This window comes from Tasmannia lanceolata, unplaced genomic scaffold (assembly GCF_043159265.1).
Source record: "Tasmannia lanceolata isolate RefF3 unplaced genomic scaffold, GAP_Taslan_0.1 ptg000048l, whole genome shotgun sequence".
Taxonomy (NCBI): domain Eukaryota; kingdom Viridiplantae; phylum Streptophyta; class Magnoliopsida; order Canellales; family Winteraceae; genus Tasmannia; species Tasmannia lanceolata.
Genome location: NW_027518725.1, coordinates 3,732,739 through 3,855,000, shown reverse-complemented (window position 1 = coordinate 3,855,000; position 122,262 = coordinate 3,732,739). Strand labels below are relative to the sequence as shown.

General features: G+C 40.9%; 4 protein-coding genes across 39 annotated transcripts in view; 3 read left to right on the top strand and 1 right to left on the bottom strand.

Moving 5' to 3' along the window:
* The window catches only part of EMB2763 (ribonuclease II family protein), a 28,367-nt gene extending 16,654 nt beyond the window's left edge, over positions 1-11,713 (bottom strand). Inside the window, exons 1-11 of the mRNA XM_077375021.1 lie at positions 11,530-11,713; positions 11,275-11,412; positions 10,598-10,755; positions 9,655-9,710; positions 5,145-5,267; positions 4,850-4,980; positions 4,131-4,371; positions 3,846-4,002; positions 1,522-1,762; positions 880-1,036; positions 656-724 (exon numbers count right to left, since the gene is read on the bottom strand). Coding sequence (XP_077231136.1) covers positions 656-724; positions 880-1,036; positions 1,522-1,762; positions 3,846-4,002; positions 4,131-4,371; positions 4,850-4,980; positions 5,145-5,267; positions 9,655-9,710; positions 10,598-10,755; positions 11,275-11,412; positions 11,530-11,583 — 1,525 coding nt within the window. The 5' untranslated portion in view covers positions 11,584-11,713. The remainder of the gene's footprint in view (positions 1-655; positions 725-879; positions 1,037-1,521; positions 1,763-3,845; positions 4,003-4,130; positions 4,372-4,849; positions 4,981-5,144; positions 5,268-9,654; positions 9,711-10,597; positions 10,756-11,274; positions 11,413-11,529) is intronic.
* A 12,951-nt stretch (positions 11,714-24,664) lies between these two features.
* On the top strand, positions 24,665-45,867 carry LOC143864132 (serine/threonine-protein kinase/endoribonuclease IRE1a-like). 2 transcript variants are annotated; one of them, XM_077374950.1, is made up of 7 exons: positions 24,665-25,045; positions 32,790-33,081; positions 33,172-34,553; positions 36,260-36,432; positions 36,561-36,807; positions 36,912-37,215; positions 45,528-45,867. In XM_077374950.1, exons 1-7 carry the CDS (start codon positions 24,690-24,692, stop codon positions 45,708-45,710), a joined length of 2,937 nt encoding a protein of 978 aa, XP_077231065.1. In that variant the 5' UTR covers positions 24,665-24,689; the 3' UTR covers positions 45,711-45,867. The 2 variants fall into 2 exon arrangements, with proteins under 2 accessions (XP_077231065.1, XP_077231066.1); XM_077374951.1 differs by lacking the exon at positions 45,528-45,867 and adding an exon at positions 40,832-40,909.
* Positions 45,868-53,251: 7,384 nt separating this feature from the next.
* On the top strand, positions 53,252-72,020 carry LOC143864141 (uncharacterized). 30 transcript variants are annotated; one of them, XM_077374983.1, is made up of 15 exons: positions 53,253-53,631; positions 53,776-54,693; positions 54,972-56,913; positions 60,119-60,437; positions 66,422-66,549; positions 67,219-67,369; positions 68,365-68,411; positions 68,546-68,662; positions 68,884-68,948; positions 69,715-69,878; positions 69,977-70,066; positions 70,170-70,223; positions 70,989-71,133; positions 71,473-71,584; positions 71,711-72,020. In XM_077374983.1, exons 1-3 carry the CDS (start codon positions 53,629-53,631, stop codon positions 56,133-56,135), a joined length of 2,085 nt encoding a protein of 694 aa, XP_077231098.1. In that variant the 5' UTR covers positions 53,253-53,628; the 3' UTR covers positions 56,136-56,913; positions 60,119-60,437; positions 66,422-66,549; positions 67,219-67,369; positions 68,365-68,411; positions 68,546-68,662; positions 68,884-68,948; positions 69,715-69,878; positions 69,977-70,066; positions 70,170-70,223; positions 70,989-71,133; positions 71,473-71,584; positions 71,711-72,020. The 30 variants fall into 30 exon arrangements, 29 of the variants coding, with proteins under 29 accessions (XP_077231087.1, XP_077231106.1, XP_077231098.1 ...); XM_077374972.1 differs by having other exon boundaries at positions 53,252-53,501; positions 53,577-53,631; positions 69,715-70,223; positions 71,011-71,133; XM_077374969.1 differs by having other exon boundaries at positions 54,972-56,616; positions 56,717-56,913; positions 69,715-70,223; positions 71,011-71,133.
* A 7,823-nt stretch (positions 72,021-79,843) lies between these two features.
* Positions 79,844-98,971, top strand: LOC143864328 (serine/threonine-protein kinase/endoribonuclease IRE1a-like). Of its 6 annotated transcripts, none has more exons than XM_077375242.1 (8): positions 79,844-81,151; positions 82,475-82,517; positions 86,149-86,531; positions 87,812-88,139; positions 97,434-97,555; positions 97,736-97,967; positions 98,068-98,353; positions 98,688-98,971. In XM_077375242.1, exons 3-8 carry the CDS (start codon positions 86,216-86,218, stop codon positions 98,817-98,819), a joined length of 1,416 nt encoding a protein of 471 aa, XP_077231357.1. In that variant the 5' UTR covers positions 79,844-81,151; positions 82,475-82,517; positions 86,149-86,215; the 3' UTR covers positions 98,820-98,971. The 6 variants fall into 6 exon arrangements, with proteins under 6 accessions (XP_077231357.1, XP_077231356.1, XP_077231358.1 ...); XM_077375241.1 differs by having other exon boundaries at positions 97,434-97,606; XM_077375243.1 differs by having other exon boundaries at positions 97,434-97,612; positions 98,068-98,140.
* Positions 98,972-122,262: the final 23,291 nt, after the last annotated feature.

Below are 122,262 nucleotides of genomic sequence, written 5' to 3'. Positions count from 1 at the left end.
AGTGAAAATCAGATGCCCTACGGCCCACCCTAGGTAAAACATCCTTAATTGATGGCTGGGCAAAAATCAAGTAAAAAACTCTCTTTCAAGAAAAAGGAAAAGGTTTCATTCATAATCTCAAAAGTGGTGAATGAGGTTGAAGGAGACTTTTCTCCATTTCTCAAACTTGTTTCTCAAGTTGTAAATTAATAGAGTAGATTAAATTTGTTACTACTCAATCAAGTTAAAAAAAAAAAACTCAATTGAGAATAGTTCTTAAAATTTGATTTAAGAAAAAAAAAAAAAAAACTCAAACCAGTTTTACAAGTACACAATCAAGTTTTCCTCAAGTTTTGAAAAAAATTGGTTACTGTCTTAACTCAAACCAAGTCCTAGAGGTTCAATTAGAAAGCCATGGATCAAAATATTAACATTATCACTTTAAAGAGGTTCAATTAGAAAGTCATGTATCAAAATATTAACATTATCACTTTAAAGAGGTTCAATTAGAAAGCCATGTATCAAAATATTAATATTAACTTTTGAGTGATCAGCATATCTTTGGACAGATTCATCTTAAGACATTGTCTAGCACAAGTGAAGCTTCATTAAAACATTTTTTTTTCTAGTTACTAAGGCCATTTGTACATAAAAAAACAAAGGGGTTGGAGGATACGGACTCCCACTTCAAAATTTCCATTTGGAAGAGCCGTGCAGTGCAATGCATCATCAATATCCTTGCAACCTGCACCAATCATAATTATCACTATTTGTGATAGCATATTGGATAGTGTACAAATAACTACCAAGATAATTAACCACCATAGAACTACTCAAAAAAAAAAAAAAAATTAACCACCATAGAAATCTTAAAACCTACGTACATGACAACTTACATACCTGGTGGATCCACGCTAAAGACTCGCAAATCACGCAAATCCTGTCTAATAGGATTTGCTAAGTCCTCAGCAGACAAAGTCCAGGGTAAGGGTGGCAAGCAAGCCAAAACTTGTGCAGAAAATGGTCCGGAATCAATGTCATTCTCAATCAGCACAACCTGTAGTTGCACAATGATGCTTCCAATCAAACAACACTGAACCAAGGATTTAAATTTTGTTTTCGGTTTCGTACATAGCCGAAACCGAAATTTCGGCTGAAATTCGGTAAAAAAAAAGCAAATTTCATTAATGTACTGAAATTTTGGAAAAACACTTAAAAATCACATTTACCCGAAATTTCGGCCAAAATTTGGGACTCTGGCCGAAATTTCGGATTTTGGTGATTTCAGTTTCGGTCCCAACCGAAATCCGAAATTTCGGTATGTCGGCCGAAATGTAAATCCATGCACTGAACTACCTTGTGAATCGTCAATCGCAAATTTATGCTAAATAAGACAGGAATCGGAAAATCAATTGAAAACGAAACAGATCTAAGATTCTAGGCCACCTGAAAGAGAGGGAATAAATAAAATGTTGTGGCACTTAAAAGTAATAGTTCCTTTCTTTTAAAAGAGAAGAGAAGGCTAAGCCCATGTGAACTTGCCTCACTTTCGGTATCTCTGTCACCAATTTCTCCTATGGTTCGCACATAATGACCAGATGGATATCTGGATAAACAATCCCAAGAATCAACAGCAACAATAATTCTCATGTCTAGAAGATTCCCAAGCTGACGGGTTTGAATCCGAATCTTAGGAATTCTGCGATCTTTGGAGACAAATAAAGCATGGGCAATACCGCCGTTACCTGCAGGCATAGGCATGGGCTCCAAAGACCCACAGTAACTGCATAGAATCAAGTTGGCTTGTATAAGACGAAACAACCATTATGATAGAAAAAACATGGCGGTAACTTTTCTGGCAGAAGAAAATTCTGGACACTACATGACATATTTTAAAACAGCCTATAAAAAAAGATATCTTAAAAACAGTTGAAAGTTGGTAGTAACCACTTCAAAAAAAAAAGTTGATACCTGATATTCAATTGTGAAGAAATGAAAACAGTGTATTATCAACTTACGGTGAAAATACAAGCAAAAAAAAAAAACCAATACAAGTTGCAAGAAAAAGGTCTTTATTACGCAATCAACTGATAGATGAGGCATAAATGAAACACCATGTTATTAACTGACAGCACAATCACTAGTTCAAGTTCAAAATATTAAGATAAAATTAAGCCTGTCCTCGAGAGGAAAGGAAAAAATATGTAGTCTCTCTCTGGTGATTGCAGTTCTTTCCAGATAGGTGTCATGTTCCAGCGCAAATATGAATGTTGGGCACTGCCAAAGAATGGGTCCACAAATGCAGTTTTTAGACTGACAAAGGAAAAATTAACGGAAAAGTGCAAACCTGTGAACAAAAGAAATAGAGGAAGTTAGAGCTTATGGGTGAATGGGTGGAGATTTTGACATTTTCTTAGGAAAATCGGATGCAGATCTGGTAGACCCAGTATCTTTCCTTGATGTATGGTGTTGTGAACAGCCTGCTGATCGTGGTTGCAGGAATATTTTTAGGCAAACTGAATGAAAGGGTCAAGGAAGTAACCAAAAGTCAGGAATTTGCGTTTTGTGGTATTAAAGTTACTGTTAAAATATATATTCTGCTAAGAACTGGTGCTTTATTACTCAATCAACAGATAGACAAGGCATAAATGAAACTACATTACAATTTATGATGATTCTGGTGGTTTTAAAATTACATAAATTTTAATTATGTTTTGACGTGCCCTGTGAAAACAACACGTGAAAAGCATTTTCAATGAACTTGGAATCGTTCCAAGTTGGAAAGTTTATAAGATCAAAACAGGTGACTTTTGTATGTTTTGATGTGCCCTGTGAAAAGAAAAAAATATGAATAGCATTTCTCACGAACTTGGAATCATTCCAATTTGGAAAGTTTATAAGATCTAAAATAGGTGTCTGTGGGGCTTTATTTGCTCAAGGCAACTTTAGATTTTAGGAAAGTTTAGAAAGTAAATATAGAGAAAATTAGTATGAAAATTTTCAATTAGAGAAAAGGTATTTACTTTTGCTTTGGTGGTAACATAAAATAATACACTTTTTATTTTTAGTGTGGACTTTGGACTGCTCTAATACAGAAACTAGGTTTATTTTTTGTTTTTTATGGCAATAAACTGGGTTATTTAGGTTAATCTAAAGGCTGAATGATCATATACTAATGGCTACGATTAAGCAAGAGGTTTAAGATGTTTTTCCCTATTTGATCGTATGCATTGTGTCTTATCCCTCTAGCATTGTTTATAAAGATCCTATTGGATTACTTGTGTGCTTGTTAAATTCTCTATAACGTTTTCTACTTTTGGTGGATTCCTAACAGAATGATTGCATCAGACACAAAATGCTGGGATGAATGAGGTTTCATCTAGAAGCAGTTTCTTGAGAGTACCAAAGCAAATGCATATAAAGGCAGCTCATATTTAAATAGAACAAGGAGACAACCAAAGCAAGTACTTGTTAACTCTAATTAGTAAACATTCTCAAGGGCCTATCTGCTTAATTTTCTTAAGCATGCTACACACAAACCAACAGAATGATGAGAACAGACAAATTGAGAAGCTGGGATTCTGAAGATAACTGATGAAAACAAAAGTGCCTAGCTTGAAATCATCTTTTAATGAGATTTTATATGATGCCCCACCTAGCCCTTGTAAATCTCACGGTTGGGCATCATATAAAAACTCTCTTTTGATAATCTTCTAAGCAATGGTATGAAAAAAACACTATTACAAAGAATTAGAAATATTAACTACAATAAGAGTGTAGTTTCCATATAACCAAATTCAAATTAACTTAATCACAAGGAAACATGTAAATACTCCAAGAGCAACCATCATTTCTAATTGACTTACGGGTGCCAATTGCGTTTTATAATACCAACAACACGCCCTGATGGGCGACATGTAATGGGATTCACAGCTCCACCTGCACCTTGTGCTAGATTTGTATTCCTAGGAGCATCATCGGCACTGCTTGGAACTAAATGAACACCTTCTTCCTCCTCATCCTCTGAAAGGAAATACAGAATTTAAAGGAAGCGTCTTCAACTTACTGGTATAAATATGAACCCCTTAATTTATTTATTTTAAATAGTTATCAACCCATTAAATTAGACCTCGAGAAGGATTATATCATACCATCATCTGCTATAATCAGGGATTTCCCCTCCTGCCACTGATCTTGAGGCAAGAGCTCCACTGCAACAATGTCACCATCAAAAGCCCTATTCATATTACCACGACCATAAATTATTATTTCATCACCAATGCTTTCACTTCCTACATATGCCTCAAACGGATTGTAACGATTGACTCGAAGTTTTCCTTGGTGGTAAATTCCACGATGCAGACCGGCAGTTATCTCTGATAGAGGCTTGTGCTGCATCAAAAAGTGGAAAAGCAAATAATGTTGAAAGGAGGCCAAATAAATGCTTTCCTATCAACCTATGTCACAAATATCATTCTCATGCAAGGGAAAATCTCAGGACGTATTATTTTATTTGGCTGGGGTGTGTGTGTGTTGTTGGTGGCCCGGGGGGGGGGGGGGGTTTATATCGGGAAAGACAATAAAAAAAAAATTATTTAATATATATATATATATAATAAAAATATCGTAAAAATATTAGGATAATATCATGATAATATTGCAGTATTTTATGATAAATATGAAAATATTGCTATATTTTTTAAATCTCAGGATTATTTCGGGATTTTGTCGTGTTATCAAAATGCAGGGATAAAAATGCGATATTTTGAAAATATAATAGATATTTGTGACATAGCATCAACTGCAAACATAATATCTTGCAATCATAATCAACAACATAGAGGTAACTTTCACTACGAGTCGGATGTACCTCAATATAAATGACTTTCTTCTTTGAAGGCCTCAGATCTTCAACGCCCGCCATAAGTACATCCTCTGAAGTTGAATTAACAACCAAGTCTAGCAAAGCTGGTTGACCAAGTGATTTCACATATGATTCAACTGAAATCAGAACATTAGTCCATCAGTGAGCTTTGCCTATAACGGAATGTGAACGTAAAAATCCTAACAACAAATCAATTAGGAGGATCTTAAAAAGAACGTTTCTTCCAATGATGGGTTCAATGGATGAGTTCAAGAAAGATGATTAGTATGGATAAGCATACCTGTCTCAGCAGAAATGCCCTCCTCAGTGGCCTTTCTCTTATTTTCCTTATCATTAGTAATAAGCAAGACCCGCATATTGCCACCCAAATGACTTTGATACCATCGTGCAGCCATACGAATTGCTAGATAACCAATTTTAAGATGTTAGGTGATGGATATCTATAAGAGGGTATCACAATTATACAGATTGAGAGCTCAGAAACGTATGGAAATTCTAGTAGTAAGATTTATGCCCCTATTTTATTACTTAATACTAGGCAGCCAACTCGGTGATCAGGTGATGTAGATGCAAGGATGTTGTACAAGAATCCCCCAGCATTGGATCACTCGCTTATAAAGGCATTATAATTAATCAATGGCAAATGATGATACCATCACAATAATCTAATGAACATTTTGTTGAATGATATTAATCTAATGAACATGTTACTAAAAGTAAACCTCAAAGTATATATGATAGTTAAAAATGCAATAATTGGCTGATCAAGGCCATAACCAACACGCTGTGGGTGCAGGTTCACTATTTAATACCAAAAGCATACTAGAGTCATGGCGTTCCATTTTCCACTAACAGTATCAGTTTTTTTACTGTCAAAAAATAAGTCATAAAACTCTCTGATGAGAATAACCAAAGGAAGCTCAACCAACTCTGAAACCAACCAGATCGTAGGACATGGTCAAACCCGCAACAGAATACCCTGATATCCTATGGATCAATTCTAATGAAGGGCTGACTAGCCAGGTTAACTGTACAATACTAAAGCCCTCAATTTTGGAGGCACTAAAACCCAATGCTAGACGCTATAAAAGATCAGATCTTGAACTAACAAACGAAAATCTATTAACTTGCACGAATCATAATTACTTTCCACAAGCACAAGGAACAAATAACAGAATAGCATCCGTCACTTTCATACAAACAATGCCATGCATTGTGTCACCTGTTAATAGTTTTCACCAGTGCCCATCTGGTGTCTTGAAAACTCCACTTTATAGAGCCAACCCAGCCGCTCCAAGGCCACAGTATTTTTGCAAGTCTGTAAATTTTCTGGCAATTGTCAAACCAAAGCACCCAAACAAATTATAGAGTCCCAAGCGCCTTTGAACACTCCTGGTGTCTAATGTTGCCACCAAGGCACCCACAAAAGGTCCTCTAGCACCCACATTCCTGCAACCCTCGCCAACCTCAGACCACTTGGGAAACTCTGTGCCACCAGCCTACATTTAATGGTGAATAAAGAGAAGACAATGCTAGAATCATTGTAGTGATTTCTCTACTTCTCTAGGCATCACACCTAGATGAAGGTCTTACACCTCCACAATGGCAAATTTGCTTTCTGCAATGGCTTTTCAAAAGACGCCTCACTAAACTGGCCAGTGAGGTGTCAACTTTTTCATAAGTCCTTCATCAGTATTTTCACCTGGCACATGCTCACACTCAACATCTTCAAGCGGAGTATCCACATCATCCCCAATTCCCACTTGGAGATTTATGGTAGGGCACTTGTAAGCAAAATGACCCAGTTTGAGCATAAGGTGTTGTACGGTTTGCGTCAGTTAACCTCCTAGCTGGTATCTCCCCAGATTGAGAATTAAACCTCCTATGAGGTGGCTGCCTCATGCTCTCTTTCGCCCGCAATGTCATGTGGAACACATCAACTATATCATAAAACTCGCAAAGTAGCAACCTACGATGAATTTCAGCTCTTAAACCATTCTTGAAACAGGAAAGATTGCCTTTCATATTCAGAACTATCACATCGAATAGTAACTATGCAAATTTCTACATATGCTCCCTAAGTGTCATGTTTCCTTGCTTGAAGGCAATCATTTGGTAAGTCTATACTGGAAATCTCGACTCAAATATTTGTCCTTCAACTGGGTATGCACTCATCCCAAAGAATTATAGGTGGTCGCCCCAACTTCTGAAATCTTTGTTAAGCATTCCTCTACCACAGTTAAGCATGGCGCACTAGTTTCAATCTAGCACACCTCAAGCTCTAATACCACCAAAATCAGAAATATCTACTCTTATCATCTTGGTGATATCTCCCATTGGGGTCCATGGGTTCAAACCTGTCTCGTTCAAGTATCCCACGAACCAGCTCACCTGTAGTAGCTTGTGGCATATAGTATTTGAAATGTGCAGCCCTAGAAATGGTCCTAGGCGGTGAGACACTTCGCCGTCCTCATCCACCTTTGTGGACTGAATCATCCAAGCCCTCCTCATGCACACTAAATTCTCCCAATTCAGAAGCTACTACTCCTTCCAAATCAGGGGCTGTTCTTTGGCTTCTCAAGTCTTCCATTTGAGTCTCCAAAATTTCTAACTTTTCGGCAAGCTTAAACAGTAGTTCCTCTATTAGTGATTATCAGTCATTCTTCCCCTTATAATTCTGCCATACCGAGTAGTCATCTAACCTAGTTCCGATGCCAAAATTGATGCAGAACCAAAGGGAAGGAGCACAAAAATCTATTCAAATGTTGTTCTAGATGGTTAAGGAAATAGAATGAAGATTGCAAAGAAAATACCTTTAACAGTGAGTATAGAAACGGTGAGTACAGAGAAGACAATACTAGAATCACTTCAGTGATTTCACTAGGCATCACACACTCACAATGGAAAGTTTGCTTGCCGCAACGGCTTTTCAAAATCATCATTGATTTACGATCCTTAAAACAAAATTCGTTGCATAAAACAACTCCTCGCCTCCCATAGACGCCTGGTCAACTCAAACTACTTCAACTCTAACCCAAACCACTTCAGCTCCATCAACTAGCAGTCCAAATGAAAATAAAATAACATAACTTATCCAACTATCATAGAGATAATATATAACTTCAGAAATAGCTAACTGCTAAGAAAGTAGATAACGTCAACTAAACTATCATCCCTTGTGTACGCCTCATGTGAATTGGGCACTAATTATTCTTGGAAGGATGTGGGCTTTCTTGGGTGGACTATATTGCACAAACAGCCCAGCCGCAGTGTCTTATTTTTTACGATCTTCAATGTATAACGCGACCTAGTGAAGGGTGGGCCCCTCCTCATCATCGTACCTCGAAAGAAGAGTTTGGGCCTGCCTATTCATCCCTGTCTTGTATTTTTTGTTGTTGTTTTAATCTGATCCCTGTCAGTCGGCTTCACAGAGGCCATCCCTTCCTACCATAAGCCTTACTTCTACTTAAAATGCTCTGCCATATGATCTCAAAGCGATTCTCTCTCCATAAGCCTTACTTCTTCTTGAAATGCTCCACCATCGGATCTCAAAGCGATTTTGAAGGATTTACAATATAGGGAGGGAGGGAGGCCTGAGAAGGAACAAGGAAGCTTACCCCAACTGCAACCCGATACACTCACTATATCCTTGGCCAACTCCTTTTCCAATTTCACACCCAAAATTGAAGATTTAGCCAGGTTTCTGACAAATTAGAAAACCACAAATTGATTGCTTCTTTGACAAACACCATCCTCTCTGTATTGAGCTTTAAAAATAACAGTATGGAAAATCATGAAATTGACTTGCCTACCCCCCCGGCGCCCCCCACCAGCCAGCCTGACACAACAACTTTTCAGAACTTTTTCAATGTCTCAACTCAATGTCCTTTGAGCATCAACCACAATAATGAATGTCCTTTGAGTATCATCTGTAATGACGAAATAGACCAACGGAATAGAGAAATATTGTCTTCCTCCTGACTACTCAGTAACACTATATTCTGATGAATGTAACAAAAGAAACCATAGTTGAGAATTTTGAGGTAGTACCTAAGTGAGTAATCATAGCCACTGAAGACAGCATGCCGTTTAACAATCTCCGTTGCAAGCATCTGATAATACCGATGATTCAAAACTACGAGTGACAAGAACTCGGCCATGATAAAACGGAGTCAACTCGAACAAGACAATGATTTATGGTTGACATGGACAATTATTCATAAACTAGGGTGAGTCAACAGGGTTATAATTGACTTGGTAGGGAAAAATTGGACGGAACTTGGCCAAGGTAAAAGGGAGTTGACTCAAGCGAGTCAAAGATTGATGCGAGAAGGTTTTTTTTTTTGTTTTTTGAATGGTTTGCGGGAAGTTATTAAACAGTGTATTTTATAAAAGATGAAGGTAAGACTCTTATTCCGCCTTATTCTTTCAATTCCTTATCTCAGTCACCTACGGATTCAAGGCAATGCCTTAGTCATATATTTGACTTCTAATCTTCAAATTTCACAACAACTAAAAGAAATTCTAGAAAGTTGGATAGTTTTCCATCTCCAGAAACCCCTAACCCCATAGAAAAGAAAATTCCTCCACTGAACATCTTGCAAAACCACATCGTGGAAGTTGAGTCATCTATATTCTAATAGCCCACTTTCTTATTTAATTTCCTATATGTGCACCCCTCCATCTTTTGTTATGCTCTTTTTCTTGGTATAGTGTTTAACTTCTCATAAATAATATATATTTGTATTCAAGAAAATGAAGACAAGCATGAAAGCAGGCAAAGAGAATACCTCTATCATTCCGGTCATTTGGGCTTTCCCCAACCATGGCTTTAATATATGTATCCCTAAGACAGAACAAAGAAACACAAATTTCAAAAAAGTAAGAAAGGTTGTAACATCAATGACAACAAATGCCAAAAAAGAAGCAAGAGATGAAGAAAAAGAACAATGTCAACATCTCAAAATAACCACAATCATTTTCTCCTCAGGCAAAATCCCCACAAACCGAAACCTTTCATTAGTTTCCAAATATGTTTCAAACAAATGTGCAATTAATCCCAAAAAAAATGAATATAATTTACAGAATAGGATTTTGAATGAAACGTTACATATCCTAAATTGATGCAAATATAAAATATAAACTATAAACACATGAGTTCGGGCAAAAAAATTAACACAATGCCAACAGAGAGTGAAGGCATTTGGAAAAAGCAAATGCCAAACCATCAATGAAACGGGTTCCTATATGATGGATACGCATATTTTTCCAAGTTGAGGCCACTTCCCCAATGGCCCATGTCATTTATTTTCAAGGTCTCTCGCTATGAATGGGCCATGGACCAAAATCCACCTCCATTGAATGATGCTAACCCTCCAATTCGTTGCCACTAAATAGGCGATAAGAAGAAAACGGTTTGCATTCATAGAGAAAGCCACCTCAAATTGGAGGGTTAGAATCATCTAACGAGGTTGGATTTTGCTCAATGGCACATCCATATCAAGAGGCCTAGAAAATAAATGGCTTGGATCATTAACCAAGAGGGCCCAACTTGTTATTTTGCCCGCTCATAGCATCCATCCTATAAGAATCCCATTCAAATAGTTCCATACACAATTTCCATAACTGCAATACCATTCCAAAAAAAAAATCCATAACTGCAATCATGAAAACTTACAGAAAAAATATTAGAAAGAAAAAGAACTTAAAATAATTAAAAATAAACAAACTTACTTGTGATGTTCATTGGAGAAAACAAAGAACTTCCGCAGAGAATTGCCACAAAGAGCTCTAACCCTGTTGTAAACTGCAAGGTTCTTATTTTTCACCTCTTCAAGAACCACAGACAGCACAACGACGTCATCGATTGCCGGATTCTCAAGCAAATCAATCTGGAAACTCGTAAAATAAAATAATTAAAAAAAAAAAACTGGTAGGTACATGTTATGTTGTATATGATGTAGATACAGAGTACTTATTGTAAGATTATGCATTTTAGATTTGTGCGTGTTTGATATGTGCATGTTAGCGGTGTATAGGGGTTAGTTAGAATACAGTTATTATGTGGCTAAGGGTTATATGTTTTAGGGTTGTGGGTGTTGGTTGTTGATGACGTGTCTTGTACGTGGGCGATGTGTATCTACCTTTGTGCTAGTATTTAAGTAGTCGTATTGCAATGGAAATGGAAATGTAGAGAATTTGCAACTAGAACAGAGACTTGTGTTTCAGGAGAGGTATGGTTCCTCTTGAATTAAAAAACCGTTAGTAGGCCCGGTTGCCTCTCTCTCTCTCTCTCCCTCCCTCCCTCCCTCCCTCCCTCCTTGTTTATTAGTGTTATGGCCAATTATACACCTAATAAAATCTCAAACTTGTACTGAGGTAAGCAAAAATAATAAAGAATGAGAAGATACCTGATTGAGTACCACGTTGGTATCAACAATAAGAATCTGTGATGCAGAGGAGCTCAATCTAGCGACTGAAGAATCACAAGTTTTGCATATTGAAGCTCCACAGTAAATATCGTCTCTAAGATAGTGTTCTCTCACAACCTAAAGAAGGGGGAAAAAAGGGAGTTAAAACCCTCGGCAATTGAATTGGATAGAGAGAATGAAATTAGGGTTAGGGTTACGGTTTTTGAAATGAGTAAGGAGTAGCGAGGGACTGACCTTGATTACTTTGCCTTGCTTTGTTTTGCGAACGAAGGATTTGCTCTGCAACATCTTTGTGTGGTTTCGTACGTGAGAATTTTGCCGTCGGCAATTAAATCAGATTATTTTGGCGGTCACCGTTCTACGAACTTAGGGCAGAACCGCAGAAGTGCCATTTAGGTTGCCGTTACTTGAATTATTCGCCCCCTTTTCTTCCTGGCTAAGGCCCCCTTATGGTATAAAAGGAGTGGTCATTAATTCATAATGGGAAGTGCTAAATTCACCCTTCTATTCAAATATTCACCCCCTATTTTTCAAAATGGAGTGTACAGCCCACACCATAGGATGATCCAAACCGTCCATTTGGTGGGCCACAATGTAAATATGTTGTGCCCCAAAAATCATTTCCATAGGATGATCCTGGCAGTCCGATCTATTAAGGTTTGATGTATGGAGTTTCTCCATAGATCGGAGGGCTAGGATCATCCTATGGAAATTATTTTTAAGGCACAACCTATTTACATTGTGGCCCATCAAATGGACGGTTTGGATCATCCTATGTGTGGGCTGTACTGTCCATTTTGAAAATATAGGGTGAAGATTGTGATAGGAGGGGGTGAACTTATCACCGCCCATTCATAATTCATAAATACTCAGAGTGGGCCTGGGAAGAAAGAGAGAAGAATATATCACTTTCCTCATTCAACTGTTCATCTAGTGGGCTCCGGTTGAGGATGGGTATTGATGGGGTCCGGACTCAGCACTGATGGGTCCGAACTCAGCACTGATGAGGTCCGAACTCAGCAACCAATTGGCTGTTGACACGTGGCCCTCACAGGGACCGCTGCAAAGCCAACACCTGTCCCTGCTAGGTGTGACACCTGGACCAATCAGGGACTTCCACCTACCCTTCCTAGGTATGAGACCTGGTCCATACAGAGGCCACCACCTGTCCTGGACAGGTGGCTCAGAACTACCACCTGTCCTAGACAGGTGGCTCAGAATCACTATAAATAGCCTTCACTTGTGCTAAGGTGAGGGATCTGAAAATCAAAATCCTAAGCTTTTGCTCTGACATTGCTCTGCACTCCTGGACAGGTGGCTCAGAACTACCACCTGTCCTAGACAGGTGGCTCAGAATCACTATAAATAGCCTTCACTTGTGCTAAGGTGAGGGATCTGAAAATCAAAATCCTAAGCTTTTGCTCTGACATTGCTCTGCACTCCTGCTCATACTGACTTGAGTGTCGAAGCGCCCATCCGGAGCACCACTCTGGGTTGGTCCTCTGACCCTTTATCTTCTTGTCTGTGCCCTTGTGCAGCGCAGGACTTCACCAGCCCTTCAGCCGTGGTGTGTCAGATCAGCCTTTCCGGCCCTACAATAACCTGTTACCAATTTTAGACCTAACAGATTTGGCGCCATCCGTGGGACCCCGCAACAAAAAGCTGTTCGGAACCTCACTTAAGCAATGGTAGGAAAAAACGGAAAGCATGTGCCAACCTCCCGAACGACCCGGGCTACAGCCCCCCGCGAAGGAAGAAGCGAGCGATTGGCCTCGCAGATAGAGGTCGGGGCGCCAGGGGAGCGCAGTCCGACTCGCTCAGACCGTTCAGACCCTACCCCGACCCCGAGGGAGATGCAGGCCATTTTCCAAGAAATGACTGTTGTGATTGCGCAGTTCAGGAATCCGGCCACCGCACTCCAGCAGCACCCAGCCGAGGCCTCTCAGCCCGCCCAGGGGAGGGGAAGCTCCCGCAGAGAGCACACGCCTCCGCCCCGGGAGCAGACTCGTCACTCTACAAGACGAGATCACCTCTCCCGGGACAAGCATGTGCGCCCCGAGCCTCGCCTACATCACCGGTCACGATCTCCCTCCGTACAAAGGCATGGCAGCAAGAGAGAAGCCACGCACGGAGAGGGATCGCGGCACCGGCGAAGGAGTCCGGCCAGTCAGTCCGGATCGGCTATGAGCCCGCCAGCAAGGAGAGAGAGGCCCGTCCACCGGGCTGAGGAAAGAGAAGACCCGGTGTTGCGAAGGATCCAGCAGATCGACCACCGGATCGAAGAGCTCGCCAGAGAGCAGGGCCGGCCTGCCTCCCGGATCTTCACAAGCGCTCAACCATTTTCGGACAGAGTGCTCAGCGCAGAGGCCCCTGCGGGCTGGAAGATGCCGCAGATTCCGCAGTATGACGGGACCACCGACCCCGTGGACCACCTGGAGACTTTCAGGACCACAATGCTCCTCCACGGGGCGTCGGATGGATTCCTTTGCCGGGCATTCCCCACCACGTTGACCGGAGCAGCGCGGGACTGGTACTCGCGGCTGAAGCCCAGGTCCGTGGACAATTTTGATGATTTTGGGGATGACCTGGCCCGCCATTTCATGAGCAGCAGAAGACCCAGGAAGACGACCGCTTCGCTGATGGCCCTCAGGCAGGGAGATGATGAGGCCTTGAAAGTGTTCGTTGGTCGCTTTAACAGGGAAGCTCTTCAGGTTCCCAACCTGGATCCCTCCGCGGCCACGAACGCCCTTCTGGCCGGCGTCCGATCAACTGACTTCAGGCGAGCAGTGGCCCGACGCAACCCGCAGTCCCTCGCGGACCTGATGGCCGGGGCGGAGGAGTACATCTCGGTGGAGGAAACTCTCGCCGCCCTGGACTCTGCTAGCAAGAGAAGGCCCGAGGAGAAGAACCCTACCAAGCAGCGTAGGGATGATAAGTCTCAGAAGAAGGAGAGAAGCCCTTCCCGCAGGGAGAGAAGCCCTTCTCGAAAGGGGAGAAGCCCCCAACCGAGAGAGCATTACACGCGGCTGACCACGTCAAGAGCACAGATCCTGGCAGCCATTCGGGAAGAGGACTTCATCCGGTGGCCGGAGAGGCAGAACTCGTCGACAAAAAGAAACATGTCCCAGTACTGCAGGTTCCACAAGGACCACGGCCATGACACCAATGCGTGTATTCATTTGAAGGAGGAGATCGAGCAGTTGATCACCAGAGGGTACCTTGGAAGGTACTTGAAAAATGATGACAACAAAAGAGAGCGCAAGGAGAAGCCGAAGCCCAGAGGCAGAAGCCCCCGGGGCGCTCAACCTCTAGGCGACCGCATTCAAGCTCCGGCCCCGGCCAGCCCCCCTCTTCAGGTACCTCAACCTCAACCTCATGGTGTTATCGGTACCATTTCAGGAGGGCCGACCGCAGGAGGAACCTCTTCATCAGCCCGCAGGACTTATGCCCGGCAGGTCAACGCCGTCCATACCTGCAGCAAGAAGGCCAGGCTAGAGAACGAGATATCCTTTTCAGATGCAGATCTCGACGGCCTGATCCTTCCGCATGATGATGCCCTGGTCATCACCATGCTGGTGGCGAACTGGGAAATGAAGAAGATCTTGGTCGACAACGGGAGCTCCGCAGACATCCTCTATTATCACGCCTTCGAGCGAATGCTGGTCGGAACCGACCGTCTGAAGCCGGCCAACTCCGATCTGTTCGGGTTCTCCGGAGAAGTTGTCAAAGTCGAAGGGCAGATCGAGCTTCCAGTTCTTATCGGGGAGCCGCCCTGCCAGTCCGTCGCCATGGTGAACTTCTTGGTGGTAAGGGCCAAGTCGGCCTACAATGCTATCCTGGGCCGCCCTGGCCAGAATCTCCTCCGAGCCGTTCCCTCCGCCTATTATCAGAAGATGAAGTTCAGTACACCATGGGGCGTAGGGGAAGTCAGAGGGGACCAGCCCCAGTCGAGGCAGTGCTATGCAGCGGCACTGAAAGGGAAGAATGCGTCCGAGTCTCTGCCGATCGAGCTGTTTGATCTAAGGGACGAAGCCCAGATCACAGTAAACGAGCCGGCGGAGGACATTATATCTATCCCGTTGTATAGCGATGACGACCAGAGGGTTGTTCACATCGGCTCTGCCCTGCCAGAGGCCGCGCAGCAGGATCTTGCTCAGTTCCTCAGAGCCAATGCAGATGTCTTTGCCTGGGCTCCTTCAGACATGCCCGGCATCGACCCTGCAATCAGCACCCATGAGCTCGGGGTTGATCAGACCTGCAAGCCTGTGAAGCAGAAGAGGAGGCACTTTGCACCGGAGAGGCGAAGGGCCATTAAAGAAGAGGTGGAAAGGCTTCTGAAGGCCGACTTCATCCGCGAGATCCAGTACCCGGACTGGCTCGCGAATGTTGTGATGGTGAAGAAGTCTAATGGGAAGTGGAGGACGTGCATAGATTTTACAGACCTGAATAAGGCATGCCCGAAGGACAGCTACCCGCTCCCAAAGATCGATCAGCTCATCGACGCTACTGCAGGTCACGAGCTGCTAAGCTTCATGGACGCCTTCTCAGGATATAATCAGATCAGAATGCATGAGTCCGACATCCCGAAGACATCCTTTGTAACCGATCAGGGGACTTATTGCTATCGAGTTATGCCTTTTGGACTGAAGAACGCAGGAGCCACCTACCAGCGGCTCGTCAACAGGCTGTTCAAAGAGCAGATCGGCCGCAATATGGAAGTATATGTGGACGATATGCTGGTCAAGAGCAGAGCTGCCAGTAATCATGTTGCCGACCTCAAAGAAGCGTTTCAAGTCTTGAGGGAGCACAACATGAAGCTCAATCCGACCAAGTGTACGTTCGGCGTCGGAGCAGGCAAGTTTCTGGGCTTCATGGTAAGCCAGAGAGGGATAGAGGCAAATCCTAAGAAAATCAAGGCGGTGATAGAGCTGACTCCGCCCAGAACTATCAGAGAAGTACAGCGCCTGACCGGATTAGTAGCTGCCCTGGGGCGGTTCATCTCTAAGTCCGCAGAAAGATGCCTTCCGTTCTTCAACGCAGTCAAAGGTATAAAAACCGCGCCTTGGACTTCGGAGTGCCAAGCGGCATTTGAAGAGCTGAAGCAGTACTTGTCCTCTCCACCGTTGCTGTCGAAGCCAGAACCATGAGAAGAGCTGATTCTGTATCTCTTAGCGGGACCTTTGGCAGTTGCAGTAGTACTGATCAGAGAGGAGTACCACCAACAAAAGCCGATCTACTATGTCAGTAAGGTCCTCCATGATGCAGAGACAAGATATCAGCGAGTCGAGAAGCTCGTATACGCCCTCGTCATGGCGGCCAGAAAATTAAGGCCGTATTTCCAGGCGCATACGATCAAAGTCCTGACAGGACAGCCCCTCAGGCAGATCCTCCACCGTCCAGACACTTCAGGCCGACTTGTGAAGTCGGCCGTGGAGCTCAGCGAGTTTGACATCAAATACCTGCCCAGGCCAGCAATCAAAGCTCAGGTTCTTGCAGACTTCATAGCTGAATGTACCATGCCAGATTCAGACCCCGGGTCAGAAGCAGCGCTTCCTTCAGAAGTAGAACCGGTTATATCCGAGCAGCAGATCGAAGCCGAAGCGGTTCCGCTTCCCGGGCTTGAGAGTGCAGCTCCTCCGTCCAGCCCGCTTCCATGTTCTGAAGAGCCGCTCTGGGAGGTATATGTTGACGGGTCTTCAAATAAAAGTGGCAGCGGTGCCGGACTAGTTCTCACAGGACCAGATGGCTTTGTCCTGAATTATGCCCTGAGGTTTGGATTCCGTGCGTCAAACAATGAGGCAGAGTACGAAGCGCTCATCGCCGGAATGAACCTCGCCATTCAGGCCCGCGCTCAGAGACTGAAGGCGTACTGCGATTCACAGCTAGTCGTATGTCAGATCCAAGGAGTATATGAGGCCCGAGAAGAGCGAATAATAAAATATCTGCAAAGGGTCCGTGGCCTGGCCAGCAAGTTCGGAAGTTTTGAGGTCATCAGAGTCCCCCGGACTGAAAATACAAAGGCTGATGTGCTCTCAAAGCTAGCGGCATCAGGCTACACCACTCTCAGAGAAATCCGTATGGAGTTCCTAAAGACCTCCAGTATTGATGAACAGCCCGTCGTAGTAATGCAGATCGACAATGAGCCGTGCTGGATGGACGAGATCATCAGATATCTACGCAGCGGAGAACTCCCCGGGGAGAAAAAAGAGGCCCGTAAAGTCGTGCAGCGGGCAGCAAGGTTTTCACTTGACGGAGAGACTCTGTACAAGAGATTTTACACCCTCCCGTACTTGAAGTGTCTCCGGCCAACTAATGCCCTGTACGCCCTGCAAGAGACCCATGAAGGGATTTGTGGAGAGCATCTTGGGGGCAAGGCCCTCGCCATCAAAGTCCTTCTAAGGGGCCTGTACTGGCCTACATTGAGACAAGATGCATTGAGCCTTGTGAAGAAGTGTCAGAAGTGTCAGAAATTTTCTCCCGCCGTTCACCAGCCTGCCGTGCCAATGGCTCCAATCATCAGCCCTCTCCCTTTTGCTATATGGGGAATGGACATCTTAGGCCCTTTTCCGCTGGCCTCCGGAGGCCGCGAGTTCGTCGTTGTCGCCATCGACTACTTTACTAAGTGGGTAGAAGCTGAACCTCTGGCCAAGATCACCGAGCAGAACGTCCAGAACTTTTTTCTGGAAATCAGTGGTGTGCAGATTCGGGATACCCCGGGTCCTCATAACAGACAATGGCAAACAGTTCGACTCGAGGAACTTCAGAAAGTTTTGTGCAGATCTGAAGATTGAGCAAAGGTTCACTTCCGTGGCACACCCTCAGACGAATGGGCAGACCGAAGTGACGAACAGGACTCTGCTGCAGGGGATAAAGAAGAGACTGAATGATAAGGCCGGACGCTGGGCTGACGAGCTGTACCATGTGCTCTGGGCGTATCGGACTACCCCACGCACTGCAACGGGTGAGTCGCCCTTCAATCTCTCCTTCGGAACAGAGGCTGTGATCCCGGTTGACATCAGCATTCCTTCCCCAAGAATTGTTCACTTCAATGAACAGCATAATGGGGACGGGCTCCGTGTCAACCTCGACTTGCTTGAAGAAGTCCGTGAGGAGTCTCAGATCAGGGCCGCAGCGTATAAGCAGAAGGTGTCTAGATATCATGACACGAAGATCCGACCAAGGGAGTTCCGTACAGGCGACCTGGTTTTGAGGAAAGCGGCCGTCTCCCAGCCAAGAAGGGTGGGCAAACTCTCCCCGACTTGGGAAGGGCCGTACCGAGTCAAAGAGGTCATCCGTCCAGGAAGCTACCGCCTAGAGACACTTGACGAGCAGCTGCTGCCGCACGCCTGGAATTCCAGAAATCTTCGAATATACTATCAATAGTCTTTTCCTTTGCCCTTGAAGGCTTGTAAAGAATCTCTGTAATTAAAATTCAAAGAGAAATAAAGTGGAGTTGTCTCTGAACTGTGTCCCTCACTTTTGAGTCACTAGTATATGCCAGCTCCCCCACAAAAAGACTCTAAGTGTTTGCAGACTTAGCTCTCGCCCTAAGTGTTTGCAGACTTAGAGAACGGCAGTGGAGCACTCCGGCGCGTCCAATCTGGTGAGGAGATCAGTTCCGACCACATGGACCCGCCCTAGTGGAAACCACCTCAAAGACCTGCCCGGCCTGGCCGTCCATAGCCGAAGCCGGACAGGATATGGCCCAATCGCTAAACGCCAAAAGACCTGCCTGGCCTGGCCGTCCACAGCCTAAGCCGGACAGGATATGACACAATCGCTAGACGCCAAAAAGACTCTAAGTGTTTGCAGACTTAGCTCTCATTCTAAGTGTTTGCAGACTTAGAGAATGGCAGTGGTGCACTCCGGCACGTCCAATTTAGGTGTGAAGATCAGTTCCGACCACATGGACCCGCCCTAGTGGAAACCACCTCAAATACCTGCCCGGCCTGGCCGCCCTTAGCCGGAGCCGGACAGGATATGGCGCAATCGCTAAACGCCAAAAGATCTGCCCGGCCTGGCCGTCCACAGCCTAAGCCGGACAAGATATGGCGCAATCGCTAGACGCCAAAAAGACTCTAAGTGTTTGCAGACTTAGCTCTCATTCTAAGTATTTGCAGACTTAGAGAACGGCATTGGTGCACTCCGGCGCGTCCAATTTGGTGTGGAGATCAGTTTCGACCACATGGACCTGCCCTAGTGGAAACCACCTCAAAGACCTGCCCGGCCTGGCCGCCCTTAGCCGGAGCCGGACAGGATATGGCGCAATCGCTAAACGCCAAAAGACCTGCCCGGCCTGGCCGTCCACAGCCTAAGCCGGACAGGATATGACACAATCGCTAGACGCCAAAAAGACTCTAAGTGTTTGCAGACTTAGCTCTCATTCTAAGTGTTTGCAGACTTAGAGAACGGCAGTGGTGCACTCCGGCGCGTCCAATTTGGTGTGAAGATCAGTTCCGACCACATGGACCCGCCCTAGTGGAAACCACCTCAAAGACCTGCCCGGCCTGGCCGCCCTTAGCCGGAGCCGGACAGGATATGGCGCAATCGTTAAATGCCAAAAGATCTGCCCGCCCTGGCCGTCCACAGCCTAAGCCGGACAAGATATGGCGCAATCGCTAGACGCCAAAAAGACTCTAAGTGTTTGCAGACTTAGCTCTCATTCTAAGTGTTTGCAGACTTAAAGAACGGTAGTGGTGCACTCCGGCGCGTCCAATTTTGTGTGAAGATCAGTTCCGACCACATGGACCCGCCCTAGTGGAAACCACCTCAAAGACCTGCCCGGCCTGGCCGCCCTTAGCCGGAGCCGGACAGGATATGACGTGTTTGCTAGAAGACAGAAGATCTGTCCGGCCTGGCCGTCCAACGCCTTAACCGAAGCCGGACAGGATATGGCGCAATCGCTACGCGACAAAACACCTGGCCGGCCTAGCCGCCCAGAAGGCTTAGCCGGACAGGATATGACGCGTTCGCTAGAAGACAGAAGATCTGTCCGGCCTGGCCGTCCAACGCCTTAACCGAAGCCGGACAGGATATGGCGCAATCGCTACGCGACAAAACACCTGGCCGGCCTAGCCGCCCAGAAGGCTTAGCCGGACAGGATATGACGCGTTCGCTAGAAGACAGAAGATCTGTCCGGCCTGGCCGCCCAGAAGGCTTACCCGAAGCCGGACAAGATATGGCGCAATCGCTACGCGACAAAACACATGCCCGGCCTAGCCGCCCAGAAGGCTTAGCCAGACAGGATATGACGCGTTCACTAGGCGACAGAGGACCTGTCCGGCCTAGCCGCCCTGTCCAGGAGATCTGCCCGGCCACGACGCCCAGGAGGTTTGGTCGGCCAGACTTCTGGTTCAAATTTCGACCGGACTGGATTGCACAGGGGCTCCTGCCCGGCCGTGCTCCTTCAGACCAAGTCTCAAGGCCGGACCAGGCCGCCCAGAGGCCCCTGGCCACTGCGATTTTTTCTGGCCCCTGCCTGAGGCCGGCCTCAGCTGCCAAGAGGCCTCAAGGCCGGCCAGATGCTGCTTTAACCCTCTTTTTGCTTCCCCTAGCCGCTGTCACGACTCGGAGAACCAGGGGGCAACTGATGGGGTCCGGACTCAGCACTGATGGGTCCGAACTCAGCACTGATGAGGTCCGAACTCAGCAACCAATTGGCTGTTGACACGTGACCCTCACAGGGACCGCTGCAAAGCCAACACCTGTCCCTGCTAGGTGTGACACCTGGACCAATCAGGGACTTCCACCTACCCTTCCTAGGTATGAGACCTGGAGCATACAGAGGCCACCACCTGTCCTGGACAGGTGGCTCAGAACTACCACCTGTCCTAGACAGGTGGCTCAGAATCACTATAAATAGCCTTCACTTGTGCTAAGGTGAGGGATCTGAAAATCAAAACCCTAAGCTTTTGCTCTGACATTGCTCTGCACTCCTGCTCATACTGACTTGAGTGTCGAAGCGCCCGTCCGGAGCACCACTCCGGGTTGGTCCTCTGACCCTTTATCTTCTTGTCTGTGCCCTTGTGCAGCGCAGGACTTCACCAGCCCTTCAGCCGTGGTGTGTCAGATCAGCCTTTCCGGCCCTACCATAACCTGTTACCAATTTTAGACCTAACAGGTATGGCCCAAAAATGTGATGCCTATCATTTCTGTTGTTATTTCTGAGATTATATATGGTGTGCCCGCTTGAAGGTCCAGTATTTTTTCCGAGAAAAAGTATAGTGGGCCCGCATCAAAGGATGATTTTTTTAAAGAAAAGTGTAGTGGGCCCACTTCAAAGGATGATCCAAACCGTTCATTTGTTAGGCCACAGCGTACATAGTCCGTAGAAGGTCCTATCATTTCCATAGGAAGGTCCTAACCTTCTGATCCATAGAGGGACTTCACATTATAGAAATTTCTATAGATTAGAGGTTTGGAATAAATCATCTAATACATTATGGGGCTGTTTGGATATGTGGATGTTCTAATCTATGGTAAAATCTCATATTTTACAAGCTAAACCCTGGATTTTAGTATTTTACAGTGTATCCAAATGCCCCCTATTATGGAAACCTCTGTAGGTGAGTGGGTTGAAATCATCATCATACATAAATAATTTTTTGGCACAACCTATTTATGTTATGGCTATCAAATAGACGGCTTGGATCATCCTACTGTGCAGGCCGTGCAGTACTTCTAGAAAAATACGTGACTATAAGAGCTTACACCATATAAAATCTCCATGTAAGAAAATATTTCACATGTGTATGCGTTCAGCCCATAAACAGCCATCAAATTACATTTCGAGTAATGTAGAGATGGATGCTCTCATCAGCCAACCAATATGGTATGACATTGAGCCATAATCTTCAATGCACTTGGGCCCCCCGGATTGCAGGAAAAACTTTTCTAATGGAATTTTTTTGGGAAATTTTTTCCATCCAAAGTTTTAGGCTCTGTTCACTTGTGTTCTCGGGAAATCGAATCCCAGGAAAATACACTTTTTTTTTCGAGAAAGCAAAAATGAGGGTGTTCACTTGTTTTCCTGGGAAAATAGCATAGTCTAGGTGGAAAATGAAATAAATGGCAAATAATGACGTGGATATCTCTCTTTTCCCACACCCACAAGAGTGGGAAATCAAATCCCACTAATTTGGTGCGATTTGGTTTCCCAGAAAAAGAAACTCGTGTGTTGTGAAACAAAAAGGCGGGAGAAAAAAAAAATAACGGGCAAGAGGGACTCTTCGTTGCTCGTTTCAACGTGGGTTTTTTCCTCCTCGACCAACGTGGGTTTCTTCCTCCTCGAGAAAAAAAACTCTTGCGTCTTCTTCCTCGACCAGCGTGGGTTTCCTCTTCAAAATATCAAGTATGAGTTTCTTCTTCTTTTTTAATTAATATGAGTTAGGGTTCTTGGGGTTTTTTGGGTGGAAGAAGAAGATAATGTTGGGTTTAGAAATGGGTTTCTTGGCTGGAAAAAGAAGATAATGGTTGGGGTTTAGAAATGGGTTTCTTGGCTAAAAGAAGAAGATAATGGTTAGGGTTTAGAAATGGGTTTCATGGCCGGAAGAACAAGATCATGGGTTTGATTTCAGCTTTTTAGGGTTATTGTCTTTTGCCTTATTCTTAGCAAAGATGGTAGAAGGGAAACCCAAAAAAAATCTATGATTTCAGCTTATTCTCCATCGTAATGTAGAAAAGATGGCAGAAGGGAAGCCAAAAAATATAGAAGAGGAAGAAGACGATGGAGATTTCAGCTTTTTTTAGCTTTAGCTTCTATTCTGCTATCACATATAATTTTCATGGTAGATGGAGGTTTTGATTTCGATTGGCTCTGTGAAGAAGGTTAGAAACCCAACCAATCGACACTGTAATTTGCTCTGTGAAGGATGGTTTGATAAAACCCTCCTCAATCGACACTGTAATTTGTGGAGTAAACACTGATTCTCTGAAAACCTGTACAACAATTTTTTTGAATGGCATAAAGCCCAAATTTTTGAAGTGATTTAGCATAAAGCCCAATTTTTTTTGAATGGCATAAAGCCCAGTTTGTTCACATTACTGTAATGTTATGAATGAAAAACTTATTACTGAAACCATTTTCCAATTAATTTGTCTGTACCCAAAAAGGGTCAATTGATTAAGGAATTTTAAGATATGTACCTCTGTTCAGGAGTTTGTCTGTATGGTATAACAAGGGATATGTACCTCTATTCAATGACCATTTAACCCTCTCATTGATCAGTTGTGATTACCCATGTTTTACTATCCTCACTTTTGTTGGGATGGGGACGATTCATGCCCCACATGTATTACTTTAACCTAGCTCCACCCCATACAAACATGTAAAACACACACCAATCCAGGATATCTGCCAATGTTTATGTTTATGTTTAAAATGATTTTTTATGTTTGTGTTTCCCACCAATGTTTAATCAGCAAGCGAACAGGCGCGGGAAACCATTTCCTGCATAGTTTCCCGAGATTTCCTGCGCAAGTGAACAGGCGTGGGAAACCTTTTCCTGCACAGTTTATCGGGATTTCTTTTCCTTTTGCCACGTCAGATTCTCGGGAAACCTTTTCTTTTCCTTTCCCGGGAAAACAAGTGTATGGAGCCAAGAGAAAAATGGTATATTAGAGGAATATATTATCATAAATTGTAAGTCTCTGCATTAAACTTAAACCAGGTTGCTAAAATTTATCATTTTTATGCTGGACTTGCTAGCCAATTTCACGGACAGCCATTTCGCGGCTGGCTTTTGCACGTGAGAACGGCTACACAGGTTGACTTTTGGCAGATTTTGTATTATTATTCATTTAATTCAACTAAGATGGCTGTTCTGATATACAAAAGCCAGCCGCAAAATTGCTTTTAGTGAAATTGCCTACCAAATCCCATTGTCCCAGGCTAGTTTTGGTCCACTGTGCTAACCAAATAATTCAAAAAAAGAAAATTTTGAAAAAAAAAAAAAAAAAACTTTTTTCCAATTTTTCCAAAAAAATCTTGCAATCCAGGCTTATTAAAGGGAGAGAGGTCAAACAATCTCATTATCAAATTTCACCACTTTGGTAGACAGAGTCACAGAGGGCGCCTGGTTGGTTAATAAATTTTATGACATCGTAAATGGTTATTGACCAATAGGACTACAGGAGCCATCTACCATTCCTCTATTAAAATATATGAAAAACATGAATAATGATAAATTCGCTCCCCCTTTAAGATAACTCACATCCTTAAGGTGAATTGACGTCAAAAGGCCTCCTTTCAAGGGGTGCGAATTATCCTACTGGGGGGCCGAATTCATCACGATCTAAAAAAATTCATAAAAGGCAATGTCCATGGAAGTGGGTCCCACATCTTCCTTGACTGTAATGCGGTATGCCCGCATATTCTCCGTTAACGTAAGCCGTCAATGATCCGTTCCCCAACTTGTCTTCTCTCCCTCATTAAGCTTGGACAGCTGAACTTCCAACACCTAAAGGGAGGAATCCCAAATAATTCCCAAATTCTCATATTCCAAAGCCCTAAATCCTCTTTCTCCCTCGTCTCTCTCTCTCTGTTTTTTCTTTCGTTTCTCATGAAATCCTCTCTGTTTTTCTTATTCTTCATCTTCTTATCCCTAACACCAGCATCTCCAGATCTGCTTCCAGAAATCTCGTCAAAATATCCCTCTCATTCGAATCATGAAGCTTTGAATAATCTCCTTCCTATCCCCCAAAATGTCAATAACAAAGGCCCTCCCATTAGATCTATGCTTTCTGACTCAAAGTAAGTAAATTATACAAAATTATCTTTGTTTCGTTGTTTTTTAGTTCTAATTCGACGCTTGTTTCCATTAATTTCATCCTGAAATATTTAATATTTTTTCATAATGATTTATCTATTGATATCTTCTTCCTAAATTATATGTGATGGGGTATAAAAATAACTACCTATAACGGGCCGACACCTGTCTAGGGGTATTATGGTAATTACCTCAGAGTAGGTAAACTCAAGCCTATAACAGGCCGACACCTGTCCTGGGGTAGGTAAGCCAACCACCCTCTATAAAAGGGCTTTCAAAGCTCAAACCAAAGGGTAATAAACTTCGTATCAACCACTCTAAAAACTAGCTCCGCATTCCTGCTCGTACTGACTTGAGTGTCGAAGGGCCTGTCCGGAGTCATACTCCGGGTTGGTCTTCTGACCTCGTTTGCTCCTTGTGCAGGGCTGAACTCCTTATCTCCTTCACCTCTGCCCCTCGGGTCCTCTAGAACAGCTCTTACGTCACTGCCGTATCTGTTACCGATTTTAGGCCTAACAGATTGGCACCATCCGTGGGACCACGAACTAAAAGCTGTTCAAATCCCCTTATAAAAATGGCAGGACGGAGGAATGCTCGGGTACCAACCGCAGGAACTACTCGAGCCGTGCTGCCCCGCAGGACCCGTAGTGAGAGAATTGCCTCACAGGTGGTGGCTACTTCTGCCACAGCAGAACAGAACCCCGCTCGCTCGGAACATCTCAACCCCATGCCCACTCCGGATCAAGTTCAGGCTCTCTTTCAACAGATGACGGTCAGTACCAACAACTGATCCAAGCGCCCCCAACATCCTCCGGAAGCTCCACGACCTGTACAGGAAAGGTCGAACTCCCACAGGGGAGAGTCAGCGCCCCACGGTGAAGACCGGACTCACCACTCCACGAGACGAGTCCAACACTCCAGAGCCAGGCATGCCCATACAGAACCTCACCACCGCCGGAGGTCACGGTCCCGCTCTGCACAAAAGCATCGAGCCCAGGAAGACCGTGCGCCGCAAGAAAAACTCCGGCCTCATCGTAGGAGTCCGGAAAGTCAGTCTGGCTCCGCGACGAGCCAGTCGGTGGAGAGAAACAGGTCACTGGACCGACCAGACCGTAGAGCCGATCCGATGTTACGAAGGACCGAAGGAATGGACCACCGAATAGAACAGCTGGCGAAGGATCAGAGCCGGCCTGCTTCGAGGGCGTTCTCAAGCAGAACGCCGTTCACCGACGATGTTATGAGCGCCCCAGCGCCTCGGGGATTTAAAATGCCAACCGTCCCGCAATACGACGGGACCTCTGACCCTGTGGATCATTTGGAGACATTAAGAACAATGATGCTCCTCCACGGCGCGTCCGATGGCTTCCTCTGCAGAGCATTCCTGACCACACTGACTGGTGCGGCCCGGGACTGGTACTCAAGGATCAAATCGAACTCCATCAGCAACTTTGAGGACTTTGGAGACGATCTCGTTCGCCATTTCATGAGCAGCCGTAGGCCAAGGAAAACAACAACATCCCTGATGGCCCTGCGGCAGGAGGACAACGAACCTCTGAAGGTGTTCGTCAGCCGTTTCAACAGGGAGGCACTTCAAGTGCCAAATCTAGATCCCTCAGCCGCCGCAAACGTGCTCCTCGCAGGTGCTAGGTCTAACGATTTCCGCCGGGCAGTGGCCCGTCGGAACCCGCACTCTCTGGCAGATCTGATGGCCGGAACAGAGGAATATATATCAGTGGAAGAGACACTGGCGGCCCTGGACTCAAATCAGAGGAGAACCTCTGAAGACAAGAACCCTACCAAGCAGCGTAGAGATGATAAGGCCGTCAGAAGAGAAAAGTCCCCCCAGAGGAGGGAAGAGAACTTTACCCCTCTCAACACCTCCCGGAGACACATACTGGCCGCAATCAGAGGTGAAGAATTCGTAAGATGGCCGACCAGGATGATCTCCAAGGGAAGTAAGAGAGACAAGTCGAAGTACTGTCGGTTCCACAGGGACCACGGTTACGACACAGACGAATGCTGGTAGCTCAAGGAAGAAATTGAGCTGCTGATCGGCCGGGGATACTTGAAGAAGTATGTCATAAGCGACAGCCACAGAGCGCAGGGAGAAGAGTCCCCAGGGCTGGAGCCCTCGGCGGTCACAACCGCCCCCTGCCCGGGGTCAATCTCCTCTACCATCCAGTACGCAACCAGAGGCACAGCGATTCCAGCCAAGGGGGGTCATCGGCACAATTATGGGCGGACCGCCGGCTGGGGGCACATCGTCTGCTGCTCGAAAGCATACGCACGCCGAGTCAACGCCGTGCACACATGCAGCAAGAAGATGAAGACAGACAATGAGATCTCCTTTTCAGATGCGGACCTCGACAACCTGATACTGCCACACGACGACTCCCTGGTCTTAACCATGCTAGTCGCAAACTGGGAGTTGAAGAAAATCTTGGTCGACAACGGGAGTTCAGCCGATATTTTGTACTATCATGCTTTCGAGAGAATGATGATAGGTGACGACCGCTTAAGGCCGGCGAACTCAGATCTGTTCGGTTTCTCAGGAGAGGTCGTCAAAGTGGAGGGACAGATTGAACTCTCAGTCCTCGTCGGAGAGTCGCCCTGCCAAGCCTTCGCCATGGTCAACTTCCTGGTAGTGAGGGCCACTTCGGTCTATAACGCTATCTTGGGACGACCTGGCAAGAACCTGATCCGCGCAGTCCCTTCAGTGTATCACCAGAAGATGAAATTCATAACGCCAAATGGCGTGGGAGAAGTCCGGGGAGACCAGCCCCAGTCCAGAGAGTGCTATGCCATGACGCTCAAAGGCAAGAATGCGGCGGAATCGCTGCCGATTGAGCTACTCGACCTGAGGGACGAAGCCCAGGGTACTCGCTGCTTGGAAACCCAGTTCACTAAAACTAGGGTACTCGCTGCTTGGTTTGCCATGGCTCGTCTCCGCAAAGACCGGGAGCGCACTCCTGGTCCGGAACCAGCCCGGGCGTAGAAAATCCAAAGCTCTTTGGAAACTCAGTTCACTAAAACTAGGGTACTCGCTGCTTGGAAACCCAGTTCACTAAAACTAGGGTACTCGCTGCTTGGTTTGCCACGGCTCTTCTCCGCAAAGACCGGGAGCGCACTCCTGGTTCGGAAACAGCCCGGGCGCAGAAAAACCAAAGCTCTTTGGAAACCCAGTTCACTAAAACTAGGGTACTCGCTGCCTGGTTCGCCACGGCTCGTCTCCGCAAGGACCGGGAGCGCACTCCTGGTCCGGAACCAGCCCGGGCGCAGAAAAACCAAAACCCTTTGGAAACCCAGTTCACTAAAACTAGGGTACTCGCTGCTTGGTTCGCCACGGCTCATCTCCGCAAAGACCGGGAGCGCACTCCTGGTCCGCAACCAGCCCGGGCGCAGAAAAACCAAAGCTCTTTGGAAACCCAGTTCACTAAAACTAGGGTACTCGCTGCCTGGTTCGCCACGGCTCGTCTCCGCAAAGACCGGGAGCGCACTCCTGGTCTGGAACCAGCCCGGGTGCAGAAAAATCAAAGCTCTTTGGAAACCCAGTTCACTAAAACTAGGGTACTCGCTGCTTGGTAAGCCAGTTCACTAAAACTAGGGTACTCGCTGCTTGGTTCGCCACGGCTCTTCTCCGCAAAGACCAGGAGCGCACTCCTGGTCCGGAAACAGCCCGGGCGCAGAAAAACCAAAGCTCTTTGGAAATCCAGTTCACTAAAACTAGGGTACTCGCTGTCTGGTTCGCCACGGCTCGTCTCCGCAAAGATCGGGAGCGCACTCCTGGTCCGGAACCAGCCCGGGCGCAGAAAAACCAAAGCCTTTTGGAAACCCAGTTCACTAAAACTAGGGTACTCGCTGCTTGGTTCGCCACGGCTCGTCTCCGCAAAGACCGGGAGCGCACTCCTGGTCCGGAACCAGCCCGGGCGCAGAAAAACCAAAGCTCTTTGGAAACCCAGTTCACTAAAACTAGGGTACTCGTTGCCTGGTTCGCCACGGCTCGTCTCCGCAAAGACGGGGAGCGCACTCCTGGTCCGGAACCAGCTCGGGCGCAGAAAAACCAAAGCTCTTTGGAAACCCAGTTCACTAAAACTAGGGTACTCGCTGCTTAGAAACCCAGTTCGCTAAAACTAGGGTACTCGCCGCTTGGAAACCCAGTTCGCTAAAACTAGGGTACTCGCCGCTTGGGAACCCAGTTCGCTAAAACTAGGGTACTCGCTGGTTAATTCCCCTCGGTTCACCCCGCAAAGACCTGGATCAGTTGAAGCTTGAATGTCTGCCAGATTATTTCTAGCCCACAGTGTAAGTAAAAACAATGCTAACTAGAGCCAGAGGCAGACAAGTGGAGAATGGACGATAAATAACAAGATGTAATTTCCATTCATGAAGTAGGACCTTGAAGGGCCATTACAAAAAATGAGGCCTCAAAAGGCTGTTACAAAAGTTGGGTCTCCAAGGACCATTACAAAAAAAAGGAGAGAAAGAAGGGGAGCTCAAGACACCCCGTGGCTACCACCCCGTGATGGGTCCGCCTCCGGGACCTCTGCTGCAGTGGTGGTTCCCGGCTCGTCGTCGTCAGGCGCCGGGGGTCAGGGAGAACCATTCCCGTCAGGGTCACATTAGGGTTGGATTCCTTAACCTGCTCAAGGCAGTCAAAGAATCCCACCTTGTAGGACTCGCTGGACAAACTGATGAGTTCGTCCTCCTTCTTCTGAACGGCCGCCTCGAGTCTCTCCCGGGCTCTCTCCCTCTGTGCATTGAGGGCCTCGGCTGCCTTCTGCTTCTGAGCGGGCAACTCTTCTTTGAGCTGCTTGTTCTCCTCGACCGTCTGTCCAATGGACCTCTGAAGCTCTTCTGCCTCCTTCGTCAGCTTCCCACTCTCCTCCTCGGACTTTGTTATTGCCTCGGAGAACTTCTTGCTCTTGTCCCGAAGGTCGTTATAGTACAATCCAATCTACAGGCAAGCAAGTGTTAACACAAGAAAGCGAGGCAAAAGACAGAAAATAAGCATACTCGTGGGCCACCTTACCTGATAAAGTGAAGAGAATATGGCCTCGTCGGCCGCAGCTGGAGGTTCGTGGAGAACCTGGTGCTTATCCTTGCTGAGGAGAACTTTAGTGAGGAGCTCCGCAGCTACCTGGCTCTCACCGAGGCCGGAGTCGTTTTTCTGCACGGCCCAGTTGGGCCGAAAAACATTATCTCCAGTCCTCGCAGGGGGAGGACGGGCTCCAGTAGATGTCCCCACCTGACTTTGAAGAGCCGGCTCCTCGGCCGTAGGCGCCGACCACCTTCACCGTAGTCTTGCCTTTGGGAGGCGCCCGTGTCTTGGGTTGGAGCCGAACTCGCCATCTCGGGAGCTTTCCTTTTTTGGCCCTGCTGGGCCCTTCCAAATGCTCATTGCCTCACTCTCTCAATCTTTGATTGTGTCTGCATCTTTGAAAGTCAACACGAACAAACAGAACGGTCAGAAACAAAAAGGAGAAAAAAGGAATTTAAAAGCAGGGCTAGCCACGTACGTGCCGGGGTCGCAGTACTAAGGCCAAGCCCGACCAGAACCTCTTCCCCATGAAAATCCGAACAATGAATGAGTCCCTCACGGTCCAGCTCCTCGCGGACTAGGGCAAACGTTCTCGCATCCTCGCCCTCGAGGAACGGCTTGCGACTCATTGCCACTGTATCCGGGGCGTCCCATTTCAGAGGAACAGGCCAGGACTCGGTGGACTCCCTGTCCTCGACATAGAAGAACCTGTTCTTCCACAAGTGTATAGAAGAAGGAATGCTAGTGATCATTTTCACCTCCGGGCGCTGGCTAATGTAAATCCAACCCCCGTCCTTGTGCCTCTTCAAGTGCGCACACGCGCGGAATAATGACACAAACAAGTTTCTCTGAAGCCGACCCTGGATAAGGTAAACGAAGCCAGCCATTGTCCTCCACGAGTTCGGCGCAACCCGAGCCGGAGCCAGCCCATAATATCGAAGGACCGCGGTGAAGAATGGGTGCAAAGGGAACCTGAGTCCGGCCCTTAACGACTCATCGTATATACAGACGTCGGAGCTCTCGTTGCAAGCCCTATCTCCCTCTGTCGCCTCCCTCAGCCCAACCTTGGGGGAACACAGTACCTATCCCTAATGTCCCTCATCATGGACTCGTCAAGGAAATTTTCCTCGTAAAGAACCCGCACGTTGTATTTTGGATTGGCGTCCATCCGGGCCCTAGCTACGACCTCAATGGGCCGGCCAGGGAGAAATGTTGTGGACGCCTCAACGGCGTCACTACCAACACTCCCCTCTGCTCGGAGATAACTATTCGTTGGGAGCGGAGTTGTGTTCAAATCCAAAATCACCTCGTCTAGATTCACCTCGTCATCACTATCTACGATCTCTACTCTAATATCAGGACTTGCCATTATTGGCCCGGAAGTCCTGGTCGAATTATTTTGGGCCCTCCCTGACGAACTAGACCCTGAGCTACTGGAAGAGGACTCCCCTGAACCGGACTCAGAGCTAGAGTTACTATAGGACATGAACGCAGAAAAAAAAAGGCTCAAGAAGATTACCGGTCAGAACAGAAGGCTCCTAATCCGCAGACGATCACAACCCCGAAATACGCGAGCCGAACTGGCAGAGCAAAAAGCAGAAGGGAGAAGGCGAGAGTAAAAAGTGAAAAGTAAGAAATGAAGGGTGAATACCTCCTTTTATAAGCCTCGGCTAAGGCGGTCTGCATTTAATGAAGGCACCCACTTCGAGGGTCCTTGTATGACGTCATGTGTCTTTCATTAATGACGGACACCCACTTCGAGGCAAGGGGATGAGTAAATACGCGCGTATCTCCAAGGGGCTAAGGACACCTGTCAAGTGCTCGTATAAGGGATGGCCGTTAAAGCGATTGAGTCCGTCACAAAAATCAGTCCGGCCCAAGCCGGACAGAATATGGCGCGTCCGCTAAACAACAAAAATCAGTCCGGCCCAAGCCGGACAGATTGCTTTGCCGGACGAAATTTTCGGACTGATTTCCAGGCCGGACAGACAGATTTTCTGGACTAATCCCGCAGGCCGAACAAACGGCTTCGCCGGATAGACTCCCCCCGATCAAGAATATAACCCACCACACTATCCCAAATCACTACAATGACTTGGAGAACTGGGGGGCAACTGATGGGGTATAAAAATAGCAACCTATAACAGGCCGACACCTGTTTAGGGGTATTATGGTAATTACCTCAGAGTAGGTAAACTGAAGCCTATAACAGGCCGACACCTGTCCTGGGGTAGGTAAGCCAACCACCCTCTATAAAAGGGCTTTCAAAGCTCAAACCAAAGGGTAATAAACTTCTTCTCAACCACTGTAAAAACTAGCTCTGCACTCCTGCTCATACTGACTTGAGTGTCAAAGGGCCTGTCCGGAGTCACACTCCGGGTTGGTCTTCTGACCTCGTTTGCTCCTTGTGCAGGACTGAACTCCTTATCTCCTTCACCTTTGCCTCTCGGGTTCTCTAGAACAGCTCTTACGTCACTGCCGTATCTGTTACCGATTTTAGGCCTAACAATATGAATTTTCCTTCACCATCTTCTAATTTTTTGTACAAACTTATTGTTTCCATTATGAAATATTTTTGATATCTTCATCCTGAATTATATGAATTTCCCTTGCTTTTGTTATGGTCTACAAACTTATGATTCTAGATGACTTACTCTTTATTTGTTTTTTCAATGTCTCTGCAATCGCAGTGAGCATGATGTGGATCACAGTAAGCATGTTACTGCCCTTTTTACTTATATGGATGGTAAAGGCTTTGTTGCTACTATGGATGGTACAATTTATTTATTGGATGGTAAATCTGGGAAAATCCATTGGTCATTCTCAACTGGCCCTCCAATTTTGTCCTCTTCACATCAGGCTATTCTTGATGATAATAGCGATGATAGTGATAATAAATATCCATCCGGAAGCGATGACTATTTTATAGATGTGGGGGATGATTGGGAATTGTATGAACATAGTAAGCACTTTGGTAGCAAGGTATGTTTGTTCAGTATGGGATTCGAATTTTTTTTTCCTGTTTTTGTATTTTGGGCTTACTTTCATTGTTGTTATGTTTTTATGTTCTAGAAACTTAACAGAACGATAGAAGAATATGTCAACAGTATGCCGCTCGTATCAAAGGATGGAATGGTTATTCATGGATCAAAGAAAACAACAGGGTTCGTTGTTGATGTAATGGCGGGAAAAGTTATTCGTATACATCAGTTTCCTGATACCCAATCAATGTTAGGAGTGAGAAGTGTTGAAGAAAATTCAGTTGTAGCTAAACAATATTCTGATGAATTAAAGGCAAGTGTGCTGCTTTATGTCACGAGGACAGATTACATGTTGCAGTCTTTTCACCCCAACTTAGAAACAGCTGCGTGGAATTTGTCAGTTGCTAAATTTGGTGCTTCTTTTCTTCATCAAGGTTTTGGGAGTGTTTCAAATGCGCTAACTTTTGATTCGAGGGATAAACTCGGTCTAGAATATCAGGATTATTTGATGTCATTGCTGCATGCAATAAAGTTCCCTGTCGTCCGTATTCATGACCGTAATCTTATACAACCAAATTTTGCTCATTTTCAGTTTAACAATGTGTTAGGATCTTCTCGTGAAGCTGAAATGCATAATCTTGAAGGTGAAGGGCTCTCTCCCCCCCCTTCCGACAGGTTGAACAATTCTTCTGAAATTGAGACTAGAATAGATGATGCTCATAACCTTAAGGAAGTAGCAGTTGTTATTCTGATTGTTTTTATTGTGATTGTTATTATTCTGCTTGTTGCTATTCTCGCTATTGTGCCTGTTATTTGGGTTATTCGATGGGGAAGTAAACAAGTTAGGTCTGACAAGCAGTCAAGTAATTTGGTTGTGAAGGAATCTATAGTTTCCCAAAGAAGGAAAACACGAAGATCGAGAAATAATAAGAGCAATACCGTCATCAATCGGCAGGATGAGCCATTTGAAAATGAGGATGCACAGAATATTGGGATCACATGCATGCATAAATATGATAGAGAATCACCGTCAAATCATACAAAATCTGAAGAACATGCCAATGGTCGTTTTGTTGGTCAGCTTTTTGTATCCAATACAGAAATTGCTAAGGGGAGCAATGGTACAGTTGTCTTTGAGGGTGTTCTTAATGGCTGCAAAGTTGCTGTCAAACGTCTTGTGCGATCTCATCATGATGTGGCTATTAAAGAGCTTGAGATTCTTATTGCATCACATAAGCATCCAAATATTGTTTGGTTCTATGGAGTGGAGCAAGACTCATATTTTGTTTACCTTTCATTAGAGCATTGTACTTGCAGCCTGAATGATTTGATTCAACAGTGCTTGGAGACTCCAAGTTCAAACTCTATAAGCAAGTACAATGTTCGGTTGGACTCTATAAAGAGAATTGACAAAGATATTGAATTATGGAAGGCAAATGGCCGTCCTTCATCTCAATTGTTAAAACTGATGAGGTTAGTTGAAGGACTTTCTACTAGAAATTTTATTATTTCTTGTTTACTCTATCTAAATTGGGGAATGATAAGTGTTAGATAATAACAATGGAATGTTCTGCTATTGGTTAACCTTATTACACATCCAATCAAAAGTTTTGGTTGGTGATGGAGATTGAGCCCCACTGGCTTTGATTTATTTTCTTTTCTTTTTCAAAGAGGTGTTGTGGGTCTCACTTCCAAACAATATTTTTCATTGGATGGTGATAAGGTTCACCAACAGATAAGTGTCATGATATCCAATAATAGACAATCTTATATTTGTTTGAAACAAAGTTTTGTTGTTTTAAATTGTCTTGCATCCCTGAATAATGGGAATTTTAAGCAACATTTACTTAATGTATATATAGTTGGTGAAATGCATGCCCTCACGGGAATGTATCTAACTGCATTTTCGCACATGCATGCACCAATGAAAATATCTTGATATTGTATATCCGTTCATTCTGCACACGCACCGGCATTTGCCCAGTAAAGCTTGCTGATTTCATGTTTACATTTCATCTAGTTTTTCGTGTAATCAATATGATAAGCTTTTGCACTAGTAAATAAAACTATGCCGCGGTATAAGCAACCGACTATTCATAATAACAACTTTTGAGTGATATAGGAGCTTAGCCAAGGCCTACGAAGTTATCAAGTATGCTGTCTTTTTCCTTTAGGTTTGGACTATGATGGCGTCCACACTCACCAATTGAAAATATTGACAAATGCCTTTGCTAAGTTCCAATGCGGGAAATATCCACGGACAAGCAATTAATTAGAGCTTCCACTTTCACAACCTTTGTTTTCATTGTACAAAGAAGTCCATCTTGAGCTTGATGCATTTCTCAAACTCATTGTGGAACATACTCCCATATTTTGCTATTCATAGTCCTTATGTTTGCTTCTATCAAGTCGAGCTTTTTGCAACCAATATTTGGAATAGACCATGAAACCCAAGGGTTTAGCTTGAACAACACTCTTCAAAACTTGGGAGAAGCACCATCATTTCAGTTGCCCAATAGCGTTGCCAAGTAGATAATGGGTGTTTATCATTGGCAACAATGATTATGGTGCTTCTCTTACTTCACAAGTATTAATAGTCTAGCAAAGAAAATATGCCCTCCTATTGTCCAATTGATTAACTCTTTAACAGACAGAATATGTATTTGTTCGGTCATTAGAAGTCTAACATCCTTTGGCAGCAATAATCACGGCTTTCAATGCTGCTCTAGTTCGACAATGATGATCTCCCCATCCATAAGTCTGTGGAATGAGCGGACTGAAAATAAATTTAATTATTAGCTATCTAATTAGGGTCTTGCTGTTACTTAGCGACGCTGAACTTGCCAAATGTTCCTACGTGGAGAAGCTCTCCTTGGACCTACCGACATTTGTTTTCTACGTCTTGAGTACCTATTGTATTCACCATTCTTTCCACGTGCTGGTGTCTTTCCAGCTTTCTCTTTACTGTTTGATAAAATTCTAGGAAATAGATTCTCCATTCTACACTGATAGACCAAAATCTAAATTCTCCTTGCCAATTCTAAACTGTTCTCATGATCTCCTAGGAAAAAAAAGCGACAGTAAGATCCTCTTATCTGTCCCTTTTCTTACATTTATCTTCATTAATTTCTGTGTTAATATTGCATCGTACTAACTTTTGTTGCTTATGTGTGATGAAGGGATGTGGTCTCTGGGCTTGCGTATTTACATAAAAAGGGAATTGTACATCGGGATTTAAAGCCACAAAATGTGTTGATAAGCACTGAAGGACTTTTATGTGCAAAACTCTCTGATATGGGTATCAGCAAGCACCTTCTTGACGACACGACATCTTTCAGTAATCATGCTACTGGTAAGGGTACTTGTTGAACCTCGACAAGTAGACTATTGTTTTTAACTAATAGTACAATAATAGTGAGCATATTGTAGAATCCTGAGAATAGATTATTGTTTTAACTTCATATTTGTCATTATTTGTAGGTTCTGGAAGTTCAGGATGGCAAGCACCTGAACAACTTAATCGTGGACGTCAAACACGTGCAGTAGATTTATTCAGCTTAGGCTGTGTTCTCTTCTTCTGCATTTCAGGGGGTAAACACCCATTTGGTGAACCTCTTAAACGTGACTATAACATTGACAACAACCGCTTCGACCTATTCTTAGTAGAGCATATCCCAGAAGCTGTACATATTATTTCTCATTTGCTAGACCCCGACCCAAAATTGAGGCAAGCAACTCTTTAATAAACTTTTATGAATCTAGGTGGCATTTTATTATTATCATTATTAATGAGATCGCAGGTTTGACAAAGCACTTGAAAATTGTTCCTAGGCCAAAGCCAACAGAGGTTCTGCAACACCCTCTACTTTGGAGTTCTGAGATGCGTCTCTCATTTCTTCGAGATTCCAGTGACAGGGTAGAATCAGAGACTCAGGAGGGTCATTCAGATCTTTTGGAGGCACTAGAGAATGTTGCGCCAGTAGCGTTAGATGGGAAGTGGGATGAAAAGATGGAAGCTTCATTTATTACAAACATTGGCCGATATAGACGTTACAAGTATCACAGCACTCGTGATCTGTTGCGAGTGATTAGAAACAAGTTAAATCATTATGGAGAACTTCCTAAAGAAATCCAGGTTTGTTTCTAACAACAATAATTATATGATTTCTGCTTTATTTCACCTCTAATCTGAGCCCATTGAGTTCTATATTTAAATTAACTAGTTTGTTTGAATTTATTTCATATGGATACAGTTATGGTAATAGTTGATTATCCACCTTTTAAGGCATCAAACATTATATTTTAAAGTAGTACTTATTGATTTGCATTTCTATATTCTTCCAGTGCAAGGGCATTTAATTTGTTTGCCTCCTTAAGTCAATCTAGGGAATTATGCATACATCTTTTTGGCTTAGCGAGGACATGTCTGTTCAATCATGGAAGTGGCTTTGTCTTGTGAAAAAATATCTAACTACTACTTCCGTCATGTTTTCGATTTAGATCATAGCTATTGAGCCATACCCTAGCCGAATTTGTGGGGTTAATCTTCATTAGTTCTTTTATCTCGCTGCTTGTTTAGCTTATTAGTTATTTTTACATTAATTTCCCATTATATTAGACATTTTATACATTGTGGCATGTTGCCTTTAGTTAGCTAGTCAATTCCTTTGTTAAACTGAAATTAGATTAAGAAGTTACTTAGAAGTCTAAGTTGTTGGAAAGTGTTGAAGTTATTATATTAAGGAGAATTAGAACCCACGATGGGTATGCATTGGACTTATTTACTTCTTTATGAAATCTTCAAGGTGTCTTCTCTACAAGTGTAGTGTATTCTCTAGAGTATTGATCGCGTAGTGCATGTGGTCAATCACTAATACCCCCTGCAGTGTGTTGGCGGATCAAATCCTCTTGGCAGTGTGCTAAGGAAATTCAAAGCTCTATAAAATCAAATTGATAGACGTGTTTTTATATTGATTTTTCTACATTTATTACAATATATCATGTTAGATTCAACTCTGGTTTGGATTCCGTTGAGTTATTGACCTTAGAATCCATTGCAAAGAATTTCTCTCAGGTGTCATCTTCTTCGCGTCCATACAAGAAACAACAGTAAAACATAATGTCTCTGGGTCGTTTTGAATTTTAATTTGTGGCTATGTTTTTTGCAATAGTTACATGATTGAAAGGATTGGATATTTCTTTCTGTTCATGTTCAATTAGTGAAGGAACCAAAAAAACATCTTGGAATCATCCTGCACTACAATCTACAAATACCTCGTTCTACTTATAATATCCTGTTTGAACAGGGGATCACAAACTGCGTAGACTGAGGTTTTGGTCAGTTCTCTAGGTTGTTTCATCTTGAGTTGTAGCAGTCAAAACGTGTGGGTTCCTAGATTGAGGAGTAGGAATTTAACTTTGAGGAGATCAAGTAGATGCCATCTAGAAAGTGTTTCAAAAACCTGTAAATCCATGGCTTTCGACCGTGGTTGCTTTTGGATTTGAAGCAGTAGAACCTGTAGCTTTCTTTATAAAGTTAGCTGTAAGTCAACCCATATACAGGCAGTGAGATTTATGTGGTTTTTGGCGTTTATCCTTGCAACCAAAATGCAAAAAATCTCTGTAGAAAAAGTGTGAATTGGGGTTGCTTTCAGGTTCACATGAACTCGGGTTGTTTTCAGGTTCACTTGAATCCGGTTGCTTGCGTATTCATGTGAAATCTGGATTGAAATCACACCGGCTGTGGGTTATTCGTACTTAGAAAACAGCCACAAGTCATTGATATTCTGGGTTTTACTTTTGCAAACCAGAAGGAACAATGTGGATTTTTAGCAGATTGTGGTCATCATCACAGATTCTTCACAACTTACTTGACCCACATGTTGTTGAAGAGGCAACCGAGAGTTTGTTGGGCCTAACATTTGATCCTTCACAACTTCCTTGAGCCACATGTTGTTGAAGAGGCAACCGAGAGTTTGTTGAGGTTAACCTTTGCAATTCGAAACATCTTGTGAAGGTCCATACCGATTCAGCAACTATGAGGTATCACGGTTTATATCTCATATATTGTTGATTTTATCATTGAGTTTGCAGTGGTTTTGGACATGGCTTCAAGCTGCAAAACATGGGTCTGTTGGATACTATATACCCTTCAAGCAGAATTGCTTTCGGATGGAAACCACAACACTTTAGATTATGACTGTGCATGCTGATTCCAACATGAAGAGTATCTTCACCCAAAGGCAACCAGATTCGAGATGATTGGGGAGATCGAAATAGGCTGAGCGCAACTGGTTTCTTATCATTTTCGGCAGGGAGTACTTGAGGGCATTAGGTTACATACTATCTTTCTTGATTACATTCGTGATTCTTGAAAGATTATTGTAGACAGCTCGCTGATTATTCAATTGGCTTCCTTGCTATTTATACTTTTATTGAAATGTCTTGCATTGAAACAGGATTATCTTGTTTTCAGTTTCTTGACTGGTTGTGTGATCAAGGATATTAATATTTGAGGGAAATTCTCAACTCAACTCAACAAAGCCTTTGTCCCAAGCTACTTGGGGTCGGCTAAATGAATCCTTTAGAAAAAAAAATTCATGAAGAAGGTAAAAGGGATCTACCCGGCTCTAATCCTGGTTCTAGTTGGGTTCTTCTACGTGATCATTTTCTTCCATTCTATCCTATCCAAGGTTATGTTCTCTGTGGCGGGTTCTTTGAGGGAAATTAAGAAACCAAAATCTTGATTGATGATGTGGCGGGTTAAAATCATAATTCTTTTTGGGTTTCTTTAATTGATCGTGTGTACCATTGGAGTTGATCCTTGGTGATTATTTGGAGATGAGTTTGCATATTGCTGGGTTATTATCACATATTATCAGTTCTTGGTTCTATCATATTTTCTAGTAGTTGATATTGCATATTTGGGCTTGGTTATATTGGAACTGCTCCACGTTGATTATTAAGATCGGGATGAAAGATTCCTAGGCCCATATCAAGTGGTATCAGAGCTTTGAGTTAGGGGTCTCTTCCAAGTGGTATCAGATCATCCCTCCAAATATGAAGAGCTTCCCATACAATTGATGTGCATGATCAATTGTTATTTTTTGTCTTTATTGACTTTAGGACATCTTGTTTTTGTTGCTCATTCTCGATATGGTTCCATTAATCATCATTGATAGGTCCTTGCTTAGTGGTGATTTCTGTCTGTGATTAGTAAGTTATCATATACGTCCTTTACTTAACCCTTTCATTTTTAAAATCTTTTTGGGTCAATTTAATAACCATTGTTGGGTCTGTCTCCCTCCTGAGCCCTTATTAAATAGCCATCACTCAAAAATGGACAATGTGAGATTGTGACACCCAGAGTTTTGTGTTAGTAGACTTGTACACTTGATATGTGGGGCATTTCATTGCAGTTTTGTGATAATTAAGTAGCCATCTAAGTGTGGCTCTTTGTTAGTTGCTCCATTGATCTCATTGCAATTATGAAATAGTTGAATAACCATGTAAGACAGGCTTTGTTGCTCTCTCTCTCTCTCTCTCTCTCTCTCTCTCTCTTTTCTAGCAACAAAAAATAAAAATATTGATTAATAAGAGACTCCAAAATACAAGAAAAGGACGAGTTTCCCAACTAAAGCAAGTAACAATCGCCTACAATCTAGCTTCCCAAAAAAAAAAAAAAAACCACTTTATAATGTAATGGTTGCACTGAATCTGAGCTGTTGTATGGGACCAATCGGAGCTTGCAGGTGTGCCTCATTGCATGGGACCAATCCGACGTGGCTGGACAAAGAGAACAAAAGGTGCAATGATTGGCTCATTACCCCCAAGTATTTTCTGAATATCTATGTTATTGTATTGAATAGTGGATAATGATTTTTTAGGTTGCTTTGGATGTCACCAAAATGGGACCTTACTTGCAAATAAAATTATCTTAAGTTGGTAGAATGCTAGTTACATAGCAATGTCTATCTACATAAGCAAGGTCTCACATATACGCGTCCTTTACTTGATACGTGGAATTCTACAAGAACGTATTCGTTGTAGAGAATGGGGGCACCCTAGACCAGATGGTGTGAAACTCAGCAAGATCTACGACTTTGACCGAGCCTCCTTAGAAAAGGCCTTCTATGAGGAAGAGATCAAGGTCGGGGTCTTTGAGTAGAGATCGGGATCCTGGTAGGGGTGCAACTCGTCGGGCATAATCCGAACCCATCAGGTTCAACCTAATTTTTCTTTGGGCATCGAAGGGAAGGGAGGAAGTTGCCCGTTCTAACTGAGCTATAAGCCCCATCCCCATGCATTACAGCTGTGTTCACAGTCATGTACCATTTTCTTTTTGGGTTTTCAGTTTTTCCCCAGATTTCTCTTCATCTCTTCTTCCTCTTCATTTTCTTGTTGGGTTGGGCATCAGTTTGGGTCTGGTTAAGGCTGGGTTCGGGTTAGAATTCAGGTTGACCCTCCTTAGGCTGGGTTAGGGTTGACAAGATGCTCCTTTGGGTTGGGTTCAGGTTGGCCTCAAAACGACTCGAGTTGCACCCCTAGTATTGTTATGAGGTAGTGAAAGAAGATATACATGCTTTCTTCAAAAGCCATTCATGAGGGTATGGTGCTGGATAAGAACGTTGTCACTACATTCATTTCTTTGATTCTTAAGATAGAAGGGGCGACCGACTTATTGGATTTCTGACCAATTAGCTTTGTTGGTTGTACTTATAAGGTCTTAACAAAAATCCTGACAGAAAGCCATTAATGAGGGTATGGTGCTGGATAAGAACGCTGTCACTACTTTCATTGCTTTGAGTCTTAAGATAGAAGGGGTGACCAACTTATTGGATTTCTGACCAATTAGCTTTGTTGGTTGTACTTAGAAAGAATGAAAAAAGTCTTGCACTAATCGATTTCTAATCTTGGGTGACGCTCTAAGTGCTAATGATGCGGTTGAGTTTTACTCCAAGCTTGACAAAAAGGGGTCGTGTGCAAGTTGAATATGGAAAGTGGCTTATGATTGAGTGGAATGTGACAGTATGGGATTTTGAGAAAGGTTGCATGCTTGGATGATGAGGCGCATTTCTTATGCATGGTTTTCCATTTTGGTGAATAGTTCCCTAAAGGCTTCTTCAAGTCCCCTTGAAGGCTCAGACAAGGAGACCCTGTCTCTTGATTTTGTTTTTTATAGTGGCAGAAACTTTGAGCAGAATGATTGATAAGGGTAGAAGCTGTGACCTTCTTGAGAGTTTTCATATAGTTTCTCTCCTGGGATGATAGATCCCCACCTATAGTTTGTTGATGACAATCTGATTTCTAGTGACACAGATTAAGACAAAGTGTTGAAATTAAAAGTTGTTCTGTGGTGCTACGAAGTAGTGACAGGGCAGAGATTTCATTTTCAATAGTCTTAAATATTGGCTATTCATCTTCGGGCCGAGGAGAGAGACGGACCGACGGCTTTGCTTGAGTGTTTGGTGGAGAAGTTACCGACCACCTATCTAGGTCTCCCTCTTTGCAAAGGAAGACCAAAGAAGCGGATGTGAGATCCGATCATCAAAAGGGTGGAAAGAAGACTTTCTTCTTGAAAGCAGAATCTTGTGTCTCTAGAGGGCAGATCACTCTAATTAAGGAGGTGTTAACCATTATCCCGGTGTACTTCTCTCTGTTTAGATGCCTGGTCAGGGTGATTAAACTCATTGAGCTGATTCAGAGGAATTTTCTCTGGGCCGACTCATAAGAGAAGAGAAAGTTTTACCTGGCTAGTTGGGAGGAGATGTGTAAGCCAATCTAAGGAGTCTTAGGATTAAGAATCCTAAGATTCAATAACAAAGTGCTGCATGGAAAAATGGTTGCGGAGGTTCAGGGAGGAAATATATCAGCTCTTGGTTAGGGTGGTTGAGATCAAGTATGGGATGTGCCAGAAAAATTGGATTTCTGATGACAGGTAAAGAGGCATCAGGTTGACTGAGCGGAAGGACATCTTGAGGCAGATGTACATGTTCCAAGATGGAATCAAATTCAGAGCCTATAAAGAGAACATGATTAGATTCTGGAGGGATCGGTGGTGTTTGAGGATTCCCCGATGGAAAACTTCCTTAATCTATTCAGTATGGCGAATGATAAAGATGCCTTGGTTTAAGATTGTGTGTGATGGATAGAGGGGCAGAAATTTTGGGAGGTCAATTTTAGGAGGCAATTCTTTGGGTGAGAGTTGGACTAGGTGGTTTTGATCTTGGATGCTTTGGAATTCCTGTATGTGAAAAAGGTAGGCAAAGATGGAGAGGGTCTGGATATGAGACTCGTCTGGAACTTTCAACTTCAAGTCCTTCTACCGTTGTGTCATCCTAGCTCTCCTACTTTGCCCGTATACATGGTTCGGAGCATTCCAACACCGCCTCGGGTCTGCGCCTTTAGATGGACCTCATGCCAGGATAAGATCCTAACGATCGATCATTTGAGAAATCTCAATGTTCTAATTGTGGATCATTGCATCCTCTATGTGGAGGCAGGAGAGTCTGTAGATCATATATTCTTTGTAGGGTCACCAGAGACATGTAGTCGTATCTTAAGTGATTTGGGATGGCTTGGGTGTTTCCGTCTCGGCTTTCTGATTTACTTGATAGCTGGTTCATTAAGCCTTGCCCCAAAAGTGGAAGGATTCTATGGAGACTTGTATTGATGTCCACTCTATGGGTCCTCTGGAAGGAGAGAAACGCCCACATTTTCAAAAATTCCATAAAGGCTCATCTTTCTAGTTATATCTTGGGGAAAGACCCTGCTCAGTTTATTTCTCCCATGGGCCCGAGGTGTTCTTGGAGACTTCGAAGCATGAATCGTGCCTCATGGGTGCCTCTCTTGCGAACAACGATTCAGCGCTCCTTAGGAAGGAGCGGCCAAGGAGCTTGTCAAACCCCTTCTGATGTTGGCATTCTCTCCACACCACTTGTTACTATTACTCCATCAGTCCCACCATCACCAACTCCCGTGTATCAAACTCCTCCAACTCTTCAAAGTACTTCATTGGAGTAAGCACAAAGGCACGGGGAAAGAAGGCATGGAAATGAGGATGGCTAGAATTTATTATTTTTCGATGTACTTAAATTTTGAAAAATATATACGAAGATGGTTAGAAATTACTACTTTTGATGTACTTGAATTTTGAAAGACATAAAGAAAATATTTCATAAATGCTCCCATGACACTCCCAACCTTAGACTTTTCTAGACCCCATGCCTCTCTATCACTTCTCCCAGCCCTATCCCCCAACCTGCTTTGTGTTTTCAAGGTTGGGGCGAGATTTGTTTGTGGTAGTGAGAGGTGGGGGGGGGGGGGGAATATTTCATAAACGCCCCCATGAGACTCCCAACCTTAGACTCTTTTGGACCCCATGCCTCTCCATCCCGGCCCATCCCCGCACCCGCTTTGTGTTTTCAAGGTAGGAGAGAGATTTGTGGTAGTAAGAGAGAGAGGGGGGGGGGGGGGGGGGGTCTTCTTATGGATGAGATTGGTGCAGGCAGTCTTTCTCTAGTCCGACCAGGATCCATGGTTTTAAATTTCGACCGAAATCCGAAATTTTGGATTTCGGTGGAGACCGACACCGAAATCACGAAAACTCGAAACGGTATTTATTTCTGCCGAAATTTCGATTTTTCCGAAATTTCACCCCAAATCCTGTTTTTTTTTAATTAGTTTAATATTTCACCGAAATTTCAACTTTCGGTAATTTCGGCTGAAATTTAATATTGAATAAAATATACTTTTCTTTGTTTCGCCGGATTTTGGCCGAAATTTCAAAATTTCAAGGGCCCGAAACCGGTACGGAAACTGAAATTTTAAACCATGTCAAGATCACGAACCCCAATGAAGCGAAGGGAAGGGCAGTGCTTCAAGGCATCATATTTTTTAGGGAGGGGGGATTTGGACAGGCTGATAGTGGAAAGGGACTCCTTAACTGTGATTAGATGGCTCGATCCAGCTTGGAAGGATTCAATTTTCTTTCCTCCCTGATCCGTCGCCCTTTGGCTTGTATCTGTTTCGGTTGCTTTTGTGTCTCTGCTTCATGTTTGGACTATCTCAGCCATCTCTTTTTTAAATAAAAATTATCATCATTAAAAAAAAGCTTGTGGGAGGTGGTTCTGTAGACCTTGAGTTTGCAGCTAGCTTTTCTCCTCTGGTTAATCTTATTTAAAAATGGGATATTGACACCTCTCCTTGGAAGCCATTAACTGTATCATTTCTAAAACTATTATAAGCATTACTTTCTAATAATCATATATAATTTCATTATAATTTGCATATAAGATCGTAGACAAATAATTCTCAGATGTAGCCAAAGACGCCCTAACTAAATCCATTGTTTTGCATTAGAATAAGGATTTGAATACATGTTAAAGATTTGCGTTCTATGATTGATACTTTCATCGCTCTTAACACAATTATTTTCTCTTATTTTAGGAACTTCTCGGGCCAATTCCTGAAGGGTTTGATGACTACTTTACAAGTCGATTTCCAAAACTATTAATTGAAGTTTATAAAGTTGTATATAATTACTGCAGGGAAGAACAATGCTTTCAGAAATATTTTAGAAGCAATAGTGACTATCTACCTCATGGTGAGTTTTTTCATCCGGGTTCTTAATTGAAGATGACAACCATATGTAGTCTTGTATAGGTAAAGTTCATGAGTGATTTAATTGTATCTGTATCTTATGCATTAACTTAACAAGTTTCTTGTAACAATATTGTACATATATTTCGATCATGCTAGTGTTATAAATTTGATCAATGTTCTATCATCATCACCTTTATTAGAATTTTATTATCTTCTGCATCTTTAGCTTCATTTGGTTGTTCTTGTTAGATTATCATGCTCATTTTTTTCCAATTAGATATGGAGTTCAAACTGAGATTTGTTTCAAGGCATTGTCTTCACTAAATATTGAATATTTTTGGTTTGTTTGCTAATGTATTATAGTCGAGAGCCTTAATGTTTGAATCTCATTAAGACGTTCGACTCTGTTTTGCCATTCACAACCTGCAGAACTCCTCAAATCTGATGGTAAGGATTATCTATGACTTTTAGCTATGGCCATAAGAACTGCAAAAGTCCATGTGCTGGGTCTAGGCTTTTAGATATTGCCCAAGTGATGGGTTCAGTCGGAGCCTTGTTTTATGGGCAATTGGTATTTTATGGCTGGGGCTTGAATATTTGCTTAGCTTGACTAATGAAAAATAACTCGAGGAATGCTTTTTGTAGACGAAAGGTTGCAAATGCATCTTTTGACACACCTGGACCCACTCCTAAATTCTTAGGTTGATTACATTCAAACAATTCTGCATCCAGGTATCTGCATGTGTGAGGTGCAGAGTAACCACTATATCTGTGCTAAGTCCCAACATATCTTCATTGGATCATGCAAAGACGTCTCTGTACTCTTTGAACATGTCCATCATTTTTGCATGTTCCTCCAAGGATAACATGGTTCCAATTCGGATTTGCTTAGGGTCTTCTTTAGTGTCGTAAGTGATAATGTTTATCATTTCGATTTCTTTTCTTTAGTGTCTTTAGTGATAACATTTATTCTTTCAATTTCTTCCATTATAGTTCGGGCTCAATGTTCCATTGTTTGCTTGATTATTTTGAGAATCTCAATTGGAGGTTCGCCTTCTTCATCCGAAAGAGGGGTAATTACAGACTTCATGGACTCTAGCGACAAGGTTACGTCTTAATTAGACTTACCAGATACAAATGATTCGGTGATGGTAACATAGGATCGGTTAGTAAGGGGATGGTTGCTTATGACCGATTAGTGAGGGGACCGATTGTATCAATGATCAAAGATTTTGGTTTTAAAGAGTTCAATTCTTCGGCTATCATAGTTATCCCTTCCATGCTATTAGTTTTAGTAGCCATGTGAGGATACCTTCTAAACAAGGAATCCAAAGGCTTCAATTTCTTCTTGCTAATTGTCATGCATCTTCTTCTTCTTTTGCAAAGCCTTTCTTTCTTGGTTGTACTGCTTCTTTCCTTTGAAATTATCATTGCAGTTTGCCCCAGTTTAAATTCCACCCGGGTTCCTTATTGGACTGAGGAATCAAAGAAATTATGGAAAAGGGCCAACTAAGTACTGGGAATACTGGTGGTTTAAATTTAAAAGGACCATTTGAGCTTGCTCCATCTCCTTATGTGGCTTTCCTCCTCCAGCGGGTGATCTAGACAGTGAACTAATACAAAAGCTTTTGTTTGGTTATTTATAGGGCTGCAACTCGGGTCGGGTTTTTTTTTTCCGGAAAACCCACGATTCCTAAACCCGGCCCTACCCATGATAAATCTCGGGTCGGGTCGGGTCCGGTTTTTTCACATTGACGCAATTTTTTAAGGAAAACTCTTGTTTGGCTAGGCAACGCAACTCATAGAAGCAGAAATTACACTCACATTACACTTGAATCAAACAGTGATGTAATTACACTCACATTACACTTGAATCAAACAATGTTGTAATCAAACAATGCTGAATCAAACACTTGAATCAACTCAACATATAGAAGCAGAAATTACACTCACATACTATAACAGTGCGTGTGTGGGTTTTCACTTTTAACTTTTAACTAACAATAGAAAAACAAATACATACTATAACTTATGTAACTCGGGTCGGGTCAGGCTCCTTCAAACCCGGCTCGACCCGAGATTCATGCGGGCTTTTGGATGCGCAACCCGGCTCGACCCGAAACCCGTGAAACCTGAACCCAACCCAGGCTATTTTCGGGTCGGGTCGGGTCGATGCGGGTCGGGTAAAACCCGGCTCGAATTGCAGCCCTAGTTATTTATAGGTCTCTGATCGTCAATTTAGCGTCCACGTGACAGAGAATTGATGTATAAGACAATCGTTTCTGGGTCTTTGATAGTCAATTTGGCTCTAAAACGACTGTCCCAACTGATCATTATTGAGCCCATATTGCCCCAATAACCCCACATACATCCTAATGGGTCTTCAAACTTGTTGTTCTATCTTATTTTTTTCATGTCCTTTACTTTGAGCTTTTTCGGTAACATGACATTTGGGAAGAGACAGACTCTTGGACTAGATCTTTCAGATGCTCATCTGCGCCATTCATCTTCTTAAATGGTCTCTAGAAATCAGGAAAAGGACTACCAGCTGACCTAGATCATTGCCGAATAAGACAGGATGACTCCTCTTTTGGGAGGGGTGGAGACTGTATTACACCTCGAGGAAGAAATAGTTTTCCTCCCCATTTGGATTGCCAGAAAAATATCTCTAGAAATCAGGGAGAGGACTACCAACTGACCTAGTCCGCTGCATTTCCACAGGTCCAAGAGATATGTTGATAGCATCTGGATTTACAGCCCGAGAGATTGATTTTCCTAGTGGAACGTGGTGCAGGATAGCACTTTGGTGCAGGATAAGAACTTTTTTGAAATTCAAAATATTGTAGGTGATGAAGAAGCTACAGATGGTAGACACGTGGAGCAATTAGGCGGAGCTTGTGAGGCAAATTTGGGGGAATGGGATACCGCTGTCCCCAACCATGATCTCTCTCTTAATGAAGGACAAGTGTGTGGCTGTCGCACACAAAGACCGCCACTAGCCGGTGGTATTTCTATGCTAGGTGAAGGGTCTAGCTCCACTTCGGGTGGTGTGGGCCCATTTTTCGAGTAAATACCCAAAGAAGTTGCTGCTCTTCTGCTTCTTTTGGGGCCCATTATCACGTCAATGGGAGAAGTGTATGAGGAAAGAATTCCGGTATTGCCGCTCAATCAGAGAGGAAATCTCGAGGTGGAGAATTGTGGACAACTTTCAGGTATATCTTCCTCGGTGCGAAAAGTGGAGGAGAATCCGGATGCTAATGTGCAGCCTCCTGAAGAAGTTTCGGCTGAAGATGCTTTAGAGGCTGATCTGAGACGTAGGACCCTTAACATGGCGTTTTTCAAGAAACAAAAATCTCGTCTTTTTTGTAGCCAGGTTGAAGGGGTTTCAGTGGATAAGGACTTGGATGATGAGCTTGTCGATTTATATTCTATGGGTGACGATCTCAGTGGTGATGTGTACACCCGAAAGACTTTCATGAAGATAAAAAATAAGGATCGAGCCGGTAAACATGAACCAAAAAGCTTAGGAAAAGGGAAAAGGGAGCACAAAGCCTTACAACACATGAAGATTAGAGGGTATTGTGGGAGGGGCACTCGTTTTCTTAAAAGAAAATCATGATCTGGATGATTAGGGGTTTGGGGACGGAGAGGAAGAAGATGGCGGTAAAGGACATCTGCCATAAGAGTAAACCCGAGTATGGGGTAGAAATGACCGGGAATGGGTTGCTATGCCGCGGCTGGAGGTATTATCGTAATATGGGAGGAGGACAGATTACTTAACTAAGGAACCAGGGCTGGCAGGTTCTCGATCTCAATATCTCTTTCTTCATCAAAATGGGATGAGGGACGGAGAGGAAGAAGAAGATGGCGGTAAAGGATATTTGCCATAGGAGAAAACCTGACATTTTTTATGTCATTGAATCTAAATTTTGGAGGTGGTGGAGAATTCTATCAATGAGATTTGGGGTGGGAACGGAAATGGACCATATAACGTCAAAAAAGATGTTGGAGGCAATCTTCAGGTGTGCCATATAATGGAATAATGGAAATTTTGGAAGTAGAGTTTTGGGTTTTTTTTAGGTTAAAAAACGATATGTGGGTTAAATAGCAGATGGAAATGGACCATATAACGTCAACCTTCAGGTGTGCTAGATGGAAGAAGTAGATCCTTAAAAGCTTGAGAGACCATGGTCTTTCGTTTTTTTTTAGGCACGATTGCCTGAAACTGTTTTTCCATGGCTATGTTTAAAGGAGTGAGCAGGTGTATTTTTTGGAAGTTTAAGGGTTGGATGGTTGAGTAAAAATAGATGTTGGAGGCAAAAACGGGCAGTGGTAAGATTGGATAGATTTCTGGGAGTGTTTGGGGATTCTATGTTGTTATGCTCATGGAAAGTGTAGGGCTTGAATGGCCTTTATGGCCCTTTTGCTGAGAATTCAGGGTATGCCCTGAATTGCCTTATTTGATACTATGTACTAGTTGGGACTCCTGGTCCCTAGTTTAAATTTCATGGTATCAATAAATATATGTCAATGTTAAAAATAAAATAAAAAAAATTAACCTACAGCCCTTATTTGAATTGCATGATTTGAGGAAGTTCAAAACAGAACCCCCTTGGTGCGGTTGTAACAGACCATCTTGTGCCAGAGTAGAGTAGGATTTACTTTGTCCGTTTTTTGACTCGCATCCGCATTTTGAAACATTGGTTCTGCATGACATGCTTAAGTGTACTGCATTTGTCTATCAAATATGTCGGGTTTAGTGCTATGCACATATTCTATTGGGATTATATCCTGGAGGGAGGGGATCTGTTGGTGCTTTTGGTTGCAACAGGATGAGCTGCAATTTGCCTTAAAATGGGAGCTCAAAGACACTTCCAATTGGGTGAACACCTGCGGCACACGATTTTGATGTTGTTGTTGGTGGTGCAATTGAGGTTGAATAGACAAGGCTAACAACCACTACAACTGAATGTCAACATCTTACACATTGTTCCCCCCTTTCTCTCTTGGTTGTACTGCTTCCATCCTTTGAAATTATCATTGCAGTTTGGCTCAGTTTATATTCCACCCAGGTTCCTTCTTGGACTGAGGAATCAAAGAAATTATGGAAATGGGCCAACTAAGTATTGGGAATACTGGTGTTTTAAATTTGAAAGGACCATTTGAACTTGCTCCTTATGTGGCTTTCCTCCTCCAGCGGGGGATCTAGACAGTGAACTAATACAGAAGCTTTTGTTTGGTTATTTATAGGTCTCTGATCGTCAATTTAGCGTCCATGTGACAGAGAATTGATGTATAAGACAATCGTTTCTGGGTCTTTGATAGTCAATTTGGCTCTAAAATGACTGTCCCAACTGATAATTGCTGAGCCCATATTGCCCCAATAACCTCACATACATCCTAATGTGGGTCTTCAAACTTCTTGTTCTATCATTTTTTTTTCATGTCCTTTATTTTGAACTTTTTTGGTAACCTGACATTTGTGAAGAGACAGACTCTTGGGCTAGACCTTTCAGATGCTCATCTGCGCCTTTCATCTTCTTAAGGGTCTCTAGAAATCAGGGAGAGGACTACCAACTGACCTAGATCGTTGCCGAATAAGGCGAGATGACTCCTTTTTTGGTAGAGGTGGAGAGTGTATTTCACCTCGAGGGAGAAATAGTTTTCCTCCGCGTTTGGATTGCCAGAAAAATTTCTCCGATATATATATTTTTTCTTGGGAGAATTTCTCTTTCCATGTGATTATGGTTAATTTAGAGGGATATTATCAATAATCGAAGGTCACTAGGCCCTGTTTGAAGTGCAAGAAAAACATTTCTGATGGAAAAAAACGTAGAAAATTAGGGTCGGTTCCAATTATCTTTTTTTGTGGGTAAAAAAGTTGGAAATTTTAGAAAAAAAAAAATCCTTTTCAAACTTTTCCACAAAATTCTTGCCATCCAAACATGGCCCGGTGTGGTAGAAGAAAAACATTTCTGATAGAAATTTATCGAAGTGTCAGTCGAGGCTACTAAAATTAGCACTACCTTGTTTGATAATTGAACTAACTCATGGTTCCGTGGATAATGGAATCATTTGATATAAAACTTATTATAAAATAGGATTTGCTAGGCAATTTCTCGGAAAAGCACTTCGTGGCTCATTTTTGCGGGATAGAAGATGAATTAAATGAATAAGACAAAATCTGCTTAAGTTAAGCCTTCGTGACTCATTTTTTACAAGCACAGCTGACAACATGGCCTTTGTGGGTGAGGGCTGGACCTTAGCTGCCAAAATGCAAAGGCACAGATGGCCTCTGCTTTGTTCTAACGGCTAAGTTGTAACTTCTTTAAATACAAACCAAATATAATACTCTTGAGATAAAACTTATATAAGAACATTGTGAGACATCCTTAGATTAGGCCCACCCAAGTGCGTTTAGAGTGATCCAGACCATTCATCTGATCCACCCCATCTTGGCAATCCCTGGCCTTATTGCATTTTCTAACACTGTGAACATGGACTGAACTGTGGAACCGCAATATTGATCAGTTTCAGACTCACAATCAGCTCTCAAAATCCAAAACAAACAGAAACTAAGCGTAAAATTGAGTTCAATAATCAGTTTTGGACTCGCAACTGGTTCTCAAAATCCAATGCAAATGGAGTTAGAGTTCAATAGTCAGTTTTTGAATTACAATCAGTTCTCAAAATCCACAGCTCTCTTTGTGTTTACCCTGTTTGTTTCTGGATTTTGAGAACCAATTGTGAGACCAAAACTGATTATTGGACTCAAAATTATGTTTTGGCCCTGTTTGTTTGGATTCTGGGACCCGATCATGAATCCAAAACTGATTAAACAGAGTCATAATTTTGAATCCAACAATCAGTTTGAGACTCACAATCGATTGTCAAAATCCCAAAATAAACAGGGCCAAAACAAAGAGGGACTTAAATTTATAGCTCGGGAAGAAATGGAAATAGGACTTCAATAGGTAAAAGTGTACGGAAAGAGGAGGGGTTGAATAGAAAGAGCGTAAGATTGAAGGCCTTTGGAATATTTTTAGTCTAAGAGAAACATGTGAGAGCTACAAAAGAAACAATGGATGATTCCCATTTAGGCCATGTTCATTTGAGATTGTGACAAGCGATTGCAACCCTAAATTCTCTCGCTCTAAAACTATAGCTATAAATTTGGGAATCTACCTAGGCTTGTTACTTTCTCAGGAAAGCAAGTGGACACCAGAATTCTGTCTTGTCAAGGTGTTGTCAAGGAAAAAAGATGCTGTTTTCCAGGGATTTGCTTTCCCGTACAGAATAGCCATTGACTTGACAGCTCTTTAAAGAACAAAAGAACAAAGATGGGTTGGTGCAATTATAAAAACATGGTTGTAGTGATATCATTTACCTTATTTATTCCTATATAAAAGGGAATGATATATCACCTCCCTTTCTTCCACGTGCCACCCTTTATAGTGTAAAAAGAGAAGCCAAAAATACGCAAGAACGGGTGGCCTGACGAAGAAAAGGGGACGAATATAACACCTCGCCTAAACGTGACAGAGCATCATGTGTGAAGTGCGGGAAGTCATAGGTGGCACAATGAGAGGCAACTCGGGTTTTATAAGCTAAAACCTGGATTTTACAATCCTTATAAAATCCAGGCTGTAGCTTATAAAATCCAAGTTTTAGCCTGTTTAGATTATAAAATCCATGTATCCAAATGGGTAGTTAGGGTTTTAGGGCAAAATCTCTACAGGTAATTGGACTGTACTGGCTACTACAGAGAGAGCCTCAGCAGCCGAAATCGAAATCGATAATGAACCGAAATCTCTACAGGTAATTGGACTGTACTGGCTACTACAGAGAGAGCCTCAGAAACCGAAATCGATAATGAACAAGATTTTTTTGTAGATGATTCTCAACCCTTCTCATTCTCATCACCTCTATCTCTCCCGAATCGTCTATGGTGAGTTTTTTTTTTTTTTTTTTATTTCTATGCTTATCTAGGGTTTGGTATTGCTTTATGTTGTTATTGCCAAATTGATTATTTAATTTCCTCTCACTTCTTGTCTCTGTTTTTTTTTTTTTTTTTTTTTTTTGTGGCGGGAAGGAAAATATGGAATTGGTGAAATCTGAAGGCTGCTTCCCATCTCTTGAAACAGCTCCTTGGCTTGTCTTTCCTTCGGAAGAAAGCCAACTATTCGTGAGCATATCCAAAGGGAAATGTGATGAGAGAAATATACGCCCTTGGAATAAAGTGTGGGTTTCCTCTCATGGTTGGTTAGTGACTGAGGATGAGCAACGCTCTTTACTGCTTCTCCAACCTATATCTATGGAGATGATCAAGATACCTCGACCAGAATTTAATATGCAAGATAGTCGTTACAAATGCTTTCTGCCATTGCCCCCAACCGATCCCAATTGGGTCATCTTTTTTATGCATCAAGATTGCCATCTCATTCTCCTTTTTCGGCAAGGTGATACTAAATGGGAGGTATATCGCTCTAGAGCGGCCATTATTCAGCATGTTGTTAGCCTCAAAGGAAAGTTTTATGCCCATACACTTAGAGATAGACTTGCAGTTGTTGAAGTTTTTCCCTATCTTCAAGTTAAGGTCCTCGAAGTAGAGCCCATGATCAAAGAACTGACATATGGATCTTTTATTTGTAAATATCTATTGGAATCTCGTGGAGAGCTCTTTCTTGTTTTTAAGCACAACTATCACTACACCGAGACATTCCACAGTTTTTTTGTTTTCAAGATGGATTTTTGTAAAATGAAGTGGGTGAAGGTGGAAAGCATAGGTGCCGATTGTATCTTCTTCTTAGGTATTGGCAGTGGTTGTGTTTATTACACGGCGAATACGCGGCTAAAGGGCGATGTTATCTACTTCTTTAACTCCGAGGATAATGCCTTTTACGCATTCGACTTAGAAGATGGAAGTCTCTCGATCAATCTGTGTGACCAAGTCGGAGACAATGTTTGGGACACCCAATTTTGGCTACTACCCCCCATCTCTTCTGGTTACGTAAGTCAACACTTATGAAAACTTAGCACTTATTTTCTTCCTCCTTGATTTGCTCTTTTCTTCTCCTGCAGTATCTCTTTTCCGTTGTACTCATCTCTTGACCGCCTTCGTCTAGGGATTTGCCTTTTCTTTAAATATATCTATCAACATTTAAAACAAAAAAATTAAAATTATAGAAATTTCATCTCACTACTGTTTGAGATCTTGTGATAATTTTATAGTTAATAGACATTGTGCTAGAGCAGTCTAATCTAATATAAGCTTTGTTGTGCTTGAAGGTCCCATCAAGCAACAGTGAGCTAGAAAGCACAAAGGAAGGAAATGCAAAGAGTAAGGAGATTAAGCAAAGACCCTCCACCACCATCACCATCACCAGAAGCGAGTTTGACAAGATGGATGTGGAAGAGAGAAATTGGTTAGAGCTTCCAGATAACATTATAGAGTTGACCAGATCACGTTTGTTTCTAAGTAGAGATCACATCCATTTCAGTTTCGTCTTCAAGAGTTGGAGATTGATCAAACCTCTTGTACATTTACCTAGGAGACCACTGCTCTTGTTCACCCACAAAGGAGATGGTTTGTGCAAGTTCTTTGACCCCGCATATAACAAGATTTATGACTTTGCCATCTCCCACCTAAAGGATACTGTATTCCATTTCTCCAAGGATGGCTGGTTGCTCCTATCTCGACGATCACCTCTCCCCAATTTTTCCTTTTTCTTGTTTAATCCCTTTACGAACGAAAAGGTTTCTCTCCCTTTTTTTTGGCCATCTAAAATAAATTTTACACATTTTAAGCCTCCTTATGGTCTTTCATTCTCATCGCAGCCCATGTTGCCAGACTTCATTGTTTTCTACATTTGCGCAAATCGTAATTGTGTCTATATCTACATCTATCGTCACAATGACAAAACATGGACTCAAAAGGTATACATAAGCCATCCGCATTTCCAGGTTGGTCATAACTATCCTGTTTATCTTGATGGGCTTTTCTATTGTTTGGCTCTGGACGGGAGGTTGGGGGTTTTTGATCCTAGCAAGTCCACTTGGACAGTTCTTGACAAGCCGAAAGGGGTCAACTTTGAGAGGTCTAAGGCGTTTACAGCTGGGAACTATATGGTAGAGTCCAATGGAGAGCTGCTATTAGTGTTCACAGATCATATCAAATGTTCAGTACGTGTTTTTCAGTTAGACCGTTGTGAGAAGCGGTTGGTGGAAGCAAAAGACTTGAACAATCAAACACTATTTGTCAGTCAAGGAAGATCCCTTTCTGTAGCTGCAACGAAAAGAGGGATGGAGAATAGGATATATTTTCCCATGTCTCACTGTGATTTTACTGACAGCTGCTTGTCCTACTTTATGAAGTCTGAGTCCGCTGCATTAAATTTCCACAAATCCAAGGGATATGTTGATAGCATCTGGATTTACAACCCAAGAGATTGATTTTCCTAGTGGAAATTGAACTGATATTAAACTAATGTGATTGGTTTTGTTGTTAAGTTTATTGCAGGTGTTTTTTGAGAAGTCTTGAGTTCAAACTATGTGGAAACATTAGAATATTATCGTGTCCCATTGCATTTGGCCTTTTGTTTCCTTCCACTTTTCAAAGAAAAGATGTAATGGAGATGGTTTTGTTTTTTAGTATTAGTAGATCTTAACCCAAATATTTTGGGTGGTGTTGTATGGTATTTTGTCGGCTCAAATTATAAATTGACGACAAAGTGTGTATAATGTCACTTTTACAGTTTACTATCAAAGTACCCGCAAATAAGGATTCTAAGTCGTTGGCGATTTCTGGAAATGGTTTTCTTCTGACTCAATTTTTGGAGGGGATGTCTTCTCTGCAACTCCTCAAGCAAAGCAATATGTTTCTACATCAATATTTTCTGCAAATAACATATCTAACTCATCCGCTACTGCCCTGGTAACTACTAAAGAGCAAATTGACAATGTCGACTGGTACTGATGAGCTTCAATGGCATTCATCACTGGTTAAACCGAATCAACTTGATGCCTTACTTCAGGATTAACTGGACTTGGTATTTCAGTTGGAGCGGTTAGTACTGCTTCTAGCTAGTGCCAGATTCCATAGCCAAGGATCACTCCATCTTCTATTCAGAAATCAAAAGTATGGTGTTTGTGGAGGTAGTCACAGACAGAAACGGCAAAATTACTGATGAACAAGCGCTCAATCTCTTCTTGAGTTGGAAATTGCCTAGAGGTATTTAGGTATTTCAGTATTTGTTTACTTTATTCTAAGAGGTAGCTTTTGTCAATACTTTAGAGTGAAAATTTTGATTTGATGGAAAATTGTGCTCTTCCAACTACTTCTTTAAAAGGTACTAGTACAAAGACACTCACGATGCATGAAAACAAATTAAAAAAAATTCTGCCAAGCCCAACAAACAACAAGAATGAAATTGTGTGCAATGCAAGCATGATACACAACTTATAATAGAACCTGTATAGCTGAAATGTTTATTTTGGAGTACACAAGACATATGCATAATTCTTAGAAACTACCCAACAATATATAATTTATTCTTTTTAATATCGAATGTTTTCCATTGTATCCTTATTTTATTATTTTTTAGTTTTGAACTTCTCTTTTCTCACTTCTTTTTGTTAAAAATATTAGTGGAATACAGAATACAAACATCAGTTTTTTTTTTTGTTTTTTGTTTTTTGAAATTTTCCATTGTTGAATTTGGGGGTCTTTCCCCTTTCCCTTTATATCGTAATATTTAAACACACACACAAAATGACAAAGGAAAATTGCTAACTTTATTATTTTTTTCCCATTGAATTTTAATTGACAAAATATTGCTGATTTTTATTAACTTTTTTCTTCATTGAGTTTTGTGGTTTCTTGATTTCAAAGTTCTATATCTTTGAAATAATCTTATTGTTAAAGTTTAAAAGATAAATAACACCTTTCTCCAAGAGCTTAAGCTTTTGGAGAAGTTGGTAAGTTAACATGGTATCAGAGCTAAAGGTCTCGAGTTCAAACCTCCCGGATAGCAAAAATTCACATGCGCCACGTGTTTGTCAAGTGGGCCATACGTGCGGGGGAGTGTTAAAGTATAAAAGATAAATAACGCCTTTCTCCAAGAGCTTAAGCTTTTGGAGAAGTTGGTAAGTTAACACTTATAAAGCCTACACAATGGATTTTGATCTATTTCTTATTTTGTTTGTTCTCTTTTGAGAAAAAAAGTCCTTTAAAAAATGCAAGATTTGGAGAAAATTATCGTGTTTTTATGTTTAAAGATGAGAAATTTCAAATTCTTACCTTATTATTCTCACCTATCTGGTTGGTCTTCTTCTTAGCTTGAAGATTTTTAGAGACGAGTGCTGGGTTTTGGTTAATAGAGTGATAAAAGGGATTGTAAGAGGCTTTTGTAGATGGGTAAGGGGAAGAGGCGGGTTTGGCCGTTTAATGTGCGGTGGGAGTTATTGTTTTGGAGAGAGAAACATGGCTAATTAGTTACGACTTACAAGAGGGTTGGGAGTCAATACTCGAAGTTGAAATTTTTCCTTTTATTTTTTATCGATGTTCGTTCCCTTTCTTTTTCCGTCTCCAGTCTTCCATGTTGCTTGAATTTCAAGTTTATCATGTGGTACTTTGTTGTTCTTTGTGTCTGTTTTGAGGAATATTTATTTATGACGTGAGTGATTATGTATATCTATATTTAATTTCCTAATACTCATCTTTTTTTATCATAAAAAAATGGATAGATTTGCGAAGGTTTATACCCGTCCATTTTACCTACACAAATCGTAAGGTTGGGATGATCCTATGGAGCTGATTTTTTGGGCTCACCCTATCTATCTGAGGGCCGATCAAATGAATGCTTTGGATCACCCAAACAATGTGGCCCCCACTGTATTTTAAGCTAGTGTGTAGATAAATTATCTACACTAGTGTGTTGAAACTCCTCTCTCTCTCTCTCTATATATATATATATATTGGGGGCATGATGATAATGTCATTGACATGTTTACTAATTCAGTTTTTTATATTTATTTTGTTTGCATGTTAAATACTCTTCACGTACTTGAGCTGACTTTTTTGAGTTATTTTATTTCAGTTTCAATTTTGATGTATAGAGTATGTCGCTGCACTGTATTGGACTTTTTCTTTTGGTCGTCTGTTCGTTTGTTTTCCATTGATGGTGTATGCATTGTGAGTAGGGTTGCACACGGTTCGGTCCGGTTCAGTTTAGGGAGTTTTTTTTAACCGAACCAATTACATCGGTTTGGAGAAAATCCAAACAGTAACCAAACCGATCGGGGGGTATAACCGAACCAAACCGAACCGATTCTGACCGGTTCGGTTCGGTTCACGGTTTATCCGGTACAAATCCAAATCAAGTAGTTAAATACGTTTATTTATCCAAAAAAAGGTTTATCTATCCAAATCAACCATCAACGGTGTGCAGTAAGCTCTCTCTGCCCCCCCCCCCCTTTCGTTCTCTCCTCTGCCCTCTCTCTCTCTCACGAAACAAAAAATGAAGAGACCCCTCCATCTCTAACCCTAATTGAGGGCCTTATAAAGGGGATGATATATTCGCCTCCCCTTTTTCTTCTCTTGGACATCCCCTCTAACTATTTGGGACTATTCTTTTTACACTTCTAAGGGTGGTCTAAGGGGAAGGGGTGAATGTACGTATTCTTTGCTATTGAATATAGGGAATTGATATAGACACACCTCTCTTGTTTAAATCACCCCTCTTCTCTTTGCAAATGAAATAACTCACCTTAGATTTGATAACGACACAAAATCAGTTCATCTTTTCCTCCATTTCTCGGTTCTGTTCGGTTAATTTTCGGATTAAAACTCTAAAACTGTGAACCGAACCGATGGGATCGGTTTGGTAAAATTCTAAACCGTGACCGAACCAATGCCGAGAAAAACCAAACCAAACCCAACCGAAAGGCCCGGTTCGGTTCGGTTTATCGGTTTGGCCGGTTTTTTGTGCAGCCCTGAATGTGAGGGTCATGGTTGTTGTAATATAACATATTTACTTTTATGAAATGATAAATGCGCCCCTTTTCATTACTTGGGACGCCCAGGTGCACTTTATCTGTGACTGCAAAGAGGCAACTGTACATCACATGCTAAGGATTGAAGGGACCTGATTGCCGGTGTTCACTGCACCTGGGTGTCCCAAGTAGTGAAAAGGGGCGCATTTCCCTTTTGAATATATTTGATGAATGAAATATTTGTTTTAGGAATTCGAGTTTATGAATGAAATGAGCCTCTCTCTCTCTCTCTGGCAAATATCCTCAGAACGAAAAGACAATTAGTCCCTTCCAAATGCTCCAAAATGTTTAAAAGTCAAGTACTATCAATTTTTTTTTTCTTGTTGGCTTTGTGCGTTCTACTGATTCATTCTAATTTTTATGATTCTTGAACCTCCTGGCAGGTGAAGATATGAATTGCAAGAAAGGCAATTCATGGAGACAGCATACTTTACTAAAGATAAGTAATTTTTCCGTCCATTTTCTCACTTAAAGGGAGTGTACCAAATATTACTCATCTAGGTGTTCCTATACGAGGGGAGGATTGCTCTGCATTGAGAAAGATTGTATTTGAGTTCATGTGCTTTCCACTTTTCTTATCAAATGTGATAGTCTGGGTTGATCCTAGGTTTTCCGTTTTCCTTTCGGTTGTGTAGGTTGGGAATCCACTCTTGAAGGTTCACAGTTTGGTGCTCGTCAGTATGATGACAAGCTGAATGAATTGTAAGATGCCTTTTTTCATTGTCAGCTTGTTTTCTTGTGCATCTTTTATTCCTTCCCTGGTTTAAAATATTTGAGCTTGTATTTTTTGAGGTATGGGTGTCTTGTGAAAGTAGGCTTGCATCTGAAGGAAAGGATTTTTTTTTTACTAAATCTAATGAGGTCTATGATAGTTTTGATTCAATGGGTTTACAAGAGAACCTTTTGAGAGCCATCTATGCATATGGTAAATATCCATTTTTTAACAATTTTGGACTTATTTTTGTTATGTTAGGTGATGACTTTGTTACCATTTTTTTATGCTAGGATATGAACACGTGAATGAGATGCTGCATTTTTATTTCTTTTCTTCTTTTTTTAAGGATTTTAGAAGCCCTCCGAACATTAAAAAAAAGGTGTATCGGCACCCGAACACTGAAGAAATTAGTTTATGTTCTTTGTAAATGTAGTTCTGTAGACACCCCCATTTTGCTCTGCCTTAATCGATAAATAAATTAGGGTTTTTCCATCGGTTTTCCAATGTCTTTCCTTCCCGCGTTTGTTACATTTCGCATTTTCCCGCTAAATGTTGAGAATGATTATTCAGAAAAATCCGAGCAAAAGAGAATGTAGGGCCCGCTGGTGTGGGACCCGTTTGTGTAGGGCCCGCTGGTGTGGGACCCGTTTGTGTGGGGCCCGCTTATGTGGGACCCGTTTTTGTGGGGCCCGCTGGTATGGGACCCGCCTGTGTGGGGCCCGCTGGTATGGGGCCCGCTGATGTGGGACCCGTTTGTGTGGGGCCCGCTGATGTGGGACCTGTTTTTGTGGGACCCGCTGGTGTGGGGCCCGTTTTTGTGGGGCCCGCCTGTGTGGGACCCGCTTTTGTGGGACCCGTTTTTGTGGGGCCCGCTGGTGTGGGACCCGCTTGCGTGGGACCCGCTTTTGTGGGGCCCGCTGTTGTGGGACCCGCTTATGTGGTCAAAGAGAGAATATGGACAGTCATCATTTTCTTTGTTTTTAAAGTGAGCGTAATGAGTGGTTTTGGTTTTCGCATGGCATCCAATGCCATTTGAAAATTATTTTTTATTTTTTTATTTATTATTTTGCAAAAAAAATGGGAAATGGGAGGGGGACATGAGGGGGACAAACTCATCATGAGTTCTTCTCTCATGATGGTCTCCCCACTCAAGCTCTCTCTCTGCAAGGAAGAAAAAAAAAAAAGAAAAAAGAAAAAGGGAAGGAGAACGAGAACCAGAGGGGAGAGAAAAAACGACAGTGGAAAATCAAAGAGAGAAAGACCAAGGAAAAAAAAGAGAAAAAAAGAAAAAAAGAAAGAGGGAGAGAAAGAGAGAATTGCAGAGGGAGAGAGCTCATCATCTCCGGCAAATCCGCCGGAGATCCAACCTTCATCTCCTCTTCCCTCACCGGCCGCCACCACCGCCTTCTCCGGCAACCTCTACACCTCCAATCCTACGGCTTCCATTTTCTCCGGCCGTGCTCTGATCGTCTTCCCCCATTTTCCTCCGGCCTTTTCTGCAAATCTGAGATTCATTTTTTCCGATCTAAGCTCCGATCTGAGATCCTTCTCTGATACTTCTCCGATCCATCTCCGATTCATTTCTGATCCAAACCTTAGCTCCGATCGTCTTCTCCGATCTTTGTAATCCGTCGCGATCTCCTCAATTTACTGCAAACCTATTCTCTTACTGTTGATCGAGGAAGAACCAGAGTAGATTGGACCAAAGCATAGCTAGAATTGACTAAAAGAAGGTATTTTCCTTCATAATTCTTCTCATTTTATTTTCAATGCTTATGCTTAGAACTGGAAATTTAAATCATGTTTTCTTTGGATGTTAGCTTTTCCTGTGTGATTTTTTTTATATATACAAAGTTTATGTTTCAGTTGATTGTATTTGAGTAGATTTGATTAGGAATCTGGTTTCGTTGTTTTAATGGATGTTCCTAACAATTTGGTTAAAAAAAATAAAAATAAAAAATAATAATAATAATAAGAGAAAAACTACTGTGAAAGGAAGTCTTCGCTGGATTTTCTGAGATTTTGATATTTCTAGTTATGGGGGCCCGTTTGTGTGGGACCCGTTTACGCTTGTGTGGGACCCGCTGATGTGGGGCTCGTTTATGTAGGACCCGTTTGTGTGGGACCCGCTTTTGTGTGGGGCCCGCTGGTGTGGGGCCCGCTGATGTGTGGGGCCCGCTGATGTGTGGGGGCCCGCTGATGTGTGGGGCCCGCTGATGTGTGGGGCCCGCTGATGTGTGGGGCCCGGTTGTGTGGGACCCGCTGGCATGGGGCCCGCTGGCGTGGGGCCCGCTGATGTGTGGGGCCCGCTGATGTGTGGGACCCGCTGTGTGTGGGGCCCGCTGATGTGTGGGGCCCGGTTGTGTGGGACCCGCTGATGTGGGGCCCGCTGATGTGGGACCCGTTTGTGTGAGGCCCGTTTCTGTGGATTTCTTCTTTTTTTCTAGAGTCTGTCATAGAGAGTTTAGGATTCCGTCCTTCCATCTTTCAGAGTCAGTCTTCAGCATAGGAGTCAGTCATTCAGTCTTTCAGGGGTCTGTCCTATCATCATAGGGGTTAGGATTCTGTTCATCCTCTCATCCAATCACGTGATTTTATTCACTCCTGCAAGGTATAGGATGCTGTCCAACCCTCGCAGAGTTGTTATTCTGTTCATCCCCCCCCGCAAAGCATAGGATGCTGTCCAACCTTTGCGGGATATCAGGAGTCTGTCCTCCACTTGTGATGATAGGATTTTGTCCTCTTGTGTCGAAAAAAAATCAAAAACATCTGAAAAATCAAAAATCTCAAAAATCTCGAGTCATTAGAGTGTAGTTAGGAAAATCTGTTCGGAACTACGTGTGGCTTGATCCCCATCGCGGGGTACGTAGGCAATTTGGCACTCCCAAGTTCAGTCGCACCTTTCTCTATCTTTCTCATTCCCTCACACTATTTCATCATCTCTTCCATCCTTTTTTTCACTAACCTCGAGAATTTAAATCGATTTGTCTTGTGTCTTTCGGAACCGTTGGATCACGGTTTCCGTCGTAAGAACCCTTAGATCCCAATTTAGGAACACTTACGTCATGTCGTGTCCTAGGTTTTAGGGAGTCTTAGGTTTTAGGGAGTCCTAGAGTTAGGAGTCCAGCCTCATCACGGACGCTTGCTATGTATAGCAACCGTGCCATAGGTCTAGTTACACTAGTCACCCGATCTTTCCCTAGGACAAGCCTAGTAAACTAGGATATAGGCAAACCTGCATTAGTCTAAGGGACAACTTGCATTCAGATAAGAATCATATAGCATCTTAGATGAAATCCTAAGATAATAAAATCCTCAACTTGAATTAAATAACTTCTTTTAAAACTGTTGAAACAGTCAAATCCGTCTAAGTCGGTGTCCTAGTTGAGTTAGGCATATGTAGCTTAGCTTAGGTGCACCGAACTACGTCGACTCTGATCCCAGTGAGGCTTGGGTACGTAGGCAGCTTGGATGTCTGACGGCATACCACCCGCGAGTCGGCACCACAACAAATTGTGGTGTTTTGTATATTAATTTTCTTGTAAATACTTAATCAAATCAGTTAGGGTTTTCCATGAAATTAGAATTCTAGGAGAACTTTCACTTAGAATGAATCCAGACAAATTAATAAATCAAGATACACATCTAGGATTCACATTGAAATTAGATTCTAGGATGCATGTCACTTAGTTCGCACATTAACATAGAGTTGAATGAGCCATTTAAAATAAATTTAAAAGAGTTAGCTTTTGGAATCGAAGACCGATTATCGGGCAGGAATGGTGCATGTGGTGGATAACTCCCCATACCTTCCATTCTTGTAACTAGGTAGCGAGTCTAGATTTTTGGTTAATTACGGGTCCTAGATCCCACATCTAGGTGGCGACTCTGTCAATCTCTTTCGTGTGGAATTCGGATTGCCTTAGTGATCCTAAGTTCACAGGAAAGACGAATTCAAATCAACAAATAAAATGCACACGCCAATCGCGTGGGAACGAGAGACCAAGAGAGAGGCGCGGCGGCTCGCGCCCCACGCCCCTCTCGCGGGATCATGTCCCACAAGTTCAAATGTTTTAAACAGCATAAGTCCGCACAAGTTCTATCGAATCGTAAACATGTCACGTGGACCTTATAATAAGTGTTTCTTAGATTCACTGGAAATGGTGGTGGTCATGAGAACCGGTAAAATTGTTTATTGTCTACTGCTTAGAATTGACATTTGTACTAGTTGATGCCCAGTCTGTGATTTACTTTGTTAACTTGCCATAATACCATCACTAGAGGTATTAGCTTGGATGCTTAGATTAGAAAGGACTATTGCTGGATTAAATGGTCTTTGTCCATTGTCCTTGGGTTTATTGTCAATTCCTTTTCCAGGGACGTTCAGTTGCCATGCACGGTTTATTCTCTTTTTCTTGCATGGGAGGAGGAATTTCCGAATTATAGCCTTTTGAGTTTCCTCCCAAATTAAGAGGAAAGTATAACATAATTATTACATCTACATTGTTTGTAACGGATTTTCCTAACATCCCTTCCTATATTGAGCTGCGTCGAAGCTTATGGGCACGTTTGGCTGCGAGGAATTTGTTTTCATGATAAATCGGGTATCTTCAAGTGTGAAGTCCCTAAAAATCAGGAAACCAAAACCCGGAAACGGCTGTCTCCGTGATGAGAAGTTGCTACAAAACCCGAAAATGTTGATCTGGTTATGAGCAGAGTCTTTTGTTTCCGAGTTTTTTCAATTTCTCATCATGTAAGCAGCTGTTTCCATGATCTTGTTTCCTGATTTTCAGGGTTATCACAATTGAAGATGCCTGATTTATCATGAAAACAAATTCCTGGCAGCCAAACGTGCCCTATAGGAATGACTTTTTTTCATACACAACTTTAAAAAAAAACTTGCTTCAAGTATATTCGAAGTCATTTTTATAAAAATCACTTTTTGAGAGCTTTTTGGGAAGGAAATGATATCAGCACAACCGTGATTTGATATTTTCACCAGCGCACCTTGTTTTTTAGTATTTAAAGAGCTGTGAAAAGGTTATTACAGTTCCCAAAAAGCTCTCACAAGCCAATCTATCTATCTATATCTTATATATCTATATGTAAAGCTGAATGTGGTAAGCTAGGGTGTCGCCACCTGGCACCCTTCTATACCCCGTTCTTCTATTCCCAATAAATTCTGGCCTATTCGTTACGTTACTCAAAACGCCACCTCACTTTAAGCAACCGGTTTTACCTTCCCAACCAGTTGCAATTAATCGATTTTAAATGGCTTTATTTTCGGGGGTATTATACAAAATCGTCAAAGGTTACCAATCTTTTCCTGATTTTGTGGATCTAAACCTAACTGGTTTTTCTTCCAATAATCTGCCCGTTCAACTATGCATTTCCCAAAAGCGAGCCATACTAAAAAAGACGTTCTCTAAACGTCTCTCTCATCTTTGCAAATACGCGCCCATTTAAATTCCAAATCACGGAATTTAAAAAACACCTAAAATCAAGGCTTTATTATTACAAAAGCCTTTATTCCCTTTCTATCAACACAGACTCTTCGTTTCCTAACTTTCCCGATTTACCTCCTTAAATTAGTAATTAAATCTCTTAAAGACCCCACAAATCCTCCGAAAATTATTAATAAGATCTCAACCCTGTGTCTCTTCTATTTTTCTCCTAAAATATGCATGTAAATCCCTTAAAATCAGCCTCAAGTGTTTGCCACTTTGCCTTTCATATTCGGTCCTTTTCTCTCTCATGTTGTATAGTTTTTTCTGTGATTTAACTGTGCTGTTAGGATTTGATAGATTTTCTACTGATTTCCTATCATTTTTCCTCTATTTCCATGGATTTTTATGCTGTGTGAGAAAATAATAGGGATTTGCTTGGGACCATTGTTTTGGTACCTTTTGTTGTGGGTTAGTGTTCTGAGAATTGGGCTTTTGTATTTTGTTGTTGCATAAATGGAGCAAAGGAATGAAGAAAGAGAAAGCAAATAACGCTGGTTGCCCCCTAAAAGCCCTCTCAAGCGATCTCCTAAGAAGCTATGTGGAAGGTTTATTGGTTCGAGTGATGTGGATTTTCCGTCAGTTACACAGGATGGTATTATATTCAACTGCTCTGATCATTGTCTATTGCTTTGTTGTTATTTCTGGAGAAATGGGATGTTTGGATCTTTTTTATTGATTAGGAATATTGAGTTATTGATTCAATGGAAGATATGAGTTCAGGACAATTCACTCCTTATAATTTTGCTATGGAATGTCACGTTCTTAAAATACCATATAGTATCTGATTTAAAAATACACATCTTTCTTTTTTCCGAGAGTATTTGATTTGGAATGGGCTGCTCTTGAATCATTGTGAGGTACTGTAGAAAATTCGGTACATTTTCTGTTCGTACTTGTGGGGGATAATTCTTTATTCATGCGTATCTGGTGCATTTTAAATGAGATTATGAAATCACTTACAAAAGCAATACAAACAACAAGAGAAGGTCAGTCTTTTCCAATGGATTGTTTTGAATTCGAGTAGAAGCCCCAATACCCTGCTCCTATTTGATATACCATCACAATCCCACCGAAATAAAAATTGTACATAAGGGTTTCCGCAACCGCGCATAGGAAAGAAATCACAGATCATCCATTCAGGCAATCCTTTTTTACAGATCCAATATCTCTTTCTTTTATTATTTGTTTACTTAAATAGAATTTGGATTTCCCTTTTTGTGCTCTTTGTTGAATTGTTTTGGCTTCTCAATCATTTATGCAGGGAACTTTTTTAATGGTTCTCTCTGCTTATGGGATTCCAACATACTTTGCCAACTGATTGTGAAGATTATCCAAAATCGACTTGATTAGAGTTGCTGTTTGGGATGGGACCAAGACTAGATGCATTGCATCATACTGTTCTATGCCTTCATGTAAGAAATTTTACTAGTGCTTTTATATAAAAGAGATTGTTTCATTATTAGCTAAGTTTAACTTTCATCTATTGTTACATTGCTGTCATATCAGTTAGGTTTGCTTTTGATTTTCTATTTTAATGTCAAAAAAGAGAAATTCACTCCTTTTACTTTTGATTTTCTATTTTAATGTCAGAAAGGAAAAATCAGACAAAAATAATTGGGGATAAAGGCGAAATTAAGAAGAAAAAAAATTTGAAAATTTTTTTTTCCAAACTAATTTTACATCAGTAAAAAGTGTTCATGCTCTTCTCTTTTGAGTTCAAGATTTTGAAATTAAATACATTGAACTCATGAGTCATTTGCTAAAACTACCGAAAATAAATATATGATTACCAAGCAAAGTAAGATTAACCCATATTAGGGTTTTCACGATGAGGTGTTAGCTACAAAATCTCCTTGATTTTCTCTAATTGATTTGAAGGCTGTGATTCCTTCTATCAATTCGCATCTCAATGTCAGTGGATTGAAAGCTCGATTTGCGACTCTCTGCAAGGTTCTTGATTTTTCCTTATTATTCTGTATTTTCCATCTATATTTCTGTCATTCCAAATATGACGGCGATTGGATGCGAAACTGTATGTGTTTTCTTAGTAGTTTATTTCCATTTTTGTTTTTGTTTTTCATTAATTATGTTATATTTTTGCCATTGTATATTGAATCTTGCAATGCTTTGCTTATGGTGTTCTCTTTTTGCGCCTTTTATTTTCGTAAATTTGATGAGATCTCATTATCTCAGCCCTAAGAACTCGAACGGTCTTGGTTTGCGGTTCTGTATTCTATAAGAAATTGAATGATTATTTAAGAAGTGAAGCATGATAACGGAGATAGCGGTTTTACTTTATGCCAGATTTTGAGGGTCACAAGGCTGAAGTGAGCGATTAGTTGATATAATCATGTTGTTTCACTTCTGACAAGTTACTAATCGCTGTGTGTTTTTCATTTTGAATTAGGGGAAGGAGTTACAAGCAAATTCTGTTCACTTGAGTCTTCTAAGCAAGTAAATATCCTTCCGATTTACCTTTTTTATTATTTTGTGCAGCTTTGAGCACTTCATGCCTGTTTCAGTAACTAAATTTTTTTATGATTGATATCACTATAGTAACTTTTCCTGCTTCACATTTGTATGTCCAGAATTTTTAGTGCCGGCATTGTTTCTTTTAAAATATAGTTGTTCTGGGGCATCATGTGAGAATATATTCGCTTCATTTGCTTTCAGACAAATGGTCTGTGCTTTTTGTTCCAAACCAGGTATTTGATCAATAACTTTGTTTTCTTTATTTTCTTATTTTTGTCTTTTCTATTTACCTTTTAAATTTGGGTTGAAACTGATCATTGGACTCAATCAAACATAAATTTGAGTCAAATTTACAGTTTTATTCTTCATAATATTTATAAATGTTTTTGTTTTTTAGGGGTTCTTTCATGCTTCTAATGATTTTATGATGACATAGACTTGGGATTGTCTGCAGATGGTTTGGAATTTCTTGGAAATGAAGATAACGAACTGCTTAAGTTTCTTCTTCTTTTATCATGGGTATTCTTCTTCATTGTTTTCTCCATCTTTTTCAATACCCATATATTTATTACATGTGCTCCATCTTTTTCAATATCCTTATATATTTATTACATGTGCTCCATCTTTTTCAATATACTTATCGGTATTCTTCTTTCTATTTGTTTTTCGTTCCCGTACAACGCACGGGTCTGCAACTAGTATATATATGTAAAGCAGAATGTGGTAAGCTGGGGTGCCGCCACGTGGCACCCCCACTGCATTCCGATTTTCTACATGAAAAGTAATTTCAAAAAGTTTCCACAGCCGTTTCCCATGGTTTCTTTTCCCGACTTTTCTCCATAAATTACGTAATAAAATCTCAATAAATCCGGTGTCCTAAATTTTGGGTTTACTAAATTTTGGTGCTACCACGTGGAACCCTCTCTATATGTTAGAGGTTTCTATTCTAACGTTTCATATTCTAACGTTAACGGCGATACACGCATTCCCTTTATATAGCCCATAATTTTTGGACTCTTCGCCTTTTAACTTTTCCGAACTTATTCGAAAAAGAGGTAGTAAATAGCAACAGAAAGAAACGTGGTTACTTCCAGAGTTCCAAACAGCATTGAAAAAATAAATTATAAATACACATCACGATGTTTCGTTCTTCACCTTATTTTTCAACGTAAAAGCTAATATCTTTCGGTTTTTTTTTTTGTGGGGGTCTTTCTGGTTTTTGAGTTTGGGTGCTATTTTAGGCCAGTTCTATTGATCTCATGCTGTCCCTGTACATTATTTGTAGGTGCTGTGGAGACTTTCTCCTCCAAGAAATGTTCTGCCGCTGTAGTTGGTTCGAATGTTGACGACTGTGTTCCAGCCGGTGGCTTGCGGGACTTTCCGGCAGTACCACGCATCCGAGCATTGATTCAGGGGCATCATCGAGATTGCACTGTAGCAGTTCCTCGAGTGCATCCTTGCAAGCTTATTCTTTTTTCCCTGTTATTCTTTACCCTTTCTTTATTCATGTTTGTAGTCAAGCTTATATGTTTTTTTTTTCATCTCAGATTAGGAAGGTTACATGAACATGTGCCTAAGATTTGCATGCCATGTTGGTGTTCAGATTATTTTTGTTTCACCTGTTTCTTTAAAAGCAGGTTCTCCATTAGAAATTGGAAGCATGATATGGTTTTGGGGCCATGGTTATTGTTTAAGAAAACCTGCAAACGTTTAAATATCTTATTTGGGTATGTGTTGCAGTTTGGAAGCTCAATCGATTGAAGTGAGATTGGGGGATTATGACGCAATGCCCGGGTAACTGAATCAATCATTGTTGGGAAGACAAATTTTCCTTCCGTTAACCAAGTCACTGTTTCATCTTATGTTTGATACTATATAAAACTATCAGGCTGTTTGATACTTTGTGTGTTCATGCTGCAAAATTCCATTTTTGCCATGGTCTACAGCCAATCGAATAACCCATTTCCATTTTCCACAGCATCTTTACTATACCCAATTCCATTTGCTGTAAAATTCACATTTTCTGTGGACATTCAATATAAACTATCAAACTTAATTAAGGTTTACTCTGTGGTCATGATAATATGTGGATCTGGGGAGAGCTTATAACAGATTGGAGCAGTTAATGTCGTGCTTGAAAACGGATATGGGTGCTCAACATGGTCTTAATCCAGTGACATGCACATTACAAGGTTAAATGGCTGTATAGAGATATCACGTGTGATGGAGTTCCGTATGTAGAATTTGAAGCTTTACACATAATGAATACCATTTCCACCAATAAGCATTCGCATTTCAATAAAGTAAACATTTTTATGCCACACATGTGCTTACACACGTAAAATTTGCATGTAAACCTTATAACGTTCCTCAGTCCATGTGCTTCGTTCTTTAGTCAACTTTCATTCTCGCTCATCAATTTGTTCTTTATTCAACTTTTATTCTCTCGCTCATCTTTTTGTTCTTTATTCAACTTTTATTCTCTCGCATCTTCTTTTTTCAATCTAAATGAACTTTCACCCCAACATGAACTTTTAGATTAATTTCTTATCAGTTCAGGTTTTGGTCCATTTCTGTTCAGCTGGTGATCTAGACAGCATGAGTAGGCCTCATTTTAAGGTGATTGCGATCTTCATCGGCGTTGCCAGCGTGGCGGTTGGCATTGGAATTCCAGTCTTTTTATGAATCCCAGATTGATAATGCTGTAAGTTTCTCTAAATTTTATTCTATAAAGAAGAATGAATACTGTAATTTTTAGTCTTAATTTGTAAATAAAAGGGAAAGGGAGAAGATAAGGGGTTGAGTTTTTTTTTTCGTTTCTTTTTTCTTTTTTGGATTTGGGAATGGATATCCGCACACCTTTGTTTCAGGAAATAAAGTTTCATAACATTTTCTCACATATGGAGCCGCGGTTGCTTGGATTATTTCTGTTATATAATGTTCCATCTTTCCTCCGAGAAGTTCTTGCCCCTTCCCCTACCGTTTTCTAGGCTTTAGGTTTTCTTCTTCTTTCTTATTTTTCTTCTGTTTTGTGATGTCACAGGGAAGCAGGTCGAGCAGGATTATGAAGGAGTTCAAAGGGCAGAAGGATTTTAGGGTTATAAAGTAGAATGATGGAATCCGAGGTGTGGTGGAAGAGGCTATTGCAGTGATATGTACAATCTTTTTCTTTAGTAATTTTACAATGTTATTTACTTTAAATTTCTTTGATTAGCCGTTACTAATTTAGGTTTTCTACTTCTTCATTCCTTTTATTTTTCTTTTGTTTTGCGATGTGGCAGGAAGCAGGTGAAGCAATTGCTATTCGGGTCACTTTTGGAACAAGGATAAAGCCTAATGTAAGCTCAAATCTCCTCTACAACACTTTTTTTTTTTATCCATTTTCATTTGTTTTCCTGTGGAATTTCGTGAGGAAATATCTTAGGCCCTATTTGGATTGCAAGAAAAATACTATCCTCAATATGCATTCTATTCTAAATACGAGTATACGACATAATCATGCTTTTCAACTATTTTGTTGAGACTCTGTTGGTGGCTGATAGGAGTCATCTTTTCTTACATCAACGAAAAATATTTTACTTTTTGCACACATTCCTCCTTTGTTGTAGTTCAACATATGAATCCAAGGTCAATGATGTTTTGCAATTTTAAGTGTATGTGAATCATATCAATGCCTACTTTTAAGATTAAAATCTCACGATAATCATTTAAGTTATTGGGATTTGCTAAGGTCCATCGCAGAAGGGTTTTCGCGGCTGGTTTGACGTGCCGGACTAGCAAATACCTTTTCTGTTATATGCAAGGCAAAAAAATAAATAAATAAAAGAACAATAAAGACCTGCGATTCTTTCTTTTTTTGGGGTTGGTTTTGTCTTGATGTCTTCTAAGGGTTTCGTGGTCCCTTTTTCTTGCTTTTTTTAAATAGTTACAGAGAATTGATTTGTTTTGATGAATGTTAGTTCCGGTTCTGATTATTTTTATTTGCCAATCCTTTTCTTTTCCCTTCAAAATGTTATGCTTCTTTATCACCAGCCGGTTTTTTCCTAAGATTCCCGTTTGGTCCATTTTTGTGATTACGGTATTACAATTCATAATTTGAATAAGAAAGAATTGTTATGTTATCTGTTTCCGACGTGTGCCTAAACAAAAAAAAAACTAAGTTCTATCAATTTTAGAAACAATCTAATTTAATAGTCACCCCGTGCATCGCACCGGTCTGCAACTAGTTTTTATAAAAAGTTTCATTCTATCCATGTAAAATTACTATTGAAAAATCATATTAGAAAAATCGTTATGTGCCAAATTACTTGTAGATCGCCCGGTCAGCGGAGGAGATAAAAACAGTTAGTAGCAAAGTCCCAATTCATGATTCTTTGGATAATGGAATCATTTACTAGGCAATAAAATGGAATTTAAAACATGGAATCATTTTTGACATCAAACTCGGTAAAAAAATGGGATTTGCTAGGCAATATCGCGGCTCGCTTTTGCAGGAGAGAACAGCAGCCTCAGGTGAATAAAATGAATAAGAGTGATCCAGACCATTACTAGCAAATGGCCCACCCATGTGAGGCTAGAGTGATCCAGACCATTCATCTGATCGGTCCCATCTTGACAATCAGCCCTTGTCGCATGATCTGCAATATGAACATAGAATTAACCATGGACCATTGATATTGGGATCATCTGATCAGGAGATGTCTAGGCTTCGGTATCTCTGTAGTGGGTCCCATTGCATGAATGCTCTGGATCATTCTGCTTTTTCACTCTCTCATTACACCTGAAAATAGGTAATTTGAACCATTTTATCCAGAGGACCTTCAATATTATGATACTCAATAAGCTACTACAAGGATGTCGTTTCCTCCTCCAAAAAAAATTCTTCGTGAAATGTTTTTCCTACAATCCAAATAGAACTACAAAAGAAACAATGGATGACTCCCATTCAATACAGTTAATTTAATATCAGATGTACATGGTAAATTCGAAGTCTAAATAATATTATATATCCTACAAATTTTATGCCTTAACAAGGCTAAATGTCAGCCAAGGCCAAGGCCAGCAAAACTCGTGAATCCTCCCCCAACCCAAAACCATTTTATACAGTCTCATATCTTCCCCAAAATCCAACCCCCTCTAGACCAGACCTTCCCATCTCATACATTATTGTCCAAAACCCCCTGGAGAAAATTCAGCCCCACCCTGATATACTTCTCCGCACTCGGGATCGAGCTATCTCTGTTCGGGGAGGTGGGTCCCAAGAGAAACACACAACAATGACAGTCAAATTATCACAAAAGTTTTGCTTGAGCGCCTCCCTTACTAGTTCCCACGAGCGTCATAGACAATGCCACCCAATTTCTCGATCCTTAGTCTTTCGCTGGTTCAGTTTGGTTTGTGATCTTTTGGCATAGGCGGAAGTGTGTGGAAAAGGCGACGATCACCTTCTTCAATCCCGGTAGAAGAAAAGCACCATCTTCTTCAATAAAACTCTTCGAATCCATAAAGAAAATAAGCAATCCTTGATTCCACAAAGAAAAGAAGCAAACTGAAACTGTATTATTCAATTGAAAGATCTCCCTTTTCATATCATATGACCACATATATATATATATATATATATATATATATATATATATATATATATATATATATATAGAGGAATAAGATTGTACGCTCGACCGTACCTAAAGTTAGGTACGGTAGAGTGCCAAATCACATGGGTCCCACATTTTGGGTGAGCATCTAAACCATTCATTTGCAAGGCCCCATCATAGATAGGGTGCATACCAAAAATCAGCTCCATAGGATCATCCTAACCCATCCATTTGTGGAGGCCAAAATGGACAGACAGTGTTTGTCCACAAATCTGCCCATTTTGGCCTCCAGTTTTGGAGGGGTTAGGATGATTCAATGGTGCTGATTTTTGGTACGCACCCTATCTATGATGGGGCCTTGCAAATGAATGGTTTAGATGCCCAACAAAAATGGGGGACCCATGTGATTTGGCACTCTACCGTACCTAACTTTAGGTACGGTCGAGTGTACAATCCTTTTCCTCATATGAGGAATAAGATTGTACGCTCGACCGTACCTAAAGTTAGGTACGGTAGAGTGCCAAATCACATGGGTCCCACATTTTGGGTGAGCATCTAAACCATTCATTTGCAAGGCCCCATCATAGATAGGGTGCATACCATAGGATCATCCTAACCCATCCATTTGTGGAGGCCAAAATGGACAGACAGTGTTTGTCCACAAATCTGCCCATTTTGGCCTCCAGTTTTGGAGGGGTTAGGATGATTCAATGGTGCTGATTTTTGGTACGCACCCTATCTATGATGGGGCCTTGCAAATGAATGGTTTAGATGCCCAACAAAAATGGGGGACCCATGTGATTTGGCACTCTACCGTACCTAACTTTAGGTACGGTCGAGTGTACAATCCTTTTCCTCATATATATATATATATATATATATAGGGTTTTCTCTAAGATTAGGATAAACTCAATCTCTGTCTCCAGGACTCCTACCTTATCTCTAAATCTTAATCATTTCTTTTACAAATAAAATATAAACAAAAGAAACATAAATAGCAAGCGTGTCCTACATCATCTTTGGATAGTTCAACTGCTCTACCCCATTTCCCCAAAACTGCTAGACAATCACCAGCATTGGCTACAAGCATGGTTCTGCATTATAAAAATGTGTTAGAAACATATAACTCTAGTCCATGGATAAGATAAACAAATTTGGAAGCATTAGATCACAAATCAGAAATTAACATAAGCAGCAAGCGAATCATAGCTAGTGGAAGATAGAAAGACATAAACGGGCAATATCCCTGAATTAATATCAGGGTGCAATTGTATGTCAAACTCATGATTGCAACTCAAGGTGCATCTTCCTTTGAGCACCTATGACCTGCAATCTGAAAATCAGGAGGAATTACCCAAAAATCATGACACAGAAGATCGTGGGCAATAAAGCAGACAAGAATATTTCTGCCTTTATCACAAACAACTGGTCATCCAATGCTTTCATCTTTATGCTTTGGTTTGGAAAAGCTAGGACTATTACTAATCGGTTTCCAAGTAAATGCTAAGTTTTCAAACATAACCAGAAAGACCCTGTTGCTTTAAAGCACAATGTTGCTAAAATAGTAGTAAAAGAGTCAATTTAGGTTTTAGCAATCCATTCTGCCAAGAAAAATGGGGAATATCAATGCATCCATGGCCTTGAAAAAGAAATGCAACATATAGTAATGAAAACTTAATCGACCCAAAATAAACATAACAAACAAAAAACAATTATGATAGTGAGATTGACTTTAAGACGAACAATGAATTCCAACTCGGGTGTGTCAGAAATTAACAATAGATGCGTGGATTTTGTAAAGAAATTCTGGCTCTTACCTTCCAAAAATAAGGGCAGTCAGTGCTGTGGTGCCAGAGGAATTGTCTGGAGAACGAGCATCAGCAAATGCATGATCCGCTTTCACAAATGCACTCTTAATGGCCTTTTGCACACAAGAAGGGAAATGAGAATCCTCAATTATAAACTAATCCTAGAAAATGTCAAGACCACCAGCCAGTCTAGGACCACAACTTGTCACTGCGAAGGGCTCAAAGAACAGAAATGTAGAACGGACGATAGACATAATGCTGAATCAGAATAGACATAATGCTGAATCAGAAATAGAAAGGGATATGGTGATCCTACTGAAGCACGGCAGACGCCCGCCCCTTTGAATGACTATCCCTACTAGATCAACAGCCAAAATGTACAGCTACCCTGCATAGTTTTGAGATGAATGTGACCACATAAAACCCAGATTGGGTAAAAGAGACCAAAGAGCCATACCAATGAGTATTATATTCCTGCCAACAGAGAGATCAAAACATGAAGCACATGCACCATTACAAGTAGATCCATTAATGCCAACTACTAAAATGCACTCAAGAAGACCACAGAAACATCTTATGGAGGCAACACTTCTAATGATTCCACAGTCAAGAGTCAAGAAAACCATCTGATCTTCTACATGTCTAAGAACATAAAACCCACCACCAAAAAAGCAAGCCAGACTATTGAATCCTCCAATTCAAGTAGAGATGTAGGAACTAATGACTAAACAATAAGTCCAAACAGACCTATCAATATAGTTGCTAGAGAGTATAATGCTTAGCAATAGTTTTACAAATCTAGCAAAAAAACACATAACTTCCATCCTACACACCAGAATGATCACCAAGAAGAAACAAGGGAAGGAAAATGAGACTCTTGGAAGCAAGAACCTTCTCCCAAAATTGCGCTCCCATGGTAACTCCAGAATAGTTTCTGTATTTTCCAATACAAACGTTTCTCTGTTGCTAGATAAAATCAATAAATTAGTTTATTTCTGTATTTTACCAAATATAAATGCATATTTTAGTTTTTTGTTTGTATAAATGCATATTTTAGTTTTTTTTGTATATATAAATGGATATTTTAGTTTTTGTATCAATTTATAGAAACTTCCAAGGCACTCCTACAATCCCAGTTCCTTTTTTTCTTCTGAAAAGAAACAATTTCCTGCCACCAAACCAGAATGCTCTCTCTGTCCTAACCAAAAGACACCAACTTCTATTAAATTTGAGTACTGGTGCTCATCATTAGTGAGACATGAAGAAAGCCTACTCCACATATATAGAAAAGATTATATCCCTACCAAGGACAAGGAACAGCTACTGGTGGTTATCGTTGCACTGAAAAAGGTTTACAAGAATCCTCCATATAAACTCTTTTCCAGAGCAATCAAAGACTAAAATTGGCATATAATAAATCACCAGATGGCATGGTATACCTTAAGAATGGAAATCTGTCCTAGACATGCAGAATCTCGCTAATAGTACTCTCCGCAGTTCAAGCCCATCCCGCGAGAGAATCGGCCAATAGCTTTTTTCCTGTCTCTGCTCCTAAATCTGTGACTAAACAGCTTGACACTGTAGCGGAAATCATTCTATTCATCCTTGTATGACAAATAAGAGGAACAAAGATGGGGCATATTTCTCCCGCACATCCACCTCCAATTTGTTATTTCCAGAACACTGGAACTTGAAAGGAGTGCCTTCCCTAAACAAGAAAATCACACAATGAAGCAGGATGACCACAACCCCAGAACCCCCAGCCATTTCATTCTGAATAGCATACGGGAAGCTACAGGTTGAGTACATATACAAGTAGCATGTAGCAACATACAACTCTAGTACAGCATCCATGTCTATCTCCATTCAAAGTCATGCCCATTATTCATGAAACATTGCCGGCACCTGAGTATAAAGTATGACTTAATTTTGTCTAACCATAAAATAATATGAAACATCCCTTTTGATGTGTTGTGAAAATGTTTTGCGGATTTCAGCTTCAACACTGATTACAGACCAGCGAAATCACATGTAGGGGACATAATTTAGAGCAGCCTAAACTATAGACAGTAAGTGTTTTACATGTTGTAGTAAAAACACTACGGCAATTTAAAATTCAACCCCCCCACTCCACCCTTCCCCCTCCTTCCTCCACGGATAAATTCAACCACCATTTCCGTTCTTTGAGCCCTTCGCATCTGAACCACCATGTTAGTCAAATACCAACCAAGATAAACTATTAATCTTAGGCATTGCATAGCCACGAGTCTACCTTCATATAATGTGTTAGATATCTAACCATATTTTGGTAATAAATATATTGAATATAACCCCCAAGCCACTATCAATCCACCACAACGCTTCACCATTTCATTTGCTCTACGAATTCCATCAATGATGGAAAATGGGAGGCACCCATGATCTCAGTTGACAAGTAAAGAAAAAGAAACTGAAAGTACATGATAAAGCAACCCATTCACTAGAACATAGATAATTACCAATGACAAAAAAATGAAAAAGTATAACCAAACAGCCCAAAAATGCCAGGCTCTCATAATTTAACAGTATGATGAAATCACACAAGTTGCAGTAGTAATAACTAAGTTATTCACCCCATAGAAAGCCCTTGGAGATGGGCAATCCATGGTTTCACCGCATGTGTCCATCCTCCATGTACTGCTTTGGCCCCATCTCAGAACAGCTCCCTAAACGAAATACCGGTAAAAGCCAGAACCAGACTGTCCATCCAATCGTGACTTTGCCCCAGTATCACCAATAACCAATTCCTAAAAAGTAACTAAGTTATTCACCCCATAGAAAGTTTTGCTTGAGCGGCCTCCCTTACTAGTTCCCACGAGCGTCATAGACAATGCCACCCAATTTCTCGATCCTTAGTCTTTCGCTGGTTCAGTTTGGTTTGTGATCTTTTGGCATAGGCGGAAGCGTGTGGAAAAGGCGACGATCACCGTCTTCAATCCCGGTAGAAGAAAAGCACCATCTTCTTCAATAAAACTCTTCGAATCCATAAAGAAAATAAGCAATCCTTGATTCCACAAAGAAAAGAAGCAAACTGAAACTGTATTATTCAATTGAAAGATCTCCCTTTACATATCATATGACCACATATATATATATATATATATATATAATTTCTTCTTTAAATTTGCCAGGTTACCCGCGGGTACATCCGTACTTGCCCAGGTGGGTTCCGGGTTTATGAAAGGCTACCCGTACCTGTGCTGGTGTTTCTTACCCGTACCCGCCGGTACTCGTATCCGCACGGGTTGTATCCGTACCCGCACGGGTTACCCGTTTGCCAGGTCCACTCATATGTGGCATCAACCACCGGCTCACCCTTGTCTGACACGGGTTGAATCATAGTCCTACTCAGAGTACAGGAGGCCTTTTGTTCATGCAAAATGTAGGTCATCTTACATCTCCACATATCATAGTTATTACCGTCTAGTTTCTCTCCCTTGTCGAGCTCGGAAATCATACCCTTCGAAGCCATTCTGTACCGCTAGACAAAAGCAAAGAATTGCATACTGTAGACACCCCATTTTGACCAAACCCCAAATTCCCATGTTTGGATAAGAGTCCTTCAAATTTACGAGTTAGTGCCCTAAAGCTTAGCTTAGGATAGGTTGAGATCCTATTTTAGTCATTATTGAATCTTTTATCAAAATCCGCCGAAAAGTGTTTAATAATCCGAGCCATGTTTGTGCCATTATTGTATTTCTATTAGTATCAGAGGGGAGGGAATTATCTTGGTAAGGGTTGTCTAGAAAAGAGATGGCAAGCATAGAGCATTTTCTTTATAATGTACATGAGGGGTGAGTCATCTGAGGGTGGGGTATTGTATAAATAAGAAAAGGTAAGAATATTAGATATTTGCTACTCATAGAAGGGTGGGTTAAATTGGGAGTATGGAGGGTGGCTGTTGCACAAGGTGGGGCAAAATTTTCATCATTTACCTATATAAGGCAAAGATAGCTCGAAACCAAAGGAGGGATCATTTTCGTTTTTTTTTCTAAGACGAAACCCTAGCCGCAGAGCAGGCAGAGAGGAGAAGAGGGAAAACCCTCAGCCCATCTCCGGCCTCATCATCCTCGCAGCCGCCACCACCTCCACCACCATCACCATCACCATCTCCACCCTCCATCTGCACCTCATCCATTACCTTCATCTCAAACCCATCCCGGCAACTCCCTCATCTCCGGCAACACCTCGCCGCCGACATCATCTCCACCGGCCGGCCGCCCCTATCACTGCCACCTTCAACCTCAAGACCCACCTCCACCTCCCTCATCTTCTTCTCTAAACCCCAAGATCCAAACCCGTTTCACCATCTTCTTCTTCCCAGCCACCATTAAATCCGGCACCGGCACCTTCTTCCTAAACCCTTTTCCATCATCTTCTCCATACCCTCTCCATTTTCTTGTTTACAATACAGAAAGGGGGTTTGGGAGAAGAAGGAGAGAAAGGAGCTGGAAGAGTAAAGGGTTCGGTCATTTTTGCAGAGAGGTGGAGAGGAGAAACAGAGAGAGAGAGAGGGTTTGGGGATTTTCTGCTTCTTCTTCTTTTTCCAACCACCACTGGCCGCCATTAAATCCGGCAAGCCCTACCAAACCCACGGCCGAATCCCACCTCCATTAAAAATCCCCATCTCCTCCCATCACCGGCCAACCACCTCCGACCACGATTTCCCACCTCCAATCGATCCTCATCTCAGCCACCGCCACCATTTCTGACCTCCATCTGCAACCTCTACCATCACCTGCTACACCCAAACCCTCTTATACCTTACCCTCTTCCACCCTATCTCTTCTTCTCCGACCACACCCCGCCGGAATCCGGCAAACCCCATTCCACAGCCACCTCTAATTTCTCATCTAATTTCTAATCCCCTGTGCCTTTGAAACCCAAACCCACCTCCATCTCCTCTGCCATTTCACTCCACCACCAACCACCATCGTCTTCTCCAAATCCCCAAACCCATCTCCACCTCTGTTGAAACCCATTTCTGAAATCCAGGCATCCTTCTCTCTAATTCCAACTCTTCATCTCGATTCCAATTACCACCACCCCTTCGCTCCAATTTTAGGATCCAATTCCGGCAATCCTGTTAAATCCAACCCATTCCAATTAGGGTTCCAAGTTGGTTTTTCGGCTGCAACCCGCTCAACCTGGCAATTGTCGACCAATAGCACAATCGGCTTCAATCAATAAATTCAACCTTCTGTGGCCTAATTCGATCATCGTCATCGCCTCGTGTCGTTGACAACCTCGATCATTGGGCATCGGTCATCTTCTTCAGGTTTGCAAAAATCTAGTTTCTTTATGGTGTGATTTGTGTTTGCATATACTCCTAAATCTTGGTCTTCATTAAGGTTCATTTCCTTCCCAGTGATATGGTTTGTTCAAAATTATCATAAACTCTTCATTCTCCATTTTCAACTCTTAAAATTTTAATAAAAAAAAAAGAGGGAGAAGAAGGGGATATGACTTGATCTCAGAGATAGAGTTAATCACCCTATATCCAACCTTCATATACTTTTGGGGTTGGTTTCATTATCCTAATTTTCAAAGAATGGGTTCAGACATGTCATGTTGTTACTGCCATTGTAAATTTCTATACTCCCTGTTTCTAATCCCTGTTGGCGTGAAGTTGGCGTGAAGTTGCATTTGTTAAGATCTTCATGTACTCGTCTGGTCATGAATGAGACCCCAGCACCTTAAGATTGGTCTATGATTTATTTTGATTGTGTCTCGGATTGCTCCTGGGGGTAAGGTTTTGTTTTTTTTGTTTTTTATTATTCCATTTCTATTTTGGAGTCTTTGGGATGTATATGCATATTGTAGATATGGGTTTAACTACAAGCCTCAGCTTTGCTCCAATTTGGTCATCTTTGATGTGTAGACTGAATGATGTGCATACCGCAATGATAGGGTTTGGTCCTTGGCCTTGGCCTTTTCCCAATCCCATGGCTTTTCATATGTGCAGTCGAACAGTATGGACCTAGAATGTGTGTACCCTTGGCTTTAGTTGTTTACTCTCTTTTTTTTTCTTTGATTCTGACTTCGGGTATGTATCCTAATAGCGTAGAGTTAGGGTTTGGCTTTCTAATCTGACTTCATTGGGATTTGGGTTTCAATTTTGTGTATTCTAGAGGTTTTGAATTTTAAGGCGGCAATGAGGCTACCTGGAGACCCATTTTCTTTTCTCCTCCTTTCATTTTTCGGGATGAGCCTTATTTTAGTTTGTCGAGATACATTCCTGCTTGTTTTAGGGATTTTCCTCAATTCTCGGAATTTCATTGGGAATATTACCCTCGGGTTTGGGCGATGAAGGCGCTAGCCCAAGCCCATCTTTAGGGGACTCGCTCAATCCAAGTAGCGCTCCCCTCTTTTGTTTAGTAGGCCTACCCAACCTTTTGGATTTCTTTTAACCATTTTTTTTTTAAAAAAAGAACCCTTCTCTGAGCAATGATAAGGTTACTTGGAGTCCGTCTTTATGTTTTGTGGCTCACCGCTTCGCACTTGGATCTGCACAAGTTGATGTCCCTTGTATGCACTCAAATTTTTACTAATTGGAATTATCATAATCTTTTGATATTTCTAATACTCTTCTTATCTTCAGCATTGAGTTAGGTTCTGAAGACAATAATGAATGGACTGTTCAGGTGAGATTATCTTGAACCTTATCATATTTGTTTAATTTTATTTAAATAAATTGTTTTAGGAAAGAAGGAGATCAGATGACTACTCTATTCGATATTATCGACATGAGTACTGTCTGATTTCAAGGCGGGATTAGAAATATTATCATGTGTATTATGATATCAGATGATTACTTTAGCATCATCTGATTTCATCCCCATATTGGGGTGGTGTTTGTGGTTGGGCATAGAAGTGTTTGATATTGTTTTTGCTTTATTAGGCTATCCAGCGGCTGGTCTGGACTAATTTATGTTGTTTATCATTTTATGATTGCTATAGGTTGTGTATTTTTTTTTATTGAAAATTCTTCTTTGCTTAGCACTTGATTTTTTTTTAAGATTAGAATGGAATTTGCGATTATCTGGTAGCCTTTTCTTCTCTCTTTGATAGACTAACACAGTCTTATAGATTTCTGTTAAATTTCTTTAGATATTAGAATCCCCTCTCATTGCGAGGGCGATGAAGGCGCTAGCCCAAGCCCATCCTTAGGGGACTTGCTCAGTCCGAGTAGCATACCCCTCCTTTGTATATAGGAGACTTGCCCAGTCTCATTCTCTTGCTAAACCTCCACTTTGTGCGTCGTTTGGTTTTGGGAGAACACCCTACTCGGCTTGGCAGCATACCCCTACCCTTATGGGTATTGGGTTGCACATTTGTTGCACCCTAGGGCTAGGCAGCTGTCCGGCCCGGCTGGGTGTTTTACCTTTGCCAAATATGCACAGGGTCTCTTATTCCTTTTTACGTCATTTGTGTCTCGGAGACAAGCCTTGTCTCATGTAGAGAGTTTCCCCTTTAGGAGGCTTACCTAGCCTCATGTTAGAGTGGCCTCCTCTTTTAGAGTGAGTCTTTGACTCGGTAGTGTTATTAGAGAGTCTCTGACTCATTTATTCCCCCCCTTTAGTGTTAGTTCGGAGTTTCTCCTTTAGAGTTGTTGATTACTTCGCTTTGATTAGAGGCTAACTCAGTCTTATTAGAGCTTTGCTTGCTTGGGATCTTGGATCGTTTTCTCTCTTCTTGGGACGCTATCTTTCTTGTTGTGGTTCGTCTCTTTGAGGCGTTAGTTGCTTGTTTGGGGTTTCCCCTTTTTGCTTTAGGGCTTTGCCCTAGTTTATAGCTATGCTTGTTTGTTCTCTGTAAGAGTGAATTCATCTAAAGGTCCTGAGCATTGGAAAAGCTTTAAAATCCAAAAACATTAGAAATTTAAAATTCAAAAACATTTGAAAACTTTAAAAATATCAAAAACATTTGAAAATATAAAAAACCTTAAAAAATCCGAAGTGTGAGTGTTTCTTTTAGAAGCGTAGTTTGAGAGTTCGTTTCGAACTACGTTGGCTTGATCATCTTTCACGAGGTACGTAGTACAGCTTGGGATTCTTATCCCAGGTCCAGCCAAACTTTTGTAAATAATATTTTAAACATTCTTCAAAAACCTTCAAAACCTTGTTTTCAACAAGATCTTCCTCTAAAGCCAGGACTTTGTCTTAGATGGAGGGTTTTAGAGTTGGGTTTGTCTTTGATTTGTTGTGTGCTTGTTGTGTGCTTGTTGTGTGTTTGTATTAGAGTTAGGAGTTTGTCCTAGCTAGGAGCGCCTCCGTCCGGTCAGTTGGCGATTCACATCGCCGACTGATGACTAGGTCTAGGATGCGCTAGTGATCCCATTGTTTTCCTTAGGACGCACAGCCTAGTTACACATAGGTTGTAGGAATCACCTGCATTAGCCTAGGGCTAACCCGCATTTAGCTAGGGCATATAGGGTGTCCTAAAATCTACAATTCACTGGAATTTAAATAATCGGTCAATAAGCTTTAAGAACTAGTCCGGTCTTTTAGATCGAGTCTAAGATAGAGGTTTAGGTGTCTTAGGCATCATAGCTTAGAATAAGTGCGAAGAACTACGTTGCCTTGATTCTCGTAGAGGCGGGGATACGTAGGCTTCTTTGGATGAATATCAGACCATCCGAGGGCTCGGGCTAAATCGTTTTAGAGTCTTAGGATTTGTGGTGTTATATTGTATATTTTGTTGTGTTTTCTTACTTTTTTGTGCAGACCTATACCTTTAGCTGTAGCTTGTATGTGCTTGTCCATCAGAACTTAGATACCAGTTAGGTATGTCACTCATAACCTAGTTGTGATTAGGCGACACATTTTTTATTTTGTTTTGTATGTGCTTATTATTTCATCCCCTGGTCATGCATGATTAGGTAGACGTCTTCCCGGAGATATTTGTTCCCATTTCATATGATTTTTGCCCAAAACTCTTCGAGGTTAATAATAAATGGCATAAGAGACCAAGTGTTCGCACTCGGGCGAATTGGGGGCGCTCTTCGGACCTTCTCCATTCGTCATCAGGCACGGACCTTTTGTATCTCTGGTTATCCATTGCAAACAGAGCATTTGTTTTGGTTCCATGGCGCATCCATGGATGGCGACTCTGAGTTATTTTCAGATATATCTTGGTTTCGAGCCCTGGCTCCGGATCGGGATGTATCTCTTTCTTTTTATATCGCCACTCGTGCTATGCTGTGAGGGTGGCAACAGTTTCGAGAGTTCCCTGGTAGAGCTCTCCTTCACGTTGTGGAGATCTTAGAGGATTGCAGGAGGGATCTCGCGTCCCTCGGCACCGTCCTCGGATCGGGGTCCACACATACATAAATTTTATGTGGATAGTTCGATGGTTATAATCACACGATCAGGATCTATCGTATACACTATCAAATAGCATTTTTCATGTCAATTATTACAGTGCTGAACCAAAATTAACCCAAACTTGCAAAGTGAGGAGAAAAAAATCAAATTCAGCATCTATAGTAAAATGATCGAAAAATAAACCTTGATGTTATAGGATAGTCAGGGCATGTAGAATTAATGTTACACAATTCAATCCCAACTAAAATTCCAATTTTATCCAAGTAGAAATATAAAAGATTTCTCATGGAGAATTTCCAGTTGAATAATTTTGGAACATTTTTTCTCGAATAAAGAACACAAAGTTAACAGTTAAATTGTTCAGGAAATTGAAATGTAACTCTAACAAATCCCATAAAGAATTTAGTAAGAAATAAAATATTGCCCATTCATTTTGTATAAAAGGCAGAAGCCACCCCTTGATTTTGCTTTAAGTAAGGGTTTAGGTGGAAATATCGAATTGGGCATGCAAAATTACCAAGGCAGTAAACGAGTGTTTTACAAAACATCCATGTAACACGTTTTGGTTTTGATGGTGGCATTATTAAATAATAGAAGTACAAAGCTGATATTTTCCCCCTTTGGAGGCTATTTTGAATTTTTGATCTCTACCTATCAGTTCCTTTCATAATTTTTGAGCAATTTGGGTATTAAGCTTATGGTTTGTTGGTTTTTCTGTTGGTTAATTTTGGGGGAGCTCAACCGTATCTTAGCAATCACGTGGTTTATACTTTTATGTGCAACCTAAATAGCAACTATTGCCAATTAGAATATTTACTTCTTTATTAGGAATGATCTGTTTGTAACATTTCCTTTATTATTTGGGAAAGTAGATTAATGGTTTTGTAACGTTTCCTTTATTATTTAGAAAACTAGCTCATTACTCTTTGTGCTTGTTTGCTCTGTTCAGTAAATCTTAATTAACACAGAGAGATCGAGAGAGAGAACGGGTGTTTTTGCAAAACCATTGAGAGAAAATGAAGAATGTTGTTCGAGGAAAACACGGAAAACACGGAGGGCAGAGAAAAAACACACAGCTGGCCCCTTTCCAACCACCACCTTTGACACCACCAACCGAACCACCATCTTCTCCTCCTCCTCCTCCTCCACCACCTCATCCTCTTTGTGAGTCTTCCTCCATGTCTTTTGAAATGTGCCCTCTCACTGACTGTCCCATGCGGGAGAGGGTATCCAAGGATGTCGGAGAGGGAGGTAGTGGAATTATTTTGGAGAAGCTTCATATTTCGGATAACGAAATTGGTTTGGGGAGCAGAGGTTCAGCTGTTTATGAAGGTAAATTTAATTGTTAGGTTTCAGTGTGATGTTAAATTTAATTGTGGAGAATTTATCTTTGAGAATCTATAAGATCATTTCATTTTTGAAAATAGCATGTTAATTTACTGTCATTTTTACTTTTTCTTCATATCTAAATATTTTCTCTGTTATTTGTGCATTTTCTATTGACTGACTTACGAAAATTATGAGTGAAACATTCTTGTAGTTCACTAACAGGTCATACGTGTTAGCCTTCATCCAGACCTATATAGTTAGGATCCATACATATGTGAGGTGCGTGTAGCCTTAATTAACATCAAAATAGCCTGCTCTATATCTTTGAATTCCAGTTTACTTAGGAACACTGGTATGGTTGTGAGGTTTTCTCTATCATGGTAAGGATGAGTTCAGAATAGTTTTGGTGTGGCATAGGGACTCTCTTTTGTTTTAAAAACATGTTAGAGTTCGCATTGATAGACCATGTTTTCGAAATTATTTGTTGAGTTGGGTGCAAGAGTTAACGAGTGAGTTGTCCTGTGAGCTCAAGTCATGTATGGATGGCATAATGATGGAATTCAGATTGAATTTTTGTGATTTTTGAAGACTTTAAATGAGGATTTAAAGGATAGAATAGGTTTAAAATTCATTAGCAGTTGCAGCTATGGATTTTTTTAAGAAATAGTGAGATGTAGTTTTTAGTCTTGATCTTGCCTGTGTTTATGACTTTTGGTAAAAGGACATAATGACAAGGTCTTTCATTTGACTCAGCTTTGCATATATTACTCTCACAAGTGCATGTTCAGAAAGACACAGGGTCTGGGCACTTTATTTAGCTTTAATTTCAGCCTTACATTCGCTTTTAGGGATCTGTTGTTAGAGTCCTCATATCCTAACGGCATGCTTTGTGTCTTTGTAACTTGTGGGCTACAAGAGTCATAATTTTTATAGTTTAGCAATTTATGTACCTTAACTCAACTTATAGTGTTAAATGCAAGGAATATTTCTGTCAAAAACCTTTACACATTTAATTTTTTTTACCCTGTTTTATTCAAGGTGTTTTCTCGCTTAGGTTTAGATACATGGATCTTTTGGCCATGTTTCATTTCAGTATGTGTATATTCAGGTGTGCTTTACTTTGGTTTTATTGGGCTCATGATACATTAGCTAAGATTTTCAAATACCAAAGGAATTGTGAGCAAAGTTTAATCTTTATGTTGAAATGATCATTCAGGTTTTGTCATTATAACTATTGAATTTTTTTGAATGTTCATTATCTAAAGGTTCAATTGTTTTTTAAGGTACTTATGAGGGCTACAATATTGCTGCAAAACGCCTCCTTAAGTCCCATCATAAGGTGAATTTTAGAGAGCTTGAAATTCTTAGGGTTGCACATGAAAACAAAAACGTTATTGGGTTCTATGGAGTGCATGAGACCAAAGATTTTTATTATCTTATACTACAACGCTGCGATTTCACACTATACTCTTTCATTTTGTACTGCTCCGAGAGTACGATGCACTCTACAAGTGAGGTTGAGTTGAAGATTTTAAAAGAGAAAATTTCTGAAGATATGAAATTATGGACTCCAATTGGCCGCCCTACATCTCTATTGATTGATCTAATGAGGTCAGTAAATTTTATGTGCATTCTTTAATTATCAGAATCAATTCATATTCTTTGGAGCGCTTCCAGTATTAAAATCGCATTCTTTAACTTAATTGTAAGAATTATTTTTCAATATTTATTAGAACATGATCACATTATTTTGTTAAACAAATTGACTCTAGACTAATATTACTAAGTTATGAGACGAACATAACAAGCCTAATTTATTAATAATAGATATCTCACTATGATTAGAGTTTACTATCAATCTCGTAGTCTACTAAACCAAACCTCCATAGGTTAACAATAAAACCTTCATCTAAATTAGTGCAGTTGCATGTTGAAGCATACTAATGAGCAATCGTTCAGCAGGTTGAGGCACACAAGGATCACTATTAATCATAATTTCTCATCATGTGATGCGTATCCATGAAAAGTGGTGTCATAAGTGATATTGTACAATAATGATTCACACCAACATAGGTCTAGTGACAAATCACTTGAAATGGGTAAGAAGTGTTTCATTCTATGACAGAGTTGGACGTTTTTCATTTTTTTTAGTGGGATTAGGATAGTAGTTTGAGTTAAAGTAGGAAATTAAGTAATTTAAGTTTAATTAGGATTTCTTTTTTCAAACTATTGGAAATAAAATCACTTGCAGACGTTTTTCATTCTTTCGCAAGGTTAAATTAGGGGTGCAACTTGGGTCGGTGCATCGACCCGACCCGAAAATAACATGGGTCGGGTTTAGGAATCATGGGTCTCTGGTTGGGTCGGGTTTTAGTTTGAAAAACTCAGCTCAAATCTTGGGTAGGGTCGGGTTTAAAGAAAAAAAAACCCAATAACCGGCCCGGCTTATAAAGATGTACTACGACCTTCGTAAATATCTCTTGAATAACATAAAAGGGCGACCCAATGCACAAGGCTCGGGCCTGGGGAGGGCTAGATGTACACAGCCTTACCTCTGCTTTGCAGTTTTAGTTGCTCTAACCTGTGACCACCAAGGCTTCCTTCAAGGAGTGAAATTTGGATCCATCAAGAACGAGCAAAAATTCTACTATTCTTCCTGAGATCTATTGGATCTAGTTGATTTGAAAATTAAAAAAAAAAAAAAAAAGAGAGAGAGAGAGAGAAAGAAAGATGGACACGCTGGAAAAAGCTTTTGATTCTCTAAGGCAGATGATGTACAAGATCCGAATTAGATTTGCTAGAACACACTAGCAATAGTGATTAAAAGAACAGAGCAAAAATGATACTCTTTCTCTCTCTCTCTCTCTCTCTCTGTAGTACTGAAACATGAACGTGATGATTCGACAGAGAGTTAAAGTTGAGGAAAGGAAACTGCAAGATTACAAAAAAAAAAAAATTGTAGGCGAGGAATAATTGAACTCTGACCAATGAAGATCACAAAAAAAATGGAGGAATCGGAGTATTTTGTGGGAATCGGAGCAATTGGCAATGCGTTGTTTTCTACTCCCGTGAACCTTGTTGCCCTTGGTCTCAATATCAACTAGGAGATCAAGGTTTTCAAAGTGTGCAAACCACAAGAAGTAGATCAGATCTATTAGTGCTCTATAAATCCAGAGTACTCCAGCTCTAGGATCTGCAAAAGATAAGAATCTTTTTTGCAAGCTGTGCTCTGATACCAGATGATGCGGATTGGAATCAAGGAGGAAGAAAGATGTTGAGAAACTAGTGAGGTGAAGTGCAACAGTAAGCAGTGAGGTGTTGTGATCTTTCACAACGTAAAGCAGAGAGTTTCAAAAGAATTTAAAATATAGGATTAAGAACTCTTAGTTGAAGATCATAGACTAGATCGTAAGAAATTGAGCTAGGAAGAGAGCAAAAAAAAAAAACAATAACGGGTTAATTGATTATAGAAGAATCTTAGAATTAAACATGAGATTTGTCCTTTGGAGAACTGGAAATATGGCAGACACCTTGAAGGATCAGATCCAGATCTTAAGCTAGGCTTTTAACATCATTCAACACCTAGAAGAGACACAACTTCTAGGCTAGATCTAATGCATAGATCTGAACCGAAATGTTGTTCACCAGGGTGGAGGCAAAAGAAGGATTCAATCTTGGACAAAATTTACCATATGACGAACATAATAATGTCAAGAATTGGATCTAAGTAAGAACAAAACAACATGAAACAGAGATTGATATTCAGGCTAAAGCTGAAACAAACCTTATAATGATCTTTGGTAAGGAACATATTACAAGAAAGTAAAAATAGAGGAAAGAAACTCTTACACAAAGAAGCTTCATTCACCTCTAATGGAGGAGAAACTCCTCTCCTTGAGCCATCTAATGCTGATTTGGCTCATTTACCACACCCTATTACTTGCCCCTAATATGTACACATACCAGACACACTCGCATGTGCACAGTTGCCCATATTCCCTCATCTCTGGACTTTACAATTAAGAAACCTATATCCCAAATGCCAGTCACGTGTCCCCACTAGAAGTCCATCATGTTTAGGTTCCACCATGTCTTGACATGAGTACATGGACAAATTTAAGTTTCTCATCATCTTATATTGGAAATAAAATTCAGTTTGCCAATTAAAATTGTTGCCATTGTTGCCTTTGAAGAGTAGCACAAAATGAGCCATCTGCTGCTCGTCTTCTTTTACCTTGAGCCTCACCTTCCCAAAGTTCAGCAATAACCCAGTCCCTTCCACTCTTTTTTCCCTCTCTGTTTTGACCCAGTGACCCAGCCTTTGACGTCTGCTTGTTGTTCATCCTATTGCATCCGAAACCCCTTAATTTCCCAGCCCAAAGACCATCTTCAATCTCAGCCTAAATCCTTGTCTAATCCTCCTTCCCAAAGTTTGCAAAAGACCCTCTAAGATCATCTAAAATCAGCCACCACAAAGACCCTCTCACCTTTATACCATCCCAAGACTACGCGAGACCACGCCCTTTATACCGTGATTCGGCTGCCATCTTATCGTAGTTCACCACAAATGCCATTCTCCTTCGTAAACCCACTTTGGTATTCAATGATCTGAAGCAGATTGTGACAAATTCAAGGCAGAATTCTTTCATTCTGAAATCCTGATATGCCATTTCCCGGTGCACACGCTCTTGATGAGGTTCTGCTGTTTTCTAGGAGATGCTGATAAAGCCTTGATGAGATCGAATCGACATCACTCTGTATCTGCAGCTCCCATAGAGGAGTTAGCCGTGAGTGCAACAACATAGGATATTGTTTGGGTCTTTGGGAGAGTGATTTGAAGAGATCAGAAAAAACACTATTAGAAGGGAAATGGTGGAAATCGGAGAGCTGGGTTGTGAAAATATGGATAGAGGGTGGAGAGGAGAGAAGGAAGAGAGGGGGGGGGGGGACATGAGTATATCGAACCCGAAATATCCTTCTTTTGAATTCAATTCCCTGGACTGAGAAGCGTTCGCTCCATAAAATGTAGCCGAAAAATCAATTAAAGAACCTCATCTCCTTCGTTTTTATTAAAAAAAAATAAGAAATCATTACAGGAAAGTAAAAAGCCCCATGGGTAGGGGTGTCAACGGATCCACTTCAGATCGGATCCACCTATGTCCTATTCAAGATCCATTTAGATTCACTTCGGATCGGATCCACCTATGTCCTAGTCAAGATCCATTTAGATTCCTTATCGGTTGAATTGGATTGGGATTGTTCTTTGGATTCTACGTCCCGCGTCACATTTCAAATCAGACCGTCCATCGGAGTGTCCTCGTAGGTCTTACTAAGAGTTGCATAATTTTAATTTTTTTGTTGAATGATAAAAATGAAATAAAACAAAGAATATAAAACACAGGATTACACCATTGGCAGAGATTTCCTTGTTCACAACTAATATAACTAATGGAATCCTTCTTTAGCTAAGAAGAAAGCAATAACAATGGCCTCTTTGTCAAGATGAAGACATAAATCACTTTCAAACAAGAACATTAGTTTATGATATCTATGTAAAGCACAATCATTACTGTAGATAAACTACAAGCTCCAAATCCACCGAGTTTATTATTGCCAATTAAAACATGCAATCAGAAAGAAAACAAAGAATATGTTTTTCCATGATTATTTTTTAATAACCTCTCCTTCAAAATCAACCCCACCATTATACTTACTAGTGGCGAGTGTAGAGAGTCGGAAAAACTCTATATTCAGGTCACATTCAGATTACGGATTACAAGAATAGTGCCAAGAAAACCCCAAGGCACAACATAAGTTTCAACTCCCATTAGATGACACTAGAAATCATATCACAGATTGCAAGAATAATACCAAGAAAACCCCAAGGCATAACATAAGTTTCAACTCCCATAAGATGACATTAGAAACTATTTTTTCCCTCTTAGCATGCAGATCTTTTTTTAAAAATAAAAAACTGACTGGTTAAAATCGTAAGATGCCTACCTAGATGTAAAACTGGTAAAGAGCACTGTGGCTACAACAAGGTTGGGGGTGGCAAGGGCCAGGTAGCAGTGAGGACGAGTGGCTAGCAAGTTAGCAACGACCGACGTGTAGGAAATAGATTAGGATTTCAAGAAGAAAGGGACCGAGGAAGAAGAGCGGGGTTTTCGTTTGAAAATGGAAAAGTGGAATGGATCCCACCATTATATGATTCCTCTTTAAGGAAATATGGGCTGTATAATTTGTGTAATTACATATATTCTAAGGGTATTTATGGTATTTATAGAAAATCATTTTGGAAGGTCCTTAGGTTTTCTCCGCCTGTCTGACGATCCGAAAATATTTCAGATAGCATATTAATTTATTCCACCACAAGTGGATTCCATTTAGGCATGTAACACTAAGATTCTGTCCTGCTGACAGAATCTCATATCCGCTTCTACCCGATTTGTTCGGCTAGAATGAGATGCCTTCATATATGGGATTTGCTAGCATCCATCGCAGATGGTCTGCTGCATGTCAGACCAGACACACAAGCTCACTTTACAGCAGCTTCTGTCTTTATTCACGAGGTGGCTTATCTGACATGCAACAGACCATCTGCGATGGACGCTAGCAAATCTATATATATGTATATGGGAGATAGTGGGATCAGATTTGATTTGATTATGGGATATTGAGAGATCTAATTTGATTACATATGTAGTAGGTCAAGTATTTAAGGCTATATTAGGTAATTCTATTAGATTAGGATTAGTTATTTCCTTTATTATCTAAATCTCCTTCTATGTTTATCTTTATGTGCTATATATAAGCACCTTCTGTGATTAATGAAAATGAAGTTTAGTGAAATTCCTAATTTCTCGACCCGGACCTTGCTCCGATCACAATCCATCAAGTTTCGTTCTATGGCTACAACAAGGACGGAGACGGCCGATGATGCCGTCTGCCTGGCTACAATAAGTCCTACCATCCATTCATCCTCGTGTGGCTGTTGTTGTTGCACTTGCTGCGCTGTCTCCGTCCTTGTTGTTTATGTAACCCTCTTGCTTGATCCCCTATGTTCTGTTTTGTTACTTTTTTTTTATTAAAATAGCAGGGAATGTAATTCTCCTAATTACCCGAGGGGTGTTTGGTAGGGATTTAGCAAAAATTAAAATTTTGACCGCCGGTTATGTCGGGCGATTGTCGGTGACGTGTAACCCTCGAAATTCGCTGGACGAATTTCTCAAAATCGAAGGAAAAATGGGAGAATTTCTTAGGGAAATTCTTTTTCACCGTAATTGTCATAACTTTTTACTTTTGCTTGTAGTTTTTTCCATAATTGTCATATGTTATTACATTTTGTTTGTATTTTTTCGTAATTTTCAAACTTTATAACCATTTCTCCGTAATGTTTCATTTAAAACTTTATAACTTCCTATTTTACTTTTTTTTTTGTAATGATTACTATTTTTGCTTTTGGTAGCAACCTTTGCCCCATGTGCGCATCTTTGCACCAAGGATGGCCACATGCCAAGAAGTGGCATAGGAGAAGTTTGCTAGCAAATTCCTATAAAAAAGAAAGAAAAGGAAATGTTATCAACACTACTATTTTTTGATGAGGGCACTCTCACTTTATTAAAAGTACGGTATGGCCCACACCATAGGATGATCCAAGCCGTCCATTAGATGGGCCATAGCCTAAATAGGTTATGCTCCAAAAATCATTTCCATAGGATGATCCTAACCCTCCAATCTGAATGTTAGAGGGTTGATCCTAACCCTCTATAGATCGGAGGGTTAGAATCAACCTATGGAAATAATTTTGGGGCATAACCTATTTAGGCTATGGCCCATCAAATGGACGGTTTGGATAATCCTATGGTGCGGGCCATACCGTACTTTTGATAAAGTGAGGAGTGCCCTCATCAAAAACAGTAGTGCTGATAACATTCCCCAAAAAAATCTTAAAAAATACGGTAAAAAAGCTCCTGCACATCTCCTACCCCCAACCAAACAACATCGGGGAGATTTGCTCACAATCTCCCCGTTGACTGATTTCCCTTTGACTTCTTCTTCTCTAAATCCCCCCAACATCTACCAGCATCCAAACAGAGCACTAAAGATCGCCCACCTCCAATTTTTGGCATATTGAGGTCAGATCTGATGCTGCCCCTGTATCATTGCTTGAATGGCATGCTTCCATGGACATTCATATTTGCTACATGGATGCTGCAGACATACTCTTTATTATTTGGCCCTTGTTCTTCAAGATCAAAGGAAGACGTCCACTATCTATTCTGGTGAAGCTATCTCGACATACTTCTGTCATAGCCACTTGAAAAGAGCCTTTTGGAAAATGACAATTCTTTCTATAAAATCTTATATTGGCACCCCTTGTTATTCCAAAAATTTTCATCCGTGCGAAAGGGGTAGGAAATTGCAACCCATCATATTCTCTTCGACAAAAATTTTCTCCCTATATATTTTTTTTATACTTGCACTCGTTAAATTTTTTTTTTTAATGTCCTAATATCACTGCCCCTTTTCCAAGATGATTGATAATTGCCATTACATAGTTATCCGCTAATTGCCGCTTCTCATCATTCCTTTATCTCTTCGTCTTCTTCTTCTTCTCTCTCTTAAATTTTGTTTCTTTTATTGATATATTTCGGTTGAGGTACTTCATTTGAGGTGCGTGCCCTGAATATTCCCTCCTTTCAGTGAGGTGCTTCATTTCTCTTTGAAGTGCGTGAAAGAGTTTCATTTCCATGAGGATTGGTAAGAGCCGACTCATGTTGTCTCGCTCACCGTGACCCATTCTTGCATATTCCGGCAGTGGTCCATTATGACCCATTTCTTACCCACTCCAGCATTGGTCCATTATGACCCATTTCTTGCCCATTCCAGCATCGGTCCATAGTGACCTGTTCTTACTCACCCATCGAGACTTGGGTATATTTGGCCCATTACGACCATGATTCAGTTGCTTTTATAAGCCGTCTTCGCGGTACATTAACAAAGTTGCGTCTTCTTCGGCAATTAGCATCAATCCTCATCATCAACAACATACATCAAGCGGAGAGGTAGGGTCATTAAAGTATCGAATCTGCATTTTAGGGCTAGAAAAGGCTCTGAGAGAGAGAGAGAGAGGCTAGAGTTTTGGGCATATATGTATGGTGTGAAAACCTTGACGGTTTACGATTTTACCTCTAATTCAAAGATAGAAGCAGGGTATGGTGCCCAACCGTCAAGTCCCGTGGGGGCGGCACGTCAAAAGCACCACCCTTTATTCTGCATAGTAGGTCAATAATACTCCCTTCATAAAATATTAGTCCGGTGCTAACCCTCCATAGTAAGTCATTAACATGGCATTAAGTAAGGTAAATTCTTTTTTAAAGAAGCTTTATACAACTAAAAACAGGAAGGGAAAAAAACACTTGTAAACACTCATCTATTAATGTACAGAGATCCCTCAAACTCGGGCAACAAATATATAAATTTTTAACTACCAGATTTTACATTGCGTGCAATCAAGTTTTGATGGTAATACTCAGCCCAATCTAATAAATTCAACAAACAAACTGAACTTAGGAAATGGAAAGAACGTGGTAAAAATGTTTTGTACGGTAGAACTTGCTCCGAACCACGTAAATCTTGTGTCCATCTCATTGACTTGACCTCCTATCTCTCTTGTGCAAATTTTTGCAATTGTACATCAAATTTGGCAAAATTTTCTATATTTTAGGGGATATTTATTGTAATCAAACCTCCATATACATTTGAGCGAGATCGGGTTTGATTTGATTATGGGATATTGGGAGATCTGATTTTATTACATTAGGTGGCAGGATAAGTATTTAGGGCTATATTAGGTAACTCTATTAGATTAGGATTTGTTATTTCCTTTCTTATCTAAATCTCCTTCTATGTTTTTTTCTTTATGTGCTCTATATAAGCACTCTCTGTTATTAATGAAAATGATCCAAGTTTAGTGAAATTCCTAATTTCTTCATTTTTTATGGCTTTACTCCCCTAAAAAATTCGGGAGAAACTACTTTTAAGATGGTTGCCGAACCCAAGGAATTTTGGGTTCTCATTTTTCCTCGACAACACTCTCCAATCTTTCCTTGTCTTCTCTTTCGCTCGCTCCGCACTAGAAACCAGACGTTCTTCATGGTCATTCTTCAAAAAATGGGTGCGAGTCCGCATCAGAGCCAGGATATTTCTTTGAAGAGCTTCTCCCAACTTTATGAAAAGGCCAGGAAATCAGTATATTCCGAGGATTTTATGGAAGATAAGTTAGGACAAGAGGAGTTTATGGGAGAGCTCTGTAATGGGTTTAATTTGATGGATGATTGGTTCTCTTTCATGAATAAGCTGTTGGCTGATCGGTTCTCTTTCATCTATTTTCCAATTGTTCTGAGGAGAGAAAGAAATTGAGTATTTCTGAGATTACCCATTTACAGATGATTCTAATGTTATAAACTTATAGTCACTATTTTTCTAATCAATGAAACGGCTTTGTTCTCTCTCTTTTGATCTTCTTTGCTACATGTTCACAGCTGATTTGGAGTGTATACACCATGCTCTCCTTTATAAATTTCTTTCTCTTTTTATCTTTTTTGTCCATAGGATTTTGATAATTATATCCCCTAAACAGATGGTGTTGTGGGTAAAATTTATTTAATCTACAAGTATTAACTGTTAATCATATGATGGTGTGTGTCGAATGTAGGGGAAGATTTATTAAATCTCCTTTTTCAACACATTCATGGGCTAATGTATTCAATTGTATTCTCACTCCTTATCTGAAATCTTTGGAGTATAAACTGAATGGCTATTTCAAAGGGCTATTAATCTTCCAAAATTTTTGTTTTCCTAAGTTTTCATATTTAATAATGCTGCTTATGTGTGATGTAGTGATATCGTCAATGGGCTTGTCTATTTACACGACAAAGAAATTGTACACGGAGATTTGAAGCCCCGGAATGTATTGATAAACACCAACGAAGGATTTTTACGTGCTAAGCTCTCAGACATGGGTATAAGCAAGCACCTTCTTACAGTCATGACATTTTTCAGTCATTCTCAGAGTAAGGGTAGTTGTTGAACCTCGACAAGCATCCTATTGTTGTTAACATATAGTATATTGTAGGATCTTGGGATTTTTCTTTTAAATTCATCATATTTGTCATTATTTATAGATCGTTATGGAACTTTAGGTTGGAAAGCACCTGAAATTGCTGGAGGTCATCGTCAAACAAATGCAGTTGATTTATTCAGCTTGGGTTGCGTTCTTTTCTTCTGCATTTCAGGGGGTGAACGCCCATTTGGTGTTTCCTCTTACCGTGAATCCAATATTGCGTCCAACAATTTAAAACTATTTCTAATAGAACACATCAAAGAAGCTGTAGATGTTATTTCTTGTTTGCTAGACCCTAACCCAGAATTGAGGTAAGCAAATCTTCAATGTTCTTTCTGTATTTAATTATGTTGTTATTGTTGTTGTTAATAAGATCACACTTTTGACAAAGCACATGAAAATCATTCCCAGGCCAAAAGCGACTACAGTTATGCGCCATCCTCTGCTTTGGAAATCTAAGAAGCGCATGTTGTTTCTTCAAGAGGTTAGTGACAAGGTACAATCAGATAGGGGTGGTCCTCTTTCTAAGGAAATAGAAAGTATGGTGGTATATAAAATGTGGGATAAAAGGTTGGGATTTACAGTTACAAAAGACATTTTTATTCATAGAAACTACAATGGAAGCTCCACATGTGATTTGTTGCGAGCTATTAGAAATATGTTACATCATTATGGAGACCTACCTCAAAATATCCAGGTTTGATTCTAAACACAATAATTATATGATTTCTATTTTATTTCTCATGTGCCTACTGGGTTCTTTATTTAAATTAATTAATTTGTTTGAATTTATTTCATATGGATAAAGTTATGGTGATAGTTAAGACAAACCCACTCCCATGATTGAACAAAACATGTCCTCACTATGCTAAAAAGATTTATGCATAATTCCCTAGATGTCATTCCCCCAAAAAAAAAGTTGTAGTGATAATTGATTATCATATTGATACTTTTATCGCTTTGAACAAATTTATTTTCTCTTATTTTGTTTCATACCGAATGCTGAGTGCAGCTTATTGTTGCTATATTAGGAACTTCTTGGGCCAGTTCCTGAAGGATTTGATGATTATATTGCAAGTCGATATCCAGATCTGCTAATTGAAGTGTATACAGTTGTATCTCTACACTTCAAGGAAGAGCAATGCTTTCAAGATTATTTTTGAAGCAATAGTGACTATTGATCTACACAGCAATGTGTAGTCTTATACATGTAAGGTTTATGAGTAATTCAGTAGTAAGTTCAGTACCTAATTTGTGATTATGTTGTTGAGATTTGGAAGATGGAGCCTTTAAATAAATTGGTTGGTTTCTTTTATTACTTAGCATAAAAGTTACGAAGATCCCTATTGCCATCTTGATTTCAATGGAGATGCTCATCTTCATTTCAAATTTTCAATAGTGGTGCCTTGGGAAGAACCAAGTGGCACCCAAGTATAGGAGGTAATCTACGTTCATTGTCCTTTTGACATCTTTTTGTGTATTTTGATGTGGGCGGCCTTATTTATGTACCGTCCTGATGCACTTTTGTAGGCCTCCCATGGCTTTAAGTTTTGATGGTTCTTTCTCACCTGCTGAACATCATCAACTCATCAGCATTTAGTGAACATGAAATAGGGGGCAAGCCGAAAAATGGGTCTTGTCCTTTCAAGGTGGAAAGGTCTTTCCACTCTGGAAAGCCTTTCTGTGCACTAAACAGAGAAAAGTGGTGATATTTCCTTTGCACCAGTTTCCTGCCTACCAAACTGGCACTACCGTGTTTTAATAATTGCACTAGCTGTCTTGTCTTTTATTATTCAAACAGCTGTCAAAGGTTATTACAGCTCTCAGAAGCCCATTAAAGTAGAAAAAGACAAACTAAGTGTGCAATTATTAAAGGGATTTGCTCGGAAGTTTCGCGGAAAGGACAGTAATCCTGTATTGACAATAGAAAACCTCAAAAAAGTTCCTGAAGCTTCTTATATAGAAAATTAACACTATCCTATCATCCAATGAGAAAATAGTCTAAAAGCTATAAATTAACATGAATCGTAAACATGTCACGTGGACCTTATAATAAGCTTATGGCCCGTTTGGATGCCTCTCATTTTGTATTTGAATTTGGAATTGAGTTTTGAATACAAAATGAGTAGATCCAGCAGCTCATGTAGAGGGAGAAAGAGAGGGAAGGGCGTACTTCCTAGTGGAGGGGAGAGGTTGAGGAACAAAGAGGGTGAAGGAAACTGCCACATCTGTGGATTTCCAATTTCTTATTTCCAAAGCATAATTAGAAATCCAAGAATTTGATCCGATCCAAATTACAATGCAAAAAAGCTGCAAATGAGAGAAATCCAAATCCAAATCTTCTCGGCATCCAAATGGGCCCTTATTGGATTTGAATTTGTTACGGCATTAAATATTAATTACAATGTTTCTTAGATTCACTGGAAATGTTGGTTGTCATGAGAACCGGTAAAAGCGTTTATTGTCAATTGGTTAGAATTGACATTTGTACTAGTTGATGCCCGGTCTGTGATTTGCTTTGTTAACTTGCTATAAGACCATCACTAGAGGTATTAGCTTGGATGTTTAGATTACAAAGGACTATTGCCGGATTAAATGGTTTTTGTCCATTGTCCTTGGGTTTAGTGTCAATTCCTTTTCCGGGGACATTCAGTTGCCATGCACGGTTTATTCTATTTTTCTTGCATGGAAGGAGGAATTACCAAATTATAGCCTTTTGAGTTTCCTCCCAAATTAAGAGGAAAGGAAAGTACAACATAATTTTTACCTCTATATTGTTTGTACTCAGATCTACATCCAAACGGAGGAAATCATATATTCAGCCCTTTATATTTACTTGTGACCGCCCATCTCGTGCATTTATGACTACCGTTTTACACTAGCGGCCACTGTCCCAAGTAAAAGAAGGGGCAAATATGTGATTTCCTGATTTTCAATAAAATTTGTGAATGTTGGAAGACACTCTTGTAAAGGATTTTCCTAACAACCTTCCTATTGCGCCGTGTCGAAGCTTATGGGCACGTTTGGCTGCGAGGAATTTGTTTTCATGATAAATCGGGCATCTTCAAGTGTGAAGTCTCTGAAAATCAAGAAGACAAATCCGAGAAATGGTTGTCTCCGTGATGAGAAGTTGCTACAAAACCGAAAAATGTTACTCTGGTTTTGAGCAGAGTTTTTTGTTTCCAATTTTTATCAACTTCTCATCATGGAAACAGTCGTTTCCGGGATCATGTTTCCTGATTTTCAGGGTCTTCACAATTGAAGATGCCCGATTTATCATGAAAACAAATTCCTGGCAGCCAAACGTGCCCTATAGGAATAACATTTTTTCATGACAGAACTGCCATTGTTTTATTAAAAAAAAAAAACCTTACTTCAAGTATATTCGAAGTCATTTATATAAAAATCACTTTTGAGAGCTTTTTGGGAAGGAAATGATATCAGCACAACTGTGATTTTATATTTTCACTTACGCACCTTGTCTTTTAGTATTTAAAGAGCTGTAAAAAAGTTATCACAGTTCCCAAAAAGCTCTCACAAGTCAATCCTATATATATATATATATATATATATATATATTAAAGAGAAAACGGTTCCTACACATGTGTAGAGAGTTCTCTACACACTAGCTTAAAATACAGTGGGGGCCCACATTGTTTGGGTGATCCAAGCCATCCATTTTAAAGGCCCTCACATAGATAGGGTGTCTATAAAAAATCGGATCCATAGGATCATCCCAACCCTACGATTTGTGGAGGTAAAATGGATGTCTTTAAACCTTCACAAATTAGTTCATTTTTTGCCTCCAAAGTTCGAATGGTTAGGATGTTCCTATGGATCTGATTTTTTGTGGACACCTTATCTATGAGAGGGCCTTAAAAATGAATGGTTTGGATCACCCAAACAATGTGGGCCCCCACTGTATTTTAAGCTAGTGTGTAGATAACTTATCTACACATGTGTGTAGGAACCGTTTTCTCTATATTAAATATGCATTTCCAAAACGTTTGCCACTCAAAATTGCAATGAATGAAGACTGCTCTCTGCCTCTATCTTCTCTTCCAAATAAATGTCCATTAAAATGATATTTTATGATTATCAATGTGTAGACACCCCATTTTGACCGGACCATTTTCCCCAAAATCGAATAAATTATCGAAATCGGATAAAATCCCAATCCCGAAGTTGAGTCGAGATCCCGGAACCGAATCTCAAAATTTTTGAAAAATCGAACCCGAAAATCCTAAAAATGCCCATTCCCATATATTTTGGAAATCGTTTGAAGGCCTGGATGATCTCTGAACCCCATTGGCATCCTCCGTTCAAATTGCCCTGATCCTCCAGCTCATTTTCGCAAAAATTTGAAAGAGTTACAAAACACCTCTGAGTTTTGGTATTGGCACCTCTCTATACAAATTTCTCAAGTGTGGATGATGCTAACTCGGCCTCTCCTTGATATTTTATTAGCTTACCTTGTCTCTTAGTGTTTAGACCGTGTTTAAATGGGTACATTTTCGAATTAAAATTTGTCAAGGGACAAGCTGAGTTTGTGTGATTATCAAAGCGAGGGTGAGTTTGTTTCATTTCAAATGGAAGGGGGTTGATTTAAACAAGGAAGGTGTGGCAATACCAAGCCCTTGTATTAAAAGGAGAAGGATATATTTGTTTTTTTTTACTTGGGGTAGCCCACTCAAGTGCAAAAGCAAAAAATAAAATACACTAGATGGGGGGCTGCCCATGAGAGAGAAGGGGGCCTAATATATCATTTCCCATTTGCAAGGGGGCATTATTGGAAATTTCCATTGCTTTCTTTGCAAGCCACAAGCATAGGCCATTAGATCAAAGAGGTGAAGTGTAGGGCTCAGATCATCTAGAATGTTCTAGGTTTTAGGGTTTCTAGGAGGGCATTAAGGCTAAAAGAGAGAGAGATGGATGGCTGAGATGAGAAGGGAAGGAAATGGATGGCTCAGATTAGGAGGAGGGTTTTTACCCTAACTATAAAAAATAGAAAATCTCATGGGTAATAAGAGGGGGAGGCCAAAATTTTTCTAAAGAAAAAACAGAGAGGGAGCTGAGGGGAAAAAAACCCTCTCCCTTGCCTACCACCACCTCCATCGAAAACCACCGCCACCCTCTTCCTTGCCTACCACCACCTCCGTTAAAAACCACCGCCACCCTATTCCTTGCCTACCACCACCAACATCAACAGCAACCACCATCCTCAACCTTCTCTACCAACACCATCAAGCTCCACCATCGGCCTCCACCCGAGCCACCATCTCCAACCATCTTCTCTGGCATCCTCCCAGCCACCGCACCTCCACCATCTCCCCAAACCCAAACCCTCTGCAACTGCTAGCCTTAACCACCGCACCTCCACCATTTCCCCAAACCCAAACCCTCTGCAACTGCTAGCCTTAACCACCACCACCTCCGGCCAAACCCACAACCTTCATCATCCCCCGCCTTCAACCCAGAATCCGGTAACCCAAAACCTGCAAACCGCCACCACCCCCAAATCCATTTCCCGGCCAACCACCTCCGGCCACCCTTCTTCCACCACCACATCCCACCGGAGCCGCCGATATTTTTCCACCATCAGCCACCCACAGTCGCCACCTCCTCCTCCATCTTCCCCTTTCTCTGCAACCTCCACCACCAGTCGCCACCTCTGCCACCCAAAACTCAAAGATCAAGGCAGCAGAGGAGAGAAAAGAGAAAGAGAAGAAACTCCGGCCTCCTTCCCCGGCCGCGCCTCCTTCAACCTCCACCAAACTCACCACCACCGTCGGCCACCACCCCCATCGGCCACGATCCCCACCTCCTACATCACCGAAACCCCACCAAAAACCCATCTCTGCAACCGGCCAACCCCACCTTCGGCTGGCCAACCCCCACCAATCCCCAACCACAAAACCCATTTTCTAAAAAACCGACATCCACCATCCTCCACCCACCTCCACCATCCTCCACCTCCAGCTCCACCACCACCCAACCCTTCGAAAATCCCCCACCGTCCTCCACCTACACCTTCCTCAACCCCCAAAGCCGAAACCCATCTTCCCCACTTCCAAAAATCGAAACCCACTTCGAAAACCCATCTCTTCTCCTCCCTCCACCACCATTACCCCATTCAAAAGGAAAAGGGGAAAAACAGAGAGAGAGAGAGAGAGAGAGAGAGAGAGAGAGAGAGAGAGAGAGAGAGAGAGAGAGGGAGGTTTGGGGTCATTTTCCCCAACCTCGGTCCTGCCGACCGTCTGCTCTGGCCACCATCCACCACCATTTTCTCTTACCCATTAAACCCGCTTGGGTTTTCTTCCATTTGCAACCCCTTCTCCCTTCATTTCAAAAAAACCATCTCATCCACACCTCTATTTTAACCCAAAATCCGACCCTACCTTTACCTCTATACCCACTTAGACACCCATTGCCACACTTCCCAATCTCCAGCCACCACTTCTTCCACCGGCAGCCATCCTTATCATATCCTCTTCTCTTTTTCCCCCAAAATCTAAACCCATTTTCACCATTGCTTCAACCACCATCCTTTCTAACCCCAAACCTGGAAGCCCCATTCACCTAATCCAAACCCATATCAGACCCACTTCAAAACCCACTTCTCCACCATTTATTTCTCCCGTCGGTACCACCAAAACCCGGCTCTATTGCTTTATTCACCTCTGTTCCCTTCATTTCCAGTGACTTGAATCTCATCTCCCCATCAGATCTAACTCTCTATTTCAACTGTACCATCGAAGCCGCCTCGCCATTTATTCCAACAATCCTTGAAAATTCCGGCAATCGATTCATCAACCTTGCCATCAGATCAGAAACTTCGACAATTCCAGCTTAGATCCGGCACCGTCACAATCCGGGAGATGCTCGGCCACCATTTCCGGTGCCGACACTAAAGTTCCAAGGAATCCTCTGCATTGGCAATTTCCCTCCAAACAGGTAATACTCTTCCTTTGCCTCGCTTTCGACTTTCCTTAGAGTTTGGGATTTTCTTTCATTTTGGGGCTCCTTCCGTTTTGTTTTCTCCTTCGAGTTCCTGCATTTCGGGATTTCATTCGGTTTTTGAGATCTTCATCGATTTTCGGGGTTTCCATCGGGTTTAGGCGATGACGGACGGCAACCTCTTGAGCCAAAACCCCCTTTCGATCAAAAGGGATAAAAATACATAAAAATCAAATAACAAAAATCAAATAACATAAAAAAAAACACTCAAAGCGTTTTTCGAAAAGCTGTTTCGAACTACGTCGGCTTGATCCCTTTCTACAGGGTACGTAGGCAGCTTGGGATCGTCATCCCAAGTTCAGTCAAACTTTTCAATAAAATTATTTAAACCCTTCAAAAAAAATCATTTCAGTATCTAAAAATATCTTTCAAGCTTTTCTCAAAAATACAAAAATCAAAATGGGCAAGGATGGTGATTGCCAGGTCACTCGGAGCCTTCTTTTATTTCATTTTCAATTTTGATCGTGGTTTGCCGGTTTTATCGGTTTTCCGACGTTTTATTGGGTTTTGGGATGGGCGATGACGTAGCGTGGCCCCTTCACAGGGATTGTCCTTGCTGAGCCCAACGATAGGCTATGACGATCGCGAAACTTGTCCGATCTTTAGCGGATCAGGATCACTGAGCTCGATTCCTTTAGAATCGCTCCCTGAGTCTATCGTATGTCCCACTTTCTTTTTCCTGGCATTTTGGGTTTGCGCACACCGTCTATTTTCTGATCCTTTCTTTGCCTCGCATCTTTTAGCTTATTGTGTGTTTGTCTTTAGTTCCTTGTGTGTTTACTTTCAGCTTGCTTATTCTTTGTGCGTTTAGTCTCACATGCTTAGCTGTAGATATTTACTGCTTTTCTGCTTATCATATCTGCCATTACTTGCTTAGCTGTAGCTGTGGATGCGGATGTTATTGCTTTCCTAGATGTGATGGGTTAGGAGTAGATGCGGTGAGTTAGGATTTGGATGTTTATTTTCTTTTGCCCATCCCCGGGTCATGCATGCTTAGATAGACGTTTCTTCGGGGATACTCGTTCCCATTTCACATGATTTTAGCCCAAAACTCTTCAAAATTAATTAAAAATGGCATAAGAGACCAGGTGCTTGCACTTGGGCGAATTGGGGGCGCGTAACACCTTCCCCATTCGTCATCAGGCACGGACTTTTGTATCTCTGGTTATCCGTTGCAACAGAGTATTTCATGGGATCCAGGGTCTACTTCCTTGGATGGCGACTCTTCTTTGTTATAGGTACATCTCGGTTCCGGGCTGGTCCTTGAATCGAGATGTATCTCATTTACATCGCCACCCATGCTGTGAGTGGCACTATTTCGAGAGTTCCTTGGTAGAGCTCTCCTTCACATTGTGGAGATCTTAGAGGACCGGACGCGGGACCTCGTGTCCCACGCCCACATTCGTCCTCGGGATCGGGGTCCACACAATGCACTAATAACGGCAAAATTTATTTGGTATACTTCCCCTCCCCACCAAAACGTTTCCTCTTTAAGAAGGCCTTTCCATTTGCAATTATGGCCCAGCACAGATCCCCCCTATCCGTTATATATTTAAAGAAATAGCAAGAACAGTCACTATGCTTCCGTACGAAAAATTGAAACATCAGGCACGATTAAGCCTTTTCGACTTTCAAACGGCGCTTAGCCTAATTATAGAAAATTAAAAACCTATTCGCATTCTAAAGAATCTAAACAACGCCCTACCCCTAAAATCTCTCAATCTACCCTCCCTCTACCTCCCAAATCCCTCCCATCTCTCTGTAAACCACCTATATTCTTTATTCCGTATTTATGGCAATTTTCTTTCTTTTTGTATTCCCTACCTGATAATATATGAACTTAAACCTAGAATCATATTTCACCTCCTTGATCGTTTTGCACCATTTTGTAGATATGCGGAGAACAAAAACCAAAGCTCAAGGATAAGTCTTATCTCGATTCTGTCCTTCCCAAACGCACGCATTCGGATGTTCGAACAAATCCTCAAACCACCAGAAATCAATTCAAAACTAATACCCATTGTAATTTTAGCATTATAAGATGTATGCATTTGGAAATAAGTCAATTAAGGAAAGAAATTCTATTATTATATTTCTATATCATTTTGTACTGGAACAGGAAGCGATTGAAAACATGAACGCCTATTTGGATAGTTGTCATCGTTGAATGGACGGTTCATGCTTAGAAGATTCAACTCTCCCTTATTTTGATGACTGCCCTCTTTATTTTCCACCAAAAACACAGTTTTAAAGCATATTTTTTTAGTCGCCCCGGTCTGCAACTAGTTAAAAAGAAGAAGAGAGAAGATAGGTTTGTGCAATTATTATAACATGGTTGTGCTGATATCATTTCCCCTTAGGAATTTTTGATAAGCTTTGATGGCTGGTTAAATAATAAATGACAAGGTGAATTAGTGCATTTATCAAACACGGTAGTGAGAACATCAATAGCCTTCATTTTATTGCCATCATTTTTTATAAAAAGATTCATTCTATCCATGTAAAATTACTATTGAAAAATCATATTAGAAAAAAAAAAAAAACAGTAAAACACTTCACGAGGCTTCAACTTTAAAAGTGGTGGTCTCACTTCTCAGCCCCTCGTGTTCCACATTGGAGTGATCAAGTCCGTTGATCTGACAGGAGACCACAAATCTGGCCCATTTCCATTGACCCATCATATCAGATGTTCCTAGCATTTGATCCATTAAGCTTTTTAGTCTTCCACCAAGAAAAGCTAAACCATTGATTTTTCTAAGCCTTGGTCTGGCCGATGAGGGGTTGACTCATGACGCCTTACAAGATCAACGGTCTCAAATTCACGTCCCCTTGTGAGACCCAAAAATCGATTATTAGAATTTCAATCAGATTTGAGTCTGACAGTCAATTCACAGTCGCCCAATTAACGGTCTAGATGAAAATCGATATGTGCCAAATTACTTGTAGATCGCCCAGTTAACGGACGAGATCAAAACATTGTCCACCAAAATCACATCTCATATGAACTGCCCAATTCACGATTCTTTGGATAATGGAATCATTTGACATCAAATTCATTAAAAGATGGGATTTGCTAGGCAATATCGCGGCTCGCTTTTGCAGGAGAGATGAGCAGCCTCAGGTTAATAAAATGAATAAGACAAACTCTGCTAAAAAGTTAGCCTCTGAGTCGTTTTTAATCTGCAAATGGCTTTCCACGAAATTGCTAGCAAATGGCCCACCCATGTGAGGCTAGAGTGATCCAGACCATTCATCTGATCTGTCCCATCTTGACAATCCGCCCGGTCGCATGATCAGCAATATGAGCATGGAAATAACCATGGACCATTGGTATTGGGATCATCCAATAAGGAGATGTCTAGGGTTTGGCATCTCCGAAGTGGGTCCCAATGCATGAATGCTCTGGATCATTCTGCAACTACTGGGCCGGACCAGTATCCTGCCCTGGTTGTAAACTGATTATGAGACTCAAAATTAAACCTAAATTTGAGTTAAATAAACAATTTCGGACTCAAAAGCTCATGAAACCTCCCAAGGCCAAGGGCAGCAAAGCTCATGAAACCTCCCCCCCACCCAAAACCATTTTATACAGAGTCATATCCTCCCCAAAATCCAACCCCCTCTAGTCCAGACCTTCCCATCTTATACATTACCGTCCAAAACCCCCTGGAGAAAATTCAGGCACTCCGCACTCGTGCAATCTCTATTCGGGAAGGTGGGTCCGAAGAGAAACAAACAACAATGACAGTCAAATTATCACAAAAGTTTTGCTTGAGCCCCTCCCTTGCTAGCTCCTAGGAGCATCATAGACAACGCCACCCAATTTCTCGATTCTTAGTCTTTCGCTGGTACAATTTGGTTTGTGATCTTTGGATAGTTCAGCTGCTCTCGGGTGCGCGGTGCGTATAGATCTGAAGAGGCTGGGTGATGTTCGTAATACATGGGCACTTCTTCTTGTTCTGCTTTTACACTTTCTCCTCATATTGGTTACCCCTGTTGTTGGTCCCTCGAAGGAGGATGCACTGCAAGGTCTTTGAATTTATTCGCAAGAGCAGCTACTTGTTGCACCAGCACGTGAAATTGTTTGGTTGTTGGAGCAGCTATGGGCGCTTGAGATTCTTGCGGGGTGAAGGGCTGCCCCTCTAGTAAGGGAGGGACGACAACCTGCAAGGCTATGCGTCGCCCTTGAGGTTGGTCCCTGAGAGGTGCTGGTTTTGTGTTGGAGAAGCGTTTCAAATTATATTTTACAAATGCAATTTTGGGAAATTAATTTTGCTATAAATGTATCTCAAATTGTATTCTTAAAAATTAAATTTGTGACTTCATATTCCTTGGAACTCCAAAAGCCATTACTTGGATAAGTGAAGAGTTAGACTAATGAATCTATTTAATTGGTTACATTAATAGATTCATGATAAGCTTTGACTCTTTGTGAGACTCTTCATATTCCATTAATGGTGACTCTTTGGTTCTCTCACTAGTGGTGTGTCTTGGTGCTCTCATTAGTGGTGACTCTAGGTTTTAGAAATGACTTTTGGAATTCTGTGTTCCATTAATAGTGACATTGAATGGGTATGTTTCTTCAATGAACCTATATCTTTTCAATAGATCAAATGATTTTATGTGAAGCATGAAAAATACAATCCTTGTTCATATAATTTATTTTTTAAAGAGAAAAATCATTTGAACAAAAGCTTGTTTCACTTGTTTGATCGATTGGAGGTGGATATACGATCCATTGTAGAGAAGTGCAACTCTCTTGGATGTACAAGGAATCTGGGCTTGGTTAAATCCCGGAGATAGTGCTGCCATAGTTGTCTTCCATTTGCATGTGGGAGAGGCTTCAACTATCTTCAAGAAGTGTTTATGCGCCTCTAAGTCTTGGTTCTTTCTTGCTTTGTTTCGGGTGGTATCTTATTTTATTTTGTGCATTTGTTCCAATATTTTGAACCTCGGGCTGAGCCAGATCAGCTTCTTTTCAAAGCTGTCATAATAAGATATGCGAAGGCTTTTTGTTCGAGTCCCACGGATGATGCCAATCTGTTGCGGCCAAAAAGTAGATATATGTTGGTGTGGCTTAGGAAGAGCTGATGTGGAACTATGTGAGGTAGCAAACTGTCAGACGACCGACTCGGACTGATTGCTCCGGAAAGGCTCTCCAATGCTTATGTCAGTGATTTCAACAGATAAGGAAAGGTATACTATGAATAGTAAGTTTTGGGATTTGAACCTTTACCTTTGAGCCTTATAAGGCTATTTATAGTTGACTGTTAAGCATGAGATTACCCAAGTACCCTCAGATAGGTGTCTCTATGTGATTGGGTGCTTTTGAGAACGTATTTACATGATTATCCCTCTTCCAGTGATTGGGTGTTTTATTTTGGTCCCCATCAGATATGAGTGCAAATTGTTTCACATAAGTGTTCAGAAATTTAAAGCCAAACTGCCATGCCGATATCCTTTTTAGGATTAGAAACCAACCTTATGTTGAGCAATGATTTTTTGTTCTTATAGATACACAATTATGGAGTTTTTATACGGTGGCCGACCGTCAAACAACAAGGGCAGAGAGAGAAAAAATCCTCCCCCTTGATTTTTTATCCAGGTCAAACTCCCTTTTTTGACTTTTACCTTCATAAAAAATCAACGTGGTTGATATTTTCTCTCTTCACCCTTTATATGTAACTAGTTGCAGAACCGTGCGATGGGGGCAAATGAAAAATTAAATGAAACTTTTTTATTTTGCCCACTACACCGGTCCATTTTCTATTGAGCTTATATTAGAACATATACTAGGGTTATACCATACACATGTATACCCAACAGTCCTCTCTTTCATAGTAGGCCACATGATGAATATCCCACTCACCTCATCCGCATGCCACACATAATAGTGGGCCCGCCACTTGTAACTAACTTCAACAATACTTTTGAATTTCCGTCTTATAGAATCTCATTGATTTTGCATAGTTTCTTTCCTTTTTGTGCCCTTTTCCTAATAGAGTTAATAATCAATCAGCCTAAACAGCACACTTAATACAATTTGGTAAGTGATATTTCCTCTACTTTTGTTTGTCTTATAGATAATTAAAGGCGGAAATCCAGCTATTTTAGGAAAATACAAACGTAAATGTTGGAAATACTGGAAACGGTGGTCATAATATCATTTACCTATGTTTCCCACAAAGACTAACTGAATACATTTCTTACTTGATTTTCTTTAATTCAATTGCCTTTTCTGACCCACCTTTGTAGCTTGCCATTGAAAAATACATAGAAAGATAGCATTGTATAGTTTTGAATCAACATTCAAGTTCCATATGATTGAACGGACATTTTAAAGGGTGTGTGCTTCTGAAGTCCAATATTTTTCAAAAAGCATAGTGGGGTTCACTCCATATGATGATCCAAACCGTTCATTTGTTGCTAAATTCGATGTACCCGCTAAATAAAGGACTAGTAAAAAACCCCACTTGACTTTTATCTTTTCACAAATTTGAGAGGAAACTAAAACGATGATAATTGAAAAAAATTCTTGCCAACCAGGATGGTCAATGACGACCAAAACTCCTTGGTAATAAGAGTTAAACGACACCATTTTCCACGCCTTTGGAAGGGAAACATAATCTTGGTGGCAACTTAATGGGTCCTCATGAAAAGGAGCAAGAAAAGAGTAGTGAAACTTTCTTCATTATAGATGAGCCATCAATGAAAGCTTATTAAATAATAATGGATTACAAGTGCACTTCTGGGTTAAAGACGATCAGTGCTTCTTAGAATAAGAGAAAAAGAGTAAACACCGTCTATGACAACGTCCTTAAGGCCGTTGGTGACCGGGAAGAGCTCCGTAGGGTCCGCCGGCCCTAGCCGGTTAGACATGACCACGTAAGCGTGCTTCCGTACAGCGTCATAACCAGCTTTGTAGTAATTGGTAAGACTCTCGAGGGAAACTCCCGGTGAGAGAGGTTTGTTGATCAGCTCTACGGCAGCCAAGCTCGGATTCTGGGCATACCTGAATCAAATTAAATGTTATATGGTTATGGGTCCTTTTGATTGCACCAATGGGTGGGTATTTTTTTTTTGGCTACTGATGTTGGCACTGCCATGTTTTAATAATTGCACAAACTCAGCTTATCTTTTTTTTTTTAAATTGTCTTCTTAGAGCTTTTTGGATACTGTAATAACATTTGATAGCTCTTTAAATAATAAAAGACAAGATGCTTTAGTGGAATTATTAAAACATGTTAGTGCCAATATCATTAGCATTTTTTTTTTCTTAGGGAGGGAAAATTGATGTTACACCCTTCCATTTATTGAGCTGCACTATGGTAAGTGCACAAGTTTGTCCACAGGAAAGTACAAGTGCAGAAATCTTGTTCTATGATCCAAGTCATTTGCCTAATGGGCCATGACCCACAAAGTCTGGCACATCAAGCAATCATGACTCTCCAAGCAGATGAACGGTTCAGATCATCAAATAAGTGGGCCCATCAGAGGTTTCAGCATTTCCAAGGACATACATGAAAACTTACCATAAAGAGACTCGAGTATAAATGTTGAAATTCTTTGGAAAATTCAGAGGAAAGAGTAGTGTCATTTTTGGGGAAACATGGAAGCAAGGAAGTCAATAACAGCAACTGTTTGTTGGATGTTTTCATCAGTGTGTCCCCAATCCTGAAATCCATCTCTGGAACCGCAATGTTCGAATCCGTTCTGAGAACCTGGAGCTGCGTGCAGATCAATTATAACCTTCTCACCATATTTTCTGCCTAATGCAACCCAAACTGGTATTACATAATCCCCATCTTTAGCTGTGTTGTTATCTCCTAAATTTCCTCCATTATGATCTTAGTTTTTGAAATTTTAATTTTTAACTTACTGTGCCCATACAAATGCGTTATCTATGAACTTGAAATCTTCTTCGACAATGAAGCTGTTCCAGTGATCCTGAGATTGTGAGGAGAGATTTATTAACGAGAAACTATACAATTCATTGGTGGAGCAAAATTATGGTTTTGCTCTGCCCAAAGCGGACCCATGGCATATTGATTTTTTGGACAAATTGCAATTTCTACCCAAGTTGTAATTTTTAAGACAGCAATTTAAGCTGATTGCAACATAAGAGGCCCAAATTGCAATTTGTGTGTACACCCAAATGCATATTAACCTAATGAAAATGATTTTGTCACAAGTGTATCCATCTCTAGGGTTCTTCTACTTAACAGGGGAATGTTAGGTTCCAATCACCATCGTGATGAAAGATTTTTATTGAATTAAATCAGTTCAAGTTCTCTTGTGGGGGGCCTTTTAGGACCAAAACCATTTGTTATTTGGAAATCTCCTTGCATTGTTCAGGCTATCCTCATCACAAAAACCGATGGGTCGTCATTAGCCCAACTCGAATTGCCTCCAAAATCAGCCGTTACAGAATCCTCAGTTTTAGCCTGCTTACGACATAATCAACATTGCTGAAATCACAATAATGCATGCATAATCAAGGTTCCTTTGTCTTCACAAATTCATTTATTTGGCAAACTTGGGGGGGGGGGGGGGGGGGAGGATGAAAAGCTCCCTCAGGGAAACAAAATACCAATTTTAAGAAACGAATATTTTTTCACACTCTCTCCACTCCCACTGGCTGAAATCTCTCCCTCTCCCTCATTCTTCACGCTTATCATCACACACTAGGGCCAGCAATTATTCCATGGAGTAATTTTTCATGGTTGTCAAACATGGCCTGTATATAAATTAAGTGCACTGATTCGATGCAGTTCGGATTTATACCAATAGGACTGCTAGTAGCCCTAGCAGGCCTGGCAGGAGTAATGCATTTGAGCCGCAATAAATTGATTCCTTACAGGATTTTTTTTGTCTGGCAGATCCCATTCAAATCTAGTACGTGATTAAGAAATTGTGTTTTGACCGGTGTTTAAAATCGCGGATGCTGCGCAAATGCGGCGTGTAATGTGGCCGAAGAAAATCTTAGTAGGCTTAGCACGACGTGGTCAAGTACTCGGTTGAGCACTCTCGATTGACCGGTTATAATTCGGAAGAGTCAAAGGAGTTTTTATTGACTGTGTAGGGCAAAACGTGGAATGCGGATGCAGCGCAATGCGAAATGTGGCCAAGTTAAAAGGGACACGATCATGGCTGCTTTCATTCATATTCAGACGAGAACATTTTGTTAGTTAATTAATTTGAGAACAAAAATGGCTAAGAACTTACTAATAGAGACTCCTAAAACTCTGACCTGCAAAAGATGGGTCCACTACTTGCAGGAACCATACATGTAACTTCATTGGGTTGGTGGAATAGTACTTACTTTTTGCAAAATACAAGGTACAAATCGAGAGGATGAAACGTGTCTCTTTGTCTTATTCAAAAAAATAATAATAATAAATAAAAACAGGAATACCCATAGCCTATGTCAGTAGACAAGCAAACATAAGAAGGGAACTACTCACATTACTATGTTTTGATAATCGCATTAACCCACCTTGTGGTTTATTGTTTAACGAGCTGTCAAATGTTATTACAATTCCCAAAAGCTCTCAGAAGCCAATTAGGGGTTTTGTTAACTAGTGCCCCAGGTGCAATGGAAATGTAAATCTAAACATTTTTTGAGAAAAAAACTCAAAAGCCATGTAAAACTCTTAATCCTTATGTAAATTTATCGTAACTTCTTTCTTTAATCAATATATTGGTAAGGGTCCGCCTAACCCCACCTTACCGATTAAAAAAAACAAAACTCTTAATCCCTATGTAAATTTATTGTAGATTTACATTTTCAATGCACTTTAGCGAGTGCCCTGGGACACTCGTTAACAAAACCCTTTCCAAAATAATAAGAACTACACCCCATCAAAGTTGAGCCATTCATCCTAACCTTCCTATTAGTGCCCAACAAATGCGTGGGTACAAAAAATAATAATCAATTGGCACCTTCAAAAAGAACATTTTCATTTCATGTAAGGGTTAGGATCATCTAATTGGGATGCAGGGCATAGTTTTTCGTAATTGAGCTCCGCTAGTTGAATGGTTTGGATGGCAAGAGAGAACGAGTGAGATGCTTGGGGTGTGATGGCTACCCTAAGGGGAGAGAAAAAAAGAGAGATAAGAAGGAAGAGAAGGGTTTTTCTTGGGTTCCTTTTAGGTTTTCTTTCTGGTTTTCTCGGGTTTCTCTTGTGTACAATCTTGGGTTTGAGAAGCAAAGAAAGGGTTGCGGGTTTGTGGGTTTGTGATTAATATCCACTGTGATCCTTGTATTTTGTTTTTCTCATAGTAGAAGATCGTGTTTCTCGTCCGTGGAGTAGGCTTGGCCGAACCATGTAAAATATCGGTGTTCATCATGTGGCTTGCTTGTGTTATTTTACTTTTTCGTTTAATTTCTGCACGATCAGATTGATTTGCCCGGCGGATTTTCTCAACAAGTGGTATCAGAGCTCAGGTGGAGCGATCGCCGAGGCCGGGTGGAGAGATTGTGGATTTCAGATTTAGGGTGCTATGTTCATGTATTCTCCATGAGGGATTCTCCATGAGGGAATATTTTGATACGTTTCAGGAGACAAGGGCAGGTGTAGTGTTCTTGGGTGACGGGTCTACTTGTCACGTCACGGGAGTTGGGACGGTGAAGTTCAAAATGTTTGATGGAGTGGTTCATACTTTGGGTGGTGTGGCGTATGTCCCAAAGATGTGAAGGAATGTAGTGTCTCTTGGCCGGTTGGACTTCAGGAGTTGCAGGATTTCAGCCGCAGGTGGAGCCATGAAAATCACACTCGGTTGTATGGTTCTAATGAAAGGAGAGAAGCGTAGCGGATTATATCGTCTGGCGGGGCACGCTAACTTAAGTTCCCAATATCTCGATGGTTAGTTAGAAAGAGAGTGGTAGTGCATGCACGCGTAGGGTTTCTTTCACAGTTGGTGCAGAGACAGGTTTCCAAGTTGCAGACGATGGTGAAAATGTGACAATACCTGCATTGGGGAGGATGGATTGAGATCCCTCTCCAAGGTTGACCGAGTGAGTCAACGGGTTAGCAGCTACACATGTGCATTGGCCATGTTGATCGAATCGGGTGGAGTCAGAACCAAGGTGATTCGAGGGTGTGTAACTAATACTTCAGAAGGCAAATTGTGGTTTGCGGTAATAGCGGACCGGTAGAGACATCAACGGAAAATCTTCAGGTGGCTGGGAAATAATCCAAGGTGAAGATTATTGAGGAAAGTTGCCTTATTTACCACCCACGAGAATTGCTTGCAAGGAAGGCAATAAGGCAAAATAGAAAGTGTTTATTTTTCTTAAGTTTTTAGATAGAGACGAGAGTTTTTCTCATGTGGGCAAGGGGAAGAACGGAAAGAGAGAACGAGTGAGAGACTTGGAGTATGACGGCTACCCTAAGGGAGAGAGAGAAAAAGAGAGATAAGAAGAAGGAAGAAAATGATTTTTCTTGGGTTTCTTCTGGGGTTCCTCTTGGGTTTTTTTTTCCAGATTTTCTCGGGTTTCTCTTTTGTATGATCTTGGGTTTGAGAAGCAAGGAAAGGGTTGCGGGTTTGTGGGATTGTGATTAATCCATTGTAATCCTTGTATTTTGTTTTTCCCATAGTAGAAGATCGTGTTTCTCGCCTGTGGAGTAGGCTTGGCCGAACCACGTAAAATATCGGTGTTCATCTTGTGGCTTGCTTGTGTTATTTTACTTTTCCGTTTAATTTATGCACGATCGGGTTGATTTGCCCAGCAGATTTTCTCAACAAAATCAATTTTCCTAATGGGATCTAATTAGTATGAGAATGCTTAAGTTGTTGACATGGTTAAGGTCGGCAGGAGGCCTTAATCTCGCAGGTTAAAATTACAAGAGCTGAGGTGGTAGAAATCATTCCTTTTTTACATAGATTGTGACAAAAAAAATGTAGAATATCTGTCTAATTAATGTTTGGTTGGCCAGGCCCATTGGAGTAAATAGTCCCAAAACCAACCTTTTCTTAATTAAAGAGGCTTTGGTTCCTCGCTCGGTAAGACCAGATTAAATACTTCTTTTTTTGCTGTCTGGTTGGTGTAAACATGGCCCCCACCATGCAATAGGACTCTTTTTTTGAGAGAGTTGTACAGTACATAATAAAAAAAGAAACAGCCAAAAGAGCAAGAAGAGCAAATGAGTATAGGAATTCACTATTTCTCATGTGATTGTTGGGACCAAACAGAAACAAATAGGCCCAAAACCCATTTAGTTATGTTGCTATGAACCATGAACACTTATCTAATGATGTCACCACTCGATACCTATGTACCTTAATTTGAAACATTCTGTCTCTTGAAATTCCTGACTGTCCAGGCAAATGAATGCATTGACTGACTTGAGTGTAACTCTATGGTGTGTCAATTGTTTGATAAAATGGATATAATTGGTGCCCTTAACCAAGGTTGAGTAATGATCTTATGTGTACAATAAAATTACGCCGAAATTGAGTATATAATCTATTTATAACACCTATCAATGCACGTTATAGAACTTGATTATTGGCTTTTATCTAATTTTTAAACCTGAACAGTGAACATGAAAAAGGAATGGCATTAGTAGGTCATGACCTCATTGTAATACAATGAGGCACGGCCATTGTGACATAGCGGGTACCACTTTTGATTGATCTATACCGTCCACTTCATAGGCCTTGATTTCGATCACCGATGGCCACCAATCATCCGATCCTTACAGTCGCTAATGTGCATTTTTTAAACCCGGAAGTAATATCGGAACCTGGGGCTGCACCTTATATTATATTAATAAGAAATAGAAGATACAACCGAAATTTCAGGCGAAATTTGGTATTTGCTATCGAAATCTGTAATTTTGGGACGAAATTTCGGTAATTTTGTTTGAAATTATTTAACGGAATAAAAAAACTATTATTTAATGCAAATTTTGACGAAATTCTCGAAATTTCAAACGAAATTTGGTAAATTTCAAGAATTTCGGTTTCGGTACGTTTCGGTTTCGATCCTCACCGAAATCTGAAATTTCCGTCCGCAATTTCGGAAGTTTCGGATTTCGGTCAAAATTTAAAACCATGCTTACAATACAAGAGAACAATAAACCCTTTTCCCTCCCCCAAAAATAGGAAAAAAAAACAAAAATATTATTTCTCACGAATATAAGGAATAAACAGTTAGTCACATCAAGCAGCTCCTCTTGGACCTCTTGAGTCTTTTGGTAGGCTAGCCCAATCCAGGGGATCGAGTTTTTATGTTGCCGCCGCAAGCATAATTCGCCAAGCTACCTTCCCTACAAAAATGAGAGAGACAAAATCCATAGCAGATAATGTATTCCTTATTTCTTTTAATATATAATAAATATTCCATGGGGATCTGTTTACAAGGACTAGATTCGATCCATATTATTTTGGTAACTAGGGTTGCAAATTAGAGAAGACCATATCTCACATCTCTAGCTTCTGCCATATTAATATACTCAACATAGAAGTGACAGAAAGCAAATTAATCTTATCTTACTTTTATTATCCATAGATACCAGGATTGCCTCTCGCCACACCATCAACATTTAGCTTCAGAACATTGCCATAGGATCTTCTCCAGCAGACTAAAGAAGATTTTTCCAAAATGATGTCTTTTATCTTAACGTTGATAAATTACATATCTAGTTAGTGGCTTCCATAAGATGTAAGCCTTTCCAAATTAAGCTACTTATAATGATTTGTAGAGACTCTCCATTAATATAGTCCATGTATTTTCTAGCGAAATGTTATCAGCACTACTGTATTTTGATAAGGGCACTTCTCAATTTATTAAAAGTACAGTATGGCCCGCACCATAGGATGATCCAAACCGTCCATTAGATGGCCACAACCTAAATAGGCTGTGCCGATCAACCCCTAATATTCAGATCGGGGGGTTAGGAACAACCTATGGAAATGATTAACAGACCCAAGAAGAGTTATATTAACAAACCCTTCTATTTGGTATGCGTTCTCCTGCTACTCTGTAAGGGATAGCCCATCCCCATGCATGCATAAAAAATTGGCAGCACCTAAACATTACTTTATGCCAACATAAAAATTGGCATAAAGTAACTAGTAAAAAGGCACGACGTGAACTAAGGTATTTTACAATAAAATTTAGTATAAGCATAGAAAACTGATTTTATAGAAATTTTTCATTTTACAGCTAAATAAAATAAGTTGTAAAATAATTAAAATAAGGTGATAGAGATAGAGAATCTGCAATATCAAGTAAGTTGATTTTAATACAAGCTTTGCATAATTTGCTTTTTTTTTTGAAGTTACTACTATTATGCTAAAAAAATAAAAAATTTAAATCTTGCTGCTTTCTACTATATATTGGTATCATAGTTGTCAATATTCATGAAACTCTTGAATAATAGGGAAAATGATATCCTGCATTTCTATATTTTGATAATGACACTCCTTAGCTCTCATTATTTATGTCTGGAATCATAAAAATGTGATGCCTATTTACATGGTTCCCCTTTAAAGTGAATATTTTGAATGGAAATTATAGTAAATTTCTAGCTTTCTATTACTGTAGTTTGTATCAGCTTTTGTTAATGAATAATTTATCTAAATCTTTGAAATTAATGTGTTTCATTGGATTGTTTGTCTAATTTGTAAATTTGTGTACAACCCGGTGTTTTTTATTAGCATCATACAATAATCCCAAAAATTTCTTGATATGTTAAGAACGTATAACAAAGTTGGTATAACAGATAAAAAGAATATCTGCGTCCTACAGAATGCAAACAATGTATGGCTACATCCATCTGAGTTGAACATAAGACGTAAGCCACCTAAACTTTAATTTTTTCTATCATTAAAAAAATTAATTAATTTCTTGTTTCTGCAGAGAGCAATAAGGAACTGACACTTAAAGTGAAACTTTTAACTTCTATGCTACAGACATGAAATTTCAAACCATTAAAGAGATACTTTTAGAATAGTAACTCCAAAGATGATCCTAACCCTGTACAAATCGGAGGGTTAGGATCAACGTACCTATGGAGATGAATTTTGGGGCACAACCTATTTAGGATGCTGCCCATCTAGTGGATGGTTTGGATCATCCTATGGTGTGGGCCATACCGTACTTTTAATGAAGTGAGGAGTGCGGTTATCAAAATACTGTACTGCTGATAATATTTCCCTAAACATAATGAAGGAACAAAATCACAAGGCCTTGTAGAATAGTCTCGTGTTGATGGTGTCAATTTTGTTGGTTTAATATTATTGGGTGAAATAATATTAGTAGGGCGATGATATTGTCACCCCCCCTAAATTACGCATTCGCTCCCCTTTTGGCTTGATTTGACGTCAAAAAGCATTAATAAGGGGGGCGAATGCGTACGCAGGGGGGGTGACAATATCATCGCCCTATTAGTATGGTTCATTTAGAAGGACATTATGATAAATCGAAGGTCTCTAAACAAAACGAAAGGATTAAATGGGACAACGTCCCACCCAATAATAAATACTTTCAAATTAATAAAATTACTATTGGACTATGTCAATTTACATTTGATGAGTTGTAAATGGTTTTAAATTTCTACCGAAACCAAAAGCAAAATCGATAATATGCAAAAGGGTTTTTTTTTTGCGTCCGAAATTTCGGGAAATTTAAGGGATTTTACCCAAGAAACGTTTATTCTAGGGCCCAACAAATGAACGGCTTAGATATCCCAAACAATGCTGGTGCCACTGTTTTTATTGGGCTATAAGTGCATGGGCATATAAATTCTTTTTTATAAAGTCATTTGAAATCTTATAAATATGAAGGGTTATTTATACCCTGTTTCATAATGGGTAGGATGAATTCACCCCCGTCGACTGCTGGTGTGTGGGGAGCTGGGACAAAGTCATTTTTCTTTGTTTTTTGTTTTTTCTTTCTGGAAGAGGAGGAGCTCTCAGAGGTTGGGGATGAATTTTTTGTGGGAGAAGCAGGTTTTTGTGGCCCTTCGAGTTTTTCTAGGTCCTCTAGAGATAAGAAGCTATGGTGATTTGCCTGGCCCCTTGTTGAACCGGGGTCAGGGGGTTCGATGGAACCGACAGAAAACACAGGTTTTATGTTAAAAACTGCGTCCCTCAATTAGGACAAGTTTTGTAGATTGTTCATGGTAAAAAGAGATGTAGAGCATTCAACCTTGAGAGGCTCTTGTGTAGAGGCAACTCTAGGGCTTTCCCTAAACCCTAAACCCTAAAACCCTAAAACCCTAAACCCTAAACCCTAAACCCTAAACCCTAAAACCCTAAACCCTCAACAAGGTATCTAAGGCAAGGGCCCACCACATCTCTAATTTTTTTTAAACCCACATATGTATATGCAAATTTGACTATTGATCTTGTGCCAACATGACTACACACCATCCTCAACAACCGCAACAATCAATGGCTTGACTTCTCTTAATAAGAAGACTACTAATATCGACACAGCCATGCTTTCCATATTTGCTCCATTAACACTAGCCCTTTTTAGATATTTGTACACACTTAGCTTGCCTTTTCCTCAATTTCTAGTCCAACTTACTTGAAAATTTACAGAAACACTCTTGAGAAGGGTAACAATTCTTTGGTAGTTCTTTACACACTATGGGACAAGATGGATTAATGAAATAACTAAATGAAATTACGATTAAGCGTTAAAACTTAGGCGTGTGAGTAAAGGAGTGCTAATATCAAATCTCGGAGTAAAGGGTACTAATATCAAAATGTGAGTGTTAACTCCATATCTTTCGCGAATTTCAGAAAAAAATGACGGAGGGATTCAAGGCTTCTTAATTCAAGAATGCAAATGAGACTTTGGGGCTCATTGGTCACGAAGGATGTTTAATAAGTTTTTGCAACAAAAGGATTTTCCGAATTTCTCTAGTTCTTTTCGCATTTGGGTTCGGTTTTTCTGGAAATTTCATGACTCTAGCTCATTAGTTTAATAGGGTTTTATCCAAAACAAGGGTACAAAGGTTCGGTCAAAAATGGGGTGTCTACATTACCGCAAACCACCATTGGCCTTCTCAAGTACCAGCTACACACCCTCGAATCACCTTGGTTCTTACTCCGCTCGATTCGATCAACACGGCCAATGCACATGTGTAGCTACCAACTCGTTGACTCACCCAGTCAACTTTGGAGGGATCTCGATCCATCCTCCCCAACGCAGGTACTATCACCTTCTCACCATTATCTGCAGCCTGGAAACTTGTCTCTGTACCAATTGCGAAAGAGACCCTACAGGTGCACGCGCTACCACTCCGTTTCCAACTAACCATCGAGATCTTAGGAACACTAGTCACTATGTCCCCAACCAGACGATTTAATCTGCCACACTTCTCTCATTTCATTCGAACCATACAGCCTCATGTGATTTTCATGGCTCCACCTGCAGCTGAAAACCTGCAACCCCTGGAGTCCAACCAACCAAGAGATACTAGATTCTTCCGTTTCTTTGGAACATACGCCACACCTGTAGACACCCCATTTTGACCGTGCCCTAAACCATCCAATTTTGGTTAAAACCTCCATCAAATGAATGAATTAGGGTCTCAAACTTCACCCTAAGGTAGGTTAGGGTCCCAT

What these genes read in the sequence shown, in the direction of transcription:
- LOC143864132 (XM_077374950.1), top strand. Translation starts at nt 24,690, where the DNA reads ATGATCCGTTCCCCAACTTGTCTTCTCTCCCTCATTAAGCTTGGACAG. An exon ending in GTAAGCACTTTGGTAGCAAG is followed by an intron (nt 33,082 to 33,171) that starts GTATGTTTGTTC and finishes TTTATGTTCTAG; the next exon opens with AAACTTAACAGAACGATAGA. An exon ending in GACCCCGACCCAAAATTGAG is followed by an intron (nt 36,808 to 36,911) that starts GCAAGCAACTCT and finishes AATTGTTCCTAG; the next exon opens with GCCAAAGCCAACAGAGGTTC.
- LOC143864141 (XM_077374972.1), top strand. An exon ending in CCCCCATCTCTTCTGGTTAC is followed by an intron (nt 54,694 to 54,971) that starts GTAAGTCAACAC and finishes TTGTGCTTGAAG; the next exon opens with GTCCCATCAAGCAACAGTGA.
- LOC143864328 (XM_077375240.1), top strand. Translation starts at nt 86,216, where the DNA reads ATGAAGAATGTTGTTCGAGGAAAACACGGAAAACACGGAGGGCAGAGA. An exon ending in CAGTCATTCTCAGAGTAAGG is followed by an intron (nt 97,613 to 97,735) that starts GTAGTTGTTGAA and finishes ATGGAACTTTAG; the next exon opens with GTTGGAAAGCACCTGAAATT. An exon ending in ACCTACCTCAAAATATCCAG is followed by an intron (nt 98,354 to 98,687) that starts GTTTGATTCTAA and finishes TTGCTATATTAG; the next exon opens with GAACTTCTTGGGCCAGTTCC.